Raw genomic sequence first — 144179 nt, forward strand, 5'->3', positions numbered from 1 at the left:
ACGTGGTATCGAAATTTGTGTAACTTACAAAATGGAAATGTACAGCGGAAACCACACTTTATTTACTGAATTTTACGAAGTCTGGCAAGTTCCACCATGACTTGTAATACACCTATGATCTTTGCTCTAGAGGCTTAATGCATAATCATGTCCTTTTATGGTAAAGTACGTTAAGAAGTCTAGTACCAGGTAGGGATTTTACTTTTCTTTGTTTATCAACACAAATGATAACGAAGGTCAAATTATGTGTTCAGTCATTCTGATGATAAGGATATTTATGGAAATGTGGGAGATGAGTGGTGTTGGCTTGAGAGCTCATAAAGTCTTCAGTAAGAGCACCATGATTGTGGGTTAATAAAAATAGGCAAGATAGGCAGTTAGCCTATCAATTATGCATACTAATTGTACTGACATGAGTTTTCATTTTACAGTTGTCCTAAAAAAACAAAAACAAAAGAACAACAACAACAAATTTTATTTTGCAAACTATCGCCGTCCACACAGTGGAATGTTGCCCCCAAGATCCGAGATTCTGACCGATCCTGTATCGCAGACCAGCACAACTCTTTCAGCAAGATCACTGATGTTTACCAAAATGAAGTTTTATGTCATGTAATTTATGACATGATATTTACCTTTGGCTGCAACTGTTAACAAGATGAATTAAAACTTAAGGACAACTGAACTACGACTAAACAACACAAGCACTTTCAGTTGTGAATCAAAGACTGCCTATTTAATACAGGGAAACTCCAAACTTTCTGTTGTACTTTTAGACTGCTTTTCCAGGCTTTTGGATACTGCCAAAGAGAGACTGATGAAAAGCTGATTTCTTTACAAATGGAGCCTTGAAAAGATAACTACGGCATTCTGTTTTTGGTCACATGCATTACTTTATTGCTTGGAATGATGATGAAGTGACAGAGCATGATGGAAATTTACTTTTTCCCCCACTTTTTTTTCAATCCATAAACATGTCCGATCAAGTCAACATAGAGATATAATCCATTATAGCTCATATCCTGGGTACCTCTCACTCACTCATTATCTAAGCCGCTTATCCTGATTAGGGTCGCGGGGGTGCTGGAGCCTATCCCAGCACTCATAGGGCGAAAGGCCGGGAAACACCCTGGACAGCTCACCAGTCCATCGCAGGACAGACACACAGACGAACAAACTCACACACACATGGTGTTCAGACCTAGGGACAATTAAGTGTCTCCAATTCACCTAACCTGGGAGGACAACGCAGACACAGGGAGAACATGCAAACACAGAAAGGACCCATGCAAACACAGAAAGGACCCGAGACCTTCTTGCTGTGAGGCGACAGCGGTACCCACTACGCCACCGGGTATCTTCCAGGCTGAATTGTAAACTTGTTGCATTTAGCGGTGGGCAGTTCGATTCATTTTAGTAAACCGATGCTTTGGAACAGTTCGAGAAACTGAACCGTTTTTTTCGGGTTTTCAAGCTTTGATTTTTTTTTTTTTGCTCTTCCGTTATTTCCCTCACTAGTTTCTTCAGTTTACGCCACTTGCTGAAGGTTTACACTGAATGCAAAAGGGCGTGTACGAATCTAATGTTGATAAAATGATACTCAAACGCATAATTTCAATAAAGCTATTTATTTATTCTTAGCCAGTATTCTCCTCATATTTAAATTAATGTAAATTTACATACACACATATTTATTCAAGTTACAAATATGGATTTAAAATATCATTGCACTTCGTATTTATTCGTAATTATATACTGTATACAATTTGTGTCCACTACCACTATTTCATTCAAGCTATTTTATTTTCAATTGTTGGACTATTCAAGTAATAATCTCATTTGGTTCTGATTTCATTGTTTTGTACAAAGTTCGGTAAAAAGTTCTTACGTAAGAACTTTTTACCGTTTGGAATAAAAGCTTATCCAGTGACTGAAAATGAATTGGGAACGTTAATTAAATACAGCTAGATAAAACGTTCGACTTTTCGACATGCCACAGTCTGGATTTTCTAAGGTAAAATAAACCATTTGACCGTATCAGTTCAAAATACATAGCCTACATTTCGATTTTATCATGCAACAGCCTGTGCACCTTTAAGCCTCCTAACTCCTTTCGATCGGGCAAACAAAAGTGCCTTTAAAAATGGAAAACAAAAAACACCAAATTTCATTTGTTGGTTGAGAAAGATCCAACGCTACCACCATTTTTAAAAAAAGATTTCATACATTTCAAAATGGTAAAATAAATCTATGTATCTATAAACGTGCATAGCCTATTCACGTCATACAATTACGTGCATGTCCTTTAAACCCTTTTTTAATTTATTTCTTTCGAACAAACAGAGCTATCGTTTGATTTTTGAAAAAAAAAACCCCAAAAATTTCTGATATCGATTTTTTAATCAGGTACTAGGCCTATAAAGCAATATTGCGTCGCATTTTTAAGCTACACAAAATTTCCTGCGTATCCTTCAGCCTTTTGCTTCCTTGTTTCCGAATGTCAAAGATCGTATCTGCTGGCTAGGCCTTATGGGATACTGGAATGGCGTATCCACTGAATCGATAGAATTAAGTGAATATGAGTTAAGTCTTCGGGTGTCTTCGGGTAGACTCGTCTACAGCATGAACCGTAGAACTCGGTCTTTTCGAACTCGGGTTTTGCGAACTCAAGCTGTTCGAGTTCGAAATCGTGTTGTCGAACTCAAGCTGTCCGCGTTCGAACTCGAGCTTTCGAATTCGGGTTTCGAATCGAGCTGTGTCCGAGTTCGAACACGTTCTTTCGAGCTCGAGCTGCCCAAGTTCCAAATTGAGCTTTCGAACTCGTTTTTGTGAGCTCGAGCTGCCCAAGTTCGAACTCGTGCTTTCGAGCTTCCTGGTTACGGAGCTGAAGAAGGCGATTTGACTACATTCTTTTGATTGTGATGAAAAGATTAAAAATAATTACTTCCCTGGGGTAAATGTAAACACTTGTCAATTTAGTAAGATAATATTGGTCTATTTTCTTATTACAAATTGAGGTCTGACTTTTAATCTTTGTTTATTTGTTATCATCAGTCACATCAAAGAACGATTAAAACTCGACATCAGTGGGTGATCCATAGCATACACATTTAGCTATAAGAAATATTGGTGATATTTAGCCACATTAGCCACCTTTAATGCTTGGTAGAAAATTACAGTATTTTAGTCATTACTATGTGATTTGTTTATCAATAAGGCAAAGACACATTTAATGAATATTCAAACATATATGGCCTATACCACTTAATATAAGCCTCCATAGCATGCAATGGAACTGAAGCCCCTGAGACCAATAGCAGATGAACATTGTGAAGAAACTGAGGAATCAGACACTGCACCACAAAAAAAAGAAAGAAAGAGAGAAAAAGGATACAGCCCCATGCTACAAAAGACAGACACATTCATAATTGATAACCTTCATTAATACATGAATATATTACTTTCCCTTTACCTCTGAATGAGGGATCAACCTGACTAATTCAACAGTTAAAGTCAAATCTTCATTTTAAAGCTCAGTGTGTTCCCTCCCCTTGCGTACACGCACCATCTCTGGAATAGTTTTAGTCATGAAGAGATACCGCTTCCCCTTCAGGTTTTTACCAGGCCGCTGCTCCAACCCGATGCCCAGGTACTCAGCCTCATCTCCAAACTCAGGCCATGGAGTCAATCCTGGCCCATTTGGAGACCTGTCACAGATGATACAAAGAGCCCAGGTCAGATAATATATTACAGAGACAGAAAAACCTTTATTAACTTAATATAAGTGATCAGAACTGCTTCTGTCAAAGACAGGTGAGACATTGTCTGTATTTACACGACATGAACCCTGTCACTCACCCAGTCCGAGCAAAGTTACCCCAATAGGACATGACATTTCTACAGAGCTGGTCCTCGGCCTCTGTGAACTGGCCTGAGAAAAGTAAAACACCACTTCAGACTGAATTTTACAAGAGACAGCTACCGCTATGCATGAAAATAATCAGTCCTTTTATGAATGAAAATTATTGGTCTTAATATTCCTACAGCGCAATGATCTTACGTCTACACAAATATTTGGAATATTAGTGCAAATATTACATTTGCATTTAGTCCACTACAAAGTAAACAATATAAAAACAACAACTACAGAACCAGAAATCTTGTCATTAGAAAAGCATTTCTTGTGTTGACTCAGAAGTCTGTTTAGGGTCAGTGGCTTGCTGAAAAACTTGCTTGTGGTCAAGTGTCATCATTCCAGAGGAGACCAGTTTTTTAACCTAAATGTTTTTCTACAATCTAGAGTGCATTATTTTGTTAACTTGAACATAACCTTCAGGATGCTGCAAAAAGACCCCAAAACACAGCAGTATAGATCCAACAACATTCTTAACAGTTTGAAAATCTTTTCAACATAAATATCCTTACCGCAAGCACCCATTCAGATCAAAGTACTCTTACAATATAATTTTAGATTTGACTTCATTACTAGCATTTGTTGATTGGGCTAATGAAAGGATTTTTTGCTTGTCAACTGACAGATTTTTCATTTAGCTGTTATATTTACAACCATCTCCACACCTGTGAAGGTCAGCAAACACTTGGCTTATTTCATGAATGTTCTCTCCATTTTATCATAATTATAGATGATGCTGAATTTTAACTTTGTTTTACTTTGTTTTCAAAACAAAGGAGGCCACAGTTCCTCAGGATTTTAGTTAACATAAAAAGTAATGTAGTCACACAGACTGATTTTGTATCATCTGTTAAAATATGCAGTGATGTGAACAACTGTATTAAAACAATGCTATTGTGTTGAAGATGTATAAAATAGTCTGTGTCTTGAGCGCAAAAATACAGATCAGTCAATTATACAGTCTTTTTGCTCATCTTCATTAGGGATGGGAATCATTTTTGAGGATGCTGGAAATATAATTGACCTTTTCAACACTGTGATTACCAACACAAACAAATACATTCCACAGGTGTGAAACGTAAAAACAGATCTTTTTAATCTGATTAAGAAGAAGATCTCACCTGTAATCTTGATGTGTCCATTTGCAAAGCATGCACCAAAAACAAAATGAAGATCATCTGCATGGTCGACTCCCACAAAACTTGGCCTTGTCTTCTGGACTATGCTGGGAGGATGCTGTAGCTCATAAAAGTAAACTGGTGCAGCTTCTGATTGATGACAACAGAAAACAAGAGGAGTCACAGCTTATCACCAGTCATCAGTCATTTTCAAACATGGATGGCAACCAATATTTTTTTTTTTTCTCAGGATTAAAATGAGTGCTTGCAAAAATGTTTAGAAAATGGCGAGTGTGAACAGTTTGCCTGGCATGTTTAGTGAATATCTTGGCTGATTTACCATTTAGAACTTTTTTCTGAAAGTACCACAACATCTCAGTTGGTGATTTTATTGGAGCATTATAGAAATTAGCGTTTCAGTAACATTGATATCCCTTCTAAAAACAGGATATCGGACTACAGAATGGTTCATCATTCAATCAAAACACCGTTTGCAAACAATTACTCTCACAACATGTAATAAACCTTGGTGGATGATATTATTACATATAATTTTGAATAATATATATTCTATTTTTTCCTTATTGCGGCAATAACACTACAAACAATTGCTGACTAGACACTGTGGCTGAGGCTTTTGTACACTAAACCCCCAGACAGGGTATGTTTAATGAGCTCAGTCAAACTTAAACTAATGCAGTCTTACCTCTGTGGCAATTTGCTAGTTTGAGAGCAGGGATGTTAAATGTCATATCTGCCAATAAGTCTCTGAAACCATCTCGGATTTTTATCCTGTCCCCAGATGTGCCAATGTACTCATCCAGTATCAGTTCTTTGATCCATGTTTCACTTGCCTGTAAAAAGCAAGCATAAACATAATGCTACTTCATGTCAAAATAGAGTGTTCTTCCCCTAATGCACTAATTTTTCATGTTCAGACTGGAAAAGGGATCACTGTATTACGTTTATATACTGCTTTATGTCATTATGGAAACATTATTTAAGACTTTAAATAATGCTTAACAATTAGTTTCCAGTATTCCTTACATCAGGGTAAAACTCCAGGATTGGTCTGACATGATCACGATCCATTCCATTGGTCCATTCTGGAGGGGCAAAGTGCTGTGAGAAACAAGTGGCTTCATGAGCAATGTTCTTCTCTCGACACGGTACAACATAAGTATTTCTCAGCACTGGATATTATATGGGTTATTCACCCTCCTTAGTGTCATGCCCCTTTAATTATTTTACTTTTGCTGTTTTGTTTGAAAGACATCTCTATGTAGGATAATACTTATACATCTCTATGTAATGTTGTATTTGTGCTGTTTTATTTGAGTGAAGTCTTTGTGTAATATTATACTTACACGGGGCAATAACCAGCCACACTCATCTTTCGTCAGGCCTGTCATTAGTGGAATCTTTTGGAACTCCTGATTCTTCATAAGTTCTTTCACAGGTTTTGGCAGAAACTTCCCATCCACTGTGATTCCAAAGGTCAGCATGGCATTACTGGGCTAGGATCGCATACACATAATGTTAAATCTCTATGTGTATGCTTAAATTGAATAAACAATACATATACAGGTTAAAGTGGATGTATCACCTTTCAGTGAGTGATACGATATAAACATAATTAATATTCCTGCTCACAGGTGATATATACATTCATATCACTTCAAAACCATGGATTTCTAACCTTGCTGACAAATGCCACAACATCCTCCGTTGACCACTGCTTTATGCATTCAACAACCTTCTTTGTGCTGCTGATGTCACAACCTGATGTGTTGGCCACATGCTGTGGAATGAGTGACAGAAACATGTATTGACCATGCAGTCAAAGATTTAATTGACCTTCACTTAAAATGAGAGTGGGATATGTTATGTACCTGGGCCACTGGTAAAGGGTTGGGGCTCTGAACTGCATCCAGTAATGCAACACCACTCTGTGCTATTGCACGATGGAAAAGGCCAGCTGATAATGGAGAGAGAAGCTTGCAGACAAACAGTACAATAGACTGTTACAATTAAGCTGTAAGATACATTACATTACATGAGACTGGCAGACAAGATTAACATATGGTACAGTATAATTCCATGGATGAAGCACACAAAGGACTGACGAACATCGCTACTTAGCAGTAACATAGGAGGGCCTGCTGACATTTTATTGGAGGGTATGATGGAATTAGGTATTTTTAGGGATTATGACATCTCCGTACCTGCAGAGACACACTCACTCCTCCAGCAGATTCTCCAAAGATGGTGACAGAATTAGGATCACCTCCAAAGTTGTGGATGTGTTCCTGGACCCAGCGAAGTGCGGCCACCTGGTCCAGTAGACCATAGTTACCAGGGGCATGTTCATCTCCTGTGCTGGAGGAAAAACCGAACAATTCATGTTTATCACACAGGACCTTGTAAATTATTATCGGTGTAATAATAACGTGCAATATTCAGGAAGTGTCATCCTTTGGAGTAGCACCACAATGGGTTTCAAACATATCCAAAGGGTTTAAAAAATGTCCTTTAATCACAAAGGTGCGTAAATTCAGCACAGGGATTAAAATGGACCCCTGATGTGAGAAGTGCTGGTGGATGCTTGAAACTAATACAGATGTGATATGGGCATTGCTTTCTATTATTTCATGACCTGCTTTTGAGAAATCTGAGAGCAAATTTGGCAAGGTACAACACATTAGCATTTTATAGAGCTGAAGTGGTCATATATGTGCTCTGTCAGTGCTTTGTGGAACTCTATGACATTCTACTGTTTTCTGTAATGTTTAATAGTTACCTGAAGAAACCAAGTATACCCAGTCTGTATTGGATAACCACTACAACAACATTCTGGTAAGCAGCCAATACAGATCCATCGGTAAGAGAAGCTGAACCGATGCTAAATCCTCCACCGTGAATCCAAACCATGACCTTAGGGACACAAGCAATGAATCAGTATACTGAGACACTTCACTATGAGTCACCAGAATTATCAAAGCATCCAAATAATTATACTACAACTGTCCCTTTAAGCGCTGAAACCCAGGTAGAAGACAGCATATTAAAAGTGGTATGTTAGAGAGCATTTATCTTCAACTGGTTAACAGATTGGTGAAAAAACTGCTTTAGCTAATCCTGGGATGTAAAACAAGACAGAAGCAGTGTTTGGACTTACAGGTAGTTTGGCATCTTCACCAGGTTTAGATGGTGTGTATATGTTAAGGTACAGGCAGTCCTCTGACATATCTGGAATTTCCATGGTGAAGGACAAATTAGACATCAATTCCTGTGTCAGCTGTACATCTTGAATACACCTGGAATGGATGATTGATAGATCATCTGAGGCTCAATTTGTCAAGACGCAGATGTAAAAAACCTATTCCAGAATTTCCAACTTCATCACCATATCTTACCAGCATTCAAAAATCACATTATTAAAAATAATAAGTTTCCTAACTGCTATTGTACCATGTTATTAAAAGAGAAGCTCCACACTTTCCCTCTACTCAGGCAGAGTTGACAAGCCTCCAGGTTAAATTTCCCAAAATGGGAAAAGAAAGCAACAGTGAATAGCACATCAGTCAATGGCCTATTCTCAGTTTGGCTTGCTCCAACTAGAGAAAGACAGTTCTTCAACTAGTACATGGGTCAGTATACGGTAGAATCTACTGCAGTTGTGGTGGGAGTAAAGCCAATCTGTGTTTGTCATGGTTTACATGAACTAAATACTTTTTCGATGCCAGTGTGCAACGCTGGCTTTTAGGCTGTAAGTTTTTTTTTTCTAGTAATCTACTTCTTCTATATTAAATCAGGTTATAACCAAAGCATGATCTGATGGCAGACTATAAAACCAAAACCATAATAACTAACAGAGAGCACTTGAACAGGGGCTAAAAAAAGTCTTACCAAGAAGAGTCAATTAAAACACAGCGTTAGGAGGGAATTCTTTCTCTTATCCACACTACATTACCCACCATGCAAAGCTTACTCATGGGTCATTGTTCAGTTCCAGAAGTTACATCTTTTTCATAGCATTAACCTCAGAATATGGTGCTCTGGTTTATCAGTGCTTAAGGACAGTCATTGCCTAATGCCACTCTTCAGTGCCTTGGTGCAATTATGTAAACTATATGAATACAGGTCTTCATGTCTGCGTTATATGTTTCCTCTGGGAATAAAATGATTTGTCTCTTTTGTTTGTTAGAGCTGTGGATAGGAACTGATTGGGCACCTGCTGATTACATCAGTTCCTTGCACATATGCAACTAAGTCTAACGTTTGGCTGATTTCTTTATGCTGACAACACTGGGTTTGGGTATTTCTACATAGTTTGTTTTTACTTCAGCATTTTACTTTACTTTACTGGACCAGGGAGCTATACCGCTAAACAACCTTCGTAAGTTAGTCAGGATTTCTAGGAGCTAACTAGCTTCACTAAACCAAACATTGCTGTTTGGGTTTAATTATTATCATGACAGAGGTTAACATGATAAATCCAATCAGGCTTTCTCAGTCCAGACTTGTTTGCAGTTACACAAAAGTGGTAGATCTAGCACGTAAAATGAGGGTGGTCTATACAGGCTTTTAGGAGCTGACCACGAGGCAATATTTTGGGAAACATTTTTAACAATATAGCAGGCTCTTCTCTGATGTAGTAGCCTAAATTCCCAATAAATGTATTAGCCTTGTTTATTGAGTGTTCTAAACAGTTTCCAATACTTGTTAAGATAACGCCAGCCTTCTCAGAGTTTCGATCGGTTAAAAGGGATTCAGCATAAACTAGTTTTAGTTCACCCTGTTACGGACCAGGGTTCGTGTGTGGCATAAGCTCTGATGGCAATTAAAAAGAGAATCAACTAGTTTTAAATTTACATACTAGTACTAATTGTATGTAAAATTAAAACTCCGTTTTGTAGCACAGGTTCTGGCTGATGATGAGGGAGCAGCAGCATACTGCTATCTAAGTCACTTATCCTAATCAGGCAGTGCTGGAGCCTATCCCAGCACTCACAGGACGATGGACAAGTCACATAGACAAACACACATTCAATTTAGTGTCTCCAATTGCATATCTTTGGGGGAGGAAACCAGAGCTCCCACATTCCAGATGGGAATCAAACCCAAGACCTTCTTGCCGTGAGGCAACAGCACTACCCACTGCACCACCATGCTGCCCTGATGCCCAACCTGGGACCCAAAAATTCTACAAAATTACAAATGCTGTATATACTAAAGACTTGTGGTGCAGGTTTCCAGAGACTCCCAAAAGACCCAAAAATGGTTATTGCTCAACTTATTGCTCAACAAATTAATCAACTTATTAGTAACCAGAGGTGGGTAGAATAAGCAAAAACTGTAATCAAGTAAGGGTATTGTTATGGCATAATAATAATGTCTGTAGGAATACTGGTAAAAGAACTCATCTAAACAACGACTTGAGTATGAGTAAAAAAGAATCTCATTAAATGACGACTCAAGTAATGAGTAACTTCATATGACGATTTATTACATCTATAATGTATTACATTCAAATGTATCAGAATATCAGTTATGCCCAAATAAAAATTTAAAGATGCATTACTGCAGTATCAGCAGTGCAAAAGACATTCATCACAACCTCATCTAAAGCTGGCGACACCTTGTCGGTGATTTTCTCTGCAACTTTACATTTATTTTAAAAAGTAATGTGTGCAGGGTTATAGCTAAGTATTCTGAGCTCACATGCTCCATTACCAAGGGGTGGGTTGTAGCTAACAACCTTTTTCGAGTTTATTTCATAACATAATTATGTTATGTTACTGGTTGCTTTAAAGCAACCAGTAAGAGAGTCTCTCCGTTGTAGTTGATCTGGGGACATTATAATATGAAACGGAGAATGTTGCTACTGCCGTCACAAGAGACAGAGATCAGAAGAGGCAGGTGGAGAGCTTACTGAAAGTTTGAAGCAAAGTCCGAACTTTATGAAATCTTCTCTCCGTTGTTGAGTCGAGCGCTGTAGCAACACTCTTCTCTGTTTCATGAATCTCATTTTGCTGACGCTAATGCTACTGTGTTAATGTGTGTATGCACTGTGTACCAGTGGGCAATGTGGGCGTCAGATTGCTTGTGTATCTTGCAAAGACGAGCATTGGTTAGTACAGCTTTTTCCTTGTGTGCTAGACAAAAAATCAATCATGAGTAAAATAGGCTATACGCAGACAAACGGTTCTTGCGTTATTTCCGAGTTTATATGTTAATGCATCTCACCATTTTCAACATCCGTTGGTGCATTTATTATTTCTTGATTACTCTGACTTACAACATATTGACCATGGTCGACAACAAACGAGTTTTAGAAAGCGGTGGACGAACTTCAAGCGAATCCAACCCTCACTTTCCATATCGCTGCTAATTGTCAGGCTTTGTATTTATCAACAAGAATCTGAGGTAAACGCTGTCGTTAAGGCAGCACGAGCCAAGTCCAGTACTCTTTGGGAAACAGCCAGTGTGTCTTCGGGTCGCCGGACTGACATACAACCCATTACTTTGTGTTAACTGCAGGAGACTTACATGGGAGGTTGCTTCGTGGCTTTCTTCACTCCTCCCCATCTCTCCACAGGTTTGGGTGGAGCCAATCTCAAGGAGCCCAACGGCGGCTTTGCAAAAGGCACACCCAGATAACTGTGGACAAGTGTCACACTCCCCTTCACAAGCATGTGTTCACCTTCAAGAGCTCCTAATTTGGTCTCCACAACAGGAGCTGTTAGGAAAACAAAAGCAGCAATTTTACTTAGACCAGTGTCACTCTCTTTATAAAGACATGTCTCTTTTTATGGCGTGGAAAACTTACATTTTAGTTTGAAAGTTTGCTCTGTATTAAAGCTAAGCCGTGTTTTATCTCATAGCTCAATGTGGACCACTTGTCGGTGCTATCTGAGTCATTTCAATACACCGCGCCAGAAAAGAACAGAGTGCATAGATTTCAGGAGACGTGCGTTTTACGTAGAAGTTTTACACACTTTTAACACTGTGCCCGAAATCAAGCAGAACAAATCTCTGACAGTCTCTAGATCCGAACAGATATATAATCAGCGCTTGAATAAAACGAATTCATGAGAAAAACATTGTCACTTAAAGAAGTCATGCAGGAAGATTTGCATCCAATTGCGCTTACCATCAGTTGTTGCTTGCGTGCTCAGATTTTTGAGGGCTATTGTCATGCATATTATTAACAAATCTAACTTAGCCGTCATAGCGAAGAAATGTGCGAGTCACAGCACAGTGTTGATCCTCTGTCGAAGTGCGTCTTAATGCCGCAAACGCTATCTAAATGAGGCTTCATCAACGGAAGAAAAATATCAGCACGAAGGGTGCCAGGTGCTCTTAAGTGGCAAGCACCACTGTTATCGTAAATAACCCCCTTTTTAAATATTTTCATGCATTTAGTTACAAAGTGCGCCGGCACTGGATAAAAAATGTTCTCAAATATGGGTACATTACTTAATGAAATCACACCGTAGATGGTGGAATCTTCCACAGTTGGGCAACCGGGCTTCACGCGCTCTGTGCGCCAGAGAGATTGTGCAAACTCATATAATTTATAGAGCAAGGTGAGTGTAAGGGTTAGGCGAGACATATAGCCTTATAACCCATGGATTTTTTGAATGTGTGTATTTGGAGGCAATCCCTACATTTTACTTTCTCACCTAATTTTCAAAATCCAAACCCATATGGTGACGTGCAGTTGTATTTGGGACACGTACATAGCGTACAACGACACTTGGGTTGCAGATTGTATCGTTGGCTTCGGAAACAATTCTTCTTGGAATTAGCGATGGGTTTATTGCCCAAAAGAAACTGGCAACTTATTTTACAAACGATTAAGGAGACGTCCCTATCAGACTCTTTCTTTGTTTGACACACAAATAGTTTTTGAAGCAACAAGGTTACGACATAAATCAACAGCTAGTGCCTAATTTATATGCGCACTTATTCGGCAATTTGAGCAAAACCTGTCCTGAATTAGCTAGATGACAACAGTAATCAAGCTATATAATGGCAGGAAAGGAAAACGAGGCGTGAGTGGGAGAACGTAACATAAGCATTTATTGAACGAACACACGATAAGCTCGCTGACGCCTGTGGGTTATTTTATCACCTCGAACTCCACCTCGGCTAACGTCAATCAGACTATTGTGTAGTATACTTAGTGTAGGCCGATATCAGTGCGTCGACTTGCTGAAACATGTTTCATTGGTAATGAGAAACCTACTATGAGATGGCTAGTTGATACAGCAGCAGTAGGAGCAGCACACATTTCCCGTGAAATGTGAGGGCCAGTGGCGCAATGGATAACGCGTCTGACTACGGATCAGAAGATTCTAGGTTCGACTCCTGGCTGGCTCGCTGTTCGTTTTCTTGGAAAAAATATTCTCCACATTGGAATGTACCTTACACACAATAAAGTGCAGTGCCTAAAGGAAAGCCAGACGTGAAACGGATATATCACGCATGAATTCAAAAATAAACATACTTGAATGTGTTAACGCAGTTTATTAGAAATACATACTATCTTTGTTTTCATTTTCCATTTGTAACATTGGCCATTTTCTGTCTGTGTCTGCAGGTGTATTGTACCTCTGACCCAGTGCCTGACCCAGATCCAACTTGTACCAAAGGTTAACACCGTACTAGGAAAGTTGAATGTCCATCCTGTTATCATCAGGATTATAACAATTTTTTTACAACTGTTCAGTGAATGCTAAATGTTTGCAATTTAGGATGTGTTTAGGGACTATTTTCACTATTATATATTACATCGCAGTATCTCCCAGGTCCCTCAAGTACTTCTGACATATTCTGAGATGTCATGATACTCTTATACTATTTGGTTAAATTGGAATAATTTTTTATTTTGACATTCAAAATCATTTGGTAGTTTGCTTTGACTATAGAAACGAATATTCAAAAATCCTGGCTTAGTGTAAAGTGCATTCAAAATGAGTTATACAGTAATGGCTGTCCTGTCACTCTTTTTACGCAAGATTAGCTAATGCACACCTAACTGGATGATGATACCATACCAGTGTTAAGCATAGACTGTTGGACATTGAAGAGCCATCATCGTAGTGACTGAGTGGTACTTCCACATACATCCTGAAATGGGCAAAACCTACAGTTTGATGAGTTTATGAGAAATGAGAGTCATTGAAGGGGATCTGGGGAGGTCAAATAGAGTAGGCCAATTGTAGTTGTTTGTTTAATTAAGTAAAAAATGAAAATGTTTTATTAGGTTGGTGAACATTTCTGAAATGATTTCTAATACAGTCTTTTTGGGGGAACCATGTATTTAGATGCTGAGTGTTTCTTGTTAAAGTGTTATTGCGAGAATGAATCAAGTCTTCCATTACAAGTTGAGGTCTGACTTTTAATCGTTCTTTTATTTGTCATCATCAAAAATACAAATTTGACATGAGTGGGTGCTCCATGACACACACATTTAGCTGTAAGAAATATCAGCCACATCCTTTAATGCGTCATAGAGAATTACACCAACATTTTAGTCAAAACTATGTGATTTGTTAATAAATAAGGCAAAGAAGCATTTAATGAGTATTCAAACATGTATGCCTTAAACCACTTAATGTAATGTGTTTAATTAATAGGTGAATTTATTGCTTCCCTTTTACCTCTGAATGAGGGATCAACCTGACTAATTCAACAGTTAAAGTCAAATCTTCATTCTAAAGCTCAGTGTGTTCCCTCCCCTTGCGTACACGCACCATCTCTGGAATAGTCTTAGTCATGAAGAGATACCGCTTCCGCTTCAGGTTTGTACCAGGCCGCTGCTCCAACCCGATGCCCAGGTACTCAGCCTCATCTCCAAACTCAGGCCATAGAGTCAATCCTGGCCCATTTGGAGACCTGTCACAGATGATGCAAAGAGCCCAGATCAGATAATATATTACAGAGACAAAAAAAGCTCTATTAACTTAATATAAGTGATCAGAACTGCATCTATTAAAGACAGGTGAGACATTGTCTGTATTTACACGACATGAACCCTGTCACTCACCCAGTCCGAGCAAAGTTACCCCAATAGGACATGACATTTCTACAGAGCTGGTCCTCGGCCTCTGTGAACTGGCCTGAGAAAAGTAAAACACAACTTCAGACTGAATTTTACAAGAGACAGCTACTGCTATGCATGAAAATAATCAGTTCTATGAATGAAAATAATTGGTCTTAATATTCCTACAGTGCAATGATCTTACATCCACACAAATATTTGGAATATTTGTGTAAATATTACATTTGCATTGAGTGGACAACAAAGTAAACAATATAAAAACAACAACTATAAAAAATGGAATCTTGTGATTAGAAAAGCACTTGTGTTGATTCAGAAGTCTGTTTAGGATCAGTGGCTTGGTGAAAAATTTGCTTGTGGTCATGTGTTATCATTCCAGAGGAGACCAGTTTTTTAACCAAAATGTTTTACTAGAATCTAGAGTTCATTATTATTTTGGAGACTGTGACTACTGTGAATAGGACAGTTGGAGTACAGTTGGAGTCCAATGGCACTGGTCAAAAACCACAGTGCCATTGGGCTCAATGTTGTGGAGGCAGGGCAGGAAGAAAGGAGGGAGGGGGAAGAAAGGGATGTCGAAGACCCCCAGGGTGCGAACCTGGTGGCATCCCTAAGTGACCCAAGAGTGGAGTCAGAGACCTGAGGAGCCCAGGACAAAGGAACAGGATCAAGTGGCCAAAGTCCAACGTAGCTGAGGAGTGGAAAGTTTTGAGCGAACTACTGCAGAGAACCCTGTGGGGACCAGTGGAGACCAAGCTTAACCTGTTCGGGGACATCCTATATGAAGAATGCAGCACCAGGTGTGGCAAGAATTGCCTGGACCAAACTGAGCATCCCATCTGAGTGGCAAAGGGCAGTGGCAGTTCCCATTCCCAAAGAGCAGAACTTTTTGTAGCAGCATTTGAAGTCACTGGGGCAAGGCGAGTGGTGGGTGGAGTCCGGCTGCCGGTAGGCCAGACGCTTCCCCCACTAAGGAGCTATATGGATGACATTACCTGCCTGCTGCGAACTGCACTATGCATGGCCAGGCTCCTGAAGAGGCTGGAGGAGCTGATCACTGAAGCTACGCAAGTCAAGGAGCCTTTCCTTGCGGAAAGGGGAGCGAAACGATAGGGCCACTTTCACCATTGGCAGGGAACACATCCCCAACACTGCAGACCTGCCCATGCGAAGTCTGGGAAGGCAATACACATCCAGTGTCTCAGACAAGGAAATGGGGAAAACCATCCTTCAGCATCTCTCAGCAGGCCTGCTGAAGATCGATTCAAGCCTGCTACCCGGGAAGTACAAGGTGTGGTGTACTCAAGAGTAATGTACTGTGTGAAGTCATCTCATCAGCCGTAAGCAGGATGGATGGCAAAGCCAACGCTTTCATCCGTAAATGGCTAAGGCTCCCACAGTATTTTTCAACAGCAAGCCTGTACGGGTGGAACTTACACCATCTACCCATAAAATCTATCACCCTCGGGTACAGGCAAGAGAAGGCAAGGTTAGTGATGGAACTAAGGGACTCCTCTGATGAGGCGGTTAGGGATATGCATGCTCAAGTAGTGATTGGAAGGAAATGGAGGGCTGAAGAAGAAGTGCAGAAGGCGATGAGCAGACTGCAGCACCAGGACGCAGTGGGCAGAGTCCAGACAGGGCGGGCAGGCTTCAGATGGGGTGACCCACCCAGCCTATGGTCCAGATCAAACAAAAAGGAGACAACGTGGGAGGTAGTCTCGATTCGAGCGGTCAACTGGGCAGACTTCTGGAAGCTGCCACAGGCTCGACTTAGCTTTCTCATCAGGGCAACCTACGACACCCTACCCCGCCCTTGCAACCTCCGTCAGTGGTTTGAGACAAGAGCAAACCTGTGTCCTCTGCGGGACCATCAATGCTTCTGTCCAGCATATCCTGTCAAAACAGCACTGACACAAGAGGGGCTGGAGGCAGCCCACGAAAGGAAGAGGGAGAAATATGCGGACCTGGTTACGGAGTGCAGGGAAGGTGGATGGGGCGCGAGGCTTTACCCAGGGGAGGTGGGGGCCAGAGGCTTTGTTGGAGACTCGATGATGCGTCTGCTCAAGGACCTGGGACTACGGGGAGCCAGACTGCACAAGGCGTCCAGGGAGGTATCGGAGGAGGTGGAGAAGGCAAGCTTTTGGCTCTGGCTGAGAAGACGGGAGAAGGCATGGGGAGTGAGCTACTCCTGAAGTAGGTTAGCTGCAGGGGGTGTCAGGGAGACGTCTCTGTTCACTGCTCCATCACTAGGAGATGTTCCAGGATAAGGGGCGAAACATCTAGGAGCGGTGGTCCCTGGCTGATGACCCTGCAGCTAACAGAGCGAGCACCGGTGGAGGTGCGGCAGGATGAGAGCCTAGCAGGAAGAACACCTACTGGTTAAATTAAATTGTTAACTTTTTCAACATAAGTATCGTTCTGACCACAAGCATCCATTCAGATCAAGGCAACGTAACAATGTAATTTTAAATATGAGTTCATTACTTGTGTTTGTTGATTGGGCTAATGAAAGGATTTTTTTGCTTGTCAGCTGGCAGATTTTTAGTTTAGCTGTTATTTTTACAACCATCTCTTCACTGGAGAAGATCAGCAAACATTATGTAGGCGTTCCCTTATATATTTCAGTAAGGGGCATTTGCAAAGTTTGGGTAAAGTTTACTAAATAATACAAAGGATTAAATTTACTTTAAAAAATCTGCAAATTGCTGCCAACATTTTTTGTATAAATTGTACAAGTTATTTTTTACAGTGTACTCATGCAGACTGATTTTGTAGCATCTGTTAAAATATAGAGTGATGTGAACAACTGTATTAAAACAATGATATAGTATTGAAGAAGCAGAAATTGTCTAGTTTTACTATTGCCTTGAGCACATAAGTATAGATCGTTCGCAGTGATGTCAATGTTAGTCTTTTTGCTCATCTTCATTAGGGACAGGAATCATTTTTGAGGATGCTGGAAATATAATTGATTTTTTCAACGCTGTGATTACCAACATGAACAAGGATATTACACAGGTTTGAAACTTAAAAAAAGTCCTTTTGATCCACTTGAAAAGAAGATCTCACCTGTAATCTTGATGTGTCCATTTGCAAAGCATGCACCAAAAACAAAAGCAAGATCATCTCCATGGTCAGCTCCCACAAAACTTGGCCTTGTCTTCTGGACTATGCTGGGAGGATGCTGTAGCTCATAAAAGTAAACTGGTGCAGCTTCTGATTGATGACAACAGAAAACAAGAGGAGTCACAGCTTATCGCCAGTCATCAGTCATTTTCAAACATGGATGGCAACCAATATTTTTTTTTATCAAGATTAAAATGAGCACTTGTAAAATTGTTTAGAAAATGCAGAATGTGCAAAGTTTGCCTGGCGTGTTTAGTGAATATTTGTCACGGTCTGCACCTTGGTTTGGACTTTTGTTTTGAAATGTCTTGCGCTCCTGTTCTGTGTCTGTCTCCGCCCCTCACCTGATCCTGTTTGTTCTATTTATTAACCTCGTTTCACCTTTGTTAATTTCCACCAATTAGGTTTCTCCAGTTTAGTTCTCTTGTATTTAAGCCCTTGTGTTTTGACCTGTTCCTTGTCTATTGTTGTTTGTTTTCATTTGAAGACACTATTTGGATGCACTGTTTATATCCAGTTTTTGTTCCTGTTTGCACCTGTTTATTTATCTGCTTTTTGTAAGTAAAGTTCTCCGTTTTTGTTACCACCATAACTGTGTCTTGTGTTTGGGTCCAGCACCACTGCACGCCTCACAATATTAACTATCTAACTGATTTCACAAGTTAAAACTTTCTTTTGAAAGTACCACAAGTTCTGATTAGTTGTCCCGGTGCTGTCATTTCTAGATGTACAAAAATATTTGCTCATTGCACTCTATTATTATATGAATTAATGTTTCAATAACAACATTTCCATAACTTTGTTTACACAACATGTTATAAACCTTGGTGGATGATGTTATTACATGTGATTTTGAATAATGTGTAACCATTTTTTTCCCTTATTCTGACAGTTACTCAACGATGTAAAACTCCTAAGAGACCAGGTCTAATGAGCTCTGTCAAACTTAAACTTATACATTCTTACCTCTATGGTAATTTGCTAGTTTGAGAGCAGGGATGTTAAAGAATATATCTGCCATTAACTCTCTGAAACCATCTCGGATTTTTATCCTGTCCCCAGATGTGCCAATGTACTCATCCAGTATCAGTTCTTTGATCCAGGTTTCACTTGCCTGTAAAAAGCAAGCATTAACATAATGCTACTTCATGTCGAAGTAGAGTGATCTCCCCTTACACACGACTTTCTCATGTTCAGACTGGAAATACGTTTATATATGTTTATATACTGCATTATATCATTATGGAAACAGACAGTGCTACAAACTTTAATCAATGCTTAACAATTAGTTTTCAGTATTCCTTACATCAGGGTAAAACGCCAGGGCTGGTCTGACATGATCACGATCCATTCCATCAGTCCATTCTGGAGGGGCAAAATACTGTAAGAAACAAGTGGCTTCATGAGCAATGTTCTTCTCTCGACACAGTTCAACATAAGTATTTCTCAGCACTGGATATTGTCGGGCAGACACTGTGCAGCTTTCAGAAAGAAAAGGACATTTGTTAACCTTAAGTGTTCCTTAGTAATTAAAGTTGCAGTTGTGTAAACTCTCTCCCTCTTTTTCACCTTTCCCTATCTATTTCTATCACTCTCACTCTGCCTCTCTATCCCTATCCCCTTTGATCCCAGTTCTCTCCTCATGGCCCAGGCCTCCCTGCATGCAGGACCAATGCATATCAAAGCAGAGACCACTCGCTGTAACACCTAACAGACGCCAGGCTTGATGTTTTAGCGCAGCAACCCCAGACCATTTGCTCAAATGCTGATAATGTTTAATTGAGAGGGAGACTAGATCACCTCGGGAGGTTAGTTTCCCTGTGAGAATGGAATTCAGACCGTGACACAGGCCCCATCTGCATTGCTCCACTTGGGCACAAACTATGTAGAACAAAAGAAAAATGAAACTAACCACTCGATATTTTCAGTTAAATACGCATAACTGTTCGTATAGTCATAAATGCGCTGTAAAACTTAAGAATAGCCAGGAAGCCAAGTCATGAGCAGCTAATTGTATGACCATCGGTGTAACTGTGCTGTTTTTAATGGTAAAGAAACCATATTTGGTCTTGTTCGGAAGCATAAAATGCGGTAGATTCAAGTACGCGGACGTAAGTTTACTATTCTTAATGGGGAAAAAAAGTTATGTAAAATTATTTCAACCGAGCTCAAATTAATACTTCCCAAATTCCAATGAGTGTCTCCTCCTTTCAGGCAGAGACACCCTCAAACGGATAGCAGCACCCCCCCTCTGCAAATCAGATAAAATGCCAGACTCTCTGCTATCCCGCAGTTCAGTTCAGCTGCGCCAAACTTCAGTTCTGCGCTAAAGTTCAGCTCCAGTTAAATCAGCCGTAATGTAAGTCCGTCCGTTCTGTCCTGCTCGTCTCCACGAAGAATCGGCCCAGGCTCACCGCTACGGAAGATCCGCGACGCTAAAAAGACTTTCCTGGCACCAACACGAAGTCTCGCTCACGGTCTCCTTCTGCCAACCTCTGAAACTCTCATACCTGAACGTGGCTTGGCCTGCTCTTCTTCTTCCTCATCCCTTTTCTCTCCCTTCCTCACAACCCCTTTTTGTATGTAAGTAACTCCACTGGAACATCGCTCAGATAGTTCTTTTGGTTAAGCGTGCCTTCTCGTGAGTAATGCCTCATGCTCGCGTAGTTGTTCATTCATAGATACTTTAGGTAACGAGGATATTGTTATTATCTGCCGTTAGTTGTTTGTCTTCTTGTTAGTAGATTAGATGCTGTTGTATGTGTGTGTATAGCGGATGTGCCTTAATTCCACCTGATTTCCAATTTATTCAATATTAGATTCATTCTGTACCGTTTGAATTTGATCGTTGTAATAAACGTGTACGTCTGTAGTCCTACTCTTGGAGTACGTGATAAATTATTTCCTAGTTACTGAATGTGGTGATCCAGGAACTTAGTTAGCTAGAAGTATTGAACTCGAAGAGTATTATTGTATACTTGCTACTTTATTGCTGTTATTTATTATATGTACGGCTAATGAAGAGGTATTCAGAATAATATCTAGGTTCAGTGTTCAGAGCGCTGAGCTATAAATAGAGTTTTCCAGAATATCCGTAATTTCACTGGGTTCAGGTTCCAAAATAAGGTTATGGTTACAGCAAAGTGATATTAGTATTAAGTCTAATATTCACCGTGAACCATTAACCAAATTTTCCTCATACCATTGGCACAACAATATGGTATGTTGTATTGCTTAGTCATATGTAATTCTTCAGCATTTGGAAAGTGCAAGCCTGGAAGGAACTGTGCAGTCCCACATATTATGTAAACAATCTTGATGGGGAATTTTGAGGTTATTCATCTCCTCAATGTCATTCCCTATATAATTATTTTACTTTTGCCGTCTGTGTATCTCGACGTAATGTTATATTTGTGCTGTTTTATTTGAGTGACGTTTCTGTGTAATATTATACTTACACGGGGGAATAACCAGCCGGCCTCATCATTCGTCATGCCTGTCATTAGTGGAATCTTTTGGAACTCCTGATTCTTCATAAGTTCTTTCACAGGTTTTGGCAGAAACTTCCCATCCACTGTGATTCCAAAGGTCAGCATGGCATTACTGGGCTAGGATCGCATACACATAATGTTAAATCTCTATGTGTATGCTTAAACTGTATAAACAATACATATACAGGTTAAAGTGGATGTATCACCTTTCAGCGAGTGATACGATATAAACATAATTAATATTCCTGCTCACAGGTGATATATACATTCATATCACTTCAAAACCTTGGATTTCTAACCTCGCTGACAAATGCCACAACATCTTCCGTTGACCACTGCTTTATGCATTCAACAACCTTCTTTGTGCTGCTGATGTCACAACCTGATGTGTTGGCCACATGCTGTGGAATGAGTAACAGAAACATGTATTGACCATGCAGTCAAAGATTTAATCGACCTTCACTTAAAATGAGAGTGGGATATGTTATGTACCTGGGCCACTGGTAAAGGGTTGGGGTTCTGAATTGTATCCATTAATGCAACACCACTCTGTGCTATTGCACGATGGAAAAGGCCAGCTGATAATGGAGAGAGAAGCTTGCAGACAAACAGTACAAAAGAAAATATTCACACATGCACATTCAAACATGACGACCAGAGATGGGTAACATGGACTGTTACAATTAAGCTGTAAGATACATTACATTACATGAGACTGGCAGACAAGATTAACATATGGTACAGTATAATTCAATGGATGCAGCACACAAAGGACTGACGAACATCGCTACTTAGCAGTAATATAGGAGGGCCTACTGACATTTTATTGGGAGGTATGATGGAATTATGACATCTCCATACCTGCAGGGACACACTCACTCCTCCAGCAGATTCTCCAAAGATGGTGACAGAATTAGGATCACCTCCAAAGTTGTGGATGTGTTCCTGGACCCAGCGAAGTGCGGCCACCTGGTCCAGTACACCATAGTTACCAGGGGCATGTTCATCTCCTGTGCTGGAGGAAAAACCGAACAATTCATGTTTATCACACAGGACCTAGTACATTATTATCAGTGTAATAATAACTTGCAATATTCAGGAAGTGTCATCCTTTGGAGAAGCACCACAATGGGTTTCAAACATATCCAAAGGGTTTAAAAAATGTTCTTGAATCACAAAGGTGCGTAAGTTCAGCACAGGGATTCAAATGGACCCCTGATGTGAGAAGTGCTGGTGGATGCTTGAGACTAATGCCGTTATGATATAGGTGATGTTTGTATTGTATGGTAGTTTGATTCTGAGAAAAGTGAGAGCAAATTTGGCAAAGTACAACACATTAGCATTTTATAGAGCTGAAGTGGTCATATATGTGCTCTGTCAGTGCTTTGTGGAACTCTACTGTATTCTGCTGTTTTACCTGAGAAAACCCAGCATACCCAATCTGTATTGGATAAGCACTACAACAACATTCTGGTAAGCAGCCAATACAGATCCGTCAGTAATAGAAGCAGAACCGATGTTAAATCCTCCACCGTGAATCCAAACCATGACCTTAGGGACACAAGCAATGAATCAGTATACTGAGACACTTCACTATGAGTCACCACAATTATCAAAGCATCCAAATAATTATACTACAACTGTCCCTTTAAGCGCTGAAACCCAGGCAGAAGACAGCATATTGAAAATGGAATGTTAGAGTGTATTTATCTTCAAATGGTTAACAGATCAGTGGATACTAATTGTTTTGAAACCTGGGAAGACAACGCATCCTCCTGTTTTATGCAGCTGTGAAGGATACCATTGTCACACCTCCATCGCTGCCTCCCTCTGTTACAGTCTTTTAACAGTACACTTTGCCAGCCTGTTTACTGGTTTATTCAACTCACGACCTGTTAATCACTTCTACCTGTTTCCTGTTCATTTGGTCATTTAGCACTTGGGTAAACTGTATGGTACTTGTTCCACTTTTTTCCCCCTTGTCACTCTTTGTTTATACTCCTTTATTCCCTGTACCCAAGATTTACAACAGAGGGTTTTTTCAGCTCAGTAACTGAAAGAAATCATCTTAATTCTAATTTATTATACTATAGTTCTGTAGTTCACACTATAGTTCTTTCAATTAACTGATAATTATAATATAATAATCTTTTATAATCCAGAAAAAAACCCTTTTATGTAACAATATACACCTAATTTTACATAATTATGAAGGATAAACTTGAGATTTCTTTTTTTACATTACTTAAGGTTTTATAGCGTAGTTAGAGAGAGAGCTGCTTTAGCTAATCCTGGGATGTAAAACAAGACAGAAGCAGTGTTTGGACTTACAGGTAGTTTGGCATCTTCACCAGGTTTAGATGGTGTGTATATGTTAAGGTAGAGGCAGTCTTCTGATATATCAGGAACTTCCATGGTGAGAGACGCATTAGACAACAGTGCGTGTACCACCTGTGCATCTTGAATACACCTGGAATAAATGATGGATAGATCATCTGAGGCTCAATTTGTCAAGATGCAAAAGTGAAAATCCTATTACAGAATTTCCAATCCTGTCACCAAATCTTACCTCGATTTAAAAATCATATCATTACAAATAATACCATAAGTTTCCAAACTGCTGTTGAACCATATGATTAAAAGAGAAGCTCCTCACTTTCCCTCTACTCAGGTACAGAGTGAATGAGCCTACTCTGAATTTTGCTTGCAAAAACTAGAGCAAGTCATCTAGCATATGGGTCAGTATACACTAGAATCTACTGCAGTTGTGGTGAGAGTAAAACCAATTTGTGCTTGTCACGGTTTAAACAAGGCAAACACATTTTTGCTGCCAATGTGCAATGCTGGCTTTTAGGCTCTAATTTTTAGGTAGATACAGGGTTTCTCCCTGCATGCTGTAGACAACAACAACAACAAAAAAACCCCAAATGAATCAGCGGTGGATAAAAAGGCTACATACACAACAATTCTGTCTTTATTTTTGAGTTTATTTGTTAATCAATTACTCTATGGAGACACTTATTGATTTGTGCATTTATTATTTGACTGTTTCATTATTTCTTGATGTCTCTGACTTACAACATACTGGTTATACCACAAACCATTTTGTAAAGATGTGGAGGAACTTTAAGTGAATCCTACCCTCACTTTCCATATTGTTACTAGTGGTCAGGCTTTGTATAGCTACATGAATCTGTGGAAAACGCTGTCTGTCGTTAAGGCAACATGAGACAAAAGCAAAGTCTGATACTCTCTGGGGAATGGCCAATGTGCCCTGGGGTCGGAGAATCGCCATACAACCCACTGCCTTGTTTTACGTGCAGGAGACTTACATGGGAGGTTGCTCTGTGGCTTTCTTCACTCCTTCCCATCTCTCCACCGGCTCCGGTGGAGCCAACCTCAAGGGACCCAAAGGCGGCTTTGCAAAAGGCACACCCAGATAACTGTGGACAAGTGTCGCACTCCCCTTCACAAGCATGTATTCACCTTCAAGAGCTCCTAATCTGGTCTGGACGACAGGTGCTGGTGTGAAAACAAAACGACAATTTCACTTAGATGACTGTGACTCTGTAGTAGGCCTATGAAAACATCTGTTGTTGTCTCGTGTGAGAAACCTGATGTTCTACACAAGCCTGAGAGACTGTTCTCTATTAAAGCTATGTTCCGAATATTTTATGTAATGTTCAATGAGAAATACTTGTCATTGTCATTGTGAAAAGACAGCCCTGATTACAAAAGATGAGTAATTTATGTGGAAGTCTTACTTTTCACTGTGCTCAAAATCAAGCAGAACAAATGTCTGACAGTCTCAAAATCCCTACAGATGAATAATCATTTTGTTGCCCGAATGAAATAAATTCACCAGAAAAGCATTGTCGCTGAGAGAACTAATGCAGGAACATTTGCATCCAAGCGCACTTACCATTAGTTGCTGTTGACGCGCTCAGATTTTTGAGGACTATTGTAATGCATATTACTAACAAGCCTGATTTACCCCCCATAGCGAAGAGATATGCAAGTGACAGCACGACCTGTTGAAACTTTGTCGAACTGCGTAGTCAGTGCCGTTAACGTTATATAAACGAGGCTTCATCAAGGGAGGAGCATGACATCACGAAGGGTGCCAGGTGCTTTAATCAAACAATCACATTATTTGAACAAAATAATCCTCTTTTAAAGACTTTTACGCAGTCTGATTGTACAATACGCTAGCGTACATGATAAAAGATATTTAAAATCCTTGTTCTCAACTAGGCGAACTCTTTAAGGAAATCACACCATAAATGGAGGATTCTTCAACAGTTGTGCAACCGAACTTCCCCTGCTTTGTGCACTTTTCTCTAGAGGGATTATACAAAGTCATACAGTGCAAAGTAAGTGTAAGGGTAAGGTAAATCATTCGGCCTTTTAACCCAATTCCAACACGACAAACTGATAATTTCGCTTCCGCTGTTTCTTAAATTACCCGTCAAGCCGTGGGTTAATAGTTACAGTGTGGTCAAAGGGGAAAGGAAGTTCGAAACCCCCTATGTTTGATTTGCTGGTGCACTTGTGAACCAGAAGATATTTTGAGTGTTTATTTTAGGAGACAATCCCTGTATTTTACTTTCTCACGTTCTAATACTTTAAACCGAATAACCTGTGATGATGTTTTACTGTCAGCTTTTCACGATAACGAAAACATTTTTCAGTATTTGTCGACAGCTGTACAGCTAACTCAACCCACGCCCGTATTTATATTGTATTTGAGAACGTACACAGCGTAAAACGACACATGGCTTCGGAGATAGTGCTTCTTGGAGTTAGCAATTACGCAAAAGAAACTGACAACATATTTTACAAACAAATTAGGAGACGTTCCGAGAAGACTCGTTCACGTTTGACTCACAATCAGCTTTTGAACTAACAAGGCGATGGCATAGCTAAGTCAGTGGCTAGTGTCTAATGTTGTTGCACAAGTGTTCGGCAATTTGTGCAAAACTGGTTCTGAATTAGCTAGATGACAGCAGTAGTCGGCCAATGCATGGCTCGTACAGCTGAAGGAGGCGTCAGTGAGTGAAGGTAAGATGAGCATGTAGTGAATGAACAAACAATTAGCTCGCCGACTCCAGAGATGCTCACAAGTCTACGAGCTAGAGTCCAAGTCAAGTCTCACGTCTTCGAAGGGCAAGCCCAAGTCAAGTCTCAAGTCTTTGGCCCAAGTCAAAGCCGAGTCTCAAATCTCTTATGGTTGTAATGAGCGTTCTATCATCTGCTGCATGCCATCCAGTCTGCCTAGAACACTGCATTACTATATGTAAGGAATTCAAAGCATGTACGGTATTAACATCACTCCTTTATCTATTAGCATGCAGTATCAGCACTAATCAGCTGTTTGGTACGTGATCATCATACACAAGCTATTGCAATGCAATTTGGAAAACAACAACAAAAACAAAAACGCGCGCACACACACAATGAAAGCTTCCCTTAAAAAGTAAACATTTTTGTTCTTTTTTCCCCCTCACACACAGGATACATGGAGCTGCTCGTCTGTGTTGATTAAGGTACCCGACCATTTTTATAGTCATAGGATAGCCAGCACGCTATGCGAACAGGTATGGCAAGCAAACAAACTCTCATCTTTTCAAAATACTCAGCGAACGCCAATCTAACCAAGTTATCCTCCGCATTATAGCCAGAGGTTGTCACAAATGGCACAGCAGCTGTAGGTGTGCTCGCCATGGTCACAGTGTTGTTGCTGCATCTTACGGTCATCTATGGTGGCGCGCATGCGTAAAGTTACGCATGACAATTAGGGAGGGAATGACATCCAGCTCGTCAGACATGTCCCTAATGATAATACGCTAAAAAAAAAAAAAAAAAAGTTGTTCACGAGTCACAAATCTCGAGTCTAAGTCGAGTATCAAGTCTTCTGAGGACGAGTCTAAAGGTCAAGTCACAAGTCACGGTGTGTGCGCCTTAAGTGCGACTCCAGTCCAAGCCGCAAACTCGAGACCCCACCTCCGGCTCATGCTAGTGAGTTATCGAACTGTGGCTAATGTAAGCTGGACATTACTTAGGATACTTTGTGTAATACCCCCGTGTCTGCGTGGGTTTCCTCCGGGAGCTCGGGTTTCCTCCCACAGTCCAAAGACTAGGCGAATTAGAGACACTAAAAATTGCCCCTTGGTATGAATGTGTGTGAGGGTGTCAGTCTGTGTGTCTGCCCTGTCACGGACTGGCGACCTATCTAGGGTGTTCCCCTTCCTTTCATCCAGTGAACGCTGGGATAGGCTCCAGTACCCCCCGCCACCCTGAGGTCAAGCGGCTTTGAAAGCGAGTGAGAGTGAATGTACTACGGTTACGGAACCTTAACCACTGAAAGTTTCTTCATCGCAGAAATACACCGTTTGTAGCCGAACTTCGCTGGCTAACGCTCCTGACTGTGGATCAGAAGATTGTAGGTTGGACGCCTGCCTGGTTCGGTGTGCGTTTTCATAAAAAAAAAAAAAAAAGTGCTTCGGACACACCTAACATTCAAATGCAATGCGTAAGGGAAAGCCGATGTGAAACATAATGGATGTGTCACGCTGTAGTTCAAGGATAAATATGCTTGAATGCATTAATGCAGTTTAGATGTACATACTATCCTTGTTTTCATTTTCCATTTGGAACATTGGCCACGTTCTGTCTGTATCCTTAGGTATATTGTACTGTCATCCCAGAGGTCCAACTTGAACCAATGGTTGGGTTAGCTGAACGGGCTTGTTACCAAAAGGTTGCTGGTTTGAATCCCAGGACTGATAGGAAAACATGCATGGCTGAGGTGCCCTTGGGCAAGGCAATTAACCCCCAACTGTCCCTACTGCTCACTACTGGTGTGTATGGATGGGTTAAATGCAGAGGTCAAATCCACTCACAGTGTGTGTGTGATCACAGAGATTTAATCTTAACACTGCACTAGTGAGGAAAACAGAACAGTGACTATATTTTACTCTATTTTATGGAGTATCTCCCAAAAGTCCCTTGAGTTATTCTGACATATACCGAGATGTCACGATACTCTTATACTGTTTTGTCAGTGCTTCTGCCAGGACTGGGGAATTTGGCCGCCCTGCTGGCCATTCTGTGTATTTCATGCCACGTGCTTCTGTTTTGGTATTGCCATGTGCTTTTGTTTGTTCCTGTGTACTCCTGTCCCTGCCACCCACCTGATCCCTCTTATTACCTGGTTTGTTTCATTCAATCATCTGTCTCTGCTGTTAATTGTCCTGTGCATTTAAGTCCTGTGTTTGTACCTGTTCTTTGTCAGATTGTGACTGTTATTACCTGTGCCTGTCTTTGTGCGTTCCTGCCTTTTATGATTAGCAACCTTTTGACCGTGTTTACCTTGACCTGTTTTTTGCCTTCCGATTTGGATTTGTTGCCTTGTGGATTACTGGCTTTGACCTCGATTGTATTAGTTCTGACCAACCTTTTGCCTTAGGTATTGGGTTTGTTTTCTCTGTGGATTTTTTTTGGTTTTGACCCTGGACTGGACTTTGTTTCTGAGATCGCTTGATTTTTCTAATAAGCCTGATTTTTTTTTCCCCCCTACTGGATCTGCAATTGGGTCTTGGCCTGTCAACCCTTACACTGTTTGGTTAAATTTCAATGATTTTTGATTTTGACATTCAAAAATCATTTTGTAGTTTGCTTTGACTGTAGAAACGAATATTCAAAAATTTTGGCTTAGTGTAAAGTGCATTCAAAATTAGTTATACAGTAATGGCTGTCCTGTCACTCTTTTTACTCAAGATTAGCTAATGCACACCTAACTGGATGATGATACCAGACCAATGTTCAGCATAGACTGGTGTTAGACTGGGCCGTTAGTGTTGTGAATGAGCAGTACTTTCACAGACATGTTGTAATGGGCAAAATCTCATGAGAGTATGAGAAAAGAGGGAGTTGTTGAAGGGGATCTGGGGAGGTCAAATAGAGTAGGCCAGTTGTAGTTGGTCTGAGATTTATTTAATTTAGTAAAAAATAAAATAGTTGTAAGTTTTAGGTTGGTGTACATTTCTTAAATGATTTCTAACACAGTCTTTTTGAGGGAAACATGTCTTTAGATGCTGAGTGTTTCCTGTTAAGGTGTTATTGTGAGAATGAATCAAGTCTTCCATTAGAAGTTGAAGTCTGACTTTTAATATTTGTTCATTTGTTATTATAAAAACGCTAAAAATTAGATATGAGTGCGCGTTCCACCTTTAAGAAATATCAGCTGCATCCTTTAATGCTTGGCAGAAAATTGCACCATTTTAGTCACTACTGTATAATTTGTTCAATCAATTAGGCAAACAAGCATTTCATTAGTACTCAAACATGTATGCCATAAACCACTTAATGTGAGCCTCCGTAGCATACAATGGAACTGAAGCCCCTGAAACCAGTAGCAGATGAACATTGTGAAGAACTGAGGAGTAAGATTCTGCACCATTAAAAATACAATCAGGATACAACTAGGCCAACATATTCATTAGAGACGTTTAATCAATAGATGAATTTATTGCTTCCCTTTTACCTCCAAATGAGGCATCAGTCTGATTAGCTCATCAATTAAAGTCAAATCTTCATTCTAAAGCTCAGTGTGTTCCCTCCCCTTGCGTACACGCACCATCTCTGGAATAGTTTTAGTCATGAAGAGATACCGCTTCCCCTTCAGGTTTTTACCAGGCCGCTGCTCCAACCCGATGCCCAGGTACTCAGCCTCATCTCCAAACTCAGGCCATGGAGTCAATCCTGGCCCATTTGGAGACCTGTCACAGATGATACAAAGAGCCCAGGTCAGATAATATATTACAGAGACAAAAAAAGCTCTATTAACTTAATATAAGTGATCAGAACGTCTTCTGTCAAAAACAGGTGAGACATTGTCTGTAGTTGCACGACATGAACCCTGTCACTCACCCAGTCCGAGCAAAGTTACCCCAATAGGACATGACATTTCTACAGAGCTGGTCCTCAGCCTCTGTGAACTGGCCTGAGAAAAGTAAAACACAACTTCAGACTGAATTTTACAGGGAACAGCTACTGTTATGCATGAAAATAATCAGTCCTTTTATGAATGAAAATAATTGGTCTTAATATTCCTACAGCGCAATGATCTTACATCTACACAAATGTTTGGAATATTTGTGTAAATATTACATTTGCATTTAGTCCACTACAAAGTAAACAATATAAAAACAACAACTGCAGAAACAGAAATCTTGTCATTAGAAAAGCATTTCTTGTGTTGATTCAGAAGTCTGTTTAGGATCAGTGGCTTGCTGAAAAATTTGCTTGTGGTCAAGTGTTGTCATTCCAGAGGAGACCAGTTTTTTGACCAAAATGTTTTTCTACAATCTAGAGTGCATTATTCCGTACACTTCAACATAACCTTCAGGATGCTGCAAAAAGACCTCAACACATAGCGATGTAGATCCAACATTTTTTAACAACACATTTTTAACAGTTTGAAAACCTTTTAAAACATAAATATCCTTCTGACCACAAAGACCTATTCAGATCAAAGCAACGTAACAATGTAATTTTAGATATGACAGAAGCCACAGTTTTCATATGTAAATGTACATCAAATGTAAATATAGTAGTTAACATGAAAAGTAATATGCTAATGCAGACTGATTTTGTATCAGGTTTTAAAATATAGAGTGATGTGAACAATTGTATTAAAACAATGATATAGTATTGTGGAAGTACAAAATTGTGTAGTTTTACTATCGCCTTGAGCACAAAAATACAGATCTTTCCCAGTGATGTCAACTATATACAATCTTTTTGCTCATCTTCATTAGGGACAGGAATCATTTTTGAGGATGCTTGAAATATAATTGACTTTTTCAACACTGTGATTACCAACATGAACAAAGAGATTACGCAGGTGTGAAATTTAAAAACAAGTCTTCATTTGAAAAGAAGATCTCACCTATGATCTTGATGTGTCCATTTGCAAAGCATGCACCAAAAACAAAAGGAAGATCATCTCCATGGTCAGCTCCCACAAAACTTGGCCTTGTCTTCTGGACTATGCTGGGAGGATGCTGTAGCTCATAAAAGTAAACTGGTGCAGCTTCTGATCGATGACAACAGAAAACAAGAGGAGTCACAGATTATCACCAGTCATCAGTGATTTTCAAACATGGATGGCAACCAATATTTTTTTTTTATCAAGATTAAAATGAGCACTTGTAAAATTGTTTAGAAAACGCAGAATGTGTGCAGTTTGCCTGGCGTGTTTAGTGAATATTAACTATCTAACTGATTTCACTAATTAAAACTTTCTTTTGAAAGTACCACAAGTTCTGATTAGTTGTCCCGGTGCTGTCATTTCTAGATGTACAAAAAATATTTGCTCATTGCACTCTATTATTTTTATTATTGTTTTTAAGATCTTTGTAATAAACCTTGGTGGATGATGTTATTACATTTGATTTTGAATAATATGTGACCAGTTTTTTACTTTTTCTGACAATCACACAATGACCTAAAACTCCTAAGAAGCCGTGTTTAATGAACTCTGTCAAACTTTAAAATAATACATTCTTACCACTATGGTGATTTGCTAGTTTGAGAGCAGGGATATTAAACATTATGTCTGCGAATAACTCTCTGAAACCATCTCGGATTTTTATCCTGTCCCCAGATGTGCCAATGTACTCATCCAGTATCAGTTCTTTGATCCAGGTTTCACTTGCCTGTAAAAAGCAAGCATAAACATAATGCTACTTCATGTCGAAGTAAAGTGTTCTTCCCCCAATGCACTAATTTTTCATGTTCAGACTGGAAAAAGGACCACTGTATTGCATTTATATACAGCTTTATGTCGTCATGGAAACAGACAGTGCTATACACTTTAAATAATGCTTAACAATTAGTTTCCAGTATTCCTTACATCAGGGTAAAACTCCAGGGCTGGTCTGACATGATCACGATCCATTCCATCAGCCCATCCTGGAGGGGCAAAGTGCTGTGAGAAACAAGTGGCTTCATGAGCAATGTTCTTCTCTCGACACAGTTCAACATAAGTATTTCTCAGCACTAGATATGGTATGTTGTATTGCTTAGTCATATGTAATTCTTCAGCATTTGGAAAGTGCAAGTCTGGAAGGAACTGTGCAGTCCCACACATTATGTAAACAATCTTGATGGGGAATTTTGAGGTTATTTATCTCCTCAATGTCATTCCCTATATAATTATTTTAGTTTTGCCGTCTGTGTATCTCAATGTAATGTTATATTTGTGCTGTTTTATTTGAGTGACGTTTCTGTGTAATGTTATACTTACACGGAGCAATAACCAGCCGGCCTCATCATTCGTCACGCCTGTCATTAGCGGCATCTTTTGGAACTCCTGATTCTTCATAAGTTCTTTCACAGGTTTTGGCAGAAACTTCCCATCCACTGTGATTCCAAAGGTCAGCATGGCATTACTGGGCTAGGATCGCATACACATAATGTTAAATCTCTATGTGTATGCTTAAATTGAATAAACAATACATATACAGATTAAAGTGGATGTATCACCTTTCAGTGAGTGATACGATATAAACATAATTAATATTCCTGCTCACAGGTGATATATACATTCATATCACTTCAAAACCTTGGATTTCTAACCTCGCTGACAAATGCCACAACATCTTCCGTTGACCACTGCTTTATGCATTCAACAACCTTCTTTGTGCTGCTGATGTCACAACCTGTTGTGTTGGCCACATGCTGTGGAATGAGTGACAGAAACATGTATTGACCATGCATTCAAAGATTTAATTGACCTTCACTTAAAATGAGATTGGGATATGTTATATACCTGAGCCATAGGGTATGGGTTGGGGTTCAGAACTCCATCCATTAATGCAACACCACTCTGTGCTATTGCACGATGGAAAAGGCCAGCTGATAATGGAGAGAGAAGCTTGCAGACAAACAGTACAAAAGAAAATATTCACACATGCACATTCAAACATGACGACCAGAGATGGGTAACATGGACTGTTACAATTAAGCTGTAAGATACATTACATTACATGAGACTGGCAGACAAGATTAACATATGGTACAGTATAATTCAATGGATGCAGCACACAAAGGACTGACGAACAACGCTACTTAGCAGTAATATAGGAGGACCTGCTGACATTTTATTGGAGGGTATGATGGAATTAGCCGTTTTTAGGGATTATGACACCTCCGTACCTGCAGGGACACACTCACTCCTCCAGCAGATTCTCCAAAGATGGTGACAGAATTAGGATCACCTCCAAAGTTGTGGATGTGTTCCTGGACCCAGCGAAGTGCGGCCACCTGGTCCAGTACACCATAGTTACCAGGGGCATGTTCATCTCCTGTGCTGGAGGAAAAACCGAACAATTCATGTTTATCACACAGGACCTTGTAAATTATTATCGGTGTAATAATAACTTGCAATATTCAGGAAGTGTCATCCTTTGGAGTAGCACCACAATGGGTTTCAAACATATCCAAAGGGTTTAAAAAATGTTCTTGAATCACAAAGGTGTGTAAGTTCAGCACAGGGATTCAAATGGACCCCTGATGTGAGAAGTGATGGTGGATGCTTGAGACTACAGTTAGGACTGCGGAATCCCTCACCATCTTCCGCAAGAAACTGAAAACCCACCTCTTCAGAACCCACCTATCCCCCTAAGCCTAACACCCCTTCCTCAAAAAAAACCCTTGTCTTGTATCTATGTTTGTCTAAGAATTCCAGGGCGCAATGCGAAGGAGTAAATTGACGCTCAGTCTTTTTAGCGATGTATGCTTATGAGGTATTAGGAATCCGACTGATGCACTGATTGTAAGTCGCTTTGGCTAAAAGCGTCTGCTAAATGCTAAATTGTAAATTGACTAATGCCGTGATGATATAGGTGAAGTTTGTATTGTATGGTAGTTTGATTCTGAGAAAAGTGAGAGTAAATTTGGCAAAGTACAACACATTAGCATTTTATAGAGCTGAAGTGGTCATATATGTGCTCTGTCAGTGCTTTGTGGAACTCTACTGTATTCTGCTGTTTTACCTGAGGAAACCCAGCATACCCAATCTGTATTGGATAAGCACTACAACAACATTCTGGTAAGATGCCAATACAGATCCGTCAGTAATAGAAGCAGAACCCATGGTCAGTCCTCCACCGTGAATCCAAACCATGACCTAGGGGACACAAGAAATCAAACAGTTTACTGAGAAACTTGATGATGAGTTACCAGAATTATCAAAGCATCCGGATAATTACACTACAATGTTCCTTTTGAGCACTGAAACCCAGGCAGAAGAAAACATAGTGAAATGGGGTGTTAGAGTGGATTTATCTTCAAATGGTTAACAGATCAGTGGATGCTAATTCTTTTGGATCTCAGGGAGACAGTCCATGCTCCTGTTTTATGCAGTTATGAGGAATACAATTGTCACACCTCTGTCTTTACCTCCCTGTGTTACAGCCTTTCACTGCTCGACTTTTCCAGCCTGTTAACCACTGGCTCATTCAACTCATGAACTGTTCATCACTTCTACCTGTTTCTTGTTCATTTGGTCATTTAGCACTTGGGTAAACTGTACAGTGTTTGTGCCACTTTTTTCTTGTTCCTTGTCACTTTGTTTATACTCCTTTATTCACTTTACCCAAAGTTTACATTAGAGGGTTTTCACAGCTTAGTAACTGAAAGAAATAATCATAATTACCAGCAGCATACAATAGTTCTTTCCTTGTTTCAGCAAAGTCCTTCCAATTCACTGATTATAATATAATAACCTTTTATGATCAAAAGATAAAAATCCTGTTATATAACAATATACAACTAATTTTACATAATTATGAAAGATAAACTTGAGATTTCTTTTTTACTTTACTTAAGGTTTTATAGCGTAGTTAGAGAGAGAGCTGCTTTAGCTAATCCTGGGATGTAAAACAAGACAGAGGCAGAGTATGGCTTACAGGTAGTCTGGCATCTTCACCAGGTTTAGATGGTGTGTATATGTTAAGGTAGAGGCAGTCTTCTGATATATCAGGAACTTCCATGGTGAAAGACAAATTAGACATCAGTGTACGTATCAGCTGTACATCTTGCATACACCTGGAATTAATGATGGATAGATCATCTGAGGCTCAATTTGTCAAGATGCAAAAGTGAAAATCCTATTACAGAATTTCCAATCCTGTCACCAAATCTTACCTCGATTTAAAAATCATATCATTACAAATAATACCATAAGTTTCCTAACTGCTGTTGAACCATATGGTTAAAAGAGAAGCTCCTCACTTTCCCTCTACTCAGGTACAGAGTGAATGAGCCTACTCTGAGTTTTGCTTGCAAAAACTAGAGCAAGTCATCTAGCAAATGGGTCAGTATACACTAGAATCTACTGCAGTTGTGGTGAGAGTAAAACCAATTTGTGCTTGTCACGGTTTAAACAAGGCAAACACATTTTTGCTGCCAATGTGCAATGTTGGCTTTTAGGCTCTAATTTTTAGGTAGATACAGGGTTTCTCCCTGCATGCTGTAGACAACAACAACAAAAAACCCCCAAATGAATCAACGGTGGATAAATAGGCTACATACACAACAATTCTGTCTTTATTTTCGAGTTTATTTGTTAATCAATTACTCTATGGCGACGCTTATTGATTTGTGCATTTATTATTTGACTGTTTCATTATTTCTTGATGTCTCTGACTTATAACATACTGGTTATACCACAAACCATTTTGTAAAGATGTGGAAGAACTTTAAGTGAATCCTACCCTCACTTTCCATATTGTTACTAGTGGTCAGGCTTTGTATAGCTACATGAATCTGTGGAAAACGCTGTCTGTCGTTAAGGCAACATGAGACAAAAGCAAAGTCTGATACTCTCTGGGGAATGGCCAATGTGCCCTGGGGTCGGAGAATCGCCATACAACCCACTGCCTTGTTTTACGTGCTGGAGACTTACATGGGAGGTTGCTCTGTGGCTTTCTTCACTCCTTCCCATCTCTCCACCGGCTCCGGTGGAGCCAACCTCAAGGGACCCAAAGGCGGCTTTGCAAAAGGCACACCCAGATAACTGTGGACAAGTGTCGCACTCCCCTTCACAAGCATGTATTCACCTTCAAGAGCTCCTAATTTGGTCTGGACGACAGGTGCTGGTGTGAAAACAAAAGACAATTTCACTTAGATGACTGTGACTCTGTAGTAGGCCTATGAAAACATCTGTTGTTGTCTCGTGTGAGAAACCTGATGTTCTACAAAAGCCTGAGAGACTGTTCACTATTAAAGCTATGCTCCGAATATTTTATCTAATGTTCAATGTGGAATACTTGTCATTGTCATTGTGAAAAGACAGCCCTGATTTCAAAAGCTGTGTAATTTATGTGGAAGTCTTACTTTTCACTGTGCTCAAAATCAAGCAGAACAAATGTCTGACAGTCTCAAAATCCCTACAGATGAATAATCATTTTGTTGCCCGAATGAAATAAATTCACCAGAAAAGCATTGTCACTGAGAGAACTAATGCAGGAACATTTGCATCCAAGCGCACTTACCATTAGTTGCTGTTGACGCGCTCAGATTTTTGAGGACTATTGTAATGCATATTACTAACAAGCCTGATTTACCCCCCATAGCGAAGAGATATGCGAGTGACAGCACGACCTGTTGAAACTTTGTCGAACTGCGTAGTCACTGCCGTTAACGTTATATAAACGAGGCTTCATCAAGGGAGGAGCATGACATCACGAAGGGAGCTAGGTGCTTTAATCAAACAATCACATTATTTGAACAAAATAATCCTCTTTTAAAGACTTTTACGCAGTCTGATTGTACAATACGCTAGCGTACATGATAAAAAGTTATTTAAAATCCTTGTTCTCAACTACAGGCGAACTCTTTAAGGAAATCACACCATAAATGGAGGATTCTTCAACAGTTGTGCAACCGAACTTCCCCTGCTTTGTGCACTTTGCCTTTTTACCCAATTCCAACACGACAAGGTGACAATTTCAGTTCAGCTGTTTCTTACATTACCCGTCAAGGGAGGGGTTAATAGTTACAGTTTAGTCAAAAGGGAAAGAAAGTTTAAAACCCCCTGTCTGATTTGCTGGTACACTTGTGAACGAGAAGAGTTTTTGAAAGCATTTATTAGGAGACAATCCCTGTATTGTACTTTCTCACTTTCTAATACTTAAAACCGAATAACATACAACATAAGGTTATGTTTTACTGTCAGCATTTTACAATAGCGAAAAAATTTTCCATATTTGTCGACAGCTGTACAGTTACTGTGACTCAAACCACGCCCGTGTTTATCAAGTACGGGCGGACTCTTTAAGGATTAAGGAAATCACACCATAAATGGAGGATTCTTCAGGAATTGGTCAACCGAATTTCCCTTGTTTTGTGCACTTTGCTCCAGAGGGATTATGCGAAGTCATATAGTTTTAGAGGCCACTCATTTGGCCTTATAGCCCAATTCCAACACGACAAAGTGACAATTTCAGTTCAGCTGTTTCTTACATTACCCGTCAAGAGATGGGTTAATAGTTACAGCTTAGTCAAAAGGGAAAGAAAGTTTGAAACCCCCTGTCTGATTTGCTGGTACACTTGTGAACTAGAAGATTCTTTGAAAGCATATATTAGGAGACAATCCCTGTATTGTACTTTCTCACTTTCTAATACTTAAAACCGAGTAACATACAACATATGGTTATGTTTTACTGTCAGCATTTTACAATAGCGAGAACATTTTTCAGTATTTGTCGACAGCTGTACAGTTACTGTGACTCAAACCACGCCCGTGTTTATGTCGTATTTGAGGACGTACATAGCGTAAAACGACACGTGGGTTGTAATGGTTGTGTAGTAATGGCTTCGGAGATAGTCCTTCTTGGAGTTAGCGATGGGCTTATTACGCAAAAGAAACTGACAAGTTATTTCACAAACAAATTAGGAGACGTTCCGGTAAGACTCGTTCAAGTTTGACATATAAACTGCTTTTGAACCAACAAGGCGAAGACGTAGCTAAGTCAGTAGCCAGTGTCTAATGTTGTTGCACAAGTGTTCGGCAATTTGTGCAAAACTGGTTCTGGATTAGCTAGATGACAGCAGTAGTCGACCAATATATGGGTCGTACAGCTAAGGGAGGGGTCAGTGAGTAAAGGTAGGATAAGCATGTAGTGAATGAACACACGATTAGCTCGCCGACGCCAGTGAGTTATCACCTGGAACTGTGGCTAACGTGAGCCGGACATTATGTAGGATACTTACTTTAGTACGGTAACGGAACGTTAATCAGAGAAACACGCTTCACTGTAAATGTGATGTGTAGTGTAAGTTTTGTATTCACATTGTGTACTCAACAGAAAAGGTGTACCATGGAAAAAAAAATGTAGCAGTATGGTGCAAGCACCAGAAGTTAATGAATTTCCTTTTTCGCTTCACATGGGCCAGTGGCGCAATGGATAACGCGTCTGACTACGGATCAGAAGATTCTAGGTTCGACTCCTGGCTGGCTCGTGGTCATTTTTCAGATCCTTTATTCGTTCAGCATGATTAGTACTTTCAACTAGGTGTGAGTCACCTATGCGTGTGGTACAGTCCGATCCCAACAAGCCAGAGGACGTCAGGACAGAAAAAGAGGAAAATATAAACCCGATATACATAAAGTCATTTTTACCATATTTTCATTTTTACGAGGGCGAAAAGAACAATGAGGAGTGAAATCACTTTTCCAATGTTCGGTGTGAATTATGGAAGAGAAAAATTTAAACTATAAGTGATAGACTATAACAAAACGGCTAATTTGAAAAGCAAAACCATTGTTCAGCTTTTCATTGTTAATAACGGAAAAGCACATTCAAAATGATGTTGTTGGCGGACCATACAAGCAGCAAATGCTAAGCCTCAAACCAAACGAATGCATAACAAAAATAGGTAAACCGGGACCCCCCCCCCCACCCCCAAGAGAAAAAAATCAATGATTAGTGATGTCTTATTTGATGTCTCAGCACTAAGCGCCTTTGAATTTCGTTCCACCACCCTGAATTATCATGGATGTGTATGTACTCGAAATCGGTGTTGTGTAAAGCTGTTTAAATGCTGTGTTGCTATTTTAGGACCCGCTGCCCTTGATATCACTGCAGTACCCGCCATGGTCACAGTGTTGTTGCTGCATCTTACGGTCATCTGTGGTCGCGCGTGTAACCTGTGCTGTTCTGTACTCTCACTGTCCTATACCTTCGTCAACGCATACGACTCAGATGTAGGATGGAATCATTTATTAAGCTGCACAAAAAGGGTCAGCAAAGACAAGCATTTGGGAGAGCATGCACAATTTTGGTCAGCCGCAGCAACAGTATAACTTCCTGCTGCCTTCTGGCCACACACTAGTACAACTCTCTCCTACAAATGACTACAACTACAATTATTACATTTACAATAAAAATTACTATATTATTAAATTATTAAATGTACTATTACAATTCCTATATTGTTACAATTGCTATTAGTGTAATTGTTATAAAAACATGAAATGTCAATAGAATAACCAAAATAACCTAAATATACATATTCTTATATTGTGATCGTATAGTGAGATTTAATTTATATCTAGACAAGTCAAATATTAAGTACAAGGTGATACAAATACAATATACAGCATATAAATCACAACTCCATCAATTTCCAATGACGCTAACGTACAACAATTTTCATTCAAAGATGAACACTACACTCTAACGGTCATAAAAAGGTACTGCATTTAAAGGCACGCTAATGCCGTTGTACTGAGCAGTCATTACACAGCGAATAAAAGTCAAAACATATATGAAACATACAACAAATAACAACATTGGTTACCTGCACAAAAAGGGTCCGCAAAGACAAGCATTTGAGAGAGCATGCACAATTTTAGTCCGCCTAAATGAAATATATTTACATCAAATTAACATTGTAATCAAGGTCAATCAAGGAGTCTTAAGGTTAACTGACAAACGTAATTAAAAGTTACAATTGATCTTAAGTTGTCGTCAAAACGCGATTTCTGGTGTAGTTTTTAAATGTTATTCATACAGAATTATGTACAGAACATGTTATAAATTAATTAAAATATGATTTTAATAACTTTTATTGCGGACCCGCCACTTGCCCTGCCTACCGCAGCAACTGTATAACTTCCTGCTGCGGTCTACGCACAATGCATCTAATACAGCGTAGATGGAATACAAAATAAAAGTCGCTGAGCCCATTTATGCAGGATTTAACATTCAATATCAGAGCTGGTTAAACCCGTTACACGCGCATGCGTCAAGCTACGCATGACAATTAGGGAGGGAATGACATCCAGCTCGTCAGACATGTCCCTAATGTTAATACGCTGAAAAAAAAAAAAAAAGTTGTTCACGAGTCACAAACCTTGAGTCTAAGTCGAGTATCAAGTCTTCTGAGGACGAGTCTCAAGTCAAGTCACAAGTCACTGTGCGTGCGCCTTAAGTGCGACTCCAGTCCAAGCCGCAAACTCGAGACCCCACCTCTGGCTCATGCTAGTGAGTTATCGAACTGTGGCTAAGGTCAGCCGGACATTATTTAGGATACTTTGTGTAATACCCCCGTGTCTGCGTGGGTTTCCTCCGGGAGCTCCGGTTTCCTCCCACAGTCCAAAGACTAGGCGAATTAGAGACACTAAAAATTGCCCCTTGGTATGAATGTGTGTGTGGAGCCTATCCCAGTGAACGCTGGGATAGGCTCCAGCACCCCCCGCCACCCTGAGGTCAAGCGGCTTTGAAAGCGAGTGAGAGTGAATGTAATACGGTTACGGAACCTTAACCACTGAAAGTTTCTTCATCGCAAAAAAATACACCGTTTGTAGCCGAACTTCGCGGGCTAACGCTCCTGACTGTGGATCAGAAACTTGTAGGTTGGACGCCTGCCTGGTTTTGTGTGCGTTTTCATTAAAAAAAAGTGCTTAAAAGACACCTAACATTCAAATGCAATGCGTAAGAGAAAGCCGAATGTGAAACATAATGGATGTGTCACGCTGTAGTTCAAGGATAAATATGCTTGAATACATTAATGCAGTTTAGATGTACATACTATCTTTGTTCTCATTTTCCATTTGGAACATTGGCCACGTTCTGTCTGTATCCTTAGGTATATTGTACTGTCATCCCAGAGATCCAACTTGAACCAATGGTTGGGTTAGCTGAACGGGCTTGTTACCAAAAGGTTGCTGGTTTGAATCCCAGGACTGACAGGAAAACATGCATGGCTGAGGTGCCCTTGGGCAAGGCAATTAACCCCCAACTGTCCCTACTGCTCACTACTGGTGTGTATGAGTGGGTTAAATGCAGAGGTCAAATCCACTGCTCACAGTGTGTGTGTGTGATCACAGAGATTTAATCTTAACACTGTACTAGTGAGGAAAACAGAATGTCCAGCATAGAATAGTGAGAACAGAAAAAAAGAGGAGTCATGCTGTCCAATCAATAAAGAGTAAACTGCAAATGCACCCTGTTACCGTCACAATTATAACAAGTATTTTTACAATTGTTCAGTGAATGCTAAATGTTTGCAGTTTTAGGACTATATTCACTATTTTATGGAGTATCTCCCAAAAGTCCCTTGAGCTATTCTGACATACCGAGATGTCACGATACTCTTATACTGTTTTGTCAGCGCTTCTGCCAGGACTGGGGAATTTGGCCGCCCTGCTGGCCATTCTGTGTATTTCATGCCACGTGCTTCTGTTTTGGTATTGCCATGTGCTTCTGTTTGTTCCTGTGTACTCCTGTCCCTGCCCCCACCTGATCCCTCTTATTACCTGGTTTGTTTCATTCAATCATCTGTCTCTGCTGTTAATTGTCCTGTGCATTTAAGTCCTGTGTTTGTACCTGTTCTTTGTCAGATTGTGACTGTTATTACCTGTGCCTGTCTTTGTGTGTTCCTGCCTTTTATGATTAGCAACCTTTTGACCGTGTTTACCTTGACCTGTTTTTTGCCTTCCGATTTGGATTTGTTGCCTTGTGGATTACTGGCTTTGACCTCGATTGTATTAGTTCTGACCAACCTTTTGCCTTAGGTATTGGATTTGTTTTCTCTGTGGATTTTTTTTGGTTTTGACCCTGGACTGGACTTTGTTTCTAAGGTCGCTTGATTTTTCTTGTAAACCTGACTATGAGAAAAGAGGGAGTTGTTGATTTTTCTAATAAACCTGACTATGAGAAAAGAGGGAGTTGTTGAAGGGGATCTGGGGAGGTCAAATAGAGTAGGCCAGTTGTAGTTGGTCTGAGATTTGTTTAATTTAGTAAAAAATAAAATAGTTGTAAGTTTTAGGTTGGTGTACATTTCTTAAATGATTTCTAACACAGTCTTTTTGAGGGAAACATGTCTTTAGATGCTGAGTGTTTCCTGTTAAGGTGTTATTGCGAGAATGAATCAAGTCTTCCATTAGAAGTTGAAGTCTGACTTTTAATATTTGTTCATTTGTTATTATCAAAAACGCTAAAAATTAGATATGAGTGCGCGTTCCACCTTTAAGAAATATCAGCTGCATCCTTTAATGCTTGGCAGAAAATTGCACCATTTTAGTCACTACTGTATAATTTGTTCAATCAATTAGGCAAATAAGCATTTCATTAGTACTCAAACATGTATGCCATAAACCACTTAATGTGAGCCTCCGTAGCATACAATGGAACTGAAGCCCCTGAAACCAGTAGCAGATGAACATTGTGAAGAACTGAGGAGTAAGATTCTGCACCATTAAAAATACAATCAGGATACAACTAGGCCAACATATTCATTAGAGACGTTTAATCAATAGATGAATTTATTGCTTCCCTTTTACCTCCAAATGAGGCATCAGTCTGATTAGCTCATCAATTAAAGTCAAATCTTCATTTTAAAGCTCAGTGTGTTCCCTCCCCTTGCGTACACGCACCATCTCTGGAATAGTTTTAGTCATGAAGAGATACCGCTTCCCCTTCAGGTTTTTACCAGGCCGCTGCTCCAACCCGATGCCCAGGTACTCAGCCTCATCTCCAAACTCAGGCCATGGAGTCAATCCTGGCCCATTTGGAGACCTGTCACAGATGATACAAAGAGCCCAGGTCAGATAATATACTACAGAGACAAAAAAAAGCTCTATTAACTTAATATAAGTGATCAGAACTGCTTCTGTCAAAGACAGGTGAGACATTGTCTGGAGTTGCACGACATGAACCCTGTCACTCACCCAGTCCGAGCAAAGTTACCCCAATAGGACATGACATTTCTACAGAGCTGGTCCTCAGCCTCTGTGAACTGGCCTGAAAAAAGTAAAACACAACTTCAGACTGAATTTTACAGGAGACAGCTACTGCTATGCATGAAAATAATCAGTCCTTTTATGAATGAAAATAATTGGTCTTAATATTCCTACAGCGCAATGATCTTACGTCTACACAAATGTTTGGAATATTTGTGTAAATATTACATTTGCATTTAGTCCACTACAAAGTAAACAATATAAAAACAACAACTGCAGAAACAGAAATCTTGTCATTAGAAAAGCATTTCTTGTGTTGATTCAGAAGTCTGTTTAGGATCAGTGGCTTGCTGAAAAACTTGCTTGTGGTCAAGTGTTGTCATTCCAGAGGAGACCAGTTTTTTAACCAAAATGTTTTTCTACAATCTAGAGTGCATTATTCCGTACACTTCAACATAACCTTCAGGATGCTGCAAAAAGACCTCAACACATAGCGATGTAGATCCAACAACATTTTTTTTAACAATACATTTTTAACAGTTTGAGAACCTTTTAAAACATAAATATCCTTCTGACCACAAAGACCTATTCAGATCAAAGCAACGTAACAATGTAATTTTAGATATGACTTCATTACTTGTGTTTGTTGGTTAGGCTAACTAAAGGATTTTTTGCTTGTCAATAAGCAGATTTTTAGTTTAGCTATTATTTTTTACAACCGTCTACTTTACTTGTGAGGGTCAGTACACAATTCGCTTATTTCATGAATGTTCTCTCCGTTTTGTCATAATTATGGATGATGATGAATTTTAACTTTGTTAATTTGTTTTCAAAACTCAGAGGAAGCCACAGTTTTCATATGTAAATGTAAATCAAATGTAGTAGTTCATATGAAAAGTAATATGCTAATGCAGATTGATTTTGTATCAGATGTTAAAATATAGAGTGATGTGAACAATTGTATTAAAACAATGATATAATATTGTGGAAGTACAAAATTGTCTAGTTTTACTATTGCCTTGAGGACATAAGTATAGATTGTTAGCAATGATGTCAACTATATACAGTCTTTTTGCTCATCTTCATTAGGGACAGGAATCATTTTTGAGGATGCTGGAAATATAATTGACTTTTTCAACACTGTGATTACCAACATGAACAAAGAGATTACACAGGTGTGAAATTTAAAAACAAGTCTTTTCGATCCATTTGAAAAGAAGATCTCACCTGTAATCTTGATGTGTCCATTTGCAAAGCATGCACCAAAAACAAAATGAAGATCATCTGCATGGTCGACTCCCACAAAACTTGGCCTTTTCTTCTGGATTATGCTGGGAGGATGCTGTAGCTCATAAAAGTAAACTGGTGCAGCTTCTGATTGATGACAACAGAAAACAAGAGGAGTCACAGATTATCACCAGTCATCAGTGATTTTCAAACATGGATGGCAACCAATATTTTTTTTTTTTTTTATCAAGATTAAAATGAGCACTTGTAAAATTGTTTAGAAAACGCAGAATGTGCGAAGTTTGCCTGCCATGTTTAGTGAATATTAACTAACTATCTAACTGATTTCACTAATTAAAACTTTCTTTTGAAAGTACCACAAGTTCTGATTAGTTGTCCCGGTGCTGTCATTTTTAGATGTACAAAAAATATTTGCTCATTGCACTCTATTATTATATAAATGAACCTTTCAATAACAACATTTGTTTTTAAGATCTTTGTAATAAACCTTGGTGGATGATGTTATTACATGTGATTCTGAATAATGTGTGACCATTTTTTTCCCTTATTCTGACAGTTACACAACGATGTAAAACTCTTAAGAGGCCATGTTTAATGAACTCTGTCAAACTTAAACTAATACATTCTTACCTCTATGGTAATTTGCTAGTTTGAGAGCAGGGATGTTAAACAATATATCTGCCAATAACTCTCTGAAACCATCTCGGATTTTTATCCTGTCACTAGATGTGCCAATGTACTCATCCAGTATCAGTTCTTTGATCCAGGTTTCACTTGCCTGTAAAAAGCAAGCATAAACATAATGCTACTTCATGTCAAAGTAGAGTGTTCTCTCCCTAACACACCCCTTTCTCATGTTCATACTGGAAAAGGGATCACTATATTACGTTTATATACTGCATTATATCATTATGGAAATGGACAGTGCTATAAACTTTAACCAATGCTTAACAATGAGTTTCCAGTATTCCTTACATCAGGGTACACCGCCAGGATTGGTCTGACATGATCACGATCCATTCCATCAGCCCATTCTGGAGGGGCAAAATACTGTAAGAAACAAGTGGCTTCATGAGCAATGTTCTTCTCTCGACACAGTTCAACATAAGTATTTCTCAGCACTGGATATGGTATGTTGTATTGCTTAGTCATATGTAATTCTCCAGCATTTGGAAAGTGCAAGTCTGGAAAGAATTGTGCAGTCCCACATATTATGTAAACAATCTTGATGGGGAATTTTGAGGTTATTCATCTCCTCAATGTCATTCCCTATATAATTATTTTAGTTTTGCCGTCTATGTATCTCAAAGTAATGTTATATTTGTGCTGTTTTATTTGAGTAACGTTTCTGTGTAATATTATACTTACACGGGGCAATAACCAGCCAGCCTCATCATTTGTCACGCCTGTCATTAGTGGTATCTTTTGGAACTCCTGATTCTTCATAAGTTCTTTCACAGGTTTTGGCAGAAACGTCCCGTCCACTGTGATTCCAAAGGTCAGCATGGCATTATTGGGCTAGGATCGCATACACACAATGTTAAATCTCTATTTGTATGCTTAAATTGTATAAACAATACATATACAGGTTAAAGTGGATGTATCACCTTTCAGTGAGTGATACGATATAAACATAATTAATATTCCTGCTTACAGGTGATACATACATTCATATCACTTCAAAACCATGAATTTCTAACCTCCCTGACAAATGCCGCAACATCTTCCATTGACCACTGCTTTATGCATTCAACAACCTTCTTTGTGCTGCTGATGTCACAACCTGATGCGTTGGCCACATGCTGTGGAATGAGTAACAGAAACATGTATTGACAATGCATTCAAAGATTTAATTGACCTTCACTTAAAATGAGAGTGGGATATGTTATGTACCTGGGCCACTGGTAAAGGGTTGGGGTTCTGAATTGCATCCATTAATGCAACACCACTCTGTGCAATTGCACGATGGAAAAGGCCAGCTGATAATGGAGAGAGAAGCTTGCAGACAAACAGTACAAAAGGAAAATACTCAGTGTTTATTCAAACATGACGACCAGAGATGGGTAACACGGACTGTTACAATTAAGCTGTAAGATACATTACATTACATGAGACTGGTAGACAAGATTAACATATGGTACAGTATAATTCAATGGATGCAGCACACAAAGGACTGACGAACATCGCTACTTAGCAGTAATATAGGAGGACCTGCTGACATTTTATTGGAGGGTATGATGGAATTAGGTATTTTTAGGGATTATGATACCTCCGTACCTGCATGGACACACTCACTCCTCCAGCAGATTCTCCAAAGATGGTGACAGAATTAGGATCACCTCCAAAGTTGTGGATGTGTTCCTGGACCCAGCGAAGTGCGGCCACCTGGTCCAGTACACCATAGTTACCAGGGGCATGTTCATCTCCTGTGCTGGAGGAAAAACAGAACAATTCATGTTTATCACACAGGACCTTGTACATTATTATCAGTGTAATGATAACTTGAAATATTCAGGAAGTGTCATCCTTTGGAGTAGCACCACAATGGGTTTCAAACATATCCAAAGGGTTTAAAAAATGTTCTTGAATCACAAAGGTGCGTAAGTTCAGCACAGGGATTCAAATGGACCCCTGATGTGAGAAGTGCTGGTGGTACTTGAGACTAATGCCGTTATGATATAGGTGATGTTTGTATTGTATGGTAGTTTGATTCTGAGAAAAGTGAGAGCAAATTTGGCAAAGTACAACACATTAGCATTTTATAGAGCTGAAGTGGTCATATATGTGCTCTGTCAGTGCTTTGTGGAACTCTATTGTATTCTGCTGTTTTCTGGAATGTTTAAGAGTTACCTGAAGAAACCCAGTATACCCAGTCTGTATTGGATAACCACTACAACAACATTCTGGTAAGATGCCAATACAGATCCGTCAGTAACAGAAGCAGAACCCATGGTCAGTCCTCCACCGTGAATCCAAACCATGACCTAGGGGACACAAGAAATCAAACAGTTTACTGAGAAACTTGATGATGAGTTACCAGAATTATCAAAGCATCCGGATAATTACACTACAATGTTCCTTTTGAGCACTGAAACCCAGGCAGAAGACAACATAGTGAAATGGCGTGTTAGAGTGGATTTATCTTCAAATGGTTAACAGATCAGTGGATGCTAATTCTTTTGGATCTCAGGGAGACAGTCCATGCTCCTGTTTTATGCAGTTATGAGGAATACAATTGTCACACCTCTGTCTTTACCTCCCTGTGTTACAGCCTTTCACTGCTTGACTTTTCCAGCCTGTTAACCACTGGCTCATTCAACTCACGACCTGTTAATCACTTCTACCTGTTTCTTGTTCATTTGGTCATTTAGCACTTGGGTAAACTGTACAGTGCTTGTGCCACTTTTTTCCCCCTTGTCACTCTTTGTTTATACTCCTTTAATCACTGTACCCAAGATTTACAACAGAGGGTTTTCACAGCTTAGTAACTGAAAGAAATAATCATAATTTCCAGCAGCATACTATAGTTCTTTCCTTGTTTCAGCAAGTCCTTCCAATTCACTGATTATAATATAATAACCTTTTATGATCAAAAGATAAAAATCCTGTTATATAACAATATACAACTAATTTTACATAATTATGAAGGACAAACTTGAGATTTCTTTTTTACATTACTTAAGGTTTTATAGCGTACTTAGAGAGAGAGCTGCTTTAGCTAATCCTGGGATGTAAAACAAGACAGAAGCAGTGTTCGGACTTACAGGTAGTTTGGCATCTTCACCAGGTTTAGATGGTGTGTATATGTTAAGGTAGAGGCAGTCTTCTGATATATCAGGAACTTCCATGGTGAGAGACAAATTAGACATCAGTGTACGTATCAGCTGTACATCTTGCATACACCTGGAATAAATGATGGATAGATCATCTGAGGCTCAATTTGTCAAGATACAAAAGTGAAAACCCGATTTCCGAATTTCCAATCCTGTCACAAAATCTCACCATCATTTAAAGATCATGTTACTAAAAATAATACCACAAGTTTCCTAACTGCTATTGAACCATATGATTAAAAGAGAAGCTCCACACTTTCCCTCTACTCAGGTACAGAGTTAATGAGCCTCCAGGTTAAATTTCCCCAAATGGCCCAAAATGGGAACACTAACTCTCCCAGCCGCAGGGTATTGCAGTGGCAGTGTCTAAAGATGCAACCATTTTTGACTCTCTGGCTTTTTTCATATCTTTTCAGGTCTTACTTCTCAAGTAGACAATTTGGATCTATACCAGTCTTTACCAGTCTTTCCAAGTTAAACTGGTAAACTGTTTTGGATGATGGAAATTGCTACATTATGTGAAGCAGACTGGTTGTGTTCTGGGGTCCAGTTGTTACATGGCCATTTTTTGTTTTAAAAGACCATAATGCTTTGTAAAATAATTAAAATAATTATTAAAATATTATAAATGACAAAAAATATTATTATAATTTAAATCATATAATATTATACAATTGTAGAACTGAAGAGAATGCAACAAACAATTATTTTACACAAACATGTCGGCCCTATTGTGCATAAGTGTGCTCTTGACTGTGCGTAGATTCTGTTCTTACCTAAGAACAAATCCCAAATAAGAAAACATTGGTGAATGTCAGAAAACTGTGTAAGTGTGTTTTAAGAACAAATGTCTTCTTGAGAACGGTTGATGAATGAGGCCCAATGAATTGGTAGTGAAAGTTTTTTTCAAGGTTTTAAGACCCTAAAGAATAACATGCATTAAAAAGATATGTTAAAAAACAAACAAACAAACAAACAAAAAAGAAAGAAAACCAGCAGTGAATAGCACACCAGTCACTGGTCTACTTACAGACTTGCTTGTTTGCAAAAACTACAGCAAGACAGTAGTTAAACTAGCATATGGATCAATACACAGTAGAGTCTGTGTACACCATATCCAGTAAACTACTTTTTCAATATCAAATCAGGTTATAACCCAACCATGATCTGATGGAAGGCTAAAAGCCATTATAATAGAGTGCACTTGTGTTTGCCTTAGATCAGGGGCCAGAAGATTCTTACCAAGAGGGGTAATTTAAAACACAGTGTTGGGAGGGATTTTTTTTATTACCCACACTACATTACCTATGCAATGCTTACTTAGTACAAGGTTACTGTTAAGTTCCAGATGTTGTATCTTTTCCATAGTATTAACCTTAACCTTGGCATATGGTTAAATTAGATTAGATTAGATTAGATTAGACTCAACTTTATCGTCATTGTGCAGAGTACAGGTTCAAAGCCAATGAAATGCAGTTAGCATTTAACCAGAAGTTCAAGAGAACAGTATTATTTACAGATAAGTTCAGCATACATACAGATTGTTATATATGCATAATATATTGAATATGTTGTGCATAAAGGTGCAGTGGACAGAGTTGGAAAGGGGAGTGTATATGTAAAGGTTGTATATACCACATTGACAAAATATGTACAGTTGCTTGTATGTACAATATAAAAAATAGTGATCTGAATGGTGCTCTGACTCATCAGTGTTCAAGGGGAGGCGTTGCCTGATGCCACTCTTCAGTGCCTTAGTCCAATTATGTGAACTATATGAATACTGATCATTGTGTATTCCCTCTGGGTATAAAATGATTTGATTTGTCTCTTTTGTTTGTTAGAGCTGTTGATAAAAACTGATTGGGCACCTGCTGATTACATCAGTTCCCTGCACAAATGCAAATAAGTCTCATGTTTGGCTGATTTCTTTATGATGACATCACTGGGTAGGTAAGTAGCAATTCTACAATGTCTGTTTTTACTTCAGCAGCAACAAGAATTATTGGACCAGGGGGCTATACCACTAAACCACCTTAAGTTATTCGGGATTTCTGGGCGCTAACTGGCTTCACTAAAACCAAGAATTCCAATTTGGGTTTAATTATTATTGTGACAGAGGTTAACAAGATAAATCAAATATAAATAACAATACAAAAGACATTTTTATGTTAGCTCTTGACAATATTTAAGATATAAGGCCTTCATTTGTGGCACTGCATAAAGTTAAATCAAAATAGAAAAGACCCAACACAGGCATGCTATTGGGGATGGCTTTGCTTTTAAATGTTTTGGACCCATTTAAGTTTTCTGAATTCTTCTTTGTCATCATCTCAATATTATCCTCACTACAGAATAAGAGGCCTAATTGTTTGGTGAGCGGCGTGTTCTGCACGGTTTTCAATACTGAATAAGATGACGCACACTTCCAAAAGTTTCGATTGGTTTAAAGAGATTCAATGCGCTCAGAAGCTAGTGTCAGTCCGCTCTGTTACCAAGTTTCGCATGTAGCTTAAGAGCGATATGCCCAATTAAAAGTGAGTTAATATCCTGATAGTATGTAAAACTAAACATGCTAACTTTAGCACAACCGTCTCTGCTCATAATAGCAACCTCATAATGGCAGTGAAACCCAGTGTGATTTTGCGTGGTGATGCCCTTATTGTTACCCAAATATTTTACACATGTTGTATAAAATAAAGACATATGATGCAGGCTTCCAGCGCTCCAAAAAGACAACAAAAGTTGAAAAAAAAAAAAAGACATAATGGGCAAATGGTTAATGAGTGTATCGCAGTCTTTTCAAGAATCAATTTTTCATAACTCAAAGATCGTAATTTATCGCTCTTTAGGATTCTTCGTCGGGATTATGTCACTTTTAATTAATGTCACTGTTAATGCATTTAGCCGGATGTAAAATGCTATTAAATATGTCTAAATATAATTAAAAAATGAAAATTAAAATGACGGGTAATAATAATTATGCCGGAATTTTTACGACCCTGTCCGCCAAAATGACGGACATCAAGAAAGTCTGACGCAACCTCTTATACTACGCTTACTTTCCATATCGCTGCCAGTAGTCAGGCTTGGTATAGCTACATAAATCTGCGATAAAAACTGTCGTTAAAGCAACACGAGACAAAGATAAAGTCCAATACGGCCAATGTGCCCTGGGGTCGGAGAATCGCCATACAACCCACTGCCTTGTTTTACGTGCAGGAGACTTACATGGGAGGTTGCTCTGTGGCTTTCTTCACTCCTTCCCATCTCTCCACCGGCTCCGGTGGAGCCAACCTCAAGGGACCCAAAGGCGGCTTTGCAAAAGGCACACCCAGATAACTGTGGACAAGTGTCGCACTCCCCTTCACAAGCATGTATTCACCTTCAAGAGCTCCTAATGTGGTCTGGACGACAGGTGCTGGTGTGAAAACAAAACGACAATTTCACTTAGATGACTGTGACTCTGTAGTAGGCCTATGAAAACATCTGTTGTTGTCTCGTGTGAGAAACCTGATGTTCTACACAAGCCTGAGAGACTGTTCTCTATTAAAGCTATGTTCCGAATATTTTATGTAATGTTCAATGTGGAATATTGTCACTGTGAAAAGACAGCCCTGATTCCAAAAGATGTGTAATTCATGTCAAAATCTTACTTTTCACTGTGCTCAAAATCAAGCAGAACAACCCTAGAGGGTTTTGTGCACTTTTGTGCACTTTGCTCCAGAGGGATTATGCGAAGTCATATAGTTTTAGAGCGAAGTATATGTAAGGCTAAGGCCGAACAAATGTCTCACAGTCGCAGAATCCCAACAGGAGAATAATCAAAACCATGTTTTGTGCACTTTGCTCCAGAGGGATTATGCGAAGTCATATAGTTTTAGAGCGAAGTATATGTAAGGCTAAGGCCGGACAAATGTCTGACAGTCGCAGAATCCCAACAGGTGAATAATCAAAACCATGTTTTGTGCACTTTGCTCCAGAGGGATTATGCGAAGTCATACAGTTCTAGAGCGATGTACATGTAAGGGTACGGCAGAACAAATGTCTGACAGTCTCAAAATCCCAACAGATGAATAATCATTTTAGTGCCCGAATGAAATGAATTCACCAGAAAAGCATTGTCACTGAGAGAACTAATGCAGGAACATTTGCATCCAAGCGCACTTACCATTAGTTGCTGTTGACGTGCTCAGATTTTTGAGGACTATTGTAATGCATATTACTAACAAGCCTGATTTACCCCCCATAGCGAAGAGATATGCGAGTAACAGCACGACCTGTTGAAACTTAGTCGAACTGCGTATTCACTGCCGTTAACGTTCTACAGGTTAAATGAGGCTGCATCAAGGGAGGAGCATGACATCAAGAAGGGTGCCAGGTGCTCTTATCGAACGATCACGTTTTTTTTAACAAAATAATCCTCTTTTAAAGACTTTTACGCAGTCTGGTTGTAGCGTAAAAGTCTTTAAAGCGTACATGATAAAAAGTTAGGCCTATTTAAAAATCTTGTTCTCAACTACGGGCGGATTCTTTAAGGAAATCACACCATAAATGGAGGATTCTTCAAGAATTGGTCAACCGAACTCTCCCTGTTTTTGCACTTTGCTCCAGAGGGATTATGCGAAGTCATATAGTTTTAGAGCGGAGTATATGTAAGGGTAAGACCAATCATTCGGCCTTATAGCCCAATTCCAACACGACAAAGTGACAATTTCAGTTCAGCTGTTTCTTTCATTACCCGTCAAGAGATGGGTTAATATTTACAGTTTAGTCAAAAGGGAGAGAAAGTTTGAACTCCCCTGTCTGATTTGCTGGTACACTTGTGAACTAGAAGATTTTTTGAAAGCATATATTAGGAGACAATCCCTGTATTGTACTTTCTGACTTTCTAATACTTAAAACCGAATAACATACAACATAAGGTTATGTTTTACTGTCGGCATTTAACAATAGCGAGAACATTTTTCAGTATTTGTCGACGGCTGTACAGTTACTGTGACTCAAACCACGCCCGTGTTTATGTCGTATTTGAGGACGTACATAGCGTAAAACGACACGTGGGTTGTAATGGTTGTGTAGTAATGGCTTCGGAGATAGTCCTTCTTGGAGTTAGCGATGGGCTTATTACGCAAAAGAAACTGACAAGTTATTTCACAAACAAATTAGGAGACGTTCCGGTAAGACTCGTTCAAGTTTGACATATAAACTGCTTTTGAACCAACAAGGCGAAGACGTAGCTAAGTCAGTAGCCAGTGTCTAATGTTGTTGCACAAGTGTTCGGCAATTTGTGCAAAACTGGCTCTGGATTAGCTAGATGACAGCAGTAGTCGACCAATATATGGGTCGTACAGCTAAGGGAGGGGTCAGTGAGTAAAGGTAGGATAAGCATTTAGTGAATGAACACACGATTAGCTCGCCGACGCCAGTGAGTTATCACCTGGAACTGTGGCTAACGTGAGCCGGACATCATGTAGGATACTTACTTTAGTACGGTAACGGAACGTTAATCAGAGAAACACGCTTGACTGTAAATGTGATGTGTAGTGTAAGTTTTGTATTCACGTTGTGTACTCAACAGAAAAGGTGTACCATGGAAAAATAAAATGTAGCAGTATGGTGCAAGCACCAGAAGGTAACGAATTTCCTTTTTAGCTTCATGTGGGCCAGTGGCGCAATGGATAACGCGTCTGACTACGGATCAGAAGATTCTAGGTTCGACTCCTGGCTGGCTCGTGGTCATTTTTCAGATCCTTTATTCGTTCAGCATGTATAGTACTTGCAGCTCAGTGTGAGTCACATATGCGTGTGGTACAGTCCGATCCCAACAAGCCAGAGGACGTCAGGACAGAAAAAGAGGAAAATATGAACCTGATATACATAAAGTCATTTTTACCATATTTTCATTTTTACGAGGGCGAAAAGAACAATGAGGAGTGAAATCACTTTTCCAATGTTCGGTGTGAATTATGGAAGAGAAAAATTTAAACTATAAGTGATAGACTATAACAAAACGGCTAATTTGAAAAGCAAAACCATTGTTCAGCTTTTCATTGTTAATAACGGAAAAGCACATTCAAAATGATGTTGTTGGCGGACCATACAAGCAGCAAATGCTAAGCCTCAAACCAAACGAATGCATAACAAAAATAGGTAAACCGGGACCCCCCCCCCCACCCCCAAGAGAAAAAAATCAATGATTAGTGATGTCTTATTTGATGTCTCAGCACTAAGCGCCTTTGAATTTCATTCCACCACCCTGAATTATCATGGATGTGTATGTACTCGAAATCGGTGTTGTGTAAAGCTGTTTAAATGCTGTGTTGCTATTTTAGGACCCGCTGCCCTTGATATCACTGCAGTACCCGAAGTGCCGTCTTTGTGATGGGATCCTCTCTCATGTTGTGCAAGTGTACTGCCCTCTTGAGGCATCTCCCCATCATCGCACCATTAACGTTTTTGCCTGCACGTCAGCACAGTGCTATGGGAAATCTGAGAGGTAAATGACTCTTTAGACGTAAGCTTGACTTTATTTAATTAACTTTAGTAAGTTATTTTTAATACATGTAGGCAGCTGTGTATTAATTTCTTCTGCTTTGCCACTAGATACACACAAAACTGGTAAGCAACTGGACACATAATGTGTATAGTTACATAAAACTTCTGTGTCAGTTTTTCATTGGGTATGTTGCCAATACTCTGTCTGTATTCCCAGCTGGAGTGTTCTGCGCTCCCAGTGCCTAGAATCAGAGATCAAACCAGTGCAGGGAGCAGATGGTGTACCAGTGAAGGAGAGTCCGATGTCCAGCACAGACTGGTGTGAGGACGCTGATGACTGGGGCATGGGCAATGAAGACACTGAAACTGGTGCTGTAGGGCAGATCCAATCGGCCGCTCAACCTCAAAATATCCCTCCATATGGACTGGATGTCACTTGTAGACTACAGGACCTTAGCATTGAAGGAAGAGAAGAGCATTGGCCTAACCAACCCGCTTTTCAAGCCTTCTACATAAGTGTTGTCAATGAGACAGACTTTGATGGACATATCAGTGTAGATCACGCCAACAGACTGCTGAAAGAATATGAGAAAAGAGAGGGAATTGTTGTAGGGAATTTAGGGAGGTAAGATACCTCTTTGTCCCTAAATGTGAGGAATAAATGAAGTGCTGCGTCAGTTGAAGTAATTTTTAAGTGGGTTTATTGTATTGTAATTTTATTAGCTCGGAAGGGCCAGAAGAGGAGAAATATGAGAAGACCAAAGCAAGACATGGGGATGCAGTTTTCTCCAGATTTATGAAGAAAATCTCCCTCTGTCCAGAACAAGTGTTACGGTTTGTTGTTAGATTTATAAAATTACAAATGTTTGTCACCACAGTTTTTCCCTAATTATATGCTGTGTCAATATGATCTGACAATTATGGCCTTTGTTATAATAACCAGATACAGTCTAGATGAAGTCTATAAGTTGAAATTATGTGTTGCTAGTATTCTAATTGTAAAAGTCAAATATATAAGAGTTATGAAGTGTCATAGACACTGGATAGGTATGCAGCCAAAAGAAATAATGGTTGACAGTGAAGCATCTTGATCTCACAGATCATCTTTGTTCACACCAGCCAGCAAATGGTCATTAAATCCTTCCTTAAGGTCTCATCTTTGTTTGGATGTGACTATCAAAGTCTGAGCACTAACTATCACTGTTAAAACAAAATTCATTTTCCTCTTACTTTACAGATACAGTTGGGGTGGATCACCTTTGTTCATTACAGAGCCTCCCTCGAATATGAAGCAGATGGTGCCCCCCTGCTCTCACTGTGGCAGCCCTCGAGTGTTTGAATTTCAGCTTATGCCAGCCATGGTCAATTTGCTCCATGGTGCAGATTCAAATTCAGGTATGTGTGTGTCATTATAGAGGACTCTTGCTGACAGTATCCTGCATGGTTTTATTACTGGTATCAGATGATGTATACCTAACAGGTCTATTTAGATAAATCAGCACTTAAACTTTTAAGTGGTAATGATATTTCATTAAAAAAGATGTTCTGACTTTTTCAATTATTTTACATATTTTACAGTTCTGTATTAATGTCTGTGTCCTTTTGCACCATTAGGGCTGGCTTTGGAGTTTGGAACTGTCCTGGTATACACTTGTAGGAGCAGTTGTTGGACCTCTGGATCAAATGTGCCACTTCAAGAATACATTTTTGTGCAAGCAGACCCAGACCAACATCTTTTTAAATAATGCTTCAAAATAAATGGATTTTTCCAGTTAATTTAAACTTATTCATTGTGCTTTGTCCATTAGTTTGTCCATCGTTACAAATTAATTTGTTGTTGCTTTCCAAGAAATGCAAAGAAAAGGTGTCTCATACTTGAACCACATTTGAACTAGTTGGATATGAATATTGCACTGCTTGTCCAACTGCAGTGTGCAACATTACCAAATATTCTGGAGAGGTAGCCTTCATTCAGGAGAGCATTTGAATCCTTTCCCAGAGATGGGTGCATGTTTGATGTATAATAATATATGAAAACCACGTATTAAATTAGAGTCTGGCGGTGGGATTCAATAATGAGTCCCCCATGTTTTACACTTCTTTTAAACCTCAACGTTAGTGGTGTAAAATGTATGATCAGATCAGTTCCAGGTAAAAAATAATGTTGATAACAATAGGAATAACTTAAAAAAAATTAGTGAAGTAGTTAAAATTTAAGTATGGATCATAGTATATTGTTTGAGCACTCGTTGACTTCTTGCTCACGGTCCTAATGGAACATTGAACGACTGGTAGCTAGGCACATCCGCCACTTGCAGTACTGCAACTCACCAGTTAACTGCGCGCATTTTCTGGAGCAGGCCTGCTGAAGTGCAAGCTAAACCATCTTTCTCGCGAGTAAGGACGCCATTGCAGCGACAGCTTTCTTCTCGCGAGGAAGGACGCCATTATCGGATTCCTTACAAACAACACGAGAATTCATCATTCACACGGTAATATAACCCAAACTGACACAGTACGTATCTAGAGGGCTAGATGAATGAACACTGTCGCGTCAACGTAATGCGTTTTAAAAACTGTTCTTGTCATCGATAGTCGCTCAGGTCCCTCATACATGTGTTGTTGGAGGCCACATATGGGTTACGAGGCCTACATCCCATTCCCTTTCTGGCTTGCATTTTGCAACGACCTAACGTTCAAGCTAACTACTTTTTAGCTAGCATCCCATGTTAGGCAAACCTCTACATAAGTCGTTAAACTATTTTGTATGTTAGCTAAGGTAGCGTTTCGTTCGTGTGCTAGGACCGTTTATCCTCCTCCTAAGTGGCTGGTGCATGCAACCATATAATAAATTGATAGCGCATATAGCTTTGTTTTCGATGAAATCCCATCTTTGTAAGCTAACGCTAGCTTTCAAATGGATTAGCAAGTTTGGTCGGCTAAGTTTTAACAAGCTAAAACGATAGTCAAATTAAGTCATTGCCAGCTTAGGTATTTCCCGTGCTTCAGGCTATTTAAGGCAAGTCACCAAAGTCGGTATTAATCACAGAAATAAGTATTTGTGTCTCCATATGGTCGAGTGAGCTAACTTTAGTTGACTGATTAGCTTTCACGTAATCTTCGATGTGCTCGCTCGAATGATTGCGTTGACCCTAGTTGTTTACAAGTTTATTGCACGCCCCTTTTTAGAAGCAGATTTTGTCGTCTATATTTATGCATTCCAGCACTAAGTTGCGACACATAGCATCGTTTCCTCCTGAGGAGTAGTGAGCTTCGGTTGAACTTATAGTCTCTGTGTCTTTAGTACTACTTAAAAGTAACGCCAGTGGGCACTACTCAGATCTCTGATGTGCCCTAACCATAAGACGTCCCCACCCCCCCAAAAACACAATTTACGGAGCTGACCTGCATGAAAGCAAGCCACTCCTCGGCAGATGTTATGTATTTATCACGGCAATCTTTCATTAACACTCCAGTGACATATCAGAAGGGCTTGAGATCTAAAGCAATGTCGAGATACCAACGTCTACATAAAGACATTTCGGGGTGTAACGATTCCGACTGTTTACAGTATAGCCGCACCGACTCAGTCGATACTAGCGTCTCTGTGCCGGTAAACTCCGACACGACACAGGCATTTTTATTAGTTGTTTCGAAACGCTATCAAGCTAGTTTTCTTTCAGTGTGTACATCTCTCTCTCTCTCCCTCCCTCTCTCATGAAGAACATGTTTTTTTCTGCCTGTCGGTCCTATTGACGGAGGTGCGTCCTCTAACGCCTCCAAACCAACCCACCGAACTTCTTGCATGTAGCAAGTCCCGTCAGTTGTCGGGTGGTGAACGAATTTGGGATGCATCAGCAAACGCGCATAAGCTTTACAGTAATTCCTTAATAAAAATAATTGCTTTAAAGTCTTATTTTAACTTGACTGTTTTTTTGTGATTTGCTAAGAAACATGCAATATAACACACGAGACTCCACACAGAGTTTTATAATGATCAGCAAATGTGAAGGAGCACATTGTGACGCAGCCTGCATTTTATCTCGCTCTCCCATTATTGGAATGTAATTTATACATACACGATTTTTCCTTGCAAGCAGTTGCAAGGATAACGTAGAATTTAAACTCAATTTTCGCTCTACAGGGAATCGCATCGCATTGTATCGAAACGCATCATATGGCATTGAAACAGGGCTGAATCGTATTGTATCAAATCCCTGGGTGCTTTACAATGTATCTTTCATGTATTAGTGTGTAGTTCACTTATCGAGATGCGCTCTGTGTCGGTCACAGGAGAGATACCCCTAAATGACAGACTTAAACCTCATTAACGATTTCATTGTCATAGATCCTATACAGAATGTATGTGTGCTTTTTCTTAATGCCATCCATCGAGCAATCTCTTAAGATGTCATATCACCAGAGTGTTTGCACATTTTACTACAAACATGCACAAGATGAGTTTGAAATAGGCCTTTATGGAGGACTGACAAGATGAACATGAAATCAGTTATGAAATGAATTGTTAAATACTTGTATTTATTTTGAGATGTGTTTCAAATACCCAGCACTCTGATCTTTTTTGTAAGGATTGGTTGAACAAGAATTGATCGTCTTAACTCTCTGCGCACACTTACTTTGACTGATAGGAACAAGAATAGGTGCCATATAGTCTCATTCAAAATACATGTATGTCCCTGCTTTTCAGGTTTGAATGATGTCAGAACAGGATTTGGTGGAGATGGTCCAGATTGCTGTTGAAGATTTGAATCATGAGGACCAGCCAGGTTTGTCATGTAATTCACAGAACTTTTTTTCAACAGAAAGTGTCCTTAAATACATTTTGTGTAGTGACAGATTCATCGACTTAGCACAAATCTAAAACGAGCAGTAAACAGTTAACACAATAACTCACGCTAAATATATGTATTGAGAAGTACTGTCCGCTTCTCTGATTGGTTTAGACGAATTGGAGAATAATGAGGATGGCGGTAGGCCACAACGCAAACGAGCAAGGTTGGAAAGCAACAACCAAGATGCGTCTCTTAAGGTAACAACTGGCATTATGTGTGTAAAGTCCTGCATTACTTGTATAAGTACAGGGAATCAATACCTTTAAAGGCCTAGGCTAATCTTTTAGAACTTGGTGCAACACCACAAATTATATAGTCTAACCACTTCTGGCATTAACATTTCCTTGTATACTGTACTAAAATGGAGCTCATTCGCAATGACATACAAATTTCCCACATGTTATGTGCTCTCTTGTGCTCTTTGTCTGTTTTTCTCATTCGGCAGTCATTGCTTTGTACCATCAGTCAGACTATCTGTCAGCGTCTTGACAGTATGGAAGCTAAGCTGCAAGTTTTGGAGGCCACATGTAGGGCCCTTGAGGAGAAGCTGGATGCTGTGACCAGTAAAAATCAGGGGCCCATTCAGGTGCCCATGGTAGCAGGATCTCCTCTGGGGGCCACACAGACTTGGAACAAAGTGCGCTGGTAAGCAGAGGACAATGGTTTTACTACATCCGAGAAAGCCCTTCTTTTTCACACTTTCCTTAGCTGGAAATTTGTGAGAAAACAGTTGTGTAGCTCGCATAGGTTTGGATAACTTTGTTGACCTTATTGCCTTCTGTAGTCAAGTCCTTTCAGAATGGTCGAATGACAGAGAAACTACATTGTGTTTTTTTCTGTATAGCCCGTGTTTGACTTTTGTGATGACAGTTTTGAAGGGCAAGTTTTGGGTTTGTTTCAGGTTTAGGATTTAGTTTTACTGAGCAGTTACGGAAGAGGGCAGACAAAGGATTGACTAAAGATACATACAAAAATATTAATAAAGGCAGACATTAGCAGAGAAAGACTTTATTTAACTGAAAGAATGTTCTGAACACTGATGAGTTTGTTGTCCTTGCCAATAGTGTTGTGCCCCAGACAAATGTGATTGTCAGTGGTGACCGACCAAAGGGACCCCAGGAGGAGAATATCACACGCAGCTCAGAGTCACTGGAGAACCTGCTTAGCAAGTGAGTGGTAGTTAGGTATCAGTTGTTTACTATCAAAATACAAAGTTTAAAGACTTGTTGCATGTCTGTGCGCTCTTTGATTCATGTGTTTTTATGTATTTTTTCGAATACCTGTGTCTTTTGGCTTCACAATGAATATTTGTCCTCAGAATTTTCACAATAAGTAGTTCAGTGTACACAAGAAGAATTCTGTTCTGTACAGAAACAGTCTGAATGTAGGATAGTAAGAAACCCTCAGCATTCAGGGTCAAAGATATCTCGTATTCCTGAGATTCCTATGTTTTATTCCTAACAGTACTGTGGGTGGGCGTAGAAAAAACACCATCCTAGTGAAGGTTCCAACGCAGGAGGACAGTCACGAGGACCAGGAGAGCGGCTCAGAAGCCAGCGACTCGGTGTCAAACAGCGGACAGAACGCAGTGCAGAACTCCAACAACGTCACCCTCATCACCCTTAATTCAGAAGGTATGATTACTCCCAGCGTGCACAGATACTCACAGGTCCCCCTGGAGAAGATAGACACTTACACTCCAAAAGTCACAAGTCAGGAGAAGAACTGCTCTTTGTAAAATATGAACAGGCTTTGAGTGGACTGAGCTCATTAATCAAGAGCAAAGCTCTCTCACTTGAATCAAGAGCATTTTCTTTTTAATTAGGCTGTTGTAAACCAGGCTCTTGACAGCTTGTGTTTGTTACTTAATGGACTGTGTGATTTGTTGCATCTAATGATGCAGAGATTCGTCATATTTGTGATTTTTTGTCCAGTAGTAGTGGTGTTTTAAGGCCATGCGTTTGATTTGTGTTTGAAAGTATGTTGGAGTTTGCAGGGCTGTGGCGTACATGAGTCTTGGGATTTATTTAGGCTCTCCAGTTTTTGGGTGTGTTATTTGGACTCTCCAGTTTTTGTGTGTCTGCTTAGGATCCAGATTTGGGATCATTGTAAAAGAAGCGTCAGGTGAAACATTTTTTGATTGAACGACGTGCATTTGTTTTTTTTTTTTTTTTTTTTTTTTTTATTGCTTGCCCTTTTTGAAGTGATTTTAAAAGATACCTGACTCAGATTCACAGCTTACCCAGTCAATACACAGAGCTTCAGCACTCACAGACAAGTAGTTGTATATCAGAAGCAACAGATCAGCCTACATGGGTCAGTGCCAGGGAACGACGAGCAGCAGTGAACATAATAAAATAAAACAAAATAAAATAAAACATTTTGTTATAGTACATGTAAAAAAAAAAAAAATAACCAAGTTTTAAAAGAATGTAACAGTCATTTAAAATGGCTGCTGTCTGCGTTTAGTAGCTTGATGGCAGAGAGAATGAAGGACTTGGAGTAGCGGTTTGTTCCCCTAAGGGGCCACATTATAACACCGGCCTGAGGACATTCCAGTGAACTCACTGGACAGAACATGGACAGACTGGCTTATGATTCTTTTTGCTTTCTGGGCCATCTGTTTCTCCCACAGGCAGCACACGTCTCGTTGCTGGACTCCAATTATCTTGGAGCAAACTCTCACGATACCATTTAGTCTGTTCTTGTCCTTCAAGGACAACCCATTAAACCAGCAAATAAATAAGAACGTAAGAAGACTTTCAAAAAACAATTGAAAAGAATGACATGAAATAGTATCACAAACACAGAAAGAGTTAAGCGTCCGCATTAAATGAATTCTTTGTTGTCCCCTCTTTGACAACCGACTCTGTGTTTACATCGAACTTGAGTTGAGAGTCGAACACTGTTCCTAGATACTTATATGTGTCAACAATTTGAACATCCTCACCATGTATAATGCTAACTTTTGGTTTGTCACAATTCTGCCTGAAATCAATGGTCAATTCCTTAGTTTTTGATACGCTAAGGTTGTGGAAGTTATCATCACACCATTTAACAAAGGCAGGTAGAGCACAGCCATGATCTGACTCTGAGCCCTGAACAAGAGACAATAGGGTGGTGTCATCAGAGAATTTCACAGGATGGCTGCCCTCTCGAGACGTCCTGAAGCTGTCTGTATGCATGATAAAAAGTAAGGGGGACAGGACACAGCCCTGGGGTGAGCCCGTATTTGAGACCTTGGTGCTGGACATATGTCCGTTGACCAAAACCTGCTGGATTCTGTCCGTTACAAGGTAATTTAAAAAAAAAGATGTGAGTCGTTCAATCAAAATATGAGGCTGCACCTTGTTAGACGCCGAAGAAAAATCTCACTTGAGATTTGGGTCTCTCGAGGTGCTTATACACTCTATCAAGCATGAAGAGTTTTGCATCCTCCACACCCTTACCAGCCTGGCAAGCAAACTGTAAGGAGGTCTAATTTGCCATCTTTGTGGGAGACAACCTTATCTTTTAAAATCTTCTCAACATTTTTCATGACAAGGGATGTAAGTGCAACAGGTCTAAAGTCACTTAGTTCCTTGGCATTTTTTAATTTTGGGATGGGTATCATAGTGGATGATTTCCAAATTGTAGGTATCTGGCCAAGTTTGGCACACATCTGGAAGAGTTTAGTGAGGACCTCTCTAAGCTGGTCAGCACAATGGCGCAAAGTGCATCAGGACCAGCAGCCTTCCTTATGCTCACCCTCTTAAATAGTGCTGTGACCCGTTGCTGAGATATCACAATATCATTCTCAGGTGCAAGAGACCCTTTAAGCATTTTCAGAGAACTCAGACCTATTGAAGCGAGAGAAAAACGATTTAAAAGTATTTGGCAAATCAGAACCGTCCACCCTATTTAAACCGATAGATTGTTTTGTCTCATTTGCACATTGATTAATGGAGGCCATTGTTTTAATCCCTTCCCAGGCTGCTCTAAGATTGCCACTGTTGCATTGCGTTCCTATCTTTTCCCTATGCTTCATTTTGGCCTGGTTAGCCTCATTTTGACAATGTTTATTGCCTATGAATGTATTCACAGACATAAGCCTCTTTAGTCAGAGAATTACAGCGAGACACTGTGTAATTCTGAAAAGAAAACCGGTTTGCTTTTCTGTTCCATCCCTCTCTCTTTGTGTGTCGTCTGCCTTGTCGCTCATGTTCCTCTCTTTGCATTTTACTTTCCTTTTGTTTTTTGGTCTAGTGCTTTTTTTTCCCCTATTGCTTTCGCTCATACGGCACTGATTGTTCTTGGAAACTTTCATTTAATCTGGCATTTTACCATCTGTCAACACCTCATGCTTCTGTCTTTTAGAGTGTCTTTTACTTCAGTGCTGTCTGTAGTGTTGTTCAGTTTTGCGTGGATCACAGTGGTACCGTCGTTATAATTTGCTTGTTTTCACGTTTGTTCTTCCCGGGCAAACTCAGCTGAGGTAAACAGTTCAACGCATTACAATTCGTGATGCTCCAGCTGCCCCCACCCCCCTTGCTTACTGGTGTGAGTTTCACCAGAGTCATATTTTTTCTTTCTGTGTGACATGTGGAACTGTGGTTTTATAAAAACACAGTAGAAATATACATAAAAAAAAAATAAACGTACGGTCAGTTCAGGAGAATTGTCATGTTTTAAGTCTCCTAGGAACCAACACATTTGTCCAGTGGACCAAATCCACTATAGAGGCCTTGTAATGTGTTTTCATGAGTGTCATCCACCAGGGGTTACTGTTGTACCAAGTCTTAGGGAGACACTGAATATTGTTGTGTTTATATCTGCAGCTGGAATGTCCTCTACCGAGCTGACTTAACTCATGTGCTCAGGCATTTGCAATTTTTTGATGCTGCCAGCATTAAATTCACTTAGTATCCAAATATTTTGAATGATCCATTTCCCCCCATACAGCTTTGTTTAATATAGCGTGCAGAGATTTATTAAACCTTTACAGTGTTGTGCTGGCGAGCTTTGCCTTACCCAGCTTTCAGCCTCTGAAACGCCAACATACAGTTTTCGTTGTGAAGCGTTTTTGCCACAGCTTAACGCATAAGACGAAACTAATTGCCCAGAATGGTTTTGTGTTCTTGCCATTTGGGCATCGTTGACTGTTGTTCATGTTGTCGTTTTCTCAGACTAACGTGACAGACCCACCTGAGCTACCGTTCCTCATTAAAGACTAGCAAGTTGAACGGTGTTCATCGTTGAAGCTTTTGCTAAACGCACCCCAATGCGGTCACCTCTCTTTCAGAGTCACTCCCCAAATCCTTAGCCATGGTCGCATCAGTAATTGCTCGCTGGACCAAGCAATTTTAATATGTAATCTTAACCAAGATGAGCTGTTAACGGTCCAGTTACTGTCAAAGCCCTCACCAACTGTCACTATGTTTTGTCCGTGTTTTTGCTCAAGCGTTCCCTTTGTTCGGGCATTCACCTGTATTTTTCCCATCATGCACCTTGTTACAGAGGACTACCCTAGTGGCACGTGGCTGGGGGACGAGAATAACCCAGAGATGCGGGTGAGGTGTCCAGTGTCGCCTGCGGACATGCTGCACATCAGCACCAACTGTCGCACGGCAGAGAAGATGGCGCTGACGTTGCTGGACTATCTGTTTCATCGCGAGGTGCAGGCCATGTCCAACCTGTCAGGCCAGGGCAAACACGGCAAGAAACAGCTCGACCCTCTCATGATCTACGGCATCCGCTGTGAGTCACCATCTTTAACCTTTTTTTTCTTCGACGCTGTCTCTCTCACCTTCTGTCCACCTCACTTTCTAGCTTTCTCACACTCTCTCTCTGTGTGTGTGTGGGTATGCGTGTGTTATGTTGGCTTCCAAGCCAATTTGTTGAGCCAGGTGATAGCGATAAGGAAAAACAAACTTGAATCTCGTGCTTTGAACTGATGATGTTGTTCATCAGTGCACAAGCAGTAATGTAAACCACATTGTATTAAAATATCCCAGTTTGTACTGACATACAAATGTAGACCATCTTGTACAGATAACTCAACAGGGCATTTATATGACAGGTTTGTTAACAAGAATGGGTTTATGAACAGTAAATTGTTCATAATAATAGATGGCCCGCAATGTTTCTTTTTTTTGACTGACCAAGCATGGCCTGATGATTAAAGCGGCTGCTTGGGCAGAATGCTGAGGGCATTCATTTCGCCTTTGTTTCATGTTCCCATGAGATGCTTGCAAGTCATGTTCCCATCAAAGGTGCTGAGTCATTTCTGACCTTGTTTTTGTTTTTTTAATCAAATAAACAGTTGTGAATTGGTTTCAGTTGGGAAAACTCGTACTCCCTAGATGTCAAGCTGAGTAGGAAATTCATGTCATTGAGTCACTTGAATGGTAAAGTATGTCATGGTGTAGAGTTTTTTTTTTTTTTGAGGAAATAACAAATACTTTAACGTGCTCACTTATGTGTGTATGTATTTGCCTGTAGCTTGGAATATGTTGTACCCAGTTCCTCATGCCAAGTGGAAGAAAAGAGATGGTGTGGAAATTAAAGTTGATACAGTGCCGCATGGCTTCCCTTCCGAGTGGATCAATTCACATACTCGTTTTGTTGGTCTGAACATGAGAATCGTAGGCTTCTCGCTCTCTCTCTCTCTCTCTCTCTCTCTCGGATTTTCTCTGTCTTTCTGCTTGGATTCAAACAAACACATTGAAAGGGACATAGAAACAGAGAAGTCACACATCACTGCCTTATCGATGCCCACCTACTGCGACAATGTCACAAACCACGCGTACCTCCCCGCTCATCTGATCAGTTATAACTCTCTGGTACATAATCAGTTCATTCGCGTTCTTAAGACTCTGTTTCATAACAGCACTCTCATCCTGCCGTGTCTCTACAGGTCACCTTTTCCACAAGTTTGGAATCACTGAGTCCGACTGGTACCGCATCAAGCAGAGCATCGACTCAAAGTGTCGAACTGCGTGGCGGCGCAAGCAGCGTGGCCAGAGCCTGGCCGTCAAGAGCTTCTCCCGCCGGGCCCCGGCTTCCCAGAACGCCTCAGCCAACCACGGTAAGAACACAGGGTCCGCTCTCGCCCCCCCTCTCTCTCGCGTCGCCCGACGCACGGAATCTAATGTACAGATTGCGTTTAGCGCTCAGCTGTTGGCTGCTTCACGGCCTGTAAAATCCGTTGGCTTTGCTTCTCGTTTTCGGGTTTTTCGCACTCTTTCAAATCTTTTGATTCGGAATGTACAGTAAATGCGGTCTTCCGTGAAATGAGACGCAAGGGAAATGTTAACTATTTTTTTGTTTTCGTCTGTAAAATGGCAAGATTTGAAATTATGAGTCTGTGAATGGCAGTTGGGATTAATTAAAAATATGAACTACTGCTCTAGCATAACAGTGTGCCTGTGTCATACACAGACTAAAATGCAGGCAAAATCTACTTGATAGACTTCCATCTGGTCGGTAGGCAACACACAAAAACATAGCTGAAATGAGGACTTTGTGAATTAACTTGTATTTGAGAACATCAGACGTGTTAGACGTGTTAAAAGTCTCATCATTACCTACTTGTGCGTTTGAGGTAAATTAATTTAATTCGCTTGCCTATTCTCTCATTAGTAGCTTCTTAGTTCCATGATTTATTCGCTGTTGTCTGCATCGCAGTAACTGTTGGGGTCCAGATAATTCCCTTAGAATCACAAACTGGTGATTGTGGAACTTCTTATTGGGGTTCTGTGCATATGTGTGTGCGTGTGTGTGTGGGTGCGTGTGTGTGTGTGTGTGTGCGTGCGTGCGAGTGTGTGTGCCCAGTTGTTGACGACTGGTGTAGAGAGGACCAGATGGTTTTTATCTCGGCACAACAACGCCTCCCCGTCCTCTCCCCCCTCTGAGATCCGCTGCCATGCACTCCTGACCTAAATATCCTGTGAAAGCCCATTTTGGGTGTGTGTGTGTGAGCGAGTCTGCACAGACCGCACGCCCTAGACCGTTGCAAGCTCTTTTTTTTTTTGTCCACTTAACAGAGCGGAAGCAGGGTTCTCAGGGTGTGTTTTCAACCGCTTTTCACCGGTTAACCTGGGGACAAGCTAAACGCTAACTTAAAGCCCTATCCTCTCCAGTCGGCCGTCTGGGACTTGACCTGTTGGAATATTAAGAGATACCTCAGGACATCACCGGCCTTATTAGACGCTGCCTTAATCCTTCAGTTATAAATTGTAGCTCCCGCTATTACCATTGAAGCAGTCGTTTGAATCCAGTCTGTATGCAGTGTCTTTTCATAATGTGGTGCCTGCCTCAGAGTCAATGGCACGCTGACAGTGAATGAAGACACGTGTTGACTATTACTTCATTGAGCACAGCTGAGTCAAAACTTCTTCACCAGTCAGGCTGATGTGCATCGTAAGGACTGTAATTGTGTTTGTTTATGATTGTGTCCATAGTGATTGATTTGCGTAATGTTTAGATTATAACCTGAAGTTTATGTTTGGCAGCTATCAGGGCATTTGGTTTGCTACGTTGGGTCCTTTGTGTATTTGAAGCAGTTTATGCTGTCTAAACACTCGATAATCTGGCTGGTTCACTGGTGTTCCAGGTGGTTCCTGGTGCTGATCTGAGTGCTTTGGGCTGTTTGGGTGGGCTTATCCTCTAGTTTGTTTGTGGTTGATGTGTATGTTAACTTTTGTGTTAATAAGTGTTGTGTGTGGGATTATTTATACATATATGTATATATATATATATATATATATGTATATATATATATATATATATATATATATATATATATATATATATATATATATATATATATGTGTATATATATATATATATATGTATGTGTATATATATATATATATATATATATATATATATATATATATAATGACACACAGAGCATATAGCATTTTTTTTAAAAGCTGTAATCTAACAAGATTTTGTATCAGCTGTGCATTCTGTGTGATGCCTTGCCCTGGTCCCTCTCTGGAGAATTTAGCCGCATGACACATCATTTTAGTTTGACTTACTTTTCCATCTTATAAACAAATGTTTGCTTCACAGTTTGTGGTGACTTTTTAGTTTTTTTCTTTCCCACAGAGTGAATCATGTCTTTGTTTTTTTTTTGTGTGTCTCTCCAAATGTAGAAGGAGGCTCTGTGACAGAGACCGCCACTATCGACAGCACTACCCAGCAGGCCTTGCATTATGCTCTAGCCAATAGCCAACAGGTCCAGATTCACCGCATTGGAGAAGATGGACAGGTGCAAGTGGTGAGTGTTCACAGTTATAAACATATGTATGTATCCACAGTTCTTATTCAGTTCTCAGGGTTTAGGTGCACTGTTTATAAACACTTAGAAGCTTTTTGAAAAGATGTAATGCACCACTCAACTCTGATCCATAAGTAAAGTCCTCCTTACCTACCTCATCTCAAAATGTACGCTCCTCACCTCCTTACCTACCTCATGTCAAAATGTACGCTCCTCACCTGCTTACCTACCTCATCTCAAAATGTACGCTCCTCACCTGCTTACCTACCTCATCTCAAAATGTACGCTCCTCACCTCCTTACCTACCTCATGTCAAAATGTACGCTCCTCACCTCCTTACCTACCTCATCTCAAAATGTACGCTCCTCACCTCCTTACCTACCTCATCTCAAAATGTACGCTCCTCACCTGCTTACCTACCTCATCTCAAAATGTACGCTCCTCACCTCCTTACCTACCTCATCTCAAAATGTACGCTCCTCACCTCCTTACCTACCTCATCTCAAAATGTACGCTCCTCACCTCCTTACCTACCTCATCTCAAAATGTATGCTCCTCACCTCCTTACGTACTTCATCTCAAAATGTACGCTCCTCACCTGCTTACCTACCTCATCTCAAAATGTACGCTCCTCACCTCCTTACGTACCTCATCTCAAAATGTACGCTCCTCACCTCCTTACCTACCTCATCTCAAAATGCATGTTACTCACCTTTGAAACTGCAGTGAAATTCATGCTGCAGTCATGACTATAAACATGTTTGCTTTTCTTTGAAAAATTAAACACTTTTTGCATTTCATTGTTAAAAGGTGCAGAGGTGGATTTAGAGGGAGAGAAAAATCTCAAGTCTGAGTCTGTTGTATATTTTATAATACATTACTGAGAGCCACGGAGCTTGAACTTTATGAGTGCTGTTAATGCGGTGTAGGAAATGTAAATCACTTCTTTGGCCGTGTTGGAATTTTTTTGGACAGCTATAAGAGTAAAGAGCTTTCAATGCAAGAGCAGTGAGAGTTTGCTTTCACTCTTCATCAGTCCTGCTGTTCTCACTTTTTAAACAGTTGCAAATACACACTCGGGGTCTCTCCCTGTTTTCCAGATTCCACAGGGACACCTCCACATTGCTCAGGTACCGCAAGGAGAGCAGGTACAGATCACGCAAGATAGTGAGGTAAGCAGTCTCTTTTCTCCTCTCATCTCCTTTACTCCTCTACAAAGCCTGTACCACATCCTGGGTCACTCTTTATTTGGATTTGTGGCGTTAGTGCCGATGAAATGAAACACGTGGTGCAGACTCGATTAATTAATAGCAGCAAAAAATGATTCCGAATTTAATACATGTGAACACCAAGAAGCCAGATGTTTGGTTAACACCCATTATTGAGTGAACTGTGTCCTGTTCAACATTTCATAATATTTAACGATAATAATCCAGAGAGAAAAACACAATTTTGTTTGAAGATATCAGACAAATCCTTGTGGAATAACTGTTGTTGTTCAGTAGAGTTTGTTAATACAGAACACACTTTGCATGTTCTAAAAATGTAAGTGATAACCCCATCCAGGAATGACACCTGATGAATTTAATATTGTTTATCACAACACAATTAAAAGCACATGTAAAACTAGCAAAACTGCCTTATGTAAGTGGTGAATGCTTATGTTGGAAGAGAAGAGAAAGAGGCAGAGCGTCGTGTTGGCTGCCCTTCAGTTAGCTTAGTGCTTTACAAACAAGCTCTTGTGACTAGTACTCGAATCAAAAGACAGGGCTTTCATGCATTTTCAGGATCCCTGGTACACAAATCACTAGAGACTTCCCTCAAAAAATGGTACTTGAACAAGAACAAAAACACCGCAGTACACGCTGGATAAGTGAGTACCTTCTGTGGAAGGAGGACATTCTGGACATTCTAACTGTTTTAAAGTACTAAATCAGAACACGTCTACTTAATGGCGCAAACAACCTTGTAAGGAAGTGAATTCAAGCAAAACAATTCTTCTTCAGACGATACGTATTCGGTGTCTGAGCTTTCCTACTTCTGTTCCAAATCACAAGCTCCATTAGGAGATGAATTATCCTAATGGACTATCCTTTCTTCTGACTGGCTTTCTCAGTCTCCCTTATGATCTAATGCCTTCACTTGGAAACGTGCGAAGTTCTCCTGTAGTTGAGGAGCTGTAGTTTAAGGGTGTTTCTTAAAAAAAAAAAAAAAAAGAGTCTAAAACTGATGTTTAGGTGGAGTCTCATTCAGCGGACAAGTGTACATTAGCAAAAGAAGGATCACCGGTGGGGGAAAAAAGCAGCCAATGAAAGGAGAGCAACTAATTAATAGAACTCTCTGGAGTACGTTAAACAGCATTGACCGCATTGGTTGGTCGGGTAAGAGGGTGCCATGGTGAGATGCGATAAAAATAGAAGATCTCCGGCTTTTTGGCGTAATCACCGGCGGTGCTCTGGTTTCTAAAGAAGGATGTGTATGTAGGAAAGAACCTTATACTTAAAGTTAAAAGAATGATGGAGCATCACTGATGTTATGAGTCTGTTTTGCGTCCCGTGGTGTTGTATAAACGGACTGTCGCTTATGTTTGCAAGTTTTTAAAAATGATCCTCTCAATTACCATTTGGTTTGGCAGTTGAATCTCATTCAGGGAGATGAATGGCACTGCATCTTCTATGAGCATGTCATTTTGGGAAACTGTACCCCGCTGCCATTTAACTGAGCGAACATTCCTCAACAAAGCGGGCACTGCAAACAAAGTCACTGTTTTTTTTTCCCCCCCCCGACTCATGGAAGACAAGGAACTCGAGCTGTCAGCATCGGAGAACAGTTTGTTTTGGACAAGCCAGCTAGATTGATTGGTAGATAGATATAGATTTAGAGAGCGATTTATTGATTGATTGGCATAGCTAAATGATCAATGCTTTCATTGCTGAGTCGGGTTTAGAGGTGAGACAACGTGTTTTTTTTTTTTTTTCAGGTTTATTATTCTGCCACGTTGCAGGACTTTGACTTGCCAAGGGAAGCATGCTTTAAGTACATCGTTGCTCAGGGCTATGAGACATTTTAGATGTGTTTTGAAAATTTTCAAGGATCTAAAAATATTGTTCCTGCTTTGAAATTGTATTTAGGATTTTTTTTTTTTAGGGCAGGCATTAACCGCAAAAAAAGTATTTTCTCTGGAGTGAGTCTATCCTGAACTGTTCGCCATGATCCAATGTCATGCCTTATGCATTTTTTCTTTATTGGACAATTTTTCTTTCTTTTTTTTTTACACACTGAAGGGTGTGAGAAAATCGGAAAAAAACAAAATATAGGAGAATACAGTTCAGATTGCACAGGCAATCTACAAAAAAAAAAATAAAAAAAAAATAAAGACACCAAGTTCAGTTCCAGTTCAACAACTTAAGTAAACACGAACAAAACAGAAAACGATATAAATAAAGAGGAAAATTTCAGAAGATGTCCGAAGTAATATAGATGTTCCCCTGTGCTCAGGGGTGTCAGCCAGCGTCCCTCTCCCTCTCGGCGTCTTTCGATCGCCCCCGACGGGCATCTGCTTACCTGTGTCTGTTGTGTGAATAGTACTCTCTTACAAGTGCTTGAGGTTGCCTGGCGATGCTTAGACAGTGGTTGTTGGAATAAAGGAGAGGTTGACTTCACATAAATTGGAAGAATGTGTTCCAGTCTCACTTAATTACACAACCCTGCTGTGAAAGCAGTTAGCAGATAGAGGACTTGGGTACCCCATATTGGGAGAAAAGGGGAAAAAAATCAGTTGAATGTGTTCTAGATTTTTAAAAATCATTTTCCAAAAATTATTACAGAGGGGGGTAAAGCCCCGGTTCTCAGAGTCCATTTGGACAACAAGGGAATGTCAACATAAACTAATCGTATAATGAGATATAGCTGTTCCGAAAACAGACATGAGATTTTTTGGGCAAGTTTCATCTTGTGTGAGGTTTGATAAACATTTAAAAAAAAAGAAAAAACGGTGAGAGTGTGGACTACTTTTTTTGCCCGGTGCTTCTTGATTATTGAAATGTTTGTGAGGTACGTCTGTTTGTGTAAAAGTGATTTACAGAGGATATAAGTGCAGATAGTCTTTATTCTGTGAAATCCAAAGACCCTGCCCACTGAAAATGAAAGAGAGGCCAGCTAAGACTGGAGCGTGCACTTTCCCATGGCAGAAACTTGTTTCATTTATTCCCCATTTCCCCCGACTTAATTTTCTTATCTTCGCCACCTACTCCCTCTGTCTCATTCTATCTTTCTCTTCCTCTCTGTCCTACTTTTCTTCTCTCAACTTTACTTTTAAAGCTCCTTTGTTCCCTCCTCATCCCTTTTAACTCCCCCCCCCCCCTTTTTTTGGTGGTGCCATACTTAAGACACACACACGCACAAATTTATGCTCAAATTCAGATCATACGACCCCAAAGGGAGTGAACTGAAAAAAAAAAAAAAAAAAAAAAAAATTATGTGACATTGACCAACCATTGAACTTGTCAATGAGGTTGTTTTTTTGGAGTGCACAACTTAGCAACGGAATACCGCTTTCTCGCCGCTGCCCCTCACACAGCTTGTTTTCGTTAGAGACTGAGTCCCAAAGCCTTTGTTTCATAGTTTGAAGCAAATTGGCTATTCTCAGAGATAATTCCCAACTGCCCCCCCCCCCCCCCCCACACACACACCCACTCACTGGAAAGGGTGTGTAGCTAGATACATGTCTGTGGGTGCTGTGAGAAGGAGAGAGAATTTAATTATAGAATAAATTTAAAATCTACTCCATTCACGTATCCCATTTGGGACTGTCCCTGGCCTGTTGCTTTTGAGCGGTTGCGTGTGTTGTATGTTTGCACGTGTGCCGAGCAGGGCTCAGTGGACCAAATGGGCTTTTACATCCTTGTCAAAGCTTTGTTTGTGTGGTTCAGTTTGCCTGTGCTGTTTATGTATAGTCAGTCATTTAGTTGCATCATTATAACTCATTTATTTTCTAAAGGTGGTCTCTTGAGTGCTTTTGTGTTTGTGTCTTGCTGTGTTGCCATGTGAATCATGTATTCTTGGATGTGGCTTTCATTTTCTGTGCGGGTTAAATATTATGTTTGATTTTCTACAGGGCAACCTGCAGATCCACCAGGTTCATGTCGGGCAGGATGGACAGGTAAGAGCACTCTATGCTGGTCTCTGACCAGACAATGTCTTAGACTCAGGGCTGTGTCTTAGAAACCATCTTCCCAAACATCAGACGACTGCGCTTTATGTCAAATGATATCTTTCTTAGGTGGGACTTTTGGCTACTAATCAAACTATGTTCTTGCATCTCACTGGGAGTGATATTTCACAATGCGTAGTGTTAATGGTGTTGTGAAAGTTTTTTTTTTTTTTTTTTTAAATTTTAAAACACTGAAATAATAGCCAGGCCCAAATAATGACCGTCCCAGGTTGTCTCGCTGCCATCTTAGTTTTCAGTTTGTTCAGTTACCTTGGCTGGAGCTCTACACAGACATAATCCGTTCAGCTGCCCACAGCCTGTGTGTGTGTGTGTGTGTGTGTGTGTGTGTGTGTGTGAATCAGCTGTGCAGAGTCGACCCAGCACGTTAATTTTCTGCTCTCTCTCTCAGAGTGGGTGATTTAGGCTGAAGGGATTTATGGACCTCAGAGACACGGCTTATTTGTCCTTACATGCGTGAAAAAAAAAAAAAAAAAAAAAAAAAAGAAAATCTTTGAAGTGATAAGTCTCAATGAGATAATGGCTTGACAAAGACGGTATTAAGTGGTTATTTGTGAAGCCCTCTGGAAGCCTGTGGCCTTTAGAAGGAAGTGCTGGAGTGCATAAGTGCTCTACAGTGTGTGCCAGGGTTTTCATATGTAAGAACTTAACGACTCACAAGAAAGAGAGTTAAAGAAAGCCCCCCACCCCTCCTCTTTGTAGCTTTTATTTTGATTGTGTCTGTAAAATGATACTCACTTCACTCCAAAACAAACACATGAGTGACTCATTCTTCTAACCTTATGTTCCAGGTCTGAGTTTTCACATAGATACACACGCACACACACACACACATGTACAGACACACACAATATAATTTGCTAATATATTCTCATGGAGTCAGACAGGAATAGCATTAGCGAAATGTCAGTATTGGTCTCTTTTGAAAGCCTGACTTCTGGCTTGTTGGTCCTAACACTGATGCAGCCCAGACGACTTGAGATGGGTGTAGACTTAGGAGGGAGATGGGGAATTCTTAGTGTAATGCAGACCAGTTCATGTCCACTGTGTCTAGCATCTGTACCTTTAATCATTTGCGTGCATGCCTGATTGTATAACAGTGTCCTAATATGCCGCTATCGGGGTTGGGGGGGTGTGGGGGGTGGGGGTGAGTACGTGAGCCGGTCTGTTTTGTATGTCTGTGTGCATGTTTTATGAGTGTATATAACATGCGCATGTGGCTATTTTTTTGGAGGTTCACCCGGTGGTGTGATTTTGTCTTCGAGTCTGTGCACTTTCCCAGGCTAGGTGGTTGTGATTTGAGGAGTGAAGTTTGTTTTCCTGGAACGCGGCCACATCTCTTTCCGCATCAGGTCTCTTTGCCCAGGACATTTCCTCATGCTTCTCTGGCCCCTCTCATCTTTCCTCTCATCTCTTTGGGCTATAGTTAGATAGCTTTGAACTCGTAGCTGTTCTGTGAATAGGTTGCTCTCCTCTCCCTTTCCTGTCTGCTCATCTCATTTCCACAACAAATGGTAGGGAGACAGAATACAGGAAGTGATGCAATAAAGTCTGTAATTTAAATTCATCACCACGCTTTAGCAACATTGGAACCGTCACGCTTTTACTGAACTGGTATGTCGAACATTGAACAGTGATCTCTCAAGGGTTGTAATTAGTCAGTTTTTTCAGTAATCATCCAGGCAAGGAAGGATATTCTTAAAGCACAGTACTATTTTAAGCGCAAGGAATGTCCGTCATTGCTACTCTATGAAGCCATGCACAGACAAAGTTGGGATGTTAGGTTTCACTAATGGTCAATGTCAGGGTCAATGGTAGGGTTAAAGAAAGGGCCTCTGTTTTGCATCATGGAGAGGGTTAAAGCCAGGGTAAACATTTTTGGCTGGAGTTCAAAGATAATCGTCAAGGATTAGGTATTTGAATTTGGCAGAGCAAAAAGTTATGAAGTATCCTTTAAAGTAGAGCTTAGGGAAGGCTTAAGAGATTCGTGCATTAGGCAGGTTGGGCCTTACAGAGAAAAGGTGTGGATGGAGCTCTGATGAATGCCAGTGGTCACACCAGGGAACCCTTTTTGGAAGTTAAGGATTTATGGCCCGCAGAATGCACTTCTTTACATTGAAGAGGTTTTGGGGGAAAAAAAGAAAAAAAAAAAAAACTTTGTGGAGGATGCCCCCTTTGACCTGTCTCCTATCAGCACCAGGTCTGGGATATACGGTCTGCCAGCTGACGGGCAGTGGAGTGGTATTTCATGAACTCCAGAAACCGTCCACAGAACCTGTGCACGTAACTCCAACTTACACGAATGCATGTCACGTGAAAGCTTTTGCCGTGATCATGAGAAAGATCTGTGCAGAGGAACCAGGGAAGTAATGCATTTTTTTTTTTTTTTTTCAGCGCAGAGAGTCCTCCAGAAAGTCTTATCGAATGCCTTGTGGTTCTTGGCTTTGACGTTTCCCAGCAATGTAGTCTGAATGTGGATGGAGAGATAAAAGATTTAGGGTCGCGCGGAGTTCTCGCCACATTTTCCTCTCCCATACACTCAGTGCTGTAGTGCACGCTTAGGCATCATTATCATGTCCACCGCTACAGTCACCAGCAAGAGTTTGCTCGGTGACTTGACTCATCATCATCTGTTTACTTTTAGAGTGTTGCTCAGAATGTGGAAAAATGCAGACATTGGGTTGCTATGTGGTGTGATGTGTTCCTTCATTCTAATGAGACACAAAAGTTCACTGTCACACCATTAGCCTGAATATACAGACCACAAAATGTGCAGCGTTGTCTTAAAATTTCTGAACGTCCTTGATAAAAAGGGACTGTGAAGTAGTTCAGTAATAAAAGTACCGCGCTATGTTTTGATTGTCATTCAGTTATGATTTATCGGAATGTCAGATTTTCTTATCCAAAAAATACATCTCACAAGTTTACATCCATTTTCAACATTTAGCGAGTGTTCTGTTGGCATACATAATGCTACTGAGTTCTGTGTGTGTGTGTGTGTGTGTGTGTGTGTGGGATGCTCTTTGACAAGTCTTGAACAGAATCTTGTTTGATGTATTGGATTGAACTCTTCAGTTCAAACCATAAATTTTTGCTCTGGTTCAAAACAGCGAGATAGTCATCGCATAACAATAATGTTGTGGTCAGTAAACCATTTCTTGGCTGATTTTTTTTTTAAGCGCACTTGAAATCGTAGTCCTGGCGGTTGATTTTTATCTCTGCCAAGTTTCATCTTGCTTCCAATGAAACTATTTTTTCCTTTTTCAAGGCTGTCTTTGTCCTTGATGCTATTCATAATCCTTTTGACTTACCAACCGTACCAGTAGGTACAGTCGAATCACAGAATGTGACGGGATGGGGCTCTGTTCGACATAAATGTTGTCTACGTTTACATTTGGCACTTCGCTGGTGTCAAGGACCGGGTGCCCCGTTTTTGAAGACTTTGTGATTTCCACATTTCTATATTATACAGCTCACCTTGTTTTTGAAGACTTTGTGATTTCCACATTTCTATATTATACAGCTCACCGTGTTTTTGAAGACTTTGTGATTTCCACATTTCTATATTATACAGCTCACCGTGTTTTTGAAGACTTTGTGATTTCCACATTTCTATATTATACAGCTCACCTTGTTTTTGAAGACTTTGTGATTTCCACATTTCTATAATATACAGCTCACCGTGTTTTTGAAGACTTTGTGATTTCCACATTTCTATATTATACAGCTCACCGTGTTTTTTTCTTTGTGTCCCAAACGGTTGACTCTGTCTTCAGTAGGTATGAACTGTTGTGGGGAGGAGATCTTTGCTGAGCCCTAATAATTTCACCTGCTCATATTCAAAATAATGCTCTTGTTTTTTTATTTTTTTTATTTTGCACAGCTAATTTCTGTGGTGTTAATGGTGTGAGTATGAGGTGCATCTTGGCATACACTGCGTTGAAGAGACTTAACTGTGTAGACTCCATATCCATTTGTATTGAACAGATTATTTTCTGTTGTTTTTTTTTTTTACTTGGAAAAAAAATGCGGTTTAGCAAGTAAAAGCGATACGGTCTTTTTCTGCCCCCCTTGAAACTGCAATCGTACTTACGCTGAATAAAATAAACAGATGGTCTAAGAGATTGACTGCGTACACGGTAGAGTAAAGAGCTATTGTAATACAGTTGTATCTTTTTTGGTCTTTGGCAACTGCGTACCGTTATGTAAGGTCGAGGCCTGGTTTTTGGATTAGAAATGGCCAAAACGTGGGAAGAGGTTTTTACAGTTTTACAGTACTGTTGGCAGTATTTGAGACTGTGTGTCATATCTCTTTATAGTTTTTCTTTTTTTTTTTTTTTTTTTTTCTCTTTGTATTTTTGTGTGTGTCGATAAGCAAGTTGATGTCTAGATCTGTATCGTTTGTGTAAAAGAACTCTTGTATACAGGACTGTGTATAATCACTTGCTTGTATGTTTGTTTCTGTGTATAAATGTTTAAGACACGGCTGAGGAGCACGGCGTTTACTCTGAGCGGTTTTCATAAGAACAGAGATTTTGGAGTCTGGGGCTATCTGTGTACCATTAAAATAATAATTTCTGTCTTCGCAGTTTAAAAGAAACATTTCTCTTTGTCTGTTCCAGTCCCGATAAGCCAGCTGGCCCTATTCACCGCGCTAATACAATCCATATAGACTAACTGATACAGCAAATGTACCCTTTTCATCCTCAGGTCTCTGAATGCTCTGTCTCTCTTGTTGACACGAGCGGAGAGATGAATTTATGGAGGGGAATATCTTCAGAACATCACAGTTCATGCTCTTGCATTCTGTCCGTTTGGAGAGAGTGTTAAAGACTGATGAATGGAAAGCCGCAAAGTCGTCCAGCGTCGCTAAAATGACAGAGGTGGTTTGTATTTAGTCAAGAGGGCTTCCTTGGGAAACTGAATGGGAAGAGGATTTTTGGACAAAGCCAGTCCAGTGTGAGAGAACGCTGAAGTGTAGATTTTTTATTTTTTTTTTTAAAGTTCAGTTCTCTTTAAAGAGGTTGCGGAACGGTCATGGCGTCGTGGTGCATGTTTGGAGCACATGTATATTGTTTCAGTCCGGTATCTTAATCAACATGGTAATTAGAAACATAACGAAATCATCAAAACGGTTCAGAAAATTGAAACTATGATTAAGTCTTCAACAGACACAAAGGAAAGATTGATTGTGTGTCGCTGAGAACATACATAAGTGCTCTGTATGGCCGCGCGTTGTTAAAGCTGTGGTTAAGTGTAGCCGCTTTATCATTGGGCACGTGCTGGCCTGTGATCTGCCGCTCTTTCAGTCAGAGTTAGATGTAGCCTGTTTTGTATTTAACAAACAAACAAAAAAACACCCTCGCTCCATTTCACCCACTCTGAAGTTTTGGAGCGAGAGATGTGGTTATTGGGAAAGTCTTAACTGGGGGTGGTCATGAGCCGGTTCAACACAGAATATTAACATCGTCAGAGGAGCAGGCTGTGGACTACTGGTCTTCCAAAGATGTAGCAGTAATTCAGTCGTGTCCGCTGAAGAAGCACATGAACTCCCCCCCCCATATTCAAATGGAGGAATGTTCAAACAATAGAGGAGATCGATTTTTTTTTGTACTTTACTCTAGACAATAATGAAGTCACTCTGAATAGGCTTGCAGCATATGACAGTTAACATTTGCATATAAGTCATTTAATGAACGTTGGAATGGATTCTCTTAACTCTTTGCACATGAAAAAGTGTATACTGCTGGAGAGAGGTAGTCATATCTAAATTACATTTATTCATGCTATGCCTCTGTTATTTATTCATTTATATATTTATTTATTTAGTTGTGCGTAGTCCACAGAGTCCAAGAATTTATTGACTTTTGAATTATAGACTTCTAATAACAAAACAGTTTGTCTTCATTAGGCTTATCGATTGCTCATGGTTGTGGGATTGCCAGGACCAATGCTTTGGACATTGAATCAGCAGCTACGCTATGGTGTAATAATTGGGTGCGCCTTCATAATTTACTGGTTAGATAAAAATTGTAATTTCTTCTTTTTTCACTGGAATGATGTGGTTCTAGTACACACGGCATACCCTCATACAATATGTAAAACCAACAACCAGTTTTCAGTCGTGTCTGAAACCAAGAGTTATTTTTAAGACAAAAAAAAAAAACAACTTTTGCTGGCTTTTCAGGATTCTTGTTTATAATAGTAGTTTCCAAAGTGTTTCTGTCACCTCTACCAGTCATAACAGCACTCCTGCCAATACTACAAATGATACCATGGATGCTAAAAAGGCTTAAAGCTTTCCACAGTACATAAGTTAGCTCTGGGCTAATGGCAGTTCAAAAGTAATTCATGCGGTTATCACGTCAGTGGGAGAAACTTATGCTCCTTCGTACATTAGCCCAATCTACACATCACCCAGTCAAATATAAAACAGCCTATGCGTCATTCTAATTTGTCGTTCTGATTCCATTAAATGAGCAAGGAACATTACAGCTCATACTTTATTGCTATGTTCTAGAAAAGACACATCTGCTCATCACCTATGAGAGATGGCTAGACCAGCAAACATCTTCAACCCCCAAAATGAATGGTTCTTAAGCTGTAAGTGTTGGTCTGCGGGAAAAAAAAGTCATGACGTGGCTTGTACTAGAATATAGTTATGACCTCGTCCTCATCCAACGTGTCTGTTCAGTCATTCTAAACAGTCAGTAGAGTCTAACTGAAAAGATTGTCTGCAAATGTCAGTGAACCTGTAATATTCACTGTATTTTCAGCTCTGGTTTTAGAAAGAGCCCTTGATTACCGATCCAGACTCCATGATTTGATAAGCTGATAGGGGCAACGTTTTTATTTTGTCCTTTTGTATATGTTACAACCATGACAACGAACAAGTTCAGCTCAGCTGGCTATGACAGGCAGAGTGCTTTCACCACACGGATTCAACATTTTTGGCCAGGCCCCGCGGCCTAACAGTATTGCTGAGTGTCGTAAACCTGTTTCAGAATTGTGTTATTAAGTGCCTCTTAAATGTCTGATCAGTCTGACAGTTTTGGACCATAAAATTTTGCAGTGATCCTTGAAGTACTGATCATTTTGTTTGAGCTGTTCATACGGTCTGCATCGAAAGCTGGACATAGATCAGTTTACCTGAAACTTCCCCAAACTTGCCTTCTTGCCATGCTGCTATAATTAACGGCATTTGCCTTCAAGCCATGCCATTACAATTAATGGTTTGCCCAGGGCTTTTGGCTAAAATCTCGAGCATGATGGAATGCTTCTTGGCCAGTTAACTGTTGGTTACTCATTTGGTTTGTCCAGTGTCCTGCCCCCCCCCCCCACCCCTCTCCTCCTTTCTCTCTCAGACTTCCTGATTTTGGCAGAAGGTCTGCTGCAGATGCAGATGTTGTTGACAGTTGCGGAGTTGGAAAGGAAGTTTTGAACTCCCCGAAGGTTTTTTGGATAAAAATGAGAGCAGAGAGTTGTAGTGAAAACTGAGAAGCATCTATGCATTGTTTCCTGAGATGTGTCTCCATGTGTCATGCCACGTTTCCACACCAGCAGATTCCACAGCTAAAGTTAACAAGGAAAGGGTTAAGCAAATATCAGTCTGTTTTTGGCTATGTCAAGCACTCATCTTTTTTATCTTCTATTATTAATTTCTGCTGGGATCATGTGGACTGACGATCGTACTGGAACACCAACAAGGAGAAATCGGGCTTGGGAGGAACGTTTATTTGTACAGTTGGTTATTGTCTTTCGGCCCAGCCCAGCCAGCGTAATGCTTTTTGCATTAGCAGCTGTTCTTTTGTACCCTGTTGTCTCCTCTCCAGTTGCTGTGTTTGTGTCCCGTATACCTGCTGAAAGAATTAATGCGTGAGAGAATGTATGGTTTTCCAGAAACTTTTTGTCTTTGCCCAGCAACCAACAAGAAATAAGACATTTTTTTTCCTTCGGGTAAATTTTTCACCAGTTTCAATTTCGATGTGTCTTTGATGTGATAAAGGATTACAGATAAAGACAAAGTAGATTCCATGTCTAGGTCCAAATGAAGAGTTTAATGGTGTACGAGAAATCCGAGCAATGTCTGTTCTCACATGTTGGTGCCAGTCCGAGAAGTTGAAAAGGAAATAGAATCCAGGCTGCCTGGTCAATTTCCCTTCCTGATGCAATGGAAAAAGTTTGTTTTCATTGGGAATGAACAAAAACGCATTCATGCCAGATTATACTGGGGATATGCATTCTGAATAATTTTCATATTTTAGTATTCTGAAAGGCAAAGTTTTCCCTTATGGCATTTACATCATTTACCTCACTGTGGTTAAATATGTATTTGAGTTTTCTTTTCAAGGCTGTTTTAGAACATTGGTATTTACCATGTTTATTTGTTTACATTTGGAAATACAGTAAGTAAATAAATGGAAAACTTCTGCAAGCTAATGGAGAAATGATAACCGCTCAGCAGCTCTGAACACTAATACAAAAAGATGCTACGTCTGTATAGTGATCAACCAGATCACACACGATATAGAGGACTGTGCACTTACAAGAAGTAAAAATAGGTCTTTGGTTTTGTTGTTGTTCACCTCTTGCCTGACAATCTGGTAATTTAAAAAAAAAAAAAAAAAAATCAAGCAGTGAGACTCTTCGATGTTGGCTCAAAATGCGTGCTATTTATGTGGTATTTTCCTCATCTAACTCACAGGGCTTTAACAAGTCTAGCAGCACATTCTGTCTCACCTCTTAGAATGAAACGCCGTGACCTAACGCAAGAACATCTTATTTATTTGCAAATAATGACAAACATGTGACACAGAGAAACTGCGGCTCTATAGAGCGGCCCTCGCTGAATGTTTCCTCTTTGGCACTTGAATTGAATTGAGAAAAGAACTTCTCACCCCTACGTCTTCTATGCATTTATATCCTTTCCTACAGGTCCACAATTTATCTGTTTGGACAGATTAGGAGATCAGTAATCTTCCATGAACACCCACAGGATGAACCATTTAACAGCATGCGGTAGAAATGGCTATGCATACGTACAGTCAAGCTAAAATTTGTTGCAGCTGCACAGGATGAAATGATTAATTAGCAGAACCACAATAATAAAGAAGGCATTTGACTTCTGATGTATTCTCCAGTACACAAGGAAAACATTCACACGTTCAAACTCTTATCCCTCGAAAAAAGACAGTAGATTTGCCTGAGTGGAAACCACCCCACATTGTTTTTCATTATACAGATGGAAGCGTGTCTTAAAGATGTGAATTTTACTTGATTTCATAATCTCACATTTATTCTTATTTTGACATTGCCTGGCTCATTGCGTTGATGGTGGCAGACTGTTGGGTTTGAATCCCAGCCCCCACTCCCCCTTTCTGTGTAGAGTTTGCATGTTTTCCCTGTGTTTGTGTGGGCTTCCTCCCACCACAAAGACGTGCATGCTGGGATTAGTACTCCTGTCAGTGACCTGGCAAAAAGACCTGGATCTGGTCCCCTGGCGTTGGCCGCTGCCCACTGCTCATAGTGTGTGTGTGTGTGTGTGTGTGTGTGCTCACTGTTGTTAGGATGGATTAAATGCAGAGGCTGCAGTTCACTGCTCAAGTTTGTTTGTGACCAGTAAAGTACTTCTTCTTCTCCTTCTTCTTCTTCTTCTTCTTCTTCTTCTTCTTCTTTTTCTTCTTCTTCTTCTTCTTCTTCTTCTTCTCCTTCTTTTTCTTCTTCTTCTTCCCCCTCCTCCTCTTCTTCTTCTTCTTCTTCTTCTTCTCTGGGTCATGGGTGTGTATGTGAAAGTGTGTGTTGAGTATGCTTCACTTTGAATTAGTGAGTGGGAACCATGCTCTCCTGATCTCCAGATTGGTGACAGAGCAGAGGGAGGAACACTGTTTGTCTTGAGAACAGTTATGGGACAGGAAGCCGTGCCTGAGAATGTCTCTCATCGCATAGAAATCACAAACACTGTTCCAAGACAATAAAACCCTCTTTGTGTAGATCCCAACACAGCTGAGCATGCGAACAAATCCCTCTTGTAGCTTTAAAATTCCCTTCAATTTAGTGTGCTTAAAGAAGTATTTGTCAACTGAAAAGTTATACACCGTCCCAGAAATACACACACATACATGTAGACATGCACATGCACACACTCAGTTCAAAAAAATCTGTTAAGTTGATTATATGTTGTGGGGCACAACAGTGAGAGAACTAGAGTGTGACCCCTGTGTGTCTGTAGATGTGTCTGGTGTTATGATGTTGGTACATCACCTATTGAATCTGCAGGACTGAATCCTCATGCATTTAAGTGGGGATTATTTGTCATGTATTATCTGCTCACCACATTCTACCATTTCAGTTGAAAAATTCTTTTTTTTTTAAAATTTAAATTAGATTGTTGAGTTGTTCTGATAGGACTTACCCACAGCAGGATTTAAGAAGACTAACATTTGTTTGAACTGTTCTGTAAGATTCCTCTCGCAGCATTCATGGCCAGCAATTCAAACAATAATCAAATATTTTTTGGCACCTAGATGCAGGGCAAGGAAACAAAGGCCTTTCACTCGTCAGATGTAGTCTAATTCGTAGCTAAATTGTGAATTCGTTTAGCTAATTTTGGAATAATTTTGGAATAATTTTGTACAAGGAAAGGTTCAAACCCACAAATTCTTGATGAGACACACAGCCCATGTGCGTCAGTGAAAATACCACCCAATTTTGGAGTTGCATGTATTTTCAGAAGAGATTGCATTGCTGGTTGATACAATAAGTTCCAATTAACAAGCTAAACTGCAGCTAACGCTACGTACCGAACACCAACTAAGCAACGATTTCAGAACTAACATTAATTATAACAGTACTTTATACTGTTTTGTCAGCCGGACAGGATGGACCACGCAAATGACAAAATGCTTAGCTAAACTTTTCCATCCGTAAACATGATCTGGATGTGTAACATTGTAAGTTAATACCACTGTTATTTTGTCAGCCAAAATGAATAGCTGGCACTGTTACTTTATGCTCCCATGATAATGTCAGCAGTTATGTTTTGTGTATCTGTGGCTCTGCAAGAGCTAACACACGGCTCATTGTTCAAATGACCAATTATACTTATGAATTTTGTGACTGTGCCAAAGAGACTCAGAGCTTGCAAATGCTTATAAAGAGAGTTCACCAAAATTTTTAAAAGCAAACAGCTGACAGATAGGGCACAGCGGCCACTGGGGCTGTCAGGGTTGCGTTTTTGTGTGGTTTTTTTTTTTTTTTTTTTTTCCTACAGAGGCATCACAGCCAAACAATATGAAATCGAGTTTCATATCTTCAATTGCATTTAGTTTGCTGATTTGATCACTCGAAGGCTTTTAGGCTATTTTTTTTTTTGTTTTGTTTGTTGTATTTTGTTGGCCATGCCAGCGTAACACTGACTGTGTGCTTTGGATTGATGTCATGCTGAAAGGTGAAAATGTGTCCAAGTTTTTGCTCTCTTGCTGAGACCAGTAAGTTTTCTTCAGGGACAATACTTTGCTCCATTGATTTTTCCTTGTCCCGGTGCCAGTGCCCCTGAGGCCTTATGTAAGTGCCACAGTCCTTGCCAGTGAGAAACATCCCCATAACCTGATTCTGCCAACATAATGATTCATAGTTGGGATGATGTTTCTGGGATGATGTTGTACCAGATTTAATGCTTTGCATATATGCAACAAAGGCCATTCTTTGTCAAGACACCCCCCCAACCCCCCCCCCAAAAAATCCAAACCAATATCCCTAAACGTCCTAATTTTATGCATTCATGTAATGAAAAAATGCAATTAGCAACTAACGAGTAAAAAAGATAGACCTAAAAAAATCTTACAGGCTCCATTAAAAACTTTACAACTTTTCAAGATACTGAGAAGTGCTGAGAATTTAAGCGAATACTGAACTTTGAGTGAGTTGATGGCAGACCTTGTGGGCGAATTAAATGGGTTTTGGAGACGGTGGTGTACAGCTGGGTCAGCCAAGCCTCTGATGATCTGGTCTCATGACACCTTTTAATACAAAAGTGTTGATTGCAGTTTCCTGGCCAGGGTCCTACCTTGATCCTCTTGATCTTGGTCTCTTAATAATCTATAGTCTCTAAGACCTCTTGTTTCTTCATCTAATTGCTGATGTGTGTTGAATATGTTATTGTGACATGCTCAAAGCTGCGTGGAAAAAAAAAAAATCTAGATTTTCAGTAGAGACGCTGTACGGGGTGTAGGTCAACCTATATGAGCATTTTAGTTTTACACTGAGTTACGTGTGAGTAACTGTCTAGTGTGAAAAAAACAGTGTAATTCATTCTGCGTGTCTGGTCACTCTGCATTTCTGCCAGTATCTCACTGGGACCGTTAGTGGAGTAGATGACTGATGGAATTTGGAATGAGGACGTAGAAAAGCAAATCATTTTGCTATGAACTGTGCTGATCTACTCACAATGCTCTTGCCATGATCACTGGGCTAAAACATTTTCCAAAATCGATGTGGGCTTGTTTGCTGTCCACCTGGCCCATGGTCTCTCTCCTAATAATTCACAGCCTCAACTACTTACCTGTGGTCAGCGTGCAGTTTCAGAAACATTCCACGCCTAAGACGGCCGCCGAGACTGCTTTGTGTCTCACTGTCTGCGTTTTAATCAAGCCAATATGGCTACGTCTTTTAATTGTTACCATCGAGCTGACTGGTGCTGGCGTGTAAGGGTTGAGAGGCAGGAGGCTTTGTGGTAAAGCTGGCAGATTTTCTCAGGACCAGTGCAGACAAGTTGGGCACTGCAAGGTTTCTTCAGAGCCCGGAAATATGCCACTGACTCAGAACTTCAAAGCCAGGCTAGGGGGTTGCGGAGGGGGGTGACTAGAGTCCCTAAAACTGAATTCTTAATTGAGGTTTGTGTGGGATTTTCTGCAAAGAGGCAGATTCCCCCATCTAAAATTGGGAATGTATGTGAGTGCGGTGCCCAGCTGGTCGACTGGCATCTCAGCGTATATGCCAATGCTGGAGCTGTGAGGTTACTATGAGAAGAAGGACAGTAAACAAGAAATAAACAAGAAGGATACCTTAGTGAGGGTCAGCCAGGGAACTGCAGGAGATTTCATTACAGAGAGCCCTAGAGGAACTCTCTGTGTTAGGTCATTTAGGAGTAAGCTACGCAGATCGTGTGAATGGAGAGCTTTGGAAATTTTTCATGCCTAGACTTCTGTGCCGTGCCCACTGGCGCGTTAGATGTAGAGTTTTAGAGTTGTGCCATAGACTGGCAGCTCTACATGCCCACAAGAGACATTGGCTTTTTCCACATTTACCAAAATATGTCTATATCACTTGGAGGTTTCCCATAACCACTGTTTCATTAAGTGGGAGTCTACTTATCTTTCTGAGCTTTTTACTCACGTATTCAAATGTTTATTCTCTCTCTTTCTCGGCCCTTCTCTCTCATAGACTGTACTCTCTGCTCTCTTGCAGTGTGTGTGTGCGCGCACGTTTGTGTGTGCGCACATGCCCCAGGCAACGCTCATACACAGTGATAAGTGGGACTTAAGAAAGAATGTAAACACATCCAGTGGGCATAAATGTGCATCTGCTCTGCCGTTTGTTTGAAAACTCTCTCCCATTTTCTGTCATACTATCCTCTTTTGTAAATGGGGCTAATTAGAGAGCAGTGTTGAGGGAGGCAGTAAACTCTGTTTTAGGGGCCCTGGTTGACAGTGTAGAATGCACATGACTGTCATGTTGCACAGACACATTGTAGACTTGATTGGTGGCTCTTAGAGAAGCCGATGATTGATTGAGGAAAGTGTTTTGGGGGTGCGCTGGTCATGTTTGGGCCTTGTGTTGAACTCTTCAGTGCAGGATACAGTTACGTGCTGAGTTCAAGTGAGTGCTTTCCTTGCACTGCAGACAGAGTTAACCCTAGTAACTCTTATGTGCTCTTTTTCAAAGCCACGCAAATGTTTCATATGCGTGTCTTGTCTGTCACGTGAATGTCTCTATGAACATCAGCGTGGTTTTTAAGGTTGATGCGAATGTCAGCGTCTCTCTGTCTTGTGTCTTTGTCTAAAAGGTCCTCAGAGGGCCACAGCTCATCGCCGTGGCCTCCGCTGACGGGGCGACAGGAGTGGAGGCCTCGCCGCTCCAGGCTAACGACATCCAAGTGCAGTATGTTCAACTGGCTCCTGTGACTGACCACACTGCCACGGTACAGGTGAGCCACTCTTCAGACACACAGGAACATATGAAGCACACTGATGTACCACGTTAACATTAACCCGAACACAGTAGAGTACAACATGTTTTTCTTTCATTGCTTAGTACCGTGTATACGTGCCCTATTTCTAGTATTTTTTTTTGTGAGGGAAGCTATTAGTTCAGTAGTTAAAGAACAAGGTCAGAGCCTTGCTCAGGAATTGTGTAACCTGAGGAAGATCCAAGTAAGTTATGCCCTGGAAAATATCTCATCTCCATCTGGTACTGTTTATTGTCAGGAAAAGGAAGTGGATGAAAAACTCGTTGGTGTGACCAGTTACTTCATAGGTTTGCCTATCTTTGGAGAATCCTGCCAGTCTCAAGATGAATATTTTTCTCTTTTACAGATATACAGTTAGAATGTGGAATTAAAAAACAGTGCCAAGCCATAGGAAATCAAACCAAAAATAGCCATTTTATTAACCTTCTCCTTTATGTTTTAGATTTTACAAATGTTTACCAGCTGGAGATGTGTCCAGATAATAATTCACGATCTTAAATGACTCGCTAGCTAGGAGACCAAGGTGGTCTAACTTGATCATTTTCAGACCCCCAAACTTTATGATTTCCATAGTTACTGATGTTATATATTGATAGATATTATTTCATAGATATTGTTTTGAGCTTGATGCGTAGGCCTCTCAGATAATTTGAAGTGTATTCTTCAGTTAGTTCGTTACTTATGCAAAAGTGTTCAAAATAGGATGATTTCTGATACTGATTATCTCAAAACAGGTAAACTCTTCTTCTGAAAGTTTCATTTTTCTCTGCCTGTTAATCAAAGCACAGAATATATTTTAGCGTAGGGTTGGTAGACCTTCTTATCATATTGGGTGTGTCCTGTAGAGTAAGTGTGAGGCTATGTTCCTTGGAGTCATTGATCTTAATTCGATCTTTCCCTTTGCAGTTAATGCTCCAAAGCTTTTGATGCTTAAAAAAAAAGAAGAAAAATCTTCTTGCCTCTTACATATTCTGTCTGATGGTGTAGTTGGATTCACTTAATGTTGAATTGTTTCTCTGATCAACAACTATTTGATTAAGACATTGTGGTAAAATGATTGATCATTTGGGGGTTTTTTTGGGTGCACTTCAACATCCTGCTGGTCAACAGATACCGCTAACCACAGCCGCCAGTGTCCTCTACAGCTGTCGCTGATTCCTTTCTTTTGTTGAGTAGTGTTAAATCTTTTGTTCTCAACAAAACGCACACACAAAAACAGAAAAAACAGACAAGCAAATTTTCACAATATGTCCATGATAATTATATTGCAAAGGGCTGTGATATCAAAAGTTTCATAAAACCAGGGAGTTGACAGAGAGGCACAGAGCAGAGGAGTAGTCCTGCTCTAGCGTCACTCACACACAAGTCTACAGTGTGTACACAAACACAATCTATTCATATTCACATCTATAGCTGCAATATGTATAATCAGAGAAGCATCAACATTGTACACTTTAATCTTTTATTGGATCTCATATCGGTATCGCAGTATCCAACAAACATAACAGCTTTGTTGCACTTCACACATTTTCTCCATATCATGCATTCCTACTTTTTTACCACTCTTAAGTGTGTTATTTTTCTCAGGCCTTGCCTCCAGCTGTTCTGCCTTCTTTTGTATCATGGTGCCACTTTCAGTGCCAACAAGCCCTATGAAGCGGGACTAACTGGTATCATAAACATAACCTGTATTCAATTTGTTCTCAGTGGAACGAATTGGCCAGGGGTATTGGCCATTGGCTCTGACAGTGAGCATGCAGCAGTCTCCACTTTAAATTACAAATAACTTTTTTTTTTCTCCTCTATTTAGAATCGCCCTATTAACCATGATCTCCCCATATGTCTCAACCTCACATGGCAGCCACAACAGCCAGGGTGGATGAGACTATTCAGTTCCTCTTCCGATACATCTGAGGCCTTCCACGTTTTTTTTTTTTTTCCTTCCATACCTCGGGATGCATAGCTTCGTTGAATCGTTGAATGGTTTAACACATTTCGGACACAGTGCTATTTGCTAAGTATCTTCTCGCCTGAGAAGCACTTGAGGATTCCAGCAGACTAATTGGGTTCTACAGAGACACACCAGAAACATTCCACCCCTTTAATTGCTCATCTCTGTCTTGATTTTCAGAAGGCGCATGCAGTTTTGCCTGGTGAGCTTAGAGCAGCTCAGAATCATGAGGTGAACCAGGTCCTCGTACTAATTTTGCCTAATCAGGAGTTCACATCAGTTTGTTTTTGCTAAGCATAATAAATAGCTTTGGGTTCTTTGCCTCTTCCCATTCACCTCCTGCAACTATGGAAATCAGTAATTATTTCCTTATGATGCCATTATAGTGCTTCAAAGACACAGGCATGAGTTTACACTCAAAGCATGAACACCAGTGCAGGGGGATGATAAAGGCATGGTTGGGTTTATGCTGACTTCACACAATCATGCCACGTGCTTGAGCCATAAAACTAAGAGATGGCTAGAGGATTTTTGGAAGGGCAAGGTTAGGGAATCTACAAGGGATAGGTAAGCGTGGCTTGTGTTCAAACTCAACCTTTGACGTTGCTTTTGTGTTCTTTTAATGGCAGAAGTCTCAAGTTTGTAGATTAGGCAGTTTTTATTTAGATTCGCGTCCCTAAAAATAAGAGGAATTTACTGTCATTCTTTGTTGCCCATGCTCTGGATTCTGTTCTATGGGAAAAAAATATATATACTTAGCAGTTGTAATGAAGCTTGCTAACTCAGAGGATGGAAAAATGATAATTACTAGATTATGTCTAAATATAGTGTTGTTTGGTGAAGGAGCTGAGGTCATGCAAGCCATCTGCACTGGGTGGATGAGGAGACATCTACCACAAGCTCTTGGTTGGCACAACCAAAACTTTGAATCAGTGTAGGGTTTGTACTTTGGTCTTAAATGTCATTTCCTCTTTAATGGCATTGTTTCCTTTTTGTAATATTTTACATGACCAGTCCCAGTTTTGTTTGTGAACAAAAAAGCTTTAGTTTCCAGCTGTGGCATTATAAAAGTACATAAACAAGCATTTTCTGTTAGTGATTGGTGGCAGTAATTAGAACATGAGTCTTTTATTGTTTTCATATGATAGACTCTGGTGCCATTGCCCTCTGTTTTAATGTATACACATATTAGACCAAAATAGGTATGGTGTTGATATATGTCTGACTATGCTGATCTCACCTGTCAAGTCGTTAGGATGCATCCTCACATTTGTCCCCCCTGTCAACGGACCCGGTCCCCTCTGATGTGTGTGTGTGTGTGTGTGTGTGAGTGACTCCAGAACCAGTGTCTCAGATCAAAGTTTCGAACGGCAGAAGCGGGACGTCATTACTCTCTGAGATACCCTGTGTTTACCAATAGGATATGTGTGTTTGGATTCGTTTCATGTTCCGCTGTTAGTAAGGCTAAATTTGTTTTTAAGTACATAGGGGGGAAAACATGACCTCTACTACGACCATGCATACTCCTTTGTGGTCTTGGTTGCATTCAAGTTGTTGCAGCAATCATTGTGTTTACACCTCAGAACGGCCTTGAAATATCTGTAAAGTAGAGGATTAGATTTTGTAATGGTTTACTGATTAGAAGGTATTTCACAGAAAATCAGCAAAGTGGTTCCAGGGCGAGAGATCCCGTATGCGAGAGAATCTGACAAGGAGTGTATCTCGGGCCGCCGGCACTTATGCTATTCCATCATTTTCTCATGTGAACAACATGTGGTAGCATTTGTGCTAACGCTTGTAAACTTACTTTTTTTTTTTTTTTTCTTTTTATCTTTACATTTTCTGCTTTTCTTCTTTTAATAGTTTCCATAACAAAACCTGAATGACAAAACAGATATAAAATAATCGTCTCTTGTGAGGAACGTCTGTTCCCAGATCAGTTTGTGAGGGTAATGGCCGTTAAAGCATGCTGAAACCTTTTCAGTGTTGCGTGGACAGATCTAGGTCATTTCTAATGTTAAACAGAGGCTCTGATACTGAGTAGAGGTCATAATCCAACTCTAATGGTGTCTGAAATCATTCCAGATTGGACATATTGAACACAGACAACTTGTCAACTGCATCAGTCTTTTCCTCACTCACAAGCAACATGCACTCTTCAAAAAACATCCTTCTCCCCAAACCATTAGAGAGTGTTCATGTTAACAGTACTCTCAATTTCTAAGGTTCAGTGAAACCGAACATAGGATAAACATGTTTTTTTTTTTGGCCTCGATACTGCAGAAGCTGAACTTCACTTAACTGTGTACTGTGTGTACCCAGCATGCTGTGTCGTCAATGCAGATGTTGTGTAGCCAAATGTATAAGTGGGACACGTCCTAGAGTACTCACTAGCATTGCAGGTGTGCTTCACAGCCTTCTGGCACCCCTGAAAGGAAGGAATGAGTCACCCAGCAGCTCTCAAATGTGACTCATCATCCCATCTCTCTCATTTGTTGGCCCCCTGAATGTTGTTTACTCTATTTTATAAGGATGACTGAGACAAAGTGTACCCTCAATCTGAACTCTTACTTTCTCAACCTCTTTTTTTTTTTACCCCCCCTTCTTCTTCTTCCTCTTCTTCCCTGCCCTCTCACTCTCCCACTCCCTTTCTTTCTGTTACACTTCTACACATTTCTTTCTTTCTTTTTTTTTTTTTTTTTTTTATTGTTTGTGTGTCTCAATTCTGTTTGTCTCCTCACTGTTTTTCTCTCCTTCTCCCCGTTAGGCGGCGGAGGCCCTTGCGCCTGGTATTCCGGAGATGGACATGAAGGAGGCTATCCAGATTCAGCAGAGCGAGAACGGGGAGGTGGTGCAGATACAGATGCCCCTCAACACTGTTGGCACCTGAACAGCTAAACCAGACCACAGTGGCACAGCATGGCATGGAACAGGAGCTCCCGTCGTCGACAAACTGAGAATTGTGGATAGCCAAAGAGAGAGAGAGAGAGAGAGAGAGAGAGAGAGAAAAAAAAAGCAATTGAGGTAGCGATGTAAAGCCAAACTCGTGAAAGAGTCTCGGTCGAAACAAACACTCCATGTTTTTTTTTTGTTTTTTTTTTTGTATTCACCTGTCTGGAAAGTGTTGATGGTAGACTGAGAATCATGGATTATCAAACCCCAGTCAGTTCATGACTGAGTTGGATTGCTGAACTGTCAAAGTACATCGACCTAAGATCCTGGCCTGACGCTGAAGAAGGAAGAACTCCTGTTGCTTTTCCTGTTCCACCTTCTCATGAGCACAAATCGGTTTATTTAGCTCAATCAAAGACAGTTGTACAGAGCTGGTACGTTTTCAACAGCTCAGCCATTCTGTCTCATGTGGAACAAATGTCTATGTAGATTTTAGACAGTTGTATCAGTTAGGATATCCTCGGACTCCGGCACAGGGTTCAAACTAAAGTCATTCATAAAATACAAAAGTTATTTTGTTTTTCATTTTTCATTTGTCGTTGAGTGGTTTTTTGGTTGTTTTAGAGTCTTTTTCTAAGTTTGTTTTCATAAGAATTAGTCCACATAACTTGTTTGTTTGTTTTTTGAAACTTCTATTGTAAGTGGAAGGCAGTTGATAATAAATAGAGAATATAATTTCTGTAATAGAGACAACCTCAAAATGACAATGAGCTTCTTGTAGAATATCAGCTTTTGTTTCATTCTTAAGTGTATTTGTATGTGTATGCTGAATTTATTCAAACTGAATAAATATCTCCAGCTGCCAAGTACAATTTGTTTGGGCTGTACTTTCCTTCAGTGTACTCAGCAACCCCTAGACTCTCTCAAAATGTATTAGAAAAGATTGATATTTATTTTTATTGCATTCAACATACTTCAAAAGCTGTGATGAATGTGGTATTGATTGTGTTCTGTATTGAGTTGAAATGTCAGCAGGGTCATGAAGTGCTGTTTTATTGCATAATGTAATTATAGAAGTGAATTATACTGATTGTTAGTAGATGGTTAGTTTTGGTCCATTGAATGCTCTTGATGTGTTGTTTGGCTCATTTAGGGATGGGTCTGTTTTTTCCTTTTTTTTGAGGATCTGATATGATTAAGCTGAATGAACAGATGTTGAAAGGGTAAAAAGTATACCTCCTCTAGGTTACTCACAGGTCAAATTTTTGCTTTTTTTTTTGTTGAACATTGTTGAAACATAATGTACTTGTGTCTTAGCCACTTCCTACTTATGTATGCACTGTTGTTGAAGGAGGAACATTGGTTGTACGTCTGAGAGGCAGGGTTAATAATAAATCAAGCCTCTTAAGACAATTGAAGGGAGATTTCCCACGCAGGGTGTGATGTAATGGTGTATTTTGGAACTCCTGCCAGAAACGGCCAGTGTGAAACACGATAAAAGTACTTTTCTTTTTTTTTTGTTCTGTATCTACCTCACTTTTTTTATTGCTTCCCATATATATCCCTCTGCTCTGTCGCCTGTCCTTTGTGGCTCTCTGATTCTTTCTTCTCTTTATCTTCTCTTCTTTGCCATTCATGTGCCATTGATGTCTGTGACCCTGTAACCCCCCCCCCCCACCCACCCACCCCCCTTCCTCTTGGCTGTCTGTAACAGGGACAGTCTAGGCACAGATGAGTTCTGTCTTCCCATGCCCCCCCCCCACACCCTTTTCTCTCCCGCCTCTTAATGGAACATTACTGTCCGCGCCCCCCTCTTTCCAAACGTTGAGGAAACAGCCCCCAAGCCCCGTGTCCCGGACCTCTCACTTAACAAACTGGTCCTAGTCTAGGGATTCGAGGGCCGTTGCCATGGCGAAAACGTGGCATCTTACTGCACTGCACTGATAACCCTTTGTAAAACAGTGACGAAAGAAGATTGGTTGAGTGCAGTAGATGTGGGACTGACGTAGTCCAAGGGGATAAGAGAGGAATATTTTATCTCTCTCACTCCCCACTGTCCTTCCTGGCCAGTCTGACATATCTGCTGAAATCCATCATGGATCACAACTCAGCTCCAGCAAAAGTCTTCTACAGCTCCTCTGACACTTGCTCCATTTTTTCTGTTTCCTTAGTATGATGTGGCTCTCTCCCGCTTTTGCTGGGTTTATGAGGTTGGGAGGATTATCTTGGGATAGTTTGAGTTCAAGAGAGCACTTCTGATTTGAAACGAAATGTTTGAGAAGTCCAATAAAGAAATGGGAGCATGATTTGCTGCCAGGAAGACAAATCAGCACTTGTTAATCTTTTGAAGGCAAAGCAGTCCTGAGCCAAACTAAAGCTTGAGCTAGTTCAAGGACAGCTTACATGAGAGATAGGGTCAACATTTGAGACAAGTATGACCTGCAGAGGTTTGTTTTATGTTTCAGAGTTGTTGAGTTCTTTACAAGGCCCACTGCTGCTGTGGCATGTGCGACAGTGTTTTGGGTATTTGGTTACTGCATGGAATTAGGAATTACATTTATTAAACTGTTACTTTTTCAGCACTTATGTCTGTGCCAATTTGCCCAACTGAAAAAATTTCAGCTAAGGTCAGACATGAGATCTCCAATTGAAACCTCTCCTTTGCGTGATGAATCATTACAGAAATGCTTTGATGAAAAGTAAATTATCAACAGATAGTTGTGATAAACTGAGAAAAACATAAATATGGCACTATTACATATTCATTTTTATTTATTCTTTGAACGTTTTCCCCCCCAAATGTATTTATGTACACATATATTTATTCATTATTTATGAATTTTAATATTTTCAATATTTATTTATTTATTTATTTATTTATGTATTGTTTGTTTGTTTGATGTTTACTCTGAAATGATTAAACCTGCCATCATCACAGCCAACAGCTGTCTGGTTGGTGAATTCAGTTTGCTTGTTTTTGCCAGCTGTTTGCAGTGCATTAGATTGCAGAAAGGTTGATTGCAATTAGCATGTGTTGTCCTGTTATTAGCTGTATGCCTGGCTGATAATTGACAACCATAAATTAACAAGTGAGCCTGACAGAACAGGTTGCTGTGGGCACTATAATTCAAAATCTGCTGTCCTACTATGTTAAGCACTTCTCAAAGCTTGCGTTTTTGAGACCATGAGCAAAAATTTCGACCCAGTGGATCTGGGATATCTTAGCAGGTATTTTAATACGTTTTCCCTGAAGTTAAGATAACTATAAAATGCTATTTTACTCAGATATGCTCTTTAGGACTATCTCAGTTTTGTATCTACTCTATTCTCTGTGATGTTGCAGTTGTTCAAACTGAGTAAACCTCGTAGTAGCCTATGCGTTATACCACAGATCAAATAACAATTTGTGTGAACAAAATGTGTTCCAATTGCATTTTAGGTCAAAACACTTACTTGGAAACATACTACTTTTCTGATGTGCCCAAATCTGAAGGAATAGTAAGAAAATACATGTAGCAGGCCTAGACTGGCTGCAACATCTTGTTATAGTTTTAAAGAGGACTTCTAAGGAACAATGATGGAAGGCCTTGAGGGTGATGGTGTGTTTTTGGAATCTGAATGTATGTGCGCCGTCTTTCATTCTGAATTAGACGGTGCCCAAGTCCGGCTTGATGTTTGATTACATAATTCAAAACTTTGTAAAACGAATTACTTTGATGTAAAAGAGATTCTTTGCCAGGGTTTCTCATATCTGGCCTATGTTCTCTGATTGACTTGGGAGGAAGCACACCTGTTTTCCAAGTACAAATCAGCCTCTAACTGTGGGGAAAAGGCAGAAACTAGCAGGGCTGTGGACCAGGTTTGAGGAACTTTATTCTGAACCCCAAAGCAGTCACATTGCGTACACTGATATTTATTTATTTATTTATGTTCACATGCGTTTACACGCATATACAAAGGTTAAAGAGTGCTTTTCGCCATTCAGTATAACTTCAGCATGAATAAGTTTATGTATCTTGTAGAAAGTGGGTGTATGAGTTTGTGCGTGCACAAACGTCCCCACACAATCCTCCCAAAAAGTAAAAATGCACATAACACACAATTTGCTTAATCATAGGGCTGCCATAACTAGTCTACTGAGGGTCTTTTTTTCTTCCCTCAGCAGAATCGTTGTTTGGGTTTTCGTGGGATTAACTGTGGATCTGACTTTGCTTAACTTGCAGGAAAGAATTTGGTTCGATTAGAAATAAACCAGATGGTATCACATTTAAATGTGTAAAACCCTCCTTGACTGTAGTGGTAAGGCAGCGGTTAACTTTGCGACAGTGGGAGGGGAGGCAAAAAAAGTCTGGAGGCGCAGGAGTCGTGATGGAATGGAGAGGGATAGCAACGACGCAGCAGTAAGAACTTTTCCGGTACGTTCGTACAAAGATAAGCAGTTGCATGGACTCTTTTTACTTGAGGTATTAATTACGGTGAGTCTTCTTCTGTCACCACACGCTGTTCCCATGAATTTTGGCAAAAAAAGTTATTCTTCCGCAGTTCGACCTATTCTGTCTTAGCTGGCGCTGACATGCGTATTAAAACAGCTGTGACAGGTTCAGTCGACCGGTGATCAAACATACTTCTTAGATCAATGTCGCTGAAGTGCTGTTCAGTAACTTAGGTTAGTTGGTTTACTTCGCCTTTATCGTTGTGTGCAAAGAATCACCTGTTCAAGCGGACTAAAGAGATCAATTGCAAAAGTTAGTGCGAGCATCATTGCTTACTTTTGGCAAATTTCTAGAGTTGAAACTGAGACTGCAGCAGAACGTATATGCTTAATTTAAAATGAAATTTTATGAAGTATCTAATCTATTTCCAATTTCACTAAGGCATGTTAGCCTACAAACTGGTAAATGGACTCTTAATTAAACAATACATCTTTTCTTAGAACAAACATTGAAGTTACAAAGGACAAGCACAACAAAATTGACTAAGTGGATGCTAGTATGGAGGAGAGAGGAAGAGTTGTCAAGGCTATGACATAGCAGCTGTGTCAGCCTACACATTTAGGATAGGTCCATAACATGCCTCATCTCCTCTTGGATAAAGACCTCTTGTTGTCACATTTTAGTGTTAGGGAAGGTCTGCTCCCATGTAGGTCAGTGTCAGACTTCTGTTTATTTATGTGTGTGTATGTGTATGGTAACATTTCAGACTAAGTGTCATTTAACTAACATGAAGTAATGCCATAGTTAACTGGAGCAAATAGCTTGTTATTCTCTCACTTATGCTATTACCAAATAAAGACACATTTTAAAAACACATTATACAAAAGAAAAGCCCCAAAAAACAAAAAAATCAATACAAATGTTAGTTATGACTTTTTTTCTTGTCTTCAGCTGAGCAGAACTGCGTACATTATTGTATGGTAAACATGAAAAACACTGTGTACATATTAATTTCATCCCATTGTCATTTACAGTGTCAGATTTCTCCTACATTTATTCAAATTTCCATCGAATAATATTAACTATTGTCTTGCCTGGTATTATTTATTTTTCGTATATTGTTAAAATGGCTGATTTTCAGGCAGCGTGAAGACTTCAGTAGCCGAGCATGTAGCCAGCACATTTGGTCCTCGGCAGTCACAGGTCTCCTGGCTTGTTAAGAATCTACTAATGATGTTGTGTGTATGTAATTTCTGTTTATTCTGTTCCTTACTGTGCTAGATGCTCATAAGTATTAGTTTGAGCTTTTACAAGCACCACTTGTAAAGTGGAACCATTAGCAGTAACAGTTATAAAACGGAAAATGTTCTTAATTTAAAAATGGCTTACTGAGGAATTTATTCATGATAGTTAAGTGACACTCTCTGTAAGGGTACATATATAGATAGATAGATAGATAGATAGATAGATTGCACAATACATTTTTGTAGATTTGGATTAGTTCTGGGAACATCTCTGATTTTCTCTTCATTGGTTGCTGCTGAATCTCTGCTCAATAGCTCATGCTGTTTTGACTATTGAGAGCCAGTTGCTTCGAAGAATAGTGGAGCAAAATGACACATATCTAATAATGTATATACTCATATCTGAGCAATGCATGTTGGCCACAGTTATAGGTCACTTTCAGGTCACTTATGCCTCAGAAAATGTCTCTTTTGTTCTTAGCACCATGTCACTCTTTGTGGGGTCGCCGGTTCTCCATTTGCGTCGGTTCCCTGAAAGGTTCACAAAATGTTGCTTTTTTTTTTTTTCATGATAGTGTTCTTACTTTGTAACAAGTCTGTAGATGGAGGTCTGATTCAGTCCACAGGCCTTACTGAGTCTCAACATGCTTACGTTAGCATCCTCAGTTGCAAATAGTGTGTAATCTGAGAACACTTTTCAAGCCAAGCATGAACATTAATTATCAGTTTTGAGACATGAATCGTCAGGAAGATGTATATGTGATACTTAACTGTAGAAGTAGTTTGTTGTTTAAGTTTTTTTTAAATCTCCCCTATAGACAGTGCAAAGGTAGATCTCACTATAACACTCTTTGTGTGTGAGGTACACATTCTGTATACTGTGCATCCTAAGTGAAGTAATCACTGTATGAATTCGTTTATGTGAATAACAATGTTTGAAATCTATTTTTATTTTAGTTCTTTTATGTCTCTTGTTTTGACTAGGAACAATATAACCAGATTCATGCTTTTGGCATAACAGCCTTGTCACGGTAGTGTTACCTGAGTCTGTCTTCAGCAGACCATACAAATGTAAGAGTCTCCCTTGTCTGTGGAAAGCGTTTGTAATCTCCATCCCTAGACTTGTTTTAAGGTAAGAATACAAGATGAAAAATGGTTATCTTTTTCTTAAGGTAATGCCTGCAGCTTTCTGCTTAAACGCTTGCCTTCAGAAGTTTTATCTCTTTCTGACTCCTTATCCTTTGACATGCACACACAGTCTCCTCCCGTCATTTTACAGTGATCTTTACTCTGATCTCTTCTCTGAGTCTGCACCTTATAGTAACCAGGAGTTATCTTGTATGGCATGCTACTTTTAATGGACTTCTGTTGTGCTGTTGTCTGTGCCCTTTCACTTAGCATCTTTTATCACTTGCTTGTCTCATTCAAGCTGATTGGCTGCTATTATTAGTCTATTGATTTTTTGTGGAAACATTTATGATAATTTGACGAAAAAAAAAAAAAAAAATCTTGTTCCCAAGTACGGGTGGGTTGGAAACTTAAAATAAAGTGAAAAATGTATGGCAGATCCATCCACAGCATGGTTATGTGGAAAAGTTTGGTAACACACACACACACACACACACACACACACACACATATATATACACATACATATATGTATGTATGTATATGTTAGTGTGTATGTACATACACACACACATAATGTAAAGCTCATATATATATATGGGTTTTACTTTTTTTATTGATCTGGCAAATCTAAATAAAGAAAGAAATAACTCATTATTTATTTCAAAACTATGCCTGTGCAGAGGTCTCCCAAATGATGCATCTAATATGCTGCTAGTTTTCTTGCGACACTTTTTGTTGAGTCAGCTAAAAGACATCTTTTGTACATTATGCTAATTTATCCCACAGCTACAGCAAATTGAAATAACTTACAAGTGATGCTGGTTTCTAACTTAATTTACTGGCACCTATAATGGTTAAATAGGACACAAGAACACTTGCCACACAACAGTTGCTGTAAAATATGGCGCTATCTGTGAATTATAACTTTATTGTGGTACTAGGTACTATGTGGACAGAATACACAATCTTGCTTATACCATGTTTCTGGCTTAATGATACACTGTCCACAAGGAACTCTGAGGGGCTCTCCTTTATCATAGGAGCACATGTCTCTTCAGCCTCCATCAGAGTTTTGAACAGAATGCCACAGGCCTCAGAGATCCGTTGTGATCTCGTAGTTGCTACTTACATCAGGGTTTATGACATTGGGCCTTTTTGGGCTGATGAAGGCTGGATTTGGATGAGCCTTCTGATGCTGGTGCATGCCTTTACTTGTCATGTTTCCATAATATATGTAAAAGAAGAGAAAGCTAGAATGCTGTAAAAAAAAAAAAAAAAAAAAAAAAAAAGAGGGAGAGAAGAAAGATTTCTTAAAACCTATATGTGAGTATTACTGTCGCAACTAATTCCTAAATGTCTTTCTCTCTTTTGTAACAGTGTTAGGCATGCAACCATTTTATATTTGAGCTGCAACAGTAATACAAACACTGCTTCCTGATGTCGCTCTTATTTTGGCATGCTCCATGTTCTGTAAAACCGTAAAACCAGGGCCCGTTGTGGTTTGTTGTGGCTGACAGATCAGCCTTCACAGTACCTTTTAGACAGACGTTAAGGAACATGCTTGATATGGTAGCAGGGGCAAGAAAGGGAGTCAGTAACACCAAAAACATGTATGTGTTTTCCCAACTTCACTCGCCCTGCACCTTGAGAGAAGCCTTGCTTCACACCTCAACTCTAAGTTATTTCATGTGACGTGACATGTGAGTCACATGTGGCTAACATGACAGTTATGTGACATTACTGTGTTGCCCGCTGTTTAAATGAACTGGGGAGACCATCAAACTGACACGCTGAGAAAGACATGCAGGGTGGTGTGAGAATGAAGTCATTGGTTATATTTTTGGGTGGAGTGATGCCCTGTATAATATAGTATAATATAATATAGTATAATATAATATTGTTCACCATTCCTGGCAGGCTTTTCAACCCTGTCACATGCTGCTGTGGATGGACATTGGCTGGTACTCTGTGACTTTCTGAAGTCTCATATTGTGCTTTTGCATGGTCTGTTCAAATGCAAGGGTTAAGATTGCATATTGTTAAAAATCAATATTGTACCATCAACATGGTTAAAAATATGATGTGTTGTGATACATATTTATGTTTTGCCGCATATTACAACATATGTAATTTCACGATTTACTGACAGTTTATATAACTTATACACTGTACCATCTAGGCATCCAAATGTGTGAGACCAAAAGACTGAGGCAAGAACCCCCAAAAAACCTTAATTTATTCATTCAGTTTTGGGAGATGAAATGTGTGCAGCTCTTTACAAATGAATACAATACTTAGACACCCCCCCCCATCCCATCCAGCTGACAGCATCTGTCAAAATGCCATCAGGGCAACAGGGCTCAAAAACACAGTTTTCCTAAGCAGTTTGGACTTACGTCATCAGTGGTGGGCAGCATGAATTCTTCATGTTTAACATTTCTGTTCAATTGCATCAAATCAAAACATTCTCTGATTTTTCCATTCTTCCTAACCACAGGCACTATGAGCGTGCACCATTCTGTTCATTCAGTTATTTTTGTGCTACAGATGGACGTAATACCAATTATGTCCATCTGTTTGTTCTCTTTTTTGGAGAGTTAGAGGAAGGGTATCAAGGCATTTCTCTCATTTGGGGTTACCTTTACTGGTTCCCTTGTAAGCGACGTTCTGCGTACATACTGGTTTTACTTTGTGTGTTTAATCAGGCCAGAGCTGACAGACACTCTTCCCTTCAACAGATTGTTCCTGATGTGTTTGGCCAGGGCTGTTTTATAGGGGCAGTTGTACTGCTTGTTGTCAGACGTCTTGTTACTGAGCAACCCTCTAATGGCCACTGTAGCATCACCGCTCTGTAGGTTATGCTTCATAAACTTGAGCCAATGCTTTCTGACTAAGCTGTTTGTAATGGCCATCATCACTGAAGTGTCGGCACCAGAATCTCTTATAAATGATTGCCATTTCAATGATGTTTGACTAGAGCATTACAGTGGGTTATTATTGGAAATGACTGCATCAATCCTTAACAGATCATCACTGAATAATCCTGAGAACCGTGAACTTTCATCACTCTCTTAAGTCACAGACTTAAAGTACAGATACAGAACTACTTAGCTGTTAAGGGCTCTATTTCTGCTCATGTACTTTTTGCCCTTTGCTGTGCATTGGTTGGATTTGCTTTGATCATCTACTGTCTTTTTCTTGTTTTTCTGCGAATTGGCACTTATGACAATTTACACTTTCATTGATTTGTCTTTTCTTTTAACTTGGTTTTGATTTTGAGTTATGAGACATGCTCAATAAGCTATAAGTGTTCAGGCATGTGCTATAAGCTTTTTTGAGTTCACTAACGCTCACTGTCATGGCCATTAGATGTTCATCAAAATGGTCAAAACCTTAATCATTTGATCTTCCCTCACAGACATGAAGACATGAAGTGTAGAGAACCAAAGCTTTCCATCGTTTAGACAGAAACCTTGCCTATAAGACCTCATTTTGTCCACTCACCAGTGTCCAAATAGTATATCCAGCAACTCATCACAATGAAATGTTAGGTCATTTGTAAGCCTTTTAGAAACACTGATCTTACATTAAAAGGCATGCACTCCACTGCCTGTGCAGCCAGATGCAATATCCTTGGACTATCTTTAACTGTATACACCAGTAATGAAAAGAAACTTGTCCCTTTACCAAAACGCCAGTATTTCCAATATCAGATCAATCCTTTCTCTTCTCTATAATGTCCAAATCTACCGCGTCCTCTGGAAAAAAACCATAGACAGAAACAACGATAGAGGGACCAGCGACTGAGGCCCTGATGCTACTGATTGCTCAGGCTTGCATCAGGCAAACCTCACACAGCCAGTGGACGTTTAATAACCAAACCAAAACTTCAGCCTTGTTTCATAGAATATTTACAAAAATTACCCAAAACTTGCTCATGGCTTAAAGCCGTGCTGACCATTGCTGTATCCCCAAAGCCTTACCAGTAATCTTTTAACTTAACATATACTTAGTGGTGTGTTGTGTATCCACCAACGCAACTTTAAGTAGAGTCAACTTAAATGCACTTATACACAGTTTAAGGGCCCCATGTTATATTCTAGTCAGCCTAAATGCACCAAGATCAAACATCCTTGATCAGTAACAGACCTTCTCAAAGCATGGTGGCATCCTCCTGGCACCCTACTTACATGCAGTTTGCATCAGATTGTCTTTTTTACATTTTGACTCTGTGAGTTTTAAATGTGCTTTTGCATTTTGACTCCATGAGTTTGAGATATACTTCACTTTAAGTTTAAGATGTACTTTAAACTCCATGAGTTTAAACTCCATTAAACTCCATCTTTAAGATACTTAAAGATGTGCATTTTGACTCCATGAGACAAAATGTACATCTTTAAGTATTTGGCGTTGAATCATAGACCTAGATACTAGATAGAATTGTCACTCTTTGGCTTCCATACAGATATAATCATAAGTTATCTGCTATTTTTCCCACAAAGAGTAGCATGCAACGTGACTTACTTATAGGTAGCGTAAATTCTTAGTCTGTTTTTTTCAGCAGTTAAAATAGCATTTTGAATATCTGCCGCTAGATTTGGAATATTCCTTCCCCCTTTCCAAAATCCTCGGGTATCAGCATGTAAAGAAGCCCCAGTTCTCCATCAAGTGTCTTTAAAAATGTAATTTATCACTAAAGTAAATAGCAGAGGGCTTACTCCACTATCCTTTGGGATAGCATTTACTGCAGTAAAGACAGAAGGGAAGGAGATCATCCCAATGATTAAAAGTCCATCCAAACAGAAACCTCAGCAGCCAATTACATAGTCTGACTCTTAAACCCAACTTGTCCAGCACAATCTGGAGGCCTTCCCTTAACCATGTCTCAGGTGCCTTCTCACTGTCAAAATGGGTCTCTGCTTCTATGACCTCTCACTGGACTAATGCCTTTTCAGTGTCATCCTTCATCTTCACCAATGTATCCATGGCTAATCTTGCAAAAAAAACTGCTTCGATGACCACTAGGCAGTTCTTTCTGTTTCCAAAATAAGACAAAATGTTAAACAGTCATTTTTCCATGGTCTTTAAATAAGTTGGAAATCAAAGATGGTGCTCTGTGACTGGATATGGTTGGATGGGTCTTTATGAGGCTGTATAAAAGGAACCAAGATCACCTTTTCCCGCCCAAGAGGAACAATATCCTCTTTCTACATCCCATGAGAAAGCCCCAAAGTAATAACCAGAACTTCACCAGACAGATGACTCAACATGACCGAACCTGACCTGGACCTGTGCAACTGCTACTCCCTTAAGTCACTTTCCGTATTGGTGGATTAGCGTTTTCTTGTGAAATTTCAGCTCTGCTGAGTTTGCATGAGTTTCTATTTTTAATCACTAATTTATTGTTTTCAAGAAGATATAGTGCATAAAAACTATGTGCAACAAAATCCAAGATTTGCACCGGGCAGTTGGAAATAGAATAAAAGTAGGTAACTGATCTACATATGAGTTTAATTCAAATGCGACTTTTTACATTGCTGGAGAGTAACTTTCTGATACCATTGATGAAATTTTTTCCACTTATTTCTGACACACAAGGATGCAATAAAATGAAACATTTATCGCATGCTGGTTTATTACTTAAGATTATATAAGTCCTTGATAAATACTCTGTGATGATATCTGTTAGTTTCTCACTCTAGGAATGACGAAGATGGATCCATAGTGAGACCATTTTGGCGTAATTTTCACTCTTTGGCAAAGAATTGGAATCATGACCTGCCTAATTCTAATGCCTCCATATTTATTGATGCTGAAGCTGTTATTCTTTTAAATTCTTCAAGGCCAGATATTTGCGATGGTGCTGCCTTTGTGACTCAGAAAGTCATGGACTTGAATGAGTGCAGCATGAATCATATGGCGTCTCAGGATGTTCTGTTTCAGACAGATGTGCAGGTCACACATTGCAAGTGAATACACAATCCAGTCCCAAATCACCAAATCACTGTCTCGTTTTGCAATTTACTGTCTGCATATTTCCTTTTTTTTTTACACACTTGAAGCAGTTGGAGGCTGGGAGATAATTAGTGAGTGAGATCTGTGGTGTGTGTTTTAAGCTGTGATGGAGATAATTGGGAGTTTTTTGCTTGTGGTGTTCTCAGACATCTGAAGTCTGAACCTGAGTGACAGAGAAGAGTGGAAAGAAGTAGTCGAGCGACTTTTATCTTACTTGAATAAGTGAGGCATATCAGGCATATTGCTATATCTGATCTGATTAAGCAGCCTGAGCACTGACAATATTGTTAGAGTGGTAATGGACCTTGCATCTGAGACTCTACAGACCTTGGATGAAATAGTTTCTGATGTGGAGCCAAAAGATGTCTAACCTTGGACTTTTGACCTCATTCACTTCAGCCCAACCCTGTGTTATTCAGATCTGATCAAAATCAGATGTTCTACACTCTACTGAACAACTATCTGATCTTGCACAGACCTGATACATGACTCATCATATGTGGGAGCTTTTCTATGTGAATGTGTGCAGTGCTTAATTTGTAAATGAGGAGATCCTGGAACACACAGAGGGTGGTGTTCCGGTGGGTCAGGGGAGAGAAAAAGTCACGAGAATCATCAAAAAATCCACGGCACCCGGAGCACATTGGACAACGCCTAGGTGCTAGCTATCAAAACTAAAGAAAACTAACCAAAACTATCATCACAAACAAAGCATTATTTATTTACACTTAATAATCAAAGCATACACAATAATCACTCAAAATCAACAGGGGGAGGCGCATAGAAACAGCTGTTTACGGCTTGCAGCTCTCTCTCTCTCTCTCTATGTCTCTCTCTCTCTCTCTCTCTCGCTCTCCCTCTGTCTCTCTCTGTCTGTCTCTGTCTCTCTCTCCCTCTCTCTGTCTCTCTCTGTCTCTCTGTCTCTTGCTCTCCCTCTCTCTCTCTCTCTCTCTCTCTCTGTCTCTCTCTCCCTCTCTCTGTCTCTCGCTCTCCCTCTCTCTCTCTCTCTCTGTCTGTCTGTCTCTGTCCCCCCCCCCTCTCTGTCTCTCTCTCGCTCTCCCTCTCTCTCTCTCTTTCTCTCCTTCTCTCTGTCTCTCTCTCCGTCTCTCTCTCTGTCTGTCTCTGTCTCTGTCTCTCTCTCTCTTTCTCTCTGTCTGTCTCGGTCTCTCTCTCTGTCTGTCTCTGTCTCTGTCTCTGTCTCTCTGTCTCTCTCTCTCTTTCTCTCTGTCTCTCTCTCTCTCTCTCTGTCTGTCTCTGTCTCTGTCTCTCTCTCTCTTTCTCTCTGTCTGTCTCTGTCTCTCTCTCTGTCTGTCTCTGTCTCTGTCTCTGTCTCTCTCTCACTCTCTCTCACTCTCTCTCTGTGTCTCTCTCTCTCTCACTCTCTGGGCCACAAGTTCTGTTTACAACCACGAAAAGCAAGCAGGCTGAGAACCTGAACTAAGTGACGTGTTCTGTCTGTCTGTCTGTCTGTCTGTCTGTCTGTCTGTCTGTCGATCTCTGCTCCATCTCAGTATTATCACAGCGTGGCACCTACGCACAACAAACAGCGCTGAAATTCAACAAATTTCATTGTCTTTTTTACATTTTACCAGTTTCCTCCTTGTTACTGAGATTCAAATCGCAGTAACATTAGCTCCGACGAAGCTCCATATGTTTCAGGCATCACTGCGTGTCTTGAGTGATTGACATCTCTCTCTCTTTCTTTCTTTTTTTTTTTTAAATCAGATTTGAAATGCATCCAAAATAGGCAAGCAAGCGATTTACAAGTAAATTCCATGGGAAATAAAAGAATGACAAAACAGATAACATTAAATATACAAAATTTGTGTACGGATTTTGATAGTTGACAAAGGAGATGCTGGATCAAATCAAGTAGGTGCCGGTCCCAGTCTGGTCCCAGGTCCCAGATCCTGTTCCGGCAGGAACCGGCACAAAGTAAGAATATGTGTAATCTGAATGATATGTTTTCAGTGTTTCCAAAACAACAGCGAAAAAGTACAAAGATTTTATTCAGTTCAATGCAATTTACTGTGAAGTGTTTAGATTCTGTGACCGACAGTTGTTTGTGAATTTGTGACTCTAATTTGCTCTGGGGTTAGATATCTGTCACATAATGATAATAGTTCTCGTCAGGAGACGTTAATAGAGACTGAATGGAAATGTGGTTCTTGAGAAGAAAGGAACTGAAGAGAATGAATCACCCTTTTTAACTGATCACTAAGCACTCAAATCATTGAATAGGATCATGAATGCTTTGAGTCTAATGTGCATTATTCAGTCAACTCAATCCCCATACAAGCACCACAGTGCATCACATCTTCTTATTCTCTTCATCTTCCCTAATGAGTTTCAGAGCATGTGGAGCAGAAAGAGAGAGAGAGAGCGAGAGCGAGAGAGAGACACACAGAGAGAGAGAGAGAGAAAGAGAGAGAGAGAGAAAGAAAGAAAGTAAATGAGAAGCAGACAGTCATTAAAGCTTGCACAATGAAATAAATCACTTGCAATTCTTAACATTTTCTAAGTGTAGATCTTAACTTTGAGCAAGTCCGGGGTCTTGGCTGAGTCATTTTGAAGCACAGTCTGACCATATCAAGGCTCCTGCTTTTGTCAAAAACAACAGGCAAGCTTGGGCCAGGTTCCTGAGATGAGAGAGAGGGGCCAATAAACTGGGCCTGTTTTGCTCTTAGGCTGTGAGGACAGTCATTCCAGCAATCAGACCTAGACAAAATAGCTATTACCCAGCCTCCAGCATGTACTATAGTTCAGAGAGATAGTTCTCCTTTTGAATCCCAGCTGGGTAGCTCAGACTGAAGTCATAAGTTCGTCCCCCAGTGGGACGTTCGCAGTGTTTCAAAGCAGTGGGACTTGACCTTAATGTGCATGGATGGATGTAGGGATGGAGCTGCCTGTGGTCCAGTATACAACATCAGAGTGATGTGTACTTCAGGACCGTAATGTAGAAGCATTAAGGAGATCAGCCCTGGATGGCTAAAAACTAATGTCTACTATTTTTTTTCTATTAGTGAAGCGATGAGAGTAAAGTAGAAGAGTAGAACTCCCATTTGAGAAGAAACAAGCATTGACTTTGTACTAAAAATGGGACATAGATATATTCCACTTCTGCTTTGGATAAGAACATTAAAACCACTGGAAGAATGAGAAACCTCCCCCATAGAGGATGTGCAAGTGCAGTAATCTAGGCCTAATCACGAAAATGGTTAAGGAAGCCAGAGTGTCACTTTTGGGGAATAACTGAATTTGGAGTATTTGAAAATATTCACAACAGAGGAAAGGTTAATGGTTAATGTCCAACCTTATGTGTTCTCATAAAACAAAAGATCATTTTTATTAACCAGACATAGAGAGGGTAAAAAAGTGATGATTTTTTTTCTTAAACCTGTCATTTGAGAAAGTTTATTTTGGTGGATGTTGCTCATTACTGTACACAGTAATTTTGTTCATCATTATCCACAAACCAAATAGCTGCGTTTAATTGAAAGTGATTGTTTTTATCACCTCATTTATCTATGGATATGAGAAAACGTACAGTTCAACTCAGGCAGGAAGTGACATAATTTTGAACTTAAATTTTGAATTTTAATTTTGAACTTACAATATTGAACGTCAAACACTTGAGTAGTTTTAAACAGGCTGTGGGGCTGGTGTAGTGTAGCAAGTGCTGCTATCTCCGTGTCCATATGGCGTCTGAAAAGAGTTCACAGGTTCAATGCACAATTTTCAGTCAATTTCATGAATCTCCCACAGCGTGTGAAATATTGCTCTTTCATTAGGTCGCACTACAGCTGTGTGCCACCCGTTTATGATCAGGGCAGACTTCTTCCCGAGCGGGGGCAAGTGCTGGCACATGTGCCCTCCTCGACTTTACATCTATTTCTTGGCAGCGAGGGATCTGATTCTCGTGTTTGCGAGACTCTTTGTGGTTAGAATGTGTACATATCGCATAGCTTGTATAAGTATCTGGACTACTGTACTGTAATTGCTAGCAGCATCTCGTACATGCTGCTTTCTATTATGCTGTCATGTACCACTCCCCTAAACAACCCCCCCCCCCCCCCCCACTCTCCGTGTGCTTCACAGCTCCGAGCGTACCCCCACACCACTCGCAGGAATTGTGGGACATGTTGAATGTATTATAGTCAGAGCCCCCACCCTTTTTTTTCCTTTTTTTTTTTTTTTTTTGATTTTTGTTTCTCAAATTTAGCTTATTCTCCTTTGAGGTGTAGACAGACTCAGTGCATTTTTTCCTCCAGCAACAATCATACATTATGAAAGCTTTTTGGAGGACCAAACTGGAGGATGTGTCAAAGCATTTTACGATACCGACTGTGGGCGTATTTTTGTAATTGGTCTTTTTCTCTTTAATTAGCAGATAAACAGTAACTTATGTAGTAACATGCATATCTGACACTGGGCATCTTGAAATGTGAGTGGGTTGATTGAAGACAAAGTGCATGTGAACATACAAACACTGGTCAATTATCACTGACTCCTAATATGCTCATACTGAACCTGTCTCCTCAACAAAATGAAACACTGATCTGCACAGAACAAATCAATAATGCTCGCGTGTCCAGCTGGAGTCAGTCCAGGTGAAATGAAATCTGAGAATAAAATGAGTTTTTAGTCTGTGGTAACTGCAGTCAATGCCAGTATCTACTCTGATTTATCACTCTGTAACCAGGAGCTTTGGAGGGGGGTGGAGGTTTGGAGGGGGGTGGAGCTGGGGGGGGGGAGCACTGCTGCTTATCTGAAGGTTAAAAGCCAGGCCTCTCATGCGTTGTCAATTAACAGGGCAGCTCAATTTTTTGCCTGATCTTTCTCATACTTTGGGTTTTATTCCGCACAACCTGTTTTAGTGAATACGTTTATAGACTGCAGTAAAATACTGGTAGGTAATGATGTGTTTGTGGCTCAGTTGGGTATGTAATTAAATTGTTAATAAAAAGGGAATACATGAAAATATGGGTTTTAGTCCTGATTAAGGACAGAGGCTATTTGTGAAAGATAATAAGCAGCAGAAATTGCCTACTAAGACTGTTGTTTTATTCCAGAATGACTGCATTGTGAAGACATTGTTCCACATACTCTCTTCTAAACTGACTTGCTGGTTGCCGCTAATCTGCTTCTGAGATCTTCTTGGTTGTGTCATCTTGCCTGTTTGTCATTATATGAACTGAACTGGTTATCATCTTAGAAGATTGCACATTATGGGATTTTGAGTAGAAAACATAAAGTTTTCCTTTTCTTTTTTCTGGCCAGGGGCTGTGATTGACCAGAGCTCCACGGAGGCCTGGGGAGGTCCAACGGTTACTTTCTGGGACAGATACTTGTGAGCTGGCACTGATCCCAGGAACATCGTTTGCAGGTATTAGACATTGCTGCTTCCTTGTGTCTCCCTGCTAATTAGTACACAGGTATAATTCAGTTACATAGTCAAGAAATAAATGTTGTATGTCTTTTAAATGCTGTGTGTGTATATACATATTATAAAAACATAATGTAAAATTTTCGTTTCTTAGTTTCGGAATATTAGGTCTCAGAATTGTTGTTTATCACCATATCACAAGTTACAATGTGTTTTGATCCAAAAGCAAGTCAAGTTGGTTCAATTGTGGTTAAATCAACGAGTCATCGTGAAGATACAGTGCTTGTGAAGGCCTCTGGTATTTTTACTACTGTCCTCTCTCTTTGGTGAAGGTGTTAGTGAAAAATTTGTTTAGTGACTCATTCCTTAGTTCTGAAACAGAAACAGAAAAGGTACATCAAGGTAAGCTTGAGAAAGGATCGCTGTTTACTTTTACCACGGGGTAACTTTGATCACTGACAGGATGGGGCTTCGCTGAACCTTTAAACTCTTACTTTGCAAACTCAACATGTTCAGTCATAGGTACCTCTGAAGGCTTTCCTCTCACCACTCACAGAAACCTTTCTGAAACAGTGCTTTTTTGGCATTCGGTGCTTGTTTTGACTGTTCATGACAGTCACGCTCACAGGATTTTGCTGCACCATGGGTCACATAGACTGCTTTTAGACCAGCTCAAATCTTCTATTCAAATCAAATTTGGCCTGGTGCCCAAATTCAGCCCTTGAGGCTGAAGTTGTGTAGATTTCCATAATTGCCAAAACACTGAGGTCTTTGATTGGCAGAAGAATCCACACACACCTGTCTCCTGGCAAGCAATAAATGGCAAGCAGTGGTAAATGGTGAGGGTAAAAACCAGCAGGACTTTAACCTTATACTGTATGTATGGACTTAGGCACCTGTACTTTCAATATTAAATTTGTACTGCTCGCTACGCTGTTGTGAAATGATTTTTTTTCCCAAGGGAAGGGTGGATGGGTGAGTAAATTGGATATTTGTTTTAGGTCTTTTCCTTGGTTAAGGTTCAAACACAAAGTAACTATTTTTCTCGTGTTGTGACTTCCTTGTAATAAGAATTTACCTCGTCTACCCCTCTGCCAGTGATATCAAAGAGAGAGGATTGGTAGACAGATGAGTGGTCGTAAATCCACCAGAAAGAAAAGCAGACCCAGCTGAAAACAGCACGTGTCTGGGTGTACTTCTGCCCTGTCCTGACCTGTTCATCCTGCCTCCGTTAAGGAGACCTATCACTGAGGAGGGTAATACAGTCTCAACCTTGAAATGCTTAAGCACTATGGCTCTTTGTTAGTATATTCTTTGTTTAGAGGGACACTTTATTCAATAAACCTTGACTTGACTTAACTTGACTTGAAAATCAAAACATTTTTTGTCGTTTGCTGGCCATAGCTTTATGTTATTAAGTCAAATAATAGTTACACCATTTCTGTTTTTTGGTCATTTTATGCATGAAGACCAAAAACATATGTCCACCAGGCCCCTTGGTAATAGGATGGCTTTTTTTCAATTTCTGATGGTCTTAATTTACAAAAGAACATTTTAGCTTTTTTTTGCACATAAATACTCAATTGGAATTGTCAGGCTGAGATGGAGAAAGTAAGGAATTGATTTGCATCCAGTTACAGTCACCTCAGTCACATCTGAAGACATGTATACCTATTCAGTGGTTGTGTGAGTTGTTGTATATACCTATTCAGTGGTTGTGTGAGTTGTTGTATATACCTATTCAGTGGTTGTGTGAATTGTTGTATATACCTATTCAGTGGTTGTGTGAATTGACGTATATACCTATTCAATGGTTGTGTGAGTTGTTGTATATACCTATTCAGTGGTTGTGTGAGTTGTTGTATATACCTATTCAGTGGTTGTGTGAGTTGATGTATATACCTATTCAGTGGTTGTGTGAGTTTTTATATATACCTATTCAGTTGTTGTGTGAGTTGTCATATATACCTATTCAGTGGTTGTGTGAGTTTTTGTATATACCTATTCAGTGGTTGTGTGATTTTTTGTATATACCTATTCAGTGGTTGTGTGAGTTGTTGTATATACCTATTCAGTGGTTGTGTGAGTTGACGTATATACCTATTCAGTGGTTGTGTGAGTTTTTGTATATACCTATTCAGTGGTTGTGTGAGTTTTTGTATATACCTATTCAGTGGTTGTGTGAGTTGTTGTATATACCTATTCAGTGGTTGTGTGAGTTGTCGTATATACCAATTCAGTGGTTGTGTGAGTTGTCGTTGCTCGGTGCTGTGGTTATTCTGTAAGAGACACAATGCTTAGACAGGAGGTACTTATTAGTATGGAGTATGTGGTGGTTCTTATGAAAGAGGGTACTGTGGTAAGCGCTGGCTGGAACCGTCTCTTACATATATAGATGTATATGTTTAACTCAAATGTAAGGATGATTTTATATGCTGAATTACTGATGTTAGGAAACCTTCATGTGTTAGTGTTTCCATTAGATTTCTGTTCATTCACATGCAAGCGTGCACACACGCACGCACGCACACATGCGCACAAGCACACACGCACACACACACGCACACACACACACACACACACACAAATGTCCACCCACTCCCCCTCTGGATTCCTAATGAACTGAATATGAACCTGGGTCAAGCTGTGTTCTCTCTGTTCTCACTGACTCCTGCTTGCTTTGTTCAGATACTGTGCTTTTAGATTATTCTCCCGTAGATTGGACTGTTCTGCATTCCACAGATACGACATGGATCCGTGCCAGCGTCAGTCCTCAGGCTAAGACACATACTCATGTATACAAACATTCATATATCTCAGCATTAGAGACGTCATCCAGTCCTCTCTCTCTCTCTCTCTCTCTCTCTCTCACTCTCTCTGTCTGTCTGTCTCCTCTCAGGGTGTGTGTATGTGTGTGTTCGCGCATACACATGCACATGCCCGTATGTGTTTGTGTCTGTGATCTCATTTTTGTTCAACATATAAACTCTAATGTTGAGATTTAAACTTTTAACCTAAACCAATTAATGTTTTCAAGGTCATTAGATAAAATGCTGAGTTTGAACTCTTCCTAGTCTAGTAACAGTTTGGTGGGATGAGTGTATTTTAGTGTTTGTGCCTCCTTTGTGTTCTTGGTGAATTTCTGCGGGGTGTGTGTCATAAGGGTATGCTTCCTTTTGCCTCTGGTGATACTTTCACTGATCAATAATAATACTCTTCTGGGGAATATTTGTGTCTTGTGTGGATCTGTTGTGTGCGTCTGTGTGTGCGCGCACGTGTATGTGTGTGTGTGTGTGTGTGTGTGTGTGTTGCATTGATTGTGGACCACACAAAGACATGATTTATGATTTTGTCCCCCTCATTTTAATATTCTTGTTCCTCTTAACTGAAAGTTTCTAGGGAGGGAAAGACAAAGCAGTGCTGTTTAGATTGTCTGGTCCGGCCTGAGCAGAGAAAGTTCTCCCTCACTGTGGTTAACTAAACATTCAGTACACATCCCTACACAAAGCCATACACATATAATCCCAAAGATATGATATTCCTGCCCTGGTAATATACATATCATGTTTGCTTTGTTTAATGTTGTGTCAGCCTGAAAACAATTAGGAGCTAACTTGTTTGGGATGAAATATGATGCCTATCTTTTGTTCCTAAAGTACTTGTGTCATTGCTAAGTAATTTAAAAATGTTTTTGTTCACAGTTTTTATGTGTGAGAAAGATATGTTTGTTCCTTTTGGTCTGTTGGACTTTCTTTTTAGACAGCTAGCTGGAACAAGACAATACAACACCATTTAATATCGCCCTTATCTTGTGAAAGTCTGAGAAACTAATGAACATGTGCAAGATGTTTCTAAGAGCAAATGAAAGACACGTCCCTAGGTTGCTGAAAAATATTTGAAACAGCATATGTTTGCACAGATACGTGTATGAGATTTTAACATAGTGCAAAACTAAATACAAATTTTATGGTTGTCTTTATGACTGATTCATGGCTCTATATAATAACTGTGGGTTGATCTGTGGTTACCTATAGCAGGCAGCACTTAGTTTAACACAGCTGATGCCCCTGGCTGTCAATTTACCCTCGTATGTCTAGACTGGATAAATTAGCACTGTTTATAGATGTGGTGATTTACAGTTGCTGTCAAACAAGTGTCTGGAATTTAGGACGATTTTGATTGGATGATTGATAACATGCCGTGCCTGTCAGTGCTGGGTCTGATTGGGTGACAGCGCCAATCCAGTTTTAGACTAATGAGTGAATTAGACCAATGAAGATGAACAAATCTTCCTGTCCTGACAGTTTCCGGTAACACAACAGAATGCAGAGACCACCCACTAATCAGCAAGCCAATGAAATGGATTGTACTTTAAAATGGATTTGTCTCGATGACTATCTTTCCCATGGGAGGATAACAACTCATTTAGCAACCCATAATGTAATAACTGCTATTAATGGAATAAATTAATCTAATGAAACTTAACCATGTAAACCATCAACAGTGTAATAAAACACTAAGAATAAATGCTTGGAACAGTTCTCCCTAAATCCTTAACAGTCTGCGCATTGTTGGGATATGAGGCTGTTATGGCTATTAATGCAAAAAAAGTTGCCAAAATATTTCTTTGGTTATTGTGGTACAAAGCCAGGTCAGAGACAAGAAACAGCATTGACTATGCTACAGATTTCAGTAAAATCCAATTTATCTAAAAATATCAGTGTGTGAAAATGCATGAGGAAATGTCTAAGCTCAGGGATAGATATCGTGTTGTGCATTGCTCTTTATTTTTTTAGGGTCACTGGAGAGATAGTGACCTGCGCAACAATGTTTGTTTTCCCCTGTATGTATTCACAAGTATTAATCCTTGGCAGTTTTGAATGAATACTCAGACTTCTTAGTACCTTCAGATTTTTCAGTGTTCAGTGAAATATAATATTGATATTTTGCGTGACTTTCAGAAAGCATTCTGTTGGTTAGTACGGCCGTTGCCATCCGGTGGCAGTGTGCTTTTAAAACTCGGTCGGAGTTATTGATGGCAGTCCCTCTGTCCTTGCTTTTGTCTATATGAGGTCAGAGAGGTTATGTATGTAAACAACTCAGCCCTGCACTGAGGAAAATTTAGTCTGCTTACTGCGACTCCCTGTCGTCGCCTTTCTTTGGCTCATCCCTGAGAGCTGATCTAATGGTCTAAAGATTTCTTATATCATGTTTTGTATGAGATGAGAGATGTTGTGTTTTGCTATTTTTCCAGCTGATATAAATCTCTGGAATACCTCCTCACTGAAAAGTACTTCATCCTTCAACCTAGGACCAGAGGAGGGTGCTGCTGAGTCTGAAAGGAGATTGGACTCTATTTCAGCATCATGTACTCAGATCTCTAGACTGTCTCTGGCTTCAGACACTTCAAGAGCTCCTGTAAGACGTCGTCTGTACGAGAGACGAACCCAATACGAGACGTTAGCGGCACTGCGCTCTATCAACCGCTAAGCCGCCTGTGACAGTTGAATAAAAAGCCTGTAATTGTCTCTTCCCATAAATCCATTATATAATATTTAACCTTGCACAATCAAAGCTTTTCTATCTGGGTTCATCATCAGTTTTTCGGAGCTGAAATCTCTGAAAAATTTGCCTCCCACTGCATTCCCATTGATAGTGAAAGTGTTGCAGGACTGAGAAACACATACAGTCACGACACATCATAGTAGATATGGCTCTCAGACTCAGTATGGTTACAATGAAGAACCTGATAACTATATTTCAAAAATACAGAACCATAACCTGGACCAGGGGCAGTGTCAGAGTCCGGGAAGACACATTTTACTGCAGTGCGTGATCTCAGGACTTTAGAATGAAGAAAACTATATGTAGTGGATGCAGCTACAGGTTTACATCTTATGTTGACACTTTGATGTCAAATGCTGCGTAATTCTCTGAAGAAGATTACAAGTAATGAATGCATTGCGTTCCACAGACTTTTGATTTCCTTGTTTATTACAGTGTAGTACGTGATGCATCTTGAGCACAGATATACACGATCTAAGGAGGGTGCATTCACTGACTGCATACAGGAACCTTAATTATCATGCTTATGTTGCTTCTCTTCTCGCGATGTAATATTTACTGATGCCACTAGAGGGGAGGCCATAAGCACGATTAAAGTGTTTTGATGAACATCTACAGGATTAATACCTTTTTGCATGTGAACAGAGCGTTTTATGTGCTGAAATTTAATGAAGATGTGCAAATGATTGGTTTTCATTGATCTTCTTCTGAATTCCAGTGAGTAGTTTTTCATGACATGATACTCATCGCCTGGCCTTTAATAGTTCTTCTCTCTGAGGAACTCTGAAATCACGGCACAGTACAAAGTCCTTTGCTTAGAATTAGTTATTTTGAATTTTAATATTTTGTATATTTGTGTTAGCATATTAGCATTAGTATTCTATATCTTGCAGTTTATATGTCTTTTCTTCTCAAAAGCAACAAAAACATTTTCAAAAGAAAACAAACAAGCAACAAAAAAAAGCACACAAACAAGAAAAAATTCTGTCTCATTACCTGCTGTAAAAACAACAGTTTAAGAAGAGACCTGGCTTTTCTCATGGTCTCATCCTGCCATAGAGATGAAGGGCTGTATCAGAACAGACGGGACCAAGCATACAGCACACACACCTTCACCCTCTCACTGAGGTTAGTTAATGTGTGAACAAACATCCTCTGAGACAGAGAGAAAGAGAGGCTGGGGGGGGGGGCAGACAACCAGAGAAGGGGAGAGAGAGAGGGGGGGGAGAGAGAGAGAGAGAGAGAGAGAGTCAGAGAGAGAATGAGAGTGAGAGAGAGAATGAGAGAGAGAGAGAGAGAGAGAATGAGAGAGGGGGGGGGAGGAGAGAGAGGGGGGGGAGAGAGAGAATGAGAGAGAGAGAGAGTGAGAGAGAGAGAGGGGGGAAAGGAGAGAGAGAGGGGAAGACAGAGAGAGGGGAAGACAGAGAGAGGGGGGGGAGACAGAGGGGGGGGGGGGCAGAGGGGGAGAGAGGGGGGGGAAGACAGAGGGAGAGAGAGAGAGAGCGGTTATTCTTGAGTCTTTCCCTTTTGGTGCAAAATGATAAACATTTGTCAATAGAAGATGCATCATTGGTATCAACAGACACAATTTTGTTGATTCTGCCAAAAAAGATAACAATCACTTATGCTTCTGATAGTATGTTTAAATAAAGTCCAAGAAAAGTAAATCTGCTTTAACTTGCTGCCTCTTTAAATCTTAAGCAACTGTATTTAAGCCTTCCATGGCTTCCTGTTTTAGCAGGATATAAAGATGAAATATCACTCAAGTAAGCCATTTGTTTTCCATCACCATGGGGAAAAGAATGAACTCTCCAAAAAAAATGATAGATGGTTGTTGACTGAAAAATCAGTAGACGGTTACAAAAAAAGATGTCACTTTCCAACATTAAGTTAATAATTAAAAATGATAAACCACTGTAGTAAACCTAATACCATGAACCAGAAAGTGTAAAGGCACCCTTGCCAGAAACTTAATTTGCTCTGCCAGAAATATGAAAATGGTTTTCCAACAAAACTATGGTTGCAAGCATAGCATACCTTAGTGTCCACCAAGGAATGGTTACCTGACCACAAAATTAGTGTTATACACGGCGATGCCACTTTATTAGGTACATTATATGATAGTAAGTACAATTGCTTGTTTCATTAGACACACTGGGTGCCTTGAACAACATTTGAGTTATGTGTTGATTCCATAGGATATCTTAACATTGCTGCCAATCAGATGTTTTCCTTTGTAGCAGCTGTGTATCCATCTCTGAATGGAATTTTTTTCAGGAGGGCAATGGTCCACACCATGAGTCCAGGGCCTGTGCAGGAATGGATCTGAGAGAATGAGAGCGGTTTCTTCTCACTGGAGACACCTCAGATCTAAATCCAGTTGATTGCTTAAGGGATGAGATGTAACAAGGTATTCAGAATAGAGTTCTACTCCCAGATAATTTACAGCTATTATGGGAAACGAAAGAGTTGACATGGACCGGTATCCTTGTTGTGTGCCTTAATGAGTTTTCCACTATCAAATCCAGGTTGTGTTCAGAGCAGAAGGAGGAGTAGCTGTCAGTTAGGTATAACTTCCTAATAAAAAATGTTCTTAATAAAAAACACCATTTCGTCTATACTGGTCACATTTGAACACAGTTAAAACTTGCCGTTTGAATTTACATGTCAGTCTCAAAACAGGCTGAAGGATCTAAGATGCTTAGAGTGTTTTATGGAGGAATAATCCAAAACCTTAGAGGAATGGTCAAACAGAGGTGTGAATTTGTGTGACAGATTTATAATTTGTGATGCTGAGAAAATTTACTCTGATTAACACCTTGAATATTTGTTTAGATAAAATATTTTCCATATGTTTGTTTGATTATACGATTTTCTTTACTTGTATCATTGATTGTCTTTCTGTTCATCTTTGTACAGCCTGTGGGTATTCTCGGAGGTTACTGTGTATTGTATGCAAAATGAGGGTAAATGCTTAACAGATTGAGGGCTTAACAGTAACATTAGACTGACAAGACCTAGAATAACCAAAAAGACACAGTGACACACTCTATGTATTTAAGTAAAAAAAAAATGGAATTTGAAGGAGAAAGTGTGCTGGAGGTTCTCTTGAATGAATTTCAAGTGAATGTACAAAGTTGGCCAGCATGCTATTACCTCTGACAGTGTTTGTGTTGTCTCAATCTGATAGGGGTAATTTAACCCCGGTGTGCAATTTCTGAAATTCTGAATGCTGTGCAGAGGTGTTGAACCTGACGGTTTAATAGTCCTAGGACGTGTCTGTGGTCGTGAGACGTAACATCTCAGCCTCGTCTGAACTCCAGTGTTCGGCTGCTGCAGCCTTTCACTGTTTGGCTTTTTATACTCAGATCGCTCTATAAGAAGTCTTGAGAGAACTTTGAACCTTCCGCTGTTCCCTCACTTCTGCTCCACAGCTGTTTTCACTGTTCAAAAGTCACTCCTCTTTTGTTCCTTCACTGTTCTTCTGTGGTCATGCATTGTAAATGAGGACAGACCACACTGGTCAAAATTACAGATGTTGGCATTGTTTGTCTAGTGTGGAGTAAGCTATTTCCTTAATGCCAGTGTTGTCACAAACCCATCGCGCAAGAACCACTACTTAGAGACACTTCTAGGACGCCTTTTTGCAGCATTCATCATTCGTAAAATTAGTGGAAAATGTTTTCCCGCTTGTTGGACAACCTGATTTCATTAGCCGTAACCTACTTACATGTCATTACAGTTGATGGGACGTATGACACTGTTTTTAAAAGATACATGATGTAACAAGTTCATTTTTGGGCCGCGAAGCCTTCGCGGTATATTAAAATGCAGCAGGACTAATATGTCTTCATTTTACAAATCATCCTTTTTTGCGGAGGAGTTTCGGGCCTGACTTATCCAAACATCAGAAACTTTGGATAGGTGCCATCGTGAATTAACTCAACTTTTCCATGCTCAACCCCTTTGTATGGATGCTATTTTAACCTGATCTCAGTTAAATGGGAAAACACTGCCTTTGTGCTAACATCTGTGACTGAACTCTAGTCTTATAACTTAGAAAAAACATAGAAAGGGTGATGTTACATTTTTTTTTGAAAGCAGGAGGCTGTCTGTCTGTCTTGTTCCCTCACCATAGTCACATCTCAACTAAAGCAGCTGTACAGATTCTCTCTCTCTGCGTGTATTGTATGTGTTGGAAGCTTAAGAATAGTCAGAATGGTCAAAGGAAGGAATGACCTGGACCATGAACTCACATTTCTCTCAGCAGCGAGGGTCAGGGATATGGTGGGTGTTGTTTAACCTTGAGTAGGGTGTGTTCAGCAGCTCACAGTTGTTTAAGAGGGATGAGAGGAGGAGGAGGGCAGAGGGTGATATAGAGAGATTGAAAGAGAGAGAGAGAGAGAGAGAGAGAGAGAGAGGAAAAAGAGAAATTTGAACTGGAAGAGACAGCCTGAGTAATTTGGGGAGATGAGAGAACAATACTCTCTCTATTTCCTCTCCTTCATTCTTCACAAGTGGAATTTACCATGAGATTGAGGTTGAGAAAGTAGGTGCATACTTTGGAATGACAGGGATGTGGTTGCCATGGGAAACAGGACAGTTGCACCACACCTGGAGGATAGAGGCTTGTTTTCATTCCTTGAGGACTAAACCACACAAGCCTAACATGTAATACTTAAGATGTCCATACATGTTTATTATGTGTGTGATGAGTACTTCTTTAATGTTATGGCCTGAAATGAACCATCCTTCAGAGTTTGGTACTGGCTTCTCGCCAAGTCCTCTTAAACACTAGATGCTCATGAAAGAGGATGTTTCAGAAAAAAACGTGTGATGAAAAGTCGAGCTGACAGCAGAGTGGTAACTCTAAAATGGTCTTGCACCTTTTAATTTTATATTTCTAACACATGTACTGTGGCACTGAAAGAACACACTGGCATTAAATAACATTTTTCTCTCATGGAAAGTGGCACTTCAGAACGGCATACTTTCACCGGAGGCTCCAGCTGGCCTTGTGAGCTGCCTCACATAAATGTCCACTTGTCTCATTTCAATGTGCCATGCTTTCTGATTCTCAGGTTATTAGTTTGTTCCCTCCTTTTCTCTTGGACAGTGTCGCCGATCCAAGTGCCAAACTGCATTTACAAAGAGAGAGAGAGAGAGAGAGAGAGAGAGAGGCAAGCGCAAATGAGGGGACATGGTAGGGTTTGGGAAACCAGACGATTTTGGTCACCTAGTCATTTTCCCAGTCTGTTGACTGTCCTGGAAATCTAAACAGTCGGAGTAGCCACAGCCCTTCTGGCGGGGGGGTGGGGGGGGGGGTGGATTACTTGAGACGGTCTTTGAAAAGTCTCAAAGTCGCTCAGCAAATGCTTCTTCTTAAATGTGTTCACGCTGTTTTTTTTTTTCCGTGTTGTCCATGTGATTGATGGCCGATTATGTAACTTATTTTCATTTTAATAAACGAGTAAATTCCTAAAAGGATTAAGGGACTTTTTTGCGTGTGTTCACTAGATGTGCTTTTCTCCTCTTAGACTCTCTTATGTCCCTGTCACACGAGTGAGAGACGGAACATGAGCCCGGTTCGTGTTTGCTATGAGATATGTGCTACTCTTTAACACCATCTATTCCTCCATTCAGTCAGCACAATAAGCCACATCAAATGTCTTTTCTTTTAGTTGTGTGATCATATGTAAAGAGCTGATGTTTGCATTGAGTTTTATGGTGCACAGATGCTGAGGATGATGTTTAATGGAAGTGTAATGGAAGAGTGAGGTATGTGCAGCTCTTTGGCCTGCAGAGGACTTGAAATGCTATTGCTTACGCCTCAAAGCAGAACGATCCTTAATGAATCATTTGGAGCAAAGCTCTCTGCTACAAATTCATTGGTTTTAATGACACGTCATATTCATAAAAAAGGGGACAAAACAAAAATAAAGTTTCTGATCCAGTGGCCACATCACACAGGGGTTCTGGAACAGAGTACGCCTGACACCATATGAACACAATTACTGCATTTTCTCAGCAGTTTCACTGCACAGTACTTCACCCTAACCCATTGTGAGTCGGCTGGGGTTTTCCTCAGAGGTTCCAAATGGTAGAGCACAGCCAGTACCAAATCAGAACCGCTTAAGTTAAGTACAGTGATGGCTGTCTGTCTTAGACAGCATGGTAACAACAATGATGGGTCTGGACTCATCTATATTTACAGCACACACACATTTTGTCAAATGCTGAGCTAATATGTGTCCCTAATGTTGTTATATGTTTTTGATATATATACATATATATATATATATATTTTCACACGCGCGCACACGCACACACACACACACATATATGCATGTACATGTATATGTATATATATATACATGCATGCACACACACGCACATTTTGTAAAATGCTGAGCTAATATGTGTCCCTAATGTTGTTATATGCTTTTGATATATATATTTACAAACACGCACAAGCACATGCACACGCACACACACACCACACACACACATATATATATGCACATAAACATACACACACACACACACACACACACACACACACACACACACACACACACACACACGTAAATGTAAAATGCTGAGCTAATATGTTTCTTTGATCTTGTTATATGCTTTAGAGCATAGTTGGTATAGTTTAGCAATAGGGGACTAGTTGGTGCTACATGCAGCATAAGAAAGAAGAGAGAGGCTCCACAGCCTGCATCACATGAATACTATAAGGAAGAATATAATATTATATGAATCATGAAGACCAGTGAATGCCTGAGGAAGTATACAGTCAGTAGCAATGAAGACTTAACAACTATTTACACGTGTTTTTAATTTCATCCTAGATACCCACTCCAATTAGACACTCTTGGTGGGATAGCCACTTATCTCAGTATCTTTGGATAATTTCATGCTGGAATATTTCTGTTGTATCCATGTTTGTTTTAGGAAGTAAAAATATATTCTATCTATTATCTTATGACTGTGACATGTAATTCTAACAAACAATGATAAGAGTTAAATGGTGGTAACTGTCTTTGTGTTTCCCTTTGAGGAAGCCTCATTTTATGTTGTTGATTCATTAAATGAGGATGATAATAACTGCTGTCACTGAAATGCAGCACTTGTCATATGGTTAGACTTGTGGCACAAGAGTGGTGACGGTGGCCTTCATTACTGATAACTGTTTTTAGACTGATAGCATCTCCATAGCAGATGTGACTCCACCAGAAGAGATGACTCAGTCACCACAAGAGGACCACTTTTTGCAGCAGAGTTGAGGTCTGAGGCTTTGAAGATTATGATATGTAACGGAATCAGATGTATCTTTTTTTTTTTCCACCCCTTACTATTGTGTTTTTTTGGTCTGGACTCTACACATGGAAGTGATTACGCACAGAGGGAGGTGTGTTTGCAACCCCCTAAATGAGCAAGATGGAATCAAACCTACTCACCCAAGAGCCTTATTTTCCCAAGCACCCTCTCCTCCCTCAGGGGAAGGAAGTAGGTTAACCCCCTCACTCCACCCCACTGAGTGTGGAGAGAGGCCTAGCCAGGGCCTGTCTGTACCAAGATGACTGAAGGACCATGGAATGGTCTGTTTTGCTGGGAGGATGGGATTGGAACCTGAGTAGAAACTTTTCAGGAGGGTTCTTTTTTTTTTTCTTTTCTTCGTGCCTTTCCATCAGCTGATTGCTGTGATTATGAGGGGAACCCTTCCTGAAGCAGAGGCATGAGGGTCAAGTTCGGATCACCCCGGAGAAGCATACATTACTGAATGCTTATTTAAGCCATTTCATCCATTCCCCCAAACCCGCTCTTCTTTCTCTCTTTTTCTTTCCCAAATAATTCATTCTGCCTTCCAGTGTAAAGCTATAGTCACAGTCATACTGAATGTAATATAAAGCAAATGTGATTTTGCCTATGCTAATGAACCTTATAATAGCTGTTTAAAATTAGGTATGCTGCTGAGGTACATCCTGTAGCAGAGTTGTATTAGGTTTTTTTTTTTTTTAGTGATCATTTCATGCTGTTAATTATGCATACAATGCATTTGTATTCTCCTGTCTGTAATATTTCCAATTCTGTTCATATTGTTTAATTAGTACCAGACAGAGCTGTCTCCTCCAAGTTACGACGCAGATGGACAAACCTTTTTTTTTTTCCCTCAGTAAATGTCACCTGACTTCTAACCTGCCTAATTTACAGGGAAGCTCAATGTCTATGCAATATCGTGTCAAGTTGGTAAATTGACTTACCTGGGCTTGTTGACGAGTGTTTGTATGCCTTCTGACTAACCAGTAATGTTGGACAAATATTCAAAAGGAAGTTGATATAGGAATTCAGAAATAGAATGAAATAAGCTTTTTTGTGTATTGGTCATCATAGCACTGTAGCAATACGCGTAATGAAAGCTTTATTTCACACACGGTTCAGACCTGTAGGTTGTTTTGTTTTTAGAGTAAAAATGAACAAACGTGATAGCTTTTCAGCAAATTAAGGACTCATTATTAATATTTTGGTTCTCGATCAAGCGCAATCCAATGAAATGGTAAAAAAATGTTTGAAAATGTAGGAAGGTGGAACCCAAGCATCTGGGTTCCATCTGGATCCGTGTAAATAGAGCCAGATTGAACATGCGGCCCTGTTGCTGCCAGGGCTTTGCTATCAGCACAGATCAGAAATAGGCAGTGTCTCAATGTACAAAACAAAATGATGCACATTAGCATCAGTTTACTTAATTCGCATGAAGAATTCAAATCGGTTAAAAGTTCTGCATTTTCTCTCTCTTGGTGTGGCAGTCAGGAGTTTTTTTTTTTTTTTTTTTTTTCGTTTTAGAAACCTTAAAGAACAGAAGAAAATGCAAGGCAGATTTTGATCCATAATGCGCTCCCTTTCATATTACCAACAAGTTTGAGCAGTGCTTCCAGATGAGTGTGTGTGTTTTTTTTTTTTTCTGTACTGGACTAGAGTCACAAAAACAACCCATTTGTTCTCTAAGCGCAGCTTTAGGCCTGTCCTGTCTGTTCCAATATCTCAACTAGACACAATTCAGCAGTTTTCCTCCAGTTTCTCATCTCTGGCTCAGTTCTGTCCTGTTCTCTTCAACAGCATCCTCACATTGATCCACTTACCGACTGCTCATGCACTTCATTAACTCTTATTTTATTGGCTGAAAGATATTTTGGTCTCAGTAAGTAATGAAGATCAACTGCCACAGACTCTGCCATACAGTTTCTGTTGTAGCGGTGAATTTTGTTTGAGGCTCTGAAAAGAAAAGCTAATCCGTAAAGAAGCGGACTGCTTTAAGTCTCATTTTCTTTAGATTTATTGGAACAGCTAGTCCATGAACGGTCATGCCCGGGGCAGATACGTATGAAAATGTGCGACGGTAGTAATGAAAATAAGTGTCAGTTACAAAAAAAAAGAAGGAAATTTGGCAACGCTCTCATTAAAACTGTGCCTTGCTTCAGTACTCCTGGTGTCAGACAGGCATCACTCGCTCTCTGGAAGCCAATGCAAGCCATGACTTGGAAAAAAAGAACATTTGAGATTTTATACAGCCTCTATTGGAAAACAGCATCTCTGAGGGAGAAAAAAAGCTTAAGAAACTTTCTTTTATTGGTAGTGAGTTGAGGTTGTGAGTTTTTTTTTTTTTCAGAGTGTGTTTTAGCTGGTTTCTGCTTGTTTATCTAGAGCTTTGGGGAGATATGCACAATGGAACAAACAGAGAATTAGTCATGGTTTTGGTACAGTGTCCATCCACAATAAACTAGATGAAAGTGTATTTTTTTATGTGAATTGTATGACACATGACACATGCTCTGCCTGCTCTCTGCCAGACTTTAGAAAAGAAATGTGAAGAAGGTAAATATGCCCATACGTGTTGGTGTGTATAGGTATGCGTGGTGAAGTTTTCATTACCTGTGAATGAAAGGGAGTGTTATGTCTTCTATCAACACCATGTGTTGTGGGGGTGCAATGAGGGGAGTTTATTAGATTCCCAGAGTTTCAAATGAAGACTCTGGTCTGCAGGACTACCTAATAATTTTTAGATAGAACTCTATATGCCTGACGTTATTGTTTGGAGGCATGTTATTGTCTGTCTAGCCGGTGGGAGGATGAACCCCAGCTGAAGCACAGTGGTGCACACCACATGGGCTGCTTTTTTTTTTTTTTTTTTTATCAGGAGCAGATGCCCACTCTGGCTTTGAGCTCTCCTTTTTATCAATTAGGATCAGCTGTAGTGGCAACGGAGTAGAGGACCTGGCTTTCTCTCTGGTTATACCTCCATTTTAATTTCCTGCTCCACATACCACCATCGCAGCCTTGTGGTCACCATGGTAACGTTACGTTTTAGGAAAAAGGTTGAAGAGGATCAAAGGACAGTCAGTGTCGTAAAAAAAAAAAGAAAAAAAAAAAGGAAAATAATTCGATCATTTAAGATTGCTTTCAGGTAATATGTCAGAGTATGACAGTTCTCTGATACTTTTAACATGGTTTCTTTGGACCGTTATACGTGATACAATAGTCCATTGCTAACTTTCACATTCCGGGCTCCTAGTGACTGAATAAACATTCTTCGGTAATAGCAAAATTGGGCAGGAAATTATTTATTTGAAGGTGACTGGAAGTTCTACCCCTGAGGTCCATGGTAGGGAGGGGAGAGCAAAGTCTCTGGTTACAGAGTCACTGTCACCCAGAAACACAGCACACACACACACACACACACACACGCACACACACACACACACACACACACACACGCGCGCACACACACACACACACACACACACACACACACATACATACATACACACACACACACACACACACACACACATACACACACACACACGCACAATGTGTAAACTGATTAAATTAGATCTTCCAGAGATTTGACCAGTCTAGATCAATCAACATATGTTTAAGTGTTTACCTCTCTGACCCTCTCTTTGAGAGGAGTGACTGTTCCAGATGCACATATCTATCATAAATGAGGCAAATATAAATGTATCCTTGCCTTTGAGGTCTTGCCATGTACTGTATTGAGATCCAATTGTAAAAGGTCATTAAAATGGACAGGCTGTGTTGTGATGATATCTTCTCAGAAGGATCAGGTCACACTTCTGAATATTAAACCCTAGCAGACCAATCTTAACCCCGCTAGGGATCCCACAGTCAAAGGACCATACAGTCACTCAGAATCTGTTGGCCAGGAATGACTCAAACCCTGCACAAGAGAACCAAAACAAGACTCACAGAGACCCATTCAATTTGAATCACTTTCAACGACCACATAAAAGATGTGTTTCTGATGCACTTCTCATGTTCTGATTGCATTCTGTCATTACGATAGGCTTTAGTTATTGTGTCATGGCACACCAGTGTAGTTCTCTAATGCATTCGTGCCTTTAAATGACATCCACTTTCTACTTCAAATGCTGTGAAACAACTGTGTTCTAACCTTTTGTTTTTATTGTAATTGTCTTAGGAGATAGAAATTGAGCCAGTATGGTTTAAATCTTTGTGTGAAGCCACTGCAAGTCTCACTGATTTTCACATTAACAGATTGTTATGCTTCCGCTTGCGGACAGGCTGAAGCAGTGTTTGATTTATGCTTTCTCACTCAGTGCGTACTTCACAATCCTGTTTGCAAGAGGCTGAAATTGAGAACATGTCGGCTTGTCTCTGGGCACACAGTGCGCGAATAGGTGAATACTAGGCGGCTGTGTCCACTTGATAATAGATGGTCTATGCCCACAGCCCATACCAAAGACAGGAGGTGATGATGGGGGTCCAGGGCCTCCAGCAGGTCCCATGCGTTGGTAAGGCTCTGAAAGCCAGTCTGTTTGGCTGACATCCCCATCTCTCAGCACCACCCCATCAATCCTAGCCTGCCCTGGCCATCCCTGCTGAGACAGGGCTCCTCTTTGTGCTCTGGTCCCTGGGCTCATTTGGACCTCCACCCTCCCTCATGCCTGGAGAGTGATAACCATCGGAAAGGCCTGGCTCCTGTTTGACTGAGTCCTCTGACCTCACACCCATCAACAGCCTAAATTCCTCCAATGGAGAGAACCCAACTCCATCGCAGTGCACCAAAGGTCCTTCATGAAGGGAGGGGGCGCTAGATGAGACCTGATAGACTATGCCCTACTGAAAGTTCCCACAATGAAGGTAATACGTCATGCTTCTGGAGGCAGTGATCATACATTTTCTTTTTTCTTTTTTTTAACACATTTGAGTTAGTTGATCCCAGATGGACTGCCCTGCTTACATGTAGTTGCTGATCTGTGCTGGGCTGGTATATGTCACTCAGAGTCTTGGAGGGAAAGTAAGGCATGGCCCAGACCCATGTGGAGAACAATCCATTTTTTTCTCTCCTACAGAATCTGTGTACTTTAAAAAAAAAAAACAACAACAAAAAAACAAAACAAAACAAAACAAAAAGAAACCAAAAAACTGCAAAGTCCTCAGAACCAATCCATTCCAATAAAGGGCTTCAACTTTTTTTGCCTGAAGCCCACAGGCTGTCATCTGAGCTCAAAGCCACACTCTGCACTTTCCACCAAAACCTCTCTTGGGAGGCCTGACAGCATCAGACCTTGAACGACAATCCAGCTATGCACAGCAGCTTGTTATTGTAGACAAGCTCCCTCATAAACCTCTCTCTCTCTGGCAGATTAAGTTGCTATGAAAAAACAGCTGCTCTGCGATTTTTCTTTCGTTATTTTTCCTTCTTATGTTTTGAGGCATGGTAAGTGGCAATTGGGCTTACAGGTCGAGTGGCCAGGAGGGTGGGGTTGGGTCAAAGTGTTGTAATGTATTCTGTGCCAGCGGGAACTAAAAACATGTTCATCTGATATCTGACAAATTAACAGACTGCTTTGCCTCCTTGGAGTGCACTTCTGGAATCCCTGGCAACTTTTGTGTCTAAGTATCAACAATACGCCTTTGGTTTTGTATGCATTGTACTGTATGAAAGTAGCAGAGTGATTACATTGTCTCAGTCAGTTGACTGTGATTATTTGCAGTGAATTCTGTACATCTGTTTTTCAACGTCAGTGTAGAGTCTAGTGTCATGAGTCGCTTGCATTCAGATTGGGTTTTAGGATTCTGTGTACAATCTGTATGTGTTCGATGTGGAGTGAGTCATGGTTCTTGTTTGTCTTGAAAGAAAATTTTCAGACAGTGCTGTCCTCTTTTGTAGTTATTTTGAGAAACGGGATTTGAAGTAGGGCTGTTTGTAATGGATCTTGTCCCAAAAGTGATCTGAGTTAAATCTCAACAGAGATTAGTCTTCTGAGAATGAATGTGCACATTAAAATCTGGTACGGTGGAAGTTGCTATGGCTCACATTTGGATTTAGTATGGCTCTTCAATATTCAAAAGTTTCAATATACCTCAACCCCCCCCCTCCCTCTCTCTCTCTCTGTCTTTACATATATACATATAAAGAATTTATTTATGTTTTCTATCTAATAGTGTACGATATTACTTAATATTACTAAATATCTCTGAACAATTTGAAATGTGAGGATTATAGTCTCACAGGACTAGAAGCGGCATTATTTGTATTTGTACTTATATTTATGTCCATATTTATATAGCAGTATTTATATATTTCAGATGAAAGGTGTGAGCTGAATTTTAACTGGTCAATGCCAAGTTCATGTCATATTTGACAAGTGTCATTTTTAAACAGTAATGTTTCTGAATTCCATAAAGCGAGGCCTGTTTGTTATATTTGTCAAATTTGTTTAGGACAAAACTAAATTGGGGTTTACCACTTCTAATCATTGTCATGTATATATATATATATATATATATATATATATATATATATATATATATATATACACACAGACACACCCATGAGAACCTATGACCATCACACATGATACTACGTAACTGTTATTACTGTTAGATAAAAGTTAGTAGACATTCCTAAGACATTTGAATGTGAACTTTATTTGACTTCTTCTCCTCCCCAAATTTTTAGTTTGATCTCTCTCTAAAAAAATAGATTCCTGACTCATGCTATAATCAAATGTGACAGTTAAAGATTATGTTGATCCTGTGCCTCATACCAGTCCATATTATTATTGTTTGTGATAAGCACATCAGAATTTTTGTATTCTTTAGTTGGTTAGGATCCAACAAAGAGTGATGAGGAGAAGCAACAGCAGATGTTTGCAAAGTGTGAAGTGAGATTATTAAAAAACAAATCTTCGTTTCAAGTTTTAATTGTGAACCAATGTTTACACTCTGACACCTGTTTTTTTTTGGCTTTGAGGAAACCAATCACATCAAAAGTAATGAAATACAGATGTTACTGATCAGCTGCTTGTGATCATGGTATCTGTCATGAACCTTTCAGTGTGGAGTTGAAAATTTCTGACTGGTATGAACAAACTGTGTAAGATATACTGCTCATTTACATGACTTGGTTTAACATAAAGACCCAAACAACAAGGTAGAAACTATAAACTCTACAGAATAAATTTTTCTCCCAACTGCACATTAATAATAGGTTCTGTTGATTTCAACACTGCAGTTGTACAATATTCTGGGCCTGGGACTCCAAGTCTTGTTAGGTTTTCAGAGAGTCAGGAATGTCCGTGCCAAAATCAAAACAAAGCAGCTGTCATCCCTAGTGTGAAGTCCACAATTTAATGACAGTTTTGAAAAGTAGCATATTACAAATACTCTACTCGATATTTTATTTTTTTTTAAATTTTACTTTAAGTTGTACTTTTAAAGTAGTCTGAAATGACTGTAGCTGTTCTTCAGTACAGTTTGGGATGGCATATTTTACTTTGACATTGACGACAACAGTGTGTTTGGCACTTACGTGTCCTCTAAAGAAACTAGGACGGGGAAACATCCATCAAACTCTCCTTGAAACACTTTTCCTATCTGGAGCAAGTATAGCTTGACTTTAACTATGCTTACTTAAGTTCTAGCTCACAAATGACGCTCAATCCTCAAGAATTAAAAACATGGAAAATATCTCATTTAGCTGCAATAATGTATACACTGTCTGTTCTGACCCACATTCTGTATTAGCAGGTCAGCATGGTGGATTTTGGAAACATTAATGTAAGCAGACATTAAAATATGACTTCAACATTAAATAACACGAAAATAATTTAAACTGAGTGTGAGTCATTTTCTCCTGTAGCTGAGATACGTCTATTTGAAGTAATATTTTTTAAGGATTCTTTTCACATCTACTCAACAAAGTACAAAACAGGTATGTTTAATTGTTGTTGTTTTCCTCCTGGGTTTTGGCTCTTTGTGAAATACTTTTGTAGGACTGTCACTTGGTTTTTGGCATGAAGTTTTGGCTCAGTACCATACAAGTTTTTTTTTTTTTTTTTTTTGCCAAAACGGAGTAGGAAGCATGTCTGCAACCCACAGCTGTTGACTTAATGATAAAAGAAATACATAAGATAAAGAAATAAAATAAATAAAACCAATATAATAATTAAATATATATATATTCTTAATAAATAGTAAAAAAGGTGAAAGGCAGTTGATAGTATTGACAACAATGACCTTATGAATTTGAGTGAAGTAAAAATGGCAGATATAGTGTTGTCATGGGTACAAGATCACATATGTACAGAACCTCTGGGGCTCTTCATTTATTTTTGCAAACTGTAGTTATCAATGTTGTATTTTTAAAACACTGATGATTGTTAACATCCCCAAAATGTTGTGTTATGTAGTTGTGTACAGTTAGAATAAGAGTTTGTAAGACTAACATTTGAATTATGCCAGGGACCTGTTCATATAGAGGTAACCCCATATCCGATTGTTACTGGAGAAATGACACAGTTGACTCCACGGAGCAACTTGGACAACTTAACCATCTTAACCATCATATTCACATTTCAAATGACTGTTCACAATGATCCTAAACAGCATAAACAATCCATTTAAACGTGTCCAGCGCCTGACCTGCCAGGCAAGTTAAATTAGCTAGACAAGGTGGCATGTCACAATAATTTAGCCTTATATAATCACAGGCAACAGTTTTTAGACTGCAGCAAGAATATTTAACATTATTGGCAAACACTGTTCCTATACTTATTCGGACTGTACAGCATCATGGCTGCTTTAGATGCCCCTGACACTTGTTCATATTGTGAGCTTGTGGATTGCGCCTCTGCTGGCACTGACAAGAATTGGGAAGATGGATGAAGGACTGGTATCACCAAGTGTCGTGATTGCCTTTTAAAGTAGGATAAACACCATTTTAAAAACAATGCTAGTTCCATTGTCAAACTGGATGTCTTGCGAAGTTTTGTTCTAACTACTTTTATCTTTATATCGGCAGTTGAAGTTTGTTTTGGCTTTGTTCGGTTGGGGGAGTCACGTCTTCAAGACTTTAGGTAACGTGTATTTATTCAAGGCCTAAAAGCTTACACTGAATGTCAAGAGCTATCACAGCATCAAATGGGAAAGTCAACGGTAATCCTTCATGGCATGTAAAGGAGTGCCAGAGCTCCAGAGTAGTGTTCCATGAAGCAGAATTTCATAACCAAATAACCTGGACCAAAACTCAGTTTGTCCAGTTGGAGAACAGCTAACAAACATACCCTCTGAACTGTCTTGACTTTTAACATAGGTTATCCAGCTATTTGAGATGTCCTGCTTTGTGTAATATCCCTCAGATCAAATAATCAGACTTTTTTATTCCACTGAGTCCCAGACTTCACCTAAACGACACACCCTGTATTTGTTATAGCATGAACATTTTTGACTTTTGACTTCTATGATCTGTTTTTAATGCATGTTTAAAATATGTTTTAAATGCATCTGGCCAAAATACCCTGCATAAAGTACTCTGTCCTTATTATAACTCTATCATAATTTGTCACTTTTGGTCGGAGATATGGCAGACGTTCAAAGTGCTCACGGCGCTTTGGACGAAAACGCGTATGTAAGAATATTCATGGGCTGGACACAAAGTTCACAAAAGTAGCTTAGTGGTGGAGCAATACACGAAATACACGAGGGTCACTGAGTCTCGGGCTTCGTGCTTACTTCAGGCTTATCCTGCAGAGCTGTGTGAGACATTCCCAGCTGGTATGCAGGATGATAAATAAAACTGGGTTACATAATGAAAAACAGTGCTGTGTGGATGCTCAAGCCATTATCTGTATGTGGCTGAGTGGCATCTGAAGTTCTGAACTGAAAGGCGGCGTGTTCCCATGGCCTTTGGCCAGAACTGCTCCGAACATTAAGCCTTATGATAATTTCTTAGGGACAAGACTGGAAGTCAAAACTCATGAAAGTATGGAGAACAAAATGTACACACACACACACACACACATACACACACACACACGCTTCAATCCCATATGTACGGGGCTGTGCTCATAGCTGAGAATAAGCCATCCTTGGCTAGGTCTGTACTTTTCTAACACTTGTCTTTGTTCCAAATTCTCAACTTGATTTAGTGTGACTCAGATCGAAACAATGTGTACGTTTAGAGCAACTCAGATGTGTGTGTGCATGCATGTGTATTGGTTTCAAGTCTTAAGTCATTACTTTGTGCTGCGGTGTTGATGCACGTACATTTGAGGACAGTCAAGGCACAAACTGCTCTGGAGGTTAAAAAGCCTCTAAGGCAAAACCCTTGTCCTTGCCAGTGTTCTTGTCTTGTATAAGACTATCATGAATCCTGGCAAAATTTACTTACAAGGTAGTCTGATCCATCAAAGAAAGCCTTAAGCGGCAGAGGGAAAGTTTTTTCCTGAAGCAACCTGTTCACTTAGAAAGTACTCTCTCTGGGTCATGTGTTCAACTCTGACAGTCATGAATCCTGAATAATTTCTATCAGTTGTTTTTTTCCATGTGCCAGCTGTAATGATTTAGACATGCACACATGTACGAAACATGTTTTTGTGTTTATAGCAATGTTTACATGAATTTATGAACTCAAAAATTCTAAATCAGCAGTAAGGAGTTTCTATTTCCAGCCCTTCTGTCTTATTTATTTAGTTTATTTAGTTATTTATTTCTGCTATGTTGTTTGACAGTGAACTGCTTATAAATAAAACAAAATTAGTTCCTGACACATGTACTTTCTCATGTTGTACTATGTAAAGTAGAGAGAGCAGAAATGATTACTCTGTGTGTGCGTGTGTGTGTGTGTGTGTGTGTGTGCCTGTCAGTTTGCTAGGACTCTTTCTCATTTGGAGTCCTTTGATGACCAGGTTCTCATACCAACAACCAGAGCATCTCTGCCGATGGAGTCCGCTGTCTTGCCGTCTCCGTTCAGCATGAGAGTGAAGTCATGAGCCCATGTTCTCTGAAAAATCAGAGCAGGAGTCATAACTCTGCAAAAGACTGACATGCAACAACGTGCCATTTTTCCACTCTTTATTAGATCTGATTTCATTTTTGTTAAATATTGAACAACAGAGTTCATGACATTACGCATGCCTTGGCAGAGGAGTAATATGGAGTGAACATTTAAAGCCTAACCAAATAAAAGTGCAGCAGGCAGAATGACAGCAACAAAAGAATAAAACCCACACAGACCTTGCGCTTTGATTGGGCGGCCAGAAAAGCGTCTTGATTCGATGAGAAGCCATTCCTCATTCAATTACATGTTCCATTCGTGCATTCCAAGTCTTATAGCAGAGGGGCCTTCTGAGTGTAACGGTTCTCTCATACACCTCCTTGATTCACAAAGTGAATTTATTCCCTCTGCATACAGGGGAACGCAGTTTCAGTTTTTTGTACATATATAGCATATTAGATTTTGAATTTGGCTGTAATCTCTACGGTTCCTAACATTTCAGCTTTACTTACATGGTCAAAAGTGTTCTCTTTCCAACTGTATGGGAACGTATCCATCCCTGTTAATGATGAAAGTGTGTGCTTATGTTAAGATTGTACTATGAATACATTAACAGTTATGCTTTTGTATGTGGAGCAGCTGCCGAGTGCTAGCGGTCGAGTTTATGTATGGATGTGTTGTGTGTATCATTTTTAAATTTGACTGGTTTACTCTTACAACAAGCTCTGTGGTAGTTTTTGCACTAGACAGCAGGAGAAAAACCAGGAGGGTGGTGAAAAGAATCAGTCGTGCTATGATTATTCCTGTTACTGTACTTTATTATGATTCAACCAAAAATTATTTTAAAAGTGTTATTTATTTGTTTGTTTATTTGATCATTTTTTAGAATCATGCACCGGCTGTTTGAAAATGCTGAATTCTCAAGAATTACGTTCACATGTTAAATCTTTCCCTCCCAGTTGAGGTAGCACTCTGAAGTCGGTGAGTGGAATAATTTTTTATTTTAAAAAATGTGTGCATTCAACATAGGTAAATTTATGAATCCAAAACTGTCACAATCTGAAATCAAATTTATAATCACATTTACTCACAATCAACACTGTAACATAGGGAAGTGCAAGGAAGACAGAACTATTCAGTTTCGTCCTCAAGAAGTTGTTCTACACTTTGCTTTGTTCACTGTCGTGTATGATCACAGTAACAGAGACAAAGCATCCTAGACTCCTAGACTTAACAGTGAGTTTGGCTGTGCATTGAACTATGACAGCTTTTGCATTTTACGAATAGTACATCGAAATGTAAGTAATTTTTACAATAACTGGAGAAACCAAAAAAATGTGGAACCATTAAATTTCATGTGTCAATGCCTGCACGCTGCACCACCCTGTCTCTGCCAGCACGGCAAATCCCCCCCCCCCCCCCCCCCCCCCCAAAAAAAACAACCTCTTGCTAAATTTTGAGCAGAGCATTTGTACCTTAAGTGCGATGGGAAAACGATTACTCAGCGCGAATAAGAAAAAGAAACTTTAGATATTCGCTATTAAAGTGCAAGGTCCAGTGATGCTCAGTGAAGGTCCATGGCTGGCAATAGGTCCTGATGGATCATATATATACAATCAATGAAATTTCACTGCTGACTATAAAATGCCATGGGATGGCTGTATTGGCTTAAGACAGAAGTCCAGGGGTTCACTTGGGCGGCAACATAGCAAAAAGAAAAAAAAAAAAAAAACCAAGAAAAAACAAAAAGAAAAACCCCGAACGGAAACAAAAACCCACAAAATGTATTTAAGGAACAAAACCCCAGCTGTTCTCCTCCCCGGCACTTTGTGTTCCGTTTTAACCATGTGAAGAAACCTGGGGCTTCGTTCTCTAAATAGATGTGCCATTGTTCTTTTAATATATATTGTGGTATTCCATTTCTTGTGTTGCAGCCCAAGTGAACCCCTAGACGTCTGTCTTCCTTTATAACACTGCCCAGTAGCATATCCCCCCCGAAAGCCATCAGCGGTATTAGAGTGAAGGTTGGATTGCACATTGTGATGGTAACTCAGTAGCAATGGCAAGGTGCTTGTTTATTTACATTTGTTTATATTTATGTTTATGTTAAGTGATCTAGACTTTGTTATTTGGGTTTCATCAGAACATCTTAAAGTGGAGAGAAAGAGCAGTTAAGACCAGTGTCAGAAGACTTCATGGTGTCTACCTAAAACGTATACTCCCAAAGTGCTCCTAAACTACACTCCCTGATGATGTCATGGATTTCAGGCTGCAGATCTAAACGAGACATCAATATACATTAAATGTCAACAACAAACCCTCAACACACTCTTAACCTTAGTTTTTAATCTCGCCCTTGGTATCAGTTTCTTAAAATGGTCTTTTAACCCTTTTGCTAGGCAGGCTACTACAAAACTATTATTCCTCAGGCTCAGTTTTACCAAAAAGTCAGCAGGCCCAAAGAGATTCTCAGCTCTCCCAAATGGAATAATTTTAATCTCGATGGTACCTGCATAAACAATATAAAATTGCATGCTTTTTAAAATTTTTTTTTTTTTTTTTTGGAAAACACTCCAATATTGCTATGATTCTTAACAGAATGTGAAATGCAGCTGGAATGTCTATGGGGAGCTACTGGCTTGGCAAGAATTTACACCCTCTGTGCCTTCTGTCCCGAGTTAAATGATCTTTCCACAACCACATGAGGGTAATCCGTGAACAGTTTGTTTGTTTTGCTGTTGAAGATTTATTTATTTATTTATTTTTGAATCGTGGGCTTTATTGTTGGTTTTATTGTGGGTTTTTAGACCACCTGCTTCATAGCTGTGCGGCTAACATGGGTCACAGAGTTAGCGTGACAATCATTCTAATGTTCTCTCCAGTTAACAGTTCCAGTAAAGAATGGGTTGGTTCTATTAGTTTAACTGGGGAATATATGATATAAAAAAATAAATCATGCCATTCGCAGGTCTGCCCGTGGGTATCGTCTGTTTTCCGATCGAAGAAAACGCCTTTCGGTTCTTTCTCCTCGTGTGCCTTTTTGGTGTCTGCAAACTGTTTGTATTGCGAAGCGCTATATATCATTTCGGTTTGAGAGAATGACCTGAGTTCTTCATCCATCATCTTCACGACTATTTCACAACACATCAGAAAAGGCCAGGCCACTCAGCTAAAGCACTTGAACTGCCTGGAACCTAGCCACTGCTCCTCATTACTCAGGTTCTATCTAATTATCTGATTGCTTCATAAAAACTGAGTGTATAATAAAAATATAATTTTTGAGACAAACCAAAATACATTTTCAGCACAGATAATCTCTTTAAGTAAACAGTGATGATGCATCCCTCAATTTCTTATCAACAGCGTCAAGAAATTTTGATCAATGTCCTGCTTTGTGCTCTATTTTTGAGGTTTGACTGCATTTGATGGAGAGGCAAATGCAATAAAGATTCCTTCAACTGAATGCCTTCCAACCATAAAGACGGCAAGGAGTCTCTCTGAATCCTGCATGGGCTCAGTCCTCCTATTGGCCTTTTTTAGCTATGCTTTTCCCCCAGACGTTTTCCCAATGTGACTCCTCTAACCCAGTAAGTTATGTTGTTCTCTGTGTAGATACTGGAACCAAAAAACATAAGCACATAGGAAACTTGGAGCCACTCGCAGCCATGACAGGGTCTGTTTAGCACACTAATCAATCAAGCCATGGATCGTTGTTGTATGTCTGTTGCTGGCAGAACCAATCTATGCTGTGACTACTGCATCTTACATCTGAATGAATGGAGGCAACAGTCACAGCATAGAAACTTAAGAGCAGTGTACTGTAGGTTGAGTGTGTGTGTGTGTGTGTGTGTGTGTGTGAGTGCTTGTGAAGGTGAAAGCTCTGCTTTTTAACTTCAAAGTTATGACTGTGTGAATTCAGTGACCTTGACAAGACAACCTGTGTAAGGAAATATTTAGGTGAAAAGATTATGCAGTGGAACAAAGATGGAAACCCTGCAGACGAGCACAAGATGGGGAGTTGTCAAAAAATTTCAAAGAGAAGCAAATTTTTACTCAAAAACTTTGGCCTCCTTGTTCAGTTTTCCTTGAGTTTACTTGACACAAATTCACCTGTGAAATGGGTCTTTAGCCCTGTGAGCTCTGCTGGCCACAGGGGTTAACTGAGACTACAGCTGGACAGAGCTCTGTGAAGAACTTCTGAGAAACCAGAGTTCGCTTGCAAAGGTACCCACATTGTACTGTTGTAATTTAGTTATGATAATGGGCAGCTTGTCAAAGTAAATGCAGGGAGAAATATGAAATGCTCTCAGAATTTTTCCATTTTCCATTTGGACACCCTATTAAGCCATGCAAATAGAAAGGAACAAGCTTGTGAGCCGTATAATAAATTAATCTAATTTAATCATAATTTCAGTTTCAATTAACATAACGTATTCAAACCCAAACTAAGCAACCAGTATGTGACCCAGGGCCAGGAGTGAACAGTATCTATGTTACATATATTTTACTGAACTTTTTATGTGGAAACCTCTAAAAACGTGACATAATTTCTATCAAGGTACTTGAGACATGGGTATTTTTGTTTTAAATAAACATACAGCTGTCATGTCAGAGGAGTGAAAAATGTGATCTACCTCATCTCTGAAGTATGGGAGATGTTAGAGAGAGGGTAGAAACCCAAATCACAAAAATCCCACATACCACTGCTGACATATCTAAGTACTTTAAGGTCAGGAAAAATATTGTGTGAAGCTTAATCAAACAAATGACTAGAGACATGTCAAGTAAGATCTGCTGTTAGTATTGTGATAAGCACATGCATTCTAGACAGACAGAGAGAAATGATATGTAGTTACGGTAACTTGCAAATTATATGGCAGATCTTTCAGTCTTTTTCTTTTTGTCCTGGCTTGGTAAGCTTAGTAGTCATGCAAAATACTAAATAGTCTCTAAGACTGAAATAAAAATAGGTGTGTGTGTGGGGGGGGGGGGGGGGGCTGGCTGTGGACTGGGCTGAGAAACACTGCTTCAGGTATCCTACCTTCTCACATGAAAAATCCGCATGTGAAAGATTATTTTAAGGGAAAGTGGAAATTTTCCTCTAAAATCCCCTCAAGATTGTTCTTGATATTTCAGCAGCCAGTTAATTTTATGTTCTGCAATATCAGAGGCATTCTGAAGGAGTCAACATTAATGGAAAACACAATGAAAATGTTTACTATCCGCTGAGAGAGGTGTAGCTTTTTTTTTCCAGAAGAAAATAAATTATTCATAATCTGCAGTAAAACCCTTTATTCCCCCTCTGTTTCTCTGTTTTTATTCATGGGATTTGATCAAATAAATCAGACCATGCTCAACTCAAATGGAGAAAGAGTGTGGTTGCCTCTGTCTGATCACATACTCGCCCCATGTGACCAAACGCATGCTCTGCTCATCCTTTTCTGACAGAAACGAAAAAAATCAAATAAATAAAACCAGGATACAAAACTTTGTTTCTCTGTTCCTTTATGCTACTGGAAGAACAGATGCACTGATGTGTAGTGATGTGTAGAGTCAGATCATCCAGATGCATGTAATTACTTCCCTAAGCATGGGGGTCCTCATTCATCAATATTTATGTGGTCTCTCAACTAATTAACGTAGTTCACGGGAAGACAATTGGGAAATGAATAGCATGTTGGCAAATTCTTTGGTTAATGGAGATTAATGTTTACCCAGTGAACACAGCAACTGCTCTCTGCTAGTCAGAGCATTTGGCTGAAGGTAGTGTATATACACAGATGCATATACACCTCTAACATTGAAGTGCTGACATCATGTTTTGGCTCAGTACTTAGCACCAGAGGATTTAGTCAGTAGAAAAAGTTGTGTTCCTCGTATGGTCAGTGAATGGTAAGAAAATTAGACCTAAATATTTGCACAAGTCAAACATCTTTTCATACTGGACTGTAAGCGCTCCTGGCAAGAAACCCTTAATGTAAAACAAGCTAACGGTAATGACAAATGCCAAACAGAAGATGACAGAGACCTTTTGCGTCTATCAGTATTGTGTCACGCTAAAGCAAACTCCACGCTTCACACGTTTTTCTACGCAGCGTGGATCTTTTTTCTTCGGTGGCTCTTAACCGTAGAAGAGCTGTAAGGATCTGCAGCTGGGCCTCCTATCCTAAATTTTCACCCGCTGCCGCTATACCTCACATCTTGAAGTCATGTGAATCTGACATTGTGATTTTAATTTGGAGGTCTCTGCGCTTAATTACACAAACACTCCCCACTTACAGCTGTGCCACTGGTTTTCCCCCCCATAGTCTTGGCAAGCCTGTTTATTTATGAATATGACTTTTATAGGCTTGGCCTTCAGAGAGGCGATAAGTGAACTGCCAGTGATCTGGTTTCGGGGCTGTGTAATTAGGGTCAGGACCAGAGAAAGTGACTATGGATGCCTGACCAGTGAGAGAGGTGCTCTACTTTGATCTGGCTCACATGCCCTGTTGGACTGCGTCCCACTCTTAAAAACTTCCATGACAGACAGCTAATTGGTCCTGCATTCCACTCACTCAAGTACAGGCTGAACTCAAAAACAATTTGAAACACAACTATTGGCATCAGCCTTTGTAAGATTTTGCAAGATTATTTTTTTAAAAAATTGGAGAAGCGAGAGAGAAGCCACGAAGCCGCTGTATTTCCAAGATAGCTCGCAAACCCTGTGTATGGAACCTATTGTCTCAATGGCATGTAACTGGGCACTGGGTCTTGGGACACTTTTTAGTATTTCATTTTAATGTGCATTGTAAATTAACTGAAGACACACACACACAGAAAGAGAGCGAGAGAGAGAGAGCGAGAGAGAGAGACAGAGAGAGAGAGAACATTTCTTGGGGGACAGGTGATATATGTATAGCTAGAAGGGATTAGAAAGGAAGGGGGGGGGGGCTTTGAAAGACACAGGGAGGCCCCAGGCAATATTGTGAATGCATAAAGAGAGAGTTTCAGACAATCTAGGTCTCATATTGAATGGATAGATTCAGTCTGGGTTTTGGACTATGAAGGCATGTGATAATGGGAAGGCAATGGTTCTGGGTCTGGGTCTGGGTTTAAATGGAAACTTGAATGGAGTGGAAACTTGGACTGGGGCCACAAAGCAGATTCACCTGAATCCTGCCAGAAGAATCAGCTATGTGGGGTTTTCACCTAGTGATCCATTTGCCCTCTCAGCAAAACATTGGGGGTTTTGTAGGGATTTGGCATGCCATTTGAAATATAATGCAAGGAGATTTGGGTAAGTGAGGTCCTCTTGTTTTCTGTAGTGGCTGCCAGACTCAGTCTGCCAGATCGCAGGATCCTCTTGAGGAACCAGAGCAAGGTAAAGAGAATCAGCTTCCAGCTGTGTAAACAAACAGACGCACATGCACACAGCACCCACACATTCTCACTCACAGTAGTTTCATACTAAATAAAAGCTCTCTCTCTCTCTTTCTCTCTCTCTCTCATGGGCACAGGACAGGAGGGAAATGCTAAACCTCTCCTCCTAATAAAACAAAACTCTTCACATTGATTGCTCATTTTGGCCTTGTTAAGAACAATGTGTTACTTGAAAGAGGCAAACAAATTTTATGAGGGCTTGTGCTGTCTTCTTGTCTGGGAATGTTTAGTGTAAAGTGACATTTTTCTGCTTTTCTTCTGTATTTTCTTATAGATCTTTTTTTTTCTCTTTGATATCATTCATCTAAACGTTTTTCTTTTTTTTTTTTTGGTCACAATAAATAAAACACATACATAATTATATAAATGTTTTGGAAGTTAGACCAAATTCTCTCAGTATTTTGCTGGCTCCAGGATGCCAGATACCATCCAGAACACCTGTTTTCCTCTTGGCAGACAGAACCTAAAATGGCCTTCCCCCGTGTCAAAACTTAATTATTACTATAGTCTATCTTCACATTTCTTGAAGAAAAAAGACAAATACAAAAGACCTTTGTAAACTGCCTTGTTCGTAAAATCTTATTTATTCTCTTATTTGTAACCGTGGCTCCTTATCTCTACAAAATCTGGTTTTAGAAAGTTGCTTTTGCCTGTATTGG

General features: G+C 39.9%; 4 protein-coding genes and 3 non-coding genes across 8 annotated transcripts; 5 read left to right on the plus strand and 2 right to left on the minus strand.

Annotated features, from left to right (window-relative positions):
- Window positions 1-3508: 3508 nt before the first annotated feature.
- Window positions 3509-53382, minus strand: ces2b (carboxylesterase 2b). The gene is made up of 26 exons (XM_030789919.1): window positions 53234-53382; window positions 52294-52483; window positions 48994-49132; window positions 48080-48213; window positions 47507-47660; window positions 47123-47227; window positions 46930-47031; window positions 46598-46747; window positions 46205-46279; window positions 45860-46007; window positions 45209-45355; window positions 15089-15161; window positions 14796-14937; window positions 14044-14062; window positions 11584-11773; window positions 8210-8348; window positions 7832-7965; window positions 7257-7410; window positions 6924-7028; window positions 6731-6832; window positions 6399-6548; window positions 6079-6153; window positions 5738-5885; window positions 5035-5181; window positions 3859-3931; window positions 3509-3707 (listed from the first exon to the last, which is right to left on the minus strand). Exons 1-26 carry the CDS (start codon window positions 53310-53312, stop codon window positions 3527-3529), a joined length of 3255 nt encoding a protein of 1084 aa, XP_030645779.1. The 5' UTR covers window positions 53313-53382; the 3' UTR covers window positions 3509-3526.
- Window positions 13347-13419, plus strand: trnar-acg (transfer RNA arginine (anticodon ACG)). Its single transcript has one exon. It is a non-coding gene; the product is annotated as a tRNA-Arg (tRNA).
- LOC115826192 (liver carboxylesterase 2-like) lies at window positions 30220-37404 on the minus strand. The gene is made up of 13 exons (XM_030789921.1): window positions 37287-37404; window positions 36698-36887; window positions 35700-35838; window positions 34785-34918; window positions 33946-34099; window positions 33560-33664; window positions 33367-33468; window positions 33035-33184; window positions 32642-32716; window positions 32297-32444; window positions 31676-31822; window positions 30655-30727; window positions 30220-30503 (listed from the first exon to the last, which is right to left on the minus strand). The coding sequence occupies exons 1-13, from the start codon at window positions 37363-37365 to the stop codon at window positions 30323-30325; spliced, it is 1677 nt and encodes a 558-aa protein (XP_030645781.1). The 5' UTR covers window positions 37366-37404; the 3' UTR covers window positions 30220-30322.
- On the plus strand, window positions 39183-39255 carry trnar-acg (transfer RNA arginine (anticodon ACG)). Its single transcript has one exon. It is a non-coding gene; the product is annotated as a tRNA-Arg (tRNA).
- Window positions 53383-54136: 754 nt separating the features above from the next.
- On the plus strand, window positions 54137-57305 carry pdcd2l (programmed cell death 2-like). The gene is made up of 6 exons (XM_030789922.1): window positions 54137-54242; window positions 55398-55561; window positions 55778-56185; window positions 56284-56394; window positions 56798-56955; window positions 57175-57305. The coding sequence occupies exons 1-6, from the start codon at window positions 54147-54149 to the stop codon at window positions 57303-57305; spliced, it is 1068 nt and encodes a 355-aa protein (XP_030645782.1). The 5' UTR covers window positions 54137-54146.
- trnar-acg (transfer RNA arginine (anticodon ACG)) lies at window positions 54726-54798 on the plus strand. Its single transcript has one exon. It is a non-coding gene; the product is annotated as a tRNA-Arg (tRNA).
- Window positions 57306-57964: 659 nt separating the features above from the next.
- banp (BTG3 associated nuclear protein) lies at window positions 57965-94213 on the plus strand. Of its 2 annotated transcripts, none has more exons than XM_030790220.1 (13): window positions 57965-58052; window positions 60269-60347; window positions 60525-60610; window positions 60859-61058; window positions 61478-61582; window positions 61878-62047; window positions 65910-66149; window positions 67309-67544; window positions 69601-69678; window positions 70779-70850; window positions 74795-74839; window positions 88971-89111; window positions 93872-94213. In XM_030790220.1, the coding sequence occupies exons 2-13, from the start codon at window positions 60275-60277 to the stop codon at window positions 93992-93994; spliced, it is 1569 nt and encodes a 522-aa protein (XP_030646080.1). In that variant the 5' UTR covers window positions 57965-58052; window positions 60269-60274; the 3' UTR covers window positions 93995-94213. The 2 variants fall into 2 exon arrangements, with proteins under 2 accessions (XP_030646080.1, XP_030646079.1); XM_030790219.1 differs by having other exon boundaries at window positions 67309-67479; window positions 69554-69678.
- Window positions 94214-144179: the final 49966 nt, after the last annotated feature.

The sequence above is a fragment of the Chanos chanos genome, chromosome 13 (assembly GCF_902362185.1).
Source record: "Chanos chanos chromosome 13, fChaCha1.1, whole genome shotgun sequence".
Lineage (NCBI taxonomy): Eukaryota > Metazoa > Chordata > Actinopteri > Gonorynchiformes > Chanidae > Chanos > Chanos chanos.

Excerpts from the sequence above, each read along its gene's own strand:
- LOC115826192 (XM_030789921.1), bottom strand. The coding sequence starts at position 37,365 with ATGGGGGGTAAATCAGGCTTGTTAGTAATATGCATTACAATAGTCCTC. Across the intron at positions 34,919-35,699 it reads GTGAAGATGCCAGACTACCT|GTCATGGTTTGGATTCACGG; the intron begins GTAAGCCATACT and ends TGTGTCCCCTAG. Across the intron at positions 32,445-32,641 it reads CCCTGGAGTTTTACCCTGAT|GCAAGTGAAACCTGGATCAA; the intron begins GTAAGGAATACT and ends TGCTTTTTACAG.
- banp (XM_030790220.1), top strand. The coding sequence starts at position 60,275 with ATGATGTCAGAACAGGATTTGGTGGAGATGGTCCAGATTGCTGTTGAA. Across the intron at positions 61,583-61,877 it reads CTGGAGAACCTGCTTAGCAA|TACTGTGGGTGGGCGTAGAA; the intron begins GTGAGTGGTAGT and ends TATTCCTAACAG. Across the intron at positions 66,150-67,308 it reads CATGATCTACGGCATCCGCT|GTCACCTTTTCCACAAGTTT; the intron begins GTGAGTCACCAT and ends GTGTCTCTACAG.
- ces2b (XM_030789919.1), bottom strand. The coding sequence starts at position 53,312 with ATGGGGGGTAAATCAGGCTTGTTAGTAATATGCATTACAATAGTCCTC. Across the intron at positions 48,214-48,993 it reads GTGAAGATGCCAAACTACCT|GTCATGGTTTGGATTCACGG; the intron begins GTAAGTCCGAAC and ends TGTGTCCCCTAG. Across the intron at positions 3,708-3,858 it reads GGTAACTTTGCTCGGACTGG|GTCTCCAAATGGGCCAGGAT; the intron begins GTGAGTGACAGG and ends CATCTGTGACAG.
- pdcd2l (XM_030789922.1), top strand. The coding sequence starts at position 54,147 with ATGGCTTCGGAGATAGTCCTTCTTGGAGTTAGCGATGGGCTTATTACG. Across the intron at positions 54,243-55,397 it reads ACAAATTAGGAGACGTTCCG|GACCCGCTGCCCTTGATATC; the intron begins GTAAGACTCGTT and ends TTGCTATTTTAG. Across the intron at positions 55,562-55,777 it reads TGCTATGGGAAATCTGAGAG|CTGGAGTGTTCTGCGCTCCC; the intron begins GTAAATGACTCT and ends CTGTATTCCCAG.